The sequence below is a fragment of the Chlorocebus sabaeus genome, chromosome 12, assembly GCF_047675955.1.
Source record: "Chlorocebus sabaeus isolate Y175 chromosome 12, mChlSab1.0.hap1, whole genome shotgun sequence".
NCBI classification, from domain to species: domain Eukaryota; kingdom Metazoa; phylum Chordata; class Mammalia; order Primates; family Cercopithecidae; genus Chlorocebus; species Chlorocebus sabaeus.
In genome coordinates, this window is record NC_132915.1 from 25803654 (window position 1) to 25947832 (window position 144179).

The 144179-nt window shown below is 40.8% G+C and overlaps 1 protein-coding gene and 1 long non-coding RNA gene across 3 annotated transcripts in view; both read left to right on the forward strand.

Moving 5' to 3' along the window:
* Positions 1-29117: 29117 nt before the first annotated feature.
* CEMIP2 (cell migration inducing hyaluronidase 2) lies at positions 29118-114799 on the forward strand. The gene is made up of 24 exons (XM_007969485.3): positions 29118-29647; positions 48214-48556; positions 52245-52385; positions 52994-53555; positions 58300-58469; positions 63870-64058; positions 66170-66339; positions 67787-67996; positions 68450-68655; positions 68789-68858; positions 72969-73097; positions 76156-76244; positions 80612-80743; positions 82545-82580; positions 84140-84295; positions 86951-87128; positions 89706-89921; positions 93578-93786; positions 97592-97774; positions 100200-100419; positions 103932-104030; positions 107913-108067; positions 112322-112425; positions 112776-114799. Exons 2-24 carry the CDS (start codon positions 48226-48228, stop codon positions 112970-112972), a joined length of 4152 nt encoding a protein of 1383 aa, XP_007967676.1. The 5' UTR covers positions 29118-29647; positions 48214-48225; the 3' UTR covers positions 112973-114799.
* A 12962-nt stretch (positions 114800-127761) lies between these two features.
* Positions 127762-144179, forward strand: part of LOC103219569 (uncharacterized) — a 17643-nt gene continuing 1225 nt past the window's right edge. Inside the window, exons 1-5 of one of the 2 annotated variants that reach the window (XR_005240451.2) lie at positions 127762-129011; positions 133885-133993; positions 135796-136003; positions 138548-138758; positions 139245-144179. The exon at positions 139245-144179 is cut by the window's right edge and continues 1225 nt beyond it. This is a non-coding gene — a long non-coding RNA (uncharacterized lncRNA). Of the gene's footprint in view, positions 129012-133884; positions 133994-135795; positions 138759-139244 lie in introns of both variants that reach the window. The other variant, XR_012094758.1, reaches the window with a different exon arrangement.

Below are 144179 nucleotides of genomic sequence, written 5' to 3' on the forward strand. Positions count from 1 at the left end.
CCATGTGCATATTTTGATTACTGCTCCCGCTCCTATACTCAGTGACATGAAAGAGTGCCAAGTTTACATAGGACCTAGTACAAGAAAAGGCTCTGCAGCAGGTCCGGGCCCTGTCACTCGGGCCATATGATCCTGCAGATACACTTGCCTTGGAGGTCTCAGTTATGAGAAAAGATGCTATGTGTTCAGTGTGCAGATAGGTAGATTAGAAAGAAAGATGCTATATGGATTTTGTGGCAAGGCCCAGTGGAAGAATCACAACTCAGGACTTTGGGAATTTGGAGCAAGGCTATGCCATCTCCAGTGGAGAATCACATGCCTTTGGAAAAGCTACTCCTGCCATGCTACAAGGCTCTGGTAGAGACAGAAAGCCTGCCGATGGTCACCAAGTGACCAGGCAGTGAAACTTCTCATTGTGATCTGGGGCAAATCAACCAAGTTATAAGATAAGGGGACCCCAGCAGGAATTCATCCTAAAATGAAGGTGGTGTGGGACTGAACGTAAGCAGGAACAGAGGGCAGAGGTAAGCTGCCTAAGCAGCAGCCCAGACCGCCAACGCACCTACCACTGTTTTCCCAGTGCCGCGCTCTCATGGCTGAATGGGGGATTCTTCATGACAAACAGAAAAAAGAGAAAAATGTCTGAGCTTACTTTGCAGATTGCTCTGCCCTATATATAAGTGCAAGCTGGAAATGGATGGTAGCTTCTCCACAGTCTGCTCAAATGTGGTCTTGAGAGAGAGTGGCAGGTGGCTGGGGAATATCCTCCCAATAGGTAGAGCTTTGAGAAGGGCACTCGGTTATCCACTTTGTGTGGAAAGAGAAGTAGCTTGAGGTTAGGATATGTACAAACTCATGAGCAATGGCAAACGGTCTGCTCAGTTGATTTGGGACTTGGAGGGAAAAAGATTGGAGATCTGCGGAAGAGGGATGTGGATAGACATACAGGAATGAGCATGAAGTGCATAAAATGTGAACATCCACCAGGGAGCACCCTCAAAAGAGGCACTGAAAACCAAATAGACAAAATGTCCTGGCCGGTTGACTGACAGCCATCCCTGTCATTGGCCACTCAAGTGTTGGCATGATAGACACACAAATCAACTGGCCATGGTAGCAGAGATTGAGGTCACTCATGGAACAAGCATTGTGGATTCCCATTTACCAAGACTGCCGCTACCAAATGTGCAGCTGCCAGCAACAAAGACTAGGGAAGAAGTTGACTACATTGGGCCCCTTTCATTCTGGAAGGGCCAGCAGTTCACTATCAAGAATAGAAACATTTTCTGTGTCTGGATTTGTCTTTTCCTAAATTCTGGACCTCAGGCAGAACCACTGTGGTTTGTGTCTCAGGACAGGGCTCCCAGGCCAATGCATTCTTCCTTGGCCACTGCATTCTTTCTGGCCAATGCATTCTTCCCAGGTCAATGCATTCTTTCCTGGTCAATGCATTCTCCCAGGCCAGTGCATTCTTCTTGCTCAGTGCATTCTTCCTGGTCAGTGCATTCTTCCCAGGCCAGTGCATCCTTCCCAGGCCAATGCATTCTTCCCTGGCCAGCGCATTCTTCCCAGGCCAGTGCATTCTTCCTGTTCAGTGCATTCTTCCCAGGTCAATGCATTCTTCCCTGTTCAGTGCATTCTTCCCTGGTCAGTGCATTCTTCCCAGGCCAGTGCATTCTTCCTGTTCAGTGCATTCTTCCCAGGCCAGTGGATTCTTCCTGTTCAGTGCATTCTTCCCAGGCCAGTGCGTTCTTCCCAGGCCAGTGCGTTCTTCCCAGGCCAGTGTATTCTTCCCAGGCCAGTGCATCCTTCCCAGGTCAATGCATTCTTCCCTGTTCAGTGCATTCTTCCCTGGTCAGTGCATTCTTCCCAGGCCAGTGCATTCTTCCTGTTCAGTGCATCCTTCCCAGGTCAATGCATTCTTCCCTGTTCAGTGCATTCTTCCCTAGCCAGTGCATTCTTCCCAGTCCAGTGCATCCTTCCCAGGTCAATGCATTCTTCCCTGTTCAGTGCATTCTTCCCTGTTCAGTGCATTCTTCCCTGTTCAGTGCATTCTTCCCTGGTCAGTGCATTCTTCCCTGGTCAGTGCATTCCTCCCTGTTCAGTGCATTCTTCCTGTTCAGTGCATTCTTCCCTGGTCAGTGCATTCTTCCTGTTCAGTGCATTCTTCCCAGGCCAGTGCATTCTTCCTGTTCAGTGCATTCTTCCCAGGCCAGTGGATTCTTCCTGTTCAGTGCATTCTTCCCAGGCCAGTGCATTCTTCCCAGGCCAGTGCATTCTTCCCTGTTCAGTGCATTCTTCCCAGGCCAGTGCATTCTTCCCTGGTCAGTGCATTCTTCCCTGGTCAGTGCATTCTTCCTGTTCAGTGCATTCTTCCCAGGCCAGTGCATTCTTCCTGTTCAGTGCATCCTTCCCAGGTCAATGCATTCTTCCCAGGCCAGTGCATTCTTCCCAGGCCAGTGCATTCTTCCTGTTCAGTGCATTCTTCCCAGTCCAGTGCATCCTTCCCAGGTCAATGCATTCTTCCCTGTTCAGTGCATTCTTCCCAGGCCAGTGGATTCTTCCTGTTCAGTGCATTCTTCCCAGGCCAGTGCGTTCTTCCCAGGCCAGTGCATTCTTCCCAGGCCAGTGCATTCTTCCTGTTCAGTGCATTCTTCCCAGTCCAGTGCATCCTTCCCAGGTCAATGCATTCTTCCCTGTTCAGTGCATTCTTCCCTGGTCAGTGCATTCTTCCCAGGCCAGTGCATTCTTCTTGTTCAGTGCATCCTTCCCAGGTCAATGCATTCTTCCCTGTTCAGTGCATTCTTCCCTAGCCAGTGCATTCTTCCCAGGCCAGTGCATCCTTCCCAGGTCAATGCATTCTTCCCTGTTCAGTGCATTCTTCCCGGGTCAGTGCATTCTTCCCTGGTCAGTGGATTCTTCCTGTTCAGTGCATTCTTCCCTAGCCAGTGCATTCTTCCTGTTCAGTGCATTCTTCCCAGGCCAGTGGATTCTTCCTGTTCAGTGCATTCTTCCCAGGCCAGTGCATTCTTCCCTGTTCAGTGCATTCTTCCCTGTTCAGTGCATTCTTCCTGTTCAGTGCATTCTTCCTGTTCAGTGCATTCTTCCCAGGCCAGTGCATTCTTCCCTGGTCAGTGCATTCTTCCCTGGTCAGTGCATTCTTCCCTGTTCAGTGCATTCTTCCCAGGCCAGTGGATTCTTCCTGTTCAGTGCATTCTTCCCTGGTCAGTGCATTCTTCCCAGGTCAGTGCATTCTTCCTGTTCAGTGCATCCTTCCCAGGTCAATGCATTCTTCCCTGTTCAGTGCATTCTTCCCTAGCCAGTGCATTCTTCCCAGTCCAGTGCATCCTTCCCAGGTCAATGCATTCTTCCCTGTTCAGTGCATTCTTCCCTGGTCAGTGCATTCTTCCCTGGTCAGTGCATTCTTCCCAGGCCAGTGGATTCTTCCTGTTGTGCATTCTTCCCAGGCCAGTGCGTTCTTCCCAGGCCAGTGCGTTCTTCCCAGGCCAGTGGATTCTTCCTGTTCAGTGCATTCTTCCCAGTCCAGTGCATCCTTCCCAGGTCAATGCATTCTTCCCTGTTCAGTGCATTCTTCCCTGGTCAGTGCATTCTTCCCAGGCCAGTGCATTCTTCCTGTTCAGTGCATCCTTCCCAGGTCAATGCATTCTTCCCTGTTCAGTGCATTCTTCCCAGTCCAGTGCATTCTTCCCAGGTCAATGCATTCTTCCCTGTTCAGTGCATTGTTCCCTGGCCAGTGCATTCTTCCCAGGCCAGTGCATTCTTCCCAAGCCAGTGCATTCTTCCCAGTCCAGTGCGTTCTTCCTGTTCAGTGCATTCTTCCCAGGCCAGTGCGTTCTTCCCAAGCCAGTGCATTCTTCCCAGGCCAGTGCATTCTTCCTGTTCAGTGCATTCTTCCCAGGCCAGTGCGTTCTTCCCAGGCCAGTGCATTCTTCCTGTTCAGTGCATTCTTCCCAGGCCAGTGAACTCTTCCCTGGCCAATGCAGTCTTCATTGTCAGACCCTGACATAGCTGGTAGTTAGAGATTGTCTATTGACTGCAAGCCTTAAAAGGCCATCTGGGCAGTGGCACCACTGTCTACTATCCAGAATCAGCTTTTTTCTTGTGTTTTCTCTCCCATTTCCCTCTAGTATTCAGGTTCCCACTCCCCGTCCCATTCCTTTTTCTCTATTTTGAAAAATCTTAGCCTGCCCTCTGGCTGACCATCTCCAGAGCTAAATGCAAGAGAGTAATGGGAGAAATATTTTTGCCCCATCTTCCTTCCCTTAGTGATTGCCAGGTCTGAGCTGGGTTAAGATTTAACAGGAGCTGAGTCAGTCTTCAGTAATCATTCTTTCCATTTGCATAGCCCTTTGCAGTTCTCAAAGTTCTTTCAAATACAGTTTTGAATTTTACTTCTCATAACTTCTCTGTGAAAAATGTAGCATTATTTTTCATCTTATGAAGAATCTGAGGTCCAGAGAGGTTAAATAACTTGCCCAGTCTATACAGGTTTTTGTTGTCAGAGCAGGTCTTCTGAATCCAAGTCCAGGGCTTTGCTGGCTATATCTTAGCTACTATCTCTACTTTGCAGTGGGAGGATTGAGGAAAAGACAAGAAATTACTTGCACAGAAAAGATAAGAGCCAGGCTGGTATGGTGGCTCATGCCTGTAATCTCAGCACTTTGGGAGGCCGAGGTAGGTGGATCACCTGAGGTCAGGAGTTCGAGACCAGCCTGACCAACATGATGAAACCCCATCTCTACTAAAAATACAAAAATTAGCTGGACGTGGTAGTGGGTGCCTGTAATCCCAGCTACTTGGGAGGCTGAGGCAGGAGAATCACTTGAACCCGGGAGGCAGAGGTTGCAGTGAACCAAGATTCCAGCCTGGGTGACAAGGGCAAAACTTCATCTCAAAGAAAAAAAAAAAAAAGTTAATGTTGACTTGGGTGATTGCTGTCTGGTTTCCAGGACCTACCAGCTGGATGTTCATAACATACTGAGTGGAAAGAACTGGACTAAAGAACACAGTTTGATCCAAATAATCTTTGTGTCTATGTTCTTTTCCTTGGGCCACCAAAAATCACTGGTTACTATTTGGAAATGGAAAATAAGCATTCTTTCCTGTCCCTCAGCCTTCACGGATCTCCTCTGATGGTCTCCTCTTCACATAGCACCCGAGTGACCCTTCATAAAACATAAGTCAGATCATGATACTCCCTTGCTGAAAACCTTCCGATGGCTTCCCACAACTTCTAGAAGACAATTTCTTTTCTTTTTTTTTTGAGACAGAGTCTTACTCTGTCTACCAGACTGGAGTGCAGCATTGCGATTTTGGCTCAATGCAACCTTCACCTCCCAAGTTCAAGCGATTCTCCTGCCTCAACTTCCAGAGTAGCTGGGACTACAGGTGCCTAACACCACTCATGGCTAAGTTTTGTATTTTTAGTAGAGAGGGGGTTTTGCCGTGTTGGCCAGGCTGGTCTCAAACTCCCGACATTAAGTGATCCACCCATCTCAGCCTCCCAAAGTGCTGGAATTACAGGCGTGAGCCACCGTGCCTGGCTGAAGACAATTTTAAGCCCTTCCTGTAGCCTCCAAACCTTTACATGGTTTGACCCCAGGACACCTCCCCGCTATCTCCCTATACCTTTGCTCACCTACCTCCAACCACAGCAGACTCCTAGCTGTTTCTCAAACACATGGGATACATTCCTTTTCTAGAGCCTTTGCATTTCCTTTGTTTTTTTTTCATTTTCCTGGAAAATCCTTTCCCCAGATGCTTGCATGGCTCATTCCTTCACTCCATTCTGGCATCTGTTCAAATGTCTTTCTCAGTGAGACCTTCCCTCACTGCTCCCTGTCACGCAGCCTCCTGGTTGCTCTCTTTCTCTTTACCCTGCTGTATTTTTCTTTTGGGCACTTATTACAATATGACATTATGTAACATAATTATTTGTTTATTGTCTTCCTCCCCCTGCCTCAACAATAAAGTGAGCTCCACATGGCAGATACTGTGTCTATTTTGTTCTTTGTTATGTCTTCAGCTCCTGGAATGGGGCCTGGCACATAGTGAGATTTCAATATAGATTTGTTGAATAAATGAATACATCTTTAGTTTTATTTCTTTCATTTCTTTGTAAGGAATCATGGACTCTTGTCCTTAATTCAACTCTTGGGACTGTGGTTAATTATTTATTCTGAAAGGTATTGTTATAACTCAAAGTATTTACCAAAAAAAATTATTAACTTCCAGCCTCTTCCTTCTAACTGGAAGTATCCCGTTACTTCAGCTCCATTCAAGGTAGGCAGGATCCTCTGTGTTAAACAGGAATACAAGGGCTTGACCTCCAAAGCATCCATGGCCAATTCTGCCTGTCATTACCAGCTCCGGTCATCTCTTACTGCTACTTAGCTTAGGAGTCCTTAACATAGAGTTCATGAACCTCAATGACATCAAAGGACGGGCTCTGGGGTCTCATGAATCTTCTGAATGTGCCAGAATATGGTGCTCACTTTTTCTAGAGGGATGGGCCCTAGCTTTCTTCAGATTTTAAAGGGGCCCAGTACCGTCTATAGAGGCTAGGAACTCCTCAAATAGTTGTAATTATCACCATTTACCACACCTCCATCCATTCTTTGAAGCCACAAAGCTGTGTGAGAGCATTTTATGATGTAAGAGTATTGACTGGCCTGGCGCGGTGGCTCACATCTGTAATCCCAGCACTTTGGGAAGCTGAGGTGGGTGGATCACCTAAGGTCAGGAGTTCCAGACCAGCCTGGCCAACATGGTGGCCGTCTCTACTAAAAATACAAAAATTAGCTGGGCGTGGTGCCTATAGTCCCAGCTACTTGGGAGGCTAAGGCAAGAGAATAGCTTGAACCCAGGAGGTGGATCTTGCAGTGAGCCGAGATAGCTCCACTGTACTCCAGCCTGGGTGATGGAGCTAGACTCCATCTCAAAAAAAAAGAAAAAAGAAAAAAGAAAAAAAGGGCATATTGATTGGACAGAGGTTCAGAGTAGCAAAGCCCTAAAGTTCTCCTTTCTTTCCCTGAGAGGGTGTTACAACACGAAGAAATATGATTACTGTCAAAGTTGGCTGTGAATACTAAAGGATGAAAACCTAGGGTCATTCTAGCAATCCATCTCTCCTTCCAGCCATCTCTAGTCATTTAGAGAATAATATGTGATGTACATTCATAAATATTTAAGCATATGTATCCATCATTCATCCAGTCATCTGTCCATTCATCTCTATATCCATCCATCCATTCCTACATTCCTACATCCATGCAAAAAACTCCCTATGGCAAGTATTTCTCAAATGAATCAGACACATTCTCCTTTTTTTCAGATTTGAATCCCAGTGGTATAATTCCATTGCCAAGTCCACTGTTGTTCTCTTGTGTTTTATTTATTTATTTATTCATTCATTTATTTATTTATTTATTTATTTATTTATTTATTGAGATAGTCTTACTCTGTCACCCAGGCTGGAGTGCAGTGGTGTGATCTCAGCTCACTGTAACCTCTGCTTCCCAGGTTTAAGTGATTCTCGTGCCTCAGCCTCCCGAGTAGCCGGGTTTACAGACATGCACCACCATGCCTAGCTAATTTTTGTATTTTTTTATGGAGATGAGGTTTCCCCATGTTGGTCAAGCTGGTCTCAAACTCCTGGCCTCAAGTGATCCACCTGCCTTGGCCTCCCAAAGTGCTGGGATTACAGGCGTGAGCCACTTCACCTGGTGTTTCATGTTATCGTTAATGGAGTTCTAATCTTGGAAATTAAGAATAATGCTTCCACAGTTTGGGAGACCAAGGCAGGTGGATCACTTGAGACCAGACTCGGTCTCTACAACTGATGTTTTTTTAAAAAATTAGCTGGGCAGGGTGGCGCCCCTGTAGTACCAGCTACCCTCCAGAAGCTGAGGTGGGAGGATCACTTGAGACTGAGAGGCTATAATGAGCCACAATCACACCACTGCACTCTGGCCTAGGCAATGAAGTGAGACCTTGTCTTAAAAAAGAAAAGAAGAGAAAAAGAAAAAGAAAAAAAAGAATAATGCCTCTAGTAAAAATTTCAAAATACCGTCCAACACATTTTGTTTCCTTTTTTGAGACAGGGTCTCATTCTATCATCCAGGCTGGAGTGCAGTGGTATGATCTTGGTTAACTGCAACCTTCTCTTTCCAGGCTCAAGCAATCCTCCCACCTCAGCCTCCTGAGTAGCAGGGACTACAGGCATGTGCCACCACATCTGGCTAATTTTTGTATTTTTTGTAGGCATGAGGTTTTGCCATATTGCCTTGGCTGATCTTGAACTCTTGGACTCAAGCAATTTGCCCACCTCTGCCTCCCAAAGTGCAGGAATTACAGGTGTGAACCACCATGGCCAGCCCCAACACACTTTTGATGGTGGTTAATACTTATCAGTGAGAGTCAAAATCAAAATACTTTTGCTTCTTGAAATGAAAATAACTTTGTTTTTCCTTTTAAGAATTGATGTAAAAATTCACACTTTACTAAGATTTTTTAAAAAGTCAGTTAAAACCAATTCTAGTTTTGCCTAGATGGCATCACTAGTGATATTTTAGTACATTTCTCTCTAGACATTTTTCCGCAGTCACACACACCCATACAAATTTACTTTTGGAAAAATGGGATTATATTATACATGCTATTTTAGAATTTGCTTTTCTATTTCATATATGATTAGTAAGTTTCATTAAATATATATTTACATCATTATTTAATGGCTACAGATAATCTACTGTATTGACAAAATAATTTTCTTTTCTTTTCTTCTTTTTTGTTTGGGACAGAATCTTGAACTGTCGCCTGGGCTGTAGTACAGTGGCGTGATCTCGGCTCACTGCAACCTCTACGTCCCAGGTTCAAGAGACTCTCCTGCCTCAGCTTCCCGAGTAGCTGGGACTATAGGCACCTGCCACCACGCCCAGCTAATTTTTTGTATTTTTAGTAGAAATGGGGTTTCGCCATGTTGGCCAGGCTGGTCTTGAACTCCTGACCTCATGATTCACCCTCCTCGGTCTCCCAAAATGTTGGGATTATAGGCGTGAGTCACAGCGCCTGGCCAACAAAATAATTTTTAAAGCAACTTTCCATGACGGGATATTGAGATAATTTCCCTTCCCCTATTATTATAAACATTGTTGGTTGAACATCCTAGTGCAAAACATCCATGTTGACTTCTTCAAATATTTCCTTTGGATACAGTCTGGGTCTTGTTCTCATTTTCTATAAAATAAGGAGTTGAATTGGATGATCTCTAAGGTTTCTTCAATCTACTAATTCAATTCTGGAAGATACCTTAAGTTAAATTTGGTTTTCTTGTTTTTGTGTATACATACCTTGCACATCCTAGATAAGAAAATATTTATGCTATTCTAAAAGTTAAAAATAAACAGGCAGGCGCAGTGGCTCATGCCTGTAATCCCAGCACTTTGGGAGGCTAAGGCAGGCAGATCACTTGAGGTCAGGAGTTCAAGACCAGGCTGGCCAACATGGTAAAACCTTGTCTGTACTAAAACTACAAAAAATTAGCCAGCTGTGGGGGCATGTGCCTTTAATTCCAGTTACTTGGGAAACTGAGGCAGGAAAATCACTTGAACTGAGGAGGCGAAGGTTGCAGTGAGCCGAGATTGTGCTACTGTACTCCAGCCTGAGCAAGAGAACGAGACCCATTTCAAAAAAAAAAAAAAAAAGATAAAATACATAGGCCCAGAGCTGTGGCTCATGCCTGTAATCCCAGCACTTTGGGAGGCCAAAACGGGTGGATCACCTGAGGTCAGGAGTTTGAGACCAGCCTGGCCAACACGGTGAAACCCCGTCTTTGCTAAAAATACAAAAATTAGCTGGGCGTGGTGGCACGCGCCTGTAATCCCAGCTACTCAGGAGGCTGAGGCAGGAGCATCGCTTGCACCCAGGAGATGGGGGTTGTGGTGAGCCGAGATCACGTCATTGATTGCATTCCAGCCTGGGTGACAAGAATGAAACTCCGTCTCAAAAAATAAATAAATAAATAAACAAAATTAAATAATTAATTAATTAAACAAAAGAAAACTCAGACTTTTAGAGATCACTAGAGATTCTCTTGGTAACGTATTTTGTTCTGTTTTTGAGATGGGGCTTCACTCTGTCAGCCCGGCTGCAGTGCAGTGGCACAATCACAGCTCACGGCAGCCTTGATCACCGGGACTCAAGCAATCCTCCCACCTCAGCCTCCCAAGTAACTGGGACCACAGACACACTACCATGCCTGGCTAGTTTTTTAAAAAAATTATTATTTGTAGAGATGAGGTCTATGTTGCCCAGGCTGGTAATATGTTTTAATATCAACTTACAGCTGTCAGTTGTCTTTTGCCAAGCCTAAAGCTGATACTGTCATGTAAATTTATTTAACAAATTTCACTATTAGCAGAGCATGTCTGAAACTCCTCCTGGAGAATATACTTTATGTATACTTTCAAGGGTTAACAGTTCAATTTTTCTCTATTCCTATAAAAACAATTCTAGTTATTCTTGGAAAAGAGAAAGGTTGAATTGACAGAACCTTGGAATTATAGATAGAGTTACGAGTTTTTCTGCCTAAATTAAGGGACATTGTACAAAATGACTGGCCCGTACTCTTCAACATTCGTGTCACAAAAGACAGAAAGGCTGGGGGAACTGCTCCAGATTAACGGGAACTAAAGAGACGTTACAACTAAATGCAATTCCTGAATTCTGCTTGGGTCTTGAATTCTGGATTTGGGGAAAATTCTATAAACGCTATTGTTGAGCCAACTGAGTTTGAAATATGGACTGTGTACTAAATTTTCTGAATTTGATGATTGTGTTGTGGTTATGTTAAAAAAAAATTCTGTTTCCAAGAGTTACATGCTGAAGTATTTAAGTGTTATAGGGAGTGACGTCTGCCATTTATTTTCAAATAGTTCAGAAAAAAAAAAAAAAATCATATAACTATGAAGACAGAGAGGAAGAGATCAATTCAGAAAAGTAAATGTAGGCTGGGCACCATGGCTCATGCCTGTAATCCCAGCACTTTTGGAGCCCAAGGCACGTGGGTTGCTTGAGTCCAGGAGTTCGAGACCAGCTTGGGCAGCATGGCAAAACTCTGTGTCTACAAAAAATACAAAAATTAGCTGGGAATTTTGGTACGTGCCTATAGTCCCAGTTACCCGAGAGGCTGAGGCAGGAGGATAGCTTGAGCCCAGGAGGCAGAGGTTGAAGTGAGCTGTGATCACACCACTGTACTCCAACAGTGAGTGACAGTGTGAGATCCTGTCTCAAGAAAAAAACAAACAACAAAAGTAAATGTAGCAAAGTGTTAACAACTGATGAATCTGAGTGAAGGGTACACAAGAGTTTTCTAACTGTTCTTGCAACTTTTGTAAGTTTGCAATGGTTCAAAATGAAAAGAAGAAATTTTTAAAGTCTCTTTTAGAGCACATTTAACTTTCCTTTCCAAGTGGTGTGGAGTGGGATATAATCAAAGACAATTATAGCTGTTAAATTTCAGTCAACGTGAGATGAGAGCCTTTCCACAATTTATGTCTCTCATACACCATATTATCTGTTCAGTGAAAGGGAATGAATGAAGGAAAAGATAAAAGCATAAAAATAAAATAGACAAAGACATTCAAGTGAAAAATAAATTATTAGTGACTGTCTTCTAACAGATTAACTCTGTACTATGAAAAATTTAACTAATAAAAAATAGAATAGTAGACATCAGGTGTGGTGTCTCATGCCTGTAATCCTAGCACTTTGGGAAGCCTAGATGGCTGGCTCACTTGAAGTCAGGAGTTTGAGACCAGCCTGGCCAACATGACAAAACCCCATCTCTACTAAAAATACAAAAATTAGCTGAGGGTGGTGGCACATACCTGTAGTTTCAGCTACTCAGGAGGCTGAGGAACAAGAATCTCTTGAACCCGGAAGGCAGAGGTTGCAGTGAGCCGGGATCATGCCACTGCACTCCAGCCTGGCGACAGAGTAAGGTTCTGTCTCAAAAAAAAAAAAAAAAGAATAGTATAACGAACACCCACATATCCATAACCTAGAGTTAACAATTGCCAACATAATGCCATATTTATTATTTATTATTCATGTATTATTTTTTGCTAATGTATTTTAAAGTAAAGATGTTGCCAAGTATGGTGGCTCAGGCCTGTAAGCTCAGCAGTTTGGGAGGCCGAGGTAAGAGGATTGCTTGAGCCTAGGAGATCGAGACCAGCCTGGGCAACATAGTGAGACCCCTGTCTCTACAAAAATTTTAAAAAAAAAAATTAGCTAAGCATAGTAACTCATGCCTGTGGTCCCAGCTACTTGGGAGGCTGAGGTGGAAGGATTGCTTGAGCTTGGGGGGTTGAGGCTGCAATGAGCCACGATTGCACCAATGCACTCCAGCGTGGGTGACAGAATGAGACCTCATCTCAAACATAAAAACAGATGTCATGATCTTTTGCCCCTAATACTTCAGTGAGAACATCTAAAACCACACATTTTTTCTTCTTTTTTAAAAATTTATTTTACTTTAAGTTCTGGGAGACATGTGCAGAACGTGCAGGTTTGTTACATAGGTATACATGTGCCATGGTGATTTGCTGCACCTATCAACCCGTCATCTAGGTTTTAAACCCTGCATGCATTAGGTATTTGTCTTAATGCTCTCCCTCCCCTTTCCTCCACCTCCAACTGGCCCCAGTGTGTGATGTTTCCTTCCCCATGTCCATGTGTTCTCATTGTTCAACTCCCACTTCTGAGTGAGAGCATGAGGTGTTTGGCTTTCTGTTCCTGTGTTAGTTTGCTGAGACTGATGGCGTCCAGCTTCATCCATGTCCCTGCAAAGGACATGAACTCATTCTTTCTTATGGCTGCGTAGTATTCCATGGTGTGTATATGCCACATTTTCTTTATCCAGGCTATCGTTGATGGGCATTTGAGTTGGTTCCAAGTCTTTGTTATTGTAAATACTGCTACAATAAACATACAAAAACACACATTTTAAAAAGAAAATCTTTTTTCTTTTTTTTCCCCAAACAACTACAGGGATTAAAAATATTTTTCTTTATGTAACATCATTAACGTTCCTAATATACTTTGGATATTTGTCCCCTCCAAATCTCATGTTGAAATTTGATCCTCAATTTTGGATCATGAGGGCAGATCTCTCATGAAGGGGCTTTGTGCCACCCTCATGGGGGCAATGAGTAACTTTTCCCTCTATTAGTTCCCCTGAGACATGATTTCTAAAGAGAGCCTGGCACCTTCCTTCCCTCTGTCTTGCTCCCTGTCACCTTCCACCATGAATGAAAACTGCCTGAGGTCCTCACCAGAAGCAGATGCTCGATGCCATGCTTCTTGTACAGCCTCTAGAAACGTGGGCCAAATAAACCTCTTTTCTTTACAAATTACCCAGCCTTGGGTATTCTTTTGTAGCAACCCAAAACGAACTAAGACAATAGCTAACAAGATTAACAATAATTCCTTAAATCATCTGATTCCTTGTCCGTATTGAAATTTCTTCATTTGATCCCAAATGCGTCTTCCATTGATCCACTCAAATAAAGATCCAGTCAAAGACTACGTGTTGCACTTGATTCTTGGGCATTTTAAGTCTCTCGTGGTCTGAAACAGTCCCCTTCCTTGCTCTGGCCTTTAACTATTTTCCTCTTGTGACCAGCAAATAATCTGTGGTGACAGGGTGGGGAGGGTGTCGATACAAAGTTTGACTAAGGCTGAGTCTTTGTATATAACATGGGCTAATCATAAAAAAAATTTTACTTTTATTTATTTATTTATTTATTTATTTTTGAGACAGAGTCTCGCTCTGTCACCCAGGCTGGAGTGCAGTGGTGCGATCTCGGCTCACTGCAACCTCCACCTGCCAGGTTCTAGCGATTCTTGTGCCTCAGCCTCCCGAGTAGCTGGGATTACAGGCATGTGCCTCCATGCCTGGCTAATTTTCTTTTTTGTGTTTTTAGTAGAGATGGGGTTTTGCCATGTTGGCCACGGTGGTCTCGAACTCCTGGCTTCAAGTAGTCCACACACCGTGGCCTCCCAAAGTGCTGGGATTACAGGCATGAGCCACTGCACCCAGTCAAAAAATGTTTTATTTAAAAGCCACCGATGTTTGTCTTTCCTAGAAACAGACTGAATATGAACATGGAAGTCAGCATTATTTTTATTATTTTCTCCAGCGGAATGACTTTACCACTTTTAACTTGAGGTTAGCACGAGATATTACATCTAAATACTCCCGAAGGCAGAAGGGAGCAAGAGAAGAAAAGCCCTATTAGGACCTCATAATCCTCTTGTTCCCTTCAAAATTCAAACCCCAAATCTAAATCGGTGATACTAACTTTTAAAAGCAAAGCTGCAAATAGGTGATGTGGGTCCCTTCTCCCTCCCCCGCTCCAAACAACTTGAGCCTTGTGTAAGCAGCTGCCAGACCTACCCCGGGGCAAGGAAGAGCATGCAGCAGGTCAGGACGGTATGTGACATGCTGGCACAAACACCCATGTCCGCCCTTTCCACCCTCCCTGCGTCAGCGCCCTGCAGCACATGCCGTGAGCAACTGTGCTGCTGACAGTGTTATTTCCTGTCATGAAATGAAATGTGTAAATGAAAGTACAAAAGAATGGAGGGATGACTGGTGGCCCTGTCACACTGGTGACACCTAGGGCCTGGCTGTAGGAAACGTGTCTGGCTGGCTGCCCCGCCTCCTCACGCCAGCGCTTTTCCCAGCCCGAGCAGCTCCATTGCTGAGTGAGGTACTGTCCAGGCTTGGAAGATTCTGCTCCTTTGGCCACTCCAGGTGTGGACCTCTCTTGCCTCCTGTTTTACATTTGTTTTTCAGTCTGTCACAGTTGAATCCCTTTAGCTGTTCACACTGTAGTGAGATTATGGGCCCATGGATCTCTGTGCTGGAAGGGACATCATTGGCACCAGCACCCACCCAACAATAGTGGAATGTCCTTGTCACTATTGCTTATATGCAGTTGGTGAAGTGGTTAAGAGCTAAGACACCCTTGGTTCAAATTCCCGGCACCTACTGACTGTATAATCTTACACAAATTACTTTGTCGCTTTCAGTTTCCTCATCTGTAAAATGTGTGTATTGTCAGGATGAATATCTATCTGTAAAACATACACCGCAGTGCCTAGCTCATAGCAAGCATTCTATAAGTGTTGCTATTTGCATGTACCTGCCCAATCTCTTCATAAACATGTCCAGGGATGTGAAGCTCATGAAGTTACCTTTACAAGGAAGCAAGCTCATAGAACAAGACATTTAATCTTCGGTCAATTCCAACAATCAGATACAGCTCCTTAGAGTGTGTAATTATTATAGGGAAAGAAGGAAATGTGTTGCCAAAAATATACTGGGCCTTGTGGAAGATTTTTGGCTACCTTCTTGTAACCTTGTGGAATTACTTATTCCCATTTTATCGATTTGCATGTGGCAAAACTGAAGCACAGAGGATTTGGGAAATTTGTCCAGAGTCAAACAATGAGTAGATGGTTGAATCAGAATTTGAACTTGGCCTTCTTAGAATCTAGTATCTTCAAATATTGGAAGATAGTAGTCATTTTCCAGTTGAGAATAGCTTTTCAGAGTGGTTGGCACATAATAAGTTATCAAATGATAGATATTGTGATCTATTTGTTTTGTTTTTTGAGACAGGGTCTTGCTCTGTCACCCAGGCTGGAGTGTGGTGGCACTATCATGGCTTACTGTAGCCTTGACTTCCCAAGCTCAAGGGATCCTCCCACTTCAGCCTCCTGAGTAACTGGGACCCGGCGTGTGCCACCACGCAAAGCAAATTTTTATTTTTTTTTTGTAGAGATGAGATTTTACCATGTTGCACAGTCAGGCTGGTTTTGAACTTCTGGTGACCTGCCTTGGCCTTCCAAAGTGTTAGGATTATAGACGTAAGCCACCATGCCTGGCATGATTGTTAGTTTCTACAATACTTTATACGTTGTCAAGGCCCTTTTGAACCTTCCCTTCCTGCATACAATATGCATTTGTTCAAACCGTCCATCAGATGCTTGGCTTAGCCTCTTCTTGGACATGGCTAGGATGGAGTGCTCCTGAGGCAGCCTGTTTCATTTTGGATAGCTCTTATAATTTGCTTTATTCATGTATTTACTCAACAAATATCTAATGAGAGCTGAGATCTCAGTGAGTCAAGCACTGAGCTATACACTGGGGATACAATGGGAAATGAAAACAGCAAATTCTTCAAAAGACTGAACCATATTTTGCATAGATTGATCTTCCACCTACTGCTATCACTTCTGCCCTCTGAAGCAACAGAAATAAAAGGTTAATTTCTGCTCCCCACAATAGCTCTTCATATATTTGAAGATGATTTTTCAGTTTCCTGTGTGACTAAGATTTTTTTGTCTCTCTCCAGGCTTTCCTTGTAACAGTAGTATTTTCTTTAATTTTCTTTAATACTGCGGATGATCCAAAGGTGATGAAAGAAAATAGGTCTTATTTACTTTCTCTGAGACTCTGTTTTCTTATCTGTGAAATGAGGATAATTATACCCAACAGATGATATTGTGTTACTTCTCTGAAACAGAGTAAACATGTCTGTGCATTAGTGTACATTAATGACATTAAATAGCTTTAATTGTATGCATACGTGTACTACGTATTCTTATAAATGGGTCAGATTGACTAATTTACTGCACAACCACTCTGTGAGGGTGCATAATGAATATTCTTATTTTACAGAGAAGACAATGAAAGTACAGAGAGGGTAAGTGACTTGTCCCAGAGCTGAGACTGGATCTGAGATAGCATGGCTTGAGAACACTGGTTGAAAGTCATTTTTATACTAGAAGGGGCTGAATGAGGGAGAAGAGTCAAGTGTTCAAAAGGTAAAAGATAACTTAAAGTCTGAACTTGGAGTCTCATCTTTCACTGGTGGTATGTGTCAGCTACTATTTTAAATAATTACCTACAGTTTGAAATTCAGTCTCTCAGATTCACAGTCTGCATATCTGGCCTCAACTGGGGCTTCCTTCTTCCCTGCTTGCAGCACCCAGTCCGTGTAGCTCCTGCCTCCCATGTTTTGGCTCTCTTTAGATCCCAATGTACAGTTCCTGGCAGAGAATATTAGTATTTTTTTCTTGACACATCATTTGTTTGTTTCTTTCACTGCTTCAAGTTACAGCTTACAAACATATCTTTTCACTTAAGTGTGGTTTTCTTGGTATAGTTTGGTGTTTAGCTATTTACCACTCTAAATTTGTCTGTTAAACAGGGAAAGCATAGTTTCAACTCAAATCATAAACAAAAGGATAAAGTTTTTTTTCTTTTTTCTTTTCTTTTTTGAGACGGAGTCCCTCTCTGTTGCCCAGGCTGGAGTGCAGTGGCGCAATCTCGGCTCACTAGCCTCCACCTCCCAGGTTCGAGTGATTCTCCTGCTCCAGCCTCTGAGTTGCTGGGATTACAGGCACACGCCACAGTTCCTGGCTAATTTCTGTATTTTTAGTAGAGACAGGGTTTCACCATGTTGGCCAGGCTGGTCTCGAACTCCTGATCTCAAGTGATCCACCCACCTCAGCCAACCAAAGTGCTGGGATTACAGGTGTGAGCCACCATGCCCGGCTGATAACTTTCTTAATACATATAGAGCTTTTACAAACCAATGAGAAAAGGACAACAGCTATGCAGAAAAATAAGCAAAGAATATGAACAGATACATCATAGGTAAGGAACTACAAATGATTTTTGTAAATGTGAAGAGGCATCCTCAATTATTACTGGAGAAACACATGTTGAAATTATTATATCACTTTTTCCTATGACAAAGATAGACATTTGCTGATATTTATTTCTATATATGTATATACCTGGTTATATTTACTGCTGGTGAGGCAATAGGAACATATATATTGTCATATATTGCTCTTGGGAAAACACATTGGTATAACGTCTGTGGAAGACTGACAATCACCTATCAAAATCCTTTGTTTAGGTCAGAGTCTCTCGACTTTGGCTCTTGACATTTTGGACCAGATAGCCCTTCATCCTGTGCATTGAAGGATGTTTAGCAGCATGCTTTGCCTCTACCCACTAGATGCCAGCATCCCTCCCCCAGAGTGTGAAATTAAAATTGACTCTAGACATTGCTAAATATACTCTGGAGGACAAAATCACCTCCATTTAAGAAGATGGACTGGGCCCGGGCACAGTGACTCACACCTGTAATACCAGCACTTCGGGAGGCCGAGGCAGGCAAATCACTTGAGGTCAGGAGTTTGAGACCAGTGTGGCCAACATGGTGAAACCCCGTCTCTACTAAAAATACAAAAATCAGCTGGGTGTGGTGGCATGTGCCTGTAATCCCAGCTACTCGGAAGGCTGAGACAGGAGATTTGCTTGAACCTAGGAGGCAGAGGTTTCAGTGAGCCGAGATCGCGCCACTACACTCCAGCCTAGGTGACAGAACGAGACTACATTTCAAAAAAAAAAAAGAAGGTGGATTGAGATTTTTTTGTGCTGCATACAAATCACTCCAAACTTAGTGGTTTTAAATAACCACTCTTTTATTTGCTTATATTCTGAAATCTGCACGGGGCTCAGCTGAGCATATCCTCTGCTGTTCTTGCCAGTGGTCGGACAAATGGCTGCATTTCTTGGTGGGACAAGTGGGGCTAAACTCAGCTGGGATCTTGAGATGGCTGGCTCTTCTCTCTCTGGTGTCTCTGGTCCTCTTTTCCCACACATGGCCTCTCAGTACAGTAAAAATTGAATGCACAACGCTGTCTCCATGTGGTCTCTTCAGCAGGTTAGCTGGCTTTAACATGACAACCCAGGGCTTCCAAGGACACAACAATGAAAGCTGTCTGGCCCTCTTAAAATCGTTGCTGATTTTTAATTAAGTGATTTTTCTGTGTTTCTGTGTAAAGTGAGGAGTCTGTCCGGAAAATTATTGGATCTTTATAACTTCTTTTGTTTTATTGTGGTATCTGGATAAGGGTAGCTCAAGCAGAAATTATGCAAAAAGTTTGCCATTGACATCTGCTGGATCCACAGTGTGTTTCAAGCCTTGATTCCCTGGTCCTCAAACCTTAACCTGCCCTGATCCTTCCTTTTCTTTTTTCTTGAGACAGGGTCTGGCTCTGTCACCCAGGCTAGAGTGTGGTGGTGCGATCATGGCCTCATTGCAGCCTCAACCTCTTGAGGATAAGGTGATCCTCCCACCTCAGCTTCTTGAGTAGCTGGGATTACAGGCTTGTAACCCCACGCCTGGCTAATTTTTTGTATTTTTTTGTAGAAATCTCGCCATGTTGCCCACGCTGGTTTCAAACTCGTGGGCTCAAGTCATCTGCCCGCCTCTGCCTACCAGAATGCTAGGATTACAGGGATGAGCCTGCACCCTGCCAAGTCTCTCTTTTCTCATCATCATAACTTATCTCACTTTTTAAATTCCTGTCCTCAAGGTCAACATTCTTTAGATGTTAGCTTAACTATCACTTTCTTGGAGATGTCTTTCCTGACCACATCACCGTAAATAAGCTTTTTCACAATACCGCTCCAACTACTGTGCAAGTGCTTTTGAAACCCATGCTTACATCACCCTTCTGATGTTTCAGTGGCCAAAGCAAATCACAAGGCCAAGTTCAGAGTCAATGTAGGAGAGGACCTTACTCGAATGTAAATATTGGGAAATGTGGCTTATGGAAGGCCATCGGTGTAGCTTCTATCCCACTTATTACTCATAATTTTATTTCCCTTATTACCATCAGTATAATCATGTGTTATTTTATTTTTTTCTTGGCTCACTGCAACCTCCACCTCCTGAGTTAAAGCGATTCTTCTGTCTCAACCTCCTGAGTAGCTGGGACTGCAGGGGCGTGCCACCATATCTGGCTCATTTTTTATTTTTAGTAGAGATGGGGTTTCACCATGTTGGCCACACTGGTCTCAAACTCCTGACCTCAAGTGATTCGCCCGCCTCGGCCTCCCAAAGTGCTGGGATTACAGGCGTGAGCCACCGCGCCTGGCCACGTTATTGTGTTATTGGTTTATTTGCCAGTTTCCTTTTATTAGGGGTACAAACCCCTACTAAAGTGTAGGGGCTTTGCTGTCTTATTCAGCTTCCAGAATCTATCAGCTTTTGTTACATAAGACAACAATAATTATTTGTTGAATAAATAATGGAGTTCTGAGTTTTCTAAGCTGTGTTTAGCTCATCTACAAAAGACCCTGTGTTAAGACAATCATGGAAAGGGTGGACATTCCTTCCCTTCTTTTTAAAGCGCCATGTGTATTTTCACAACACTTTTCTGAAAACAATGCCTTAATTTAATCATGTAGAAAATTCCTCTATCCAAATGGACTATAAAATCAGATTTTTCTACTTTTGTCATGAATGGCATTTTTCCATTGTATTCTTGAAAACAAAAAGTAGTTGATGATTTTTGTTAGTTTGTTTACATTATTTCAAATAATTTTGTTCCGGCTTTATTGAGGTATAATTGACAAAAGTGTGTTCAAGGATACAATGTGATGATTTGATATATTGTATACATTTTGAAATGATTACCACAATCAAATAATCAACATATCTCTCATATATGTCATAATCCAGTAATCCTGTTTATCTTTCAAAATAGTCTCATGTTCATCCCTTACTTTTTAAAAATTTAGAGACTGGGTCTTGCTCTGTTGCCCAGGCTGGATTGCCATGGTGCTATCACAGCTCACTGCAACTTTGAACTCCTGGGCTCAGCCTCTCAAGTAGCTAGGACTACAGGTGTGCACCACCACACCTTGCTAATTTTTTATAGAGTCAGGGTCTCGCTTTGTTGCCCAGGCTGGTCTTGAACTCCTGGCCTCAAGTGATCCTTCCGTGTTAACCTCCCAAAGTGCTGGGATTACAGGTGTGAGCCACTGTGCCCAGCTCATGTTCATTTCTTTAGAGAGAAGTGTAGAAATACCTAAAAAAGATTTGTGGAATTAAGTTGGACTGATGATAACTTTTGACATGTTGTTAACTGTGTATTTTCAAATCCATGGTGAGCTCAAGTTTCCTAAAGAGTTCCTTTGTCATCCAGGTGGCCTGGAGGCTTCGCAGGGATTTATTTATTTTTTCTTGTACTTTAGTAAGTTTTTAATAATAACTACGGAAAATTTAGAGAGCTTTGATATAATATGCTTTGGGGGAATTTTGACAGCTATGTATTTATGCAAGTAAGGTACTCCTAATCTTGCTTTTCCTTTCTGATTATGTGCCTTTGAAGGTTACACAGGGTCCTTAGTCTTTCTAGGCAGAACAGGTTTATACTTCTTTGCTGGTTGCCTGGAAGGAACAGGAAGGAAGAGATAAAACCCTAGGGATAATGCACGATTTTAGGATGTTGGTATTATTTCAAATTAAAGTCTATATTCATAACCAGCTTTCTCAATTCTTATACAAATTCACTGTATAAACTCTTCTGGTACATATCCGTATGTGAATATAATGAAAATACACTACATTTCTTGTGTGTATTTCTTCAGTTTACACAGATCATGTAATCCCCATTCAGCAAATTTAAAAGATATTAGTGGTCATACTGCATATATTGTAGACATGCTATGAGCAAATCTTTTTTTTTTTTTTGACAGTCTCGCTCTGTCACCCAGGCTGGAGGACAGTGGCACCATCATGGTGCACTGAAGCCTTGAACTCTGGGCTCAAGCAGTTCTCCCACATCACCCTCCTGAATACCTGGGACTACAGGCATGCACCAACACTTTTGACCCAGAAAAATCGGTTTTTTTTTTTTTTTTTTTTTTTTTTTTTTAGACAAAGTTTCACTCTTGTTGCCCAGGCTGAAGTGCAATGGCGTGATCTCGGCTCACTGTAACGTCCGCCTCCCAGGTTCAAGTGATTCTCCTGCCCCAGCCTCCTGAGTAGCTGGGTTACAGGTGTGTGCCACTACGCTCAGCTAATTTTTGTATTTTTAGCAGAGATGGGGTTTCACCATGTTGGCCAGGCTGATCTTGAACTCCTGACCTCAGGTGATCCACAGGCCTTGGCCTCCCAAAGTGCTGGGATTACAGGTGTGAGCCACCACACCTGACCTCAACACAGGAAATCTTAATCTACAATAAGTACAGAAGCAACTTCATTCTAGCTAAGTGACTTCAGGCAACTCATTTCTCTTTTCAGAGACAGTGTCCTCAATTGTGACATGAGAATTAGGGAAATGTTTTTGGGTCTAGGTGCCAGCAGCGAAGTACAACCACTTATATAAAGATGGCTACAAAGGCCCCCCCACCCCCCAAAAAAATACCAAGTGTATATAACTTACTATGCAACAGTGAAATTTGTGCCAATTTTGAAGATGTTAGATGGGAATCAGGATGGGACATCACTTTTTTCCAGAAAGTGAAAGTCATGTTTTTGAATGAGAAAAACAAAAGTTTAATTCCCATCGATTTGCCGGGCGCGGTGGCTCAAGCCTGTAATCCCAGCACTTTGGGAGGCCGAGACGGGCGGATCACAAGGTCAGGAGATCAAGACCATCCTGGCTAACCCGGTGAAACCCCGTCTCTACTAAAAAATACAAAAATCTAGCCGGGCGAGGTGGCGGGCGCCTGTAGTCCCAGCTACTCGGGAGTCTCGAGGCAGGAGAATGGCGTGAACTCGGGAGGCGGAGCTTGCAGTGAGCTGAGATCCGGCCACTGCACTCCAGCCTGGGCGAGAGAGCGAAACTCCGCCTCAAAAAAAAAAAAAAAAAAAAAAAAAATTCCCATCGATTTAATAGAAATTAAAATAAAATAATCACATGTTTTTCCCTTTTCTGAAAAGACTGCATCAGCAGTTTGGATATACTGGATCAGAATTGCTTACATCATAATTTAAAGCAAGTGTCCAGAGAGTTTGACAGGAAACATGCAGCCTTCATTGCGAGCCTATGAAGTGTGAGAAAGAGGCTGGTTAGATGGAAGCAAATAAAGAAAGCACAGGTGGTTTTGTAGACATGCAGCTGTTACCACAGCAAAGAAAGGTCACACTAACATTCTGTAATATTATTGCTCTGGGTCAACGGGGGGAAAATTCTTCTAAGACTTTTAATTAAGGTTTGGATGGCAAACAGTGTATCAACACCTTACTAGTGAAGCGTTAGTCACCTGGAGAATCATTTCTACCCATACACTGAGTGCAAAAAGAGCAAATATGAACAGAAAAATATGATTTAAAGACGACCTAGGCAGGGCGTGATGGCTCACCCCTGTAATCCTAACCCTTTGAGAGGCTAAGGCAGGTGAATCGCTTGAGACCAGGCATTGGAGACCAGCCTGGGCAACATGGTGAAACCCCGTCTCTACTAAAAATACAAAAAATTAGCTGGGCATGGTGGCGGGAGCCTGTAATCCCAGCTTATTTGGGAGGCTGAGGCATGAGAATCGCTTGAACCTGGGAGGCAGAGGTTGCAGTGAGCTGAGGGCATGCCATTGAACTCCAGCCTAGGCAACAAGAGCGAAATTCTGTCTCAAAAAAAAAAAAAAAAAAAAAAAAATTAGCCAGGTGTCGTGGTGCACACCTGTAGCCCCAGCTACTTGGGAGGCTGAGGTAGGAGGATCAAGCCATAGTCCCAGCTACTAGGGAGACTAAGGTGGGAGGATCACTTGAGCCTGGGAGGTTGAAGCTGCAGTGAGCTGTGATTGTGCCACTGCACTCTAGCCTGGGTGACAGAGCAAGATCCTGTCTCAAAAACAAAACAAAACAAAACAAAACAACACAAAACACTATCTGTTCAGACCCTCATAGAATGAAACACAGTTTGAAGGAATTAATTTCTAATAGCCTGGGGGAAAACAGAAAGGGGAAGAGTGGGGATGGTGAAGTGAGGTTCTGTCTTAGTTTGGAGCTGGGGAGTGCAAAGCAAGCAGAAACCTGGAGCTGTGGAACACAGAGGTGCACAGACTCTTTCCATATCACGGTGTTTGGTCCCCTCCTCTCTCCTAAATCCTCCACTGACTCTTTTGTTGCCCACTCGGGGCAGTATCACTCATCAAACACTGTGCTGGCCCCGAGGATTTGAAGTTGAATAAGACTGTATCTTCAATCTCTAAATCTTCAGGTGCCCAGTCTACCAGCTGCAGGGAAGTAGGCAGGATGGGAAGGGTTGTGGTGAAAACCCACTAAATAACTGCAATGCAGCGTGGTCAGGGTTGTGGCAGGTGTGTGTATGGAGCCATCAGAGCTGAGGGGAGGCCATGACGACTGGCCTTGGAATGTTTCACAGAGAAGGTGAATGTGTGTGTATACACACATTAGGGACATTGACCCCGACACACACCCAGCCAGCTTCCATGGATGGATGCGGGGGACCAGTGCCCTTAGCCCTCGTGTTGTCTAAGCATCCACAGACATTTAATATAGGGAGATGCAACGACATGTGTGGTGAGGGCCACCAGGGTACAGAAAGGAGAGACCTGGCATTTGTTTGGAGTGTGGCTGCTGTTTCTCACCATTAAAAAGAAAGTTCCAGCTTCCTTTAGGTCGTGCTTATTGTATTTATCTCATGGCCTTCACCTATGACCTGGACCCCAAGAGCACTCCGTTTCCTATCTCCACCTAAAGTCATTGCAAGTATAACCTAATAGAACATTCCAATTTACCCTTGCTACTTAGGAGGCTGAGGTGGGAGTATCACTTGAACTGAGGAGTTTGAGCCCACCCTGGGCAACACAGTGAGACCCTATCTCCCCTTGTCCCCCCAAATTTACAATTTAGCCAATGATGGAGGGTAAAGAAGAGATGACAGGAGGCACCAATAACACAATGCACTGAGCATTTATGAGAAGTGCAGTGAAGCCCCTTATAGCATTGCCATATTTAATTCTTATAATAACTGCATGGGCTAGGTACTACTATTATTCCCTTTTGAAATGAGAAATGGAGGCATCTCAGAGAGGCTGAGCATTTGGTTGTACTAGTGAGCTAAGGCACGTGATCCGACTAAAGAGTCTCAAGTCTTAGCCAGTGTATTATCCTGTGTGAATGCACAGTTACAACCAGGAAAAAATGCAAAACGTGGGCATCCCACTCACTCTGGGGCTTTCTCTCCTTATTTGGAAGGAGTAGCACAATGGTGAGGATGTCACATACATGTAAGTGGGTGTGTTAGTCTGTTCTCGCATTGACAAAAGAGGTTTAATTGACCTCGGTTCTGCAGGCTGTACAGAAAGCATGATGCTGGCATCTGCTCAGCTTCTGAGAAGACCTCAGGAAACTTACAATCATGCAGGGGAGGGAGGGTGGGGGCAAAGCGGGAGCAGGCACGTTACATGGCCAGAGCAGGAGCAAGAGAGCGAGCGGGGAGGTGCCACACTTTTAAACAACCAGAACTCTCGAGAACTCACTCACTATCCCATGGACAGTACCAACAGGATGATACTAAACCATACATGAGCAATCTGCCTCCATGATCCAGTCACCTCCTGTTGGTGAGGTCAGACCCCACCTCCAACACTGGGGATTACAATTCAGCATGAAACTTGGGTGGGGACACAGATCCACACAGGGTCCATGAGTGACATGGAGATGCATTGCCCAGATTTGCTTGCAAAGAAGGACTTGCTGCCCAGCTCTGGGTGCTGTCAGCAGCTGGCCCTTTTAGAGACTACCTCAGCTGCAGGGTCGCCTCGACCAAGGTCATGTCACTTCCCAGGATGGATGACATCCAATGACTGATTCAGGAGGGTGTCTAATGGTCCAGTCATTTAGGCTCAATAATTCCAATGGGCCATGTCTCAGATCCCCCAGTGGGATCAATGAAGATTGTTGGGTGTACACTGCAGCCCAGCTTCTCCCTTTGCCCATGCTGCTTCCTGCCCATTCCCCACAGGTGAAAACATCCTGTCACTGTCTCAGAGCCTGTTTCCCTGAGAACTCAATCTGTGACATCAGTCCCATTGATCAGAGAAGTCTGTGTCTTACTTTGTTGGTTTCCTTCATAACTTCCGTTCACATCAGTTTCTTTTGATTTTTTTTTTTTTTTTTTTTGAGATGGAGTCTCGCTCTGTCACCCAGGCTGGAGTGCAATGGTGAGGTCTCGGCTCACTTCAACCTCCACCTCCCAGGTTCAAGCAATTCTCCTGCCTCAGCCTCCCAAGTAGCTGGGACTACAGGTGTGTGCCACCCCGCTCGGCTAATTTTTGTATTTTTAGTAGAGGTGGGGTTTCACCACACTGGCCAGGCTGGTCTTGAACTCCTGACCTCAGGTGATCTGCCCGCCTCGGCCTCCCAAAATGCTGGGATTACAGGCTTGAGCCACCGCGCCCGGCCTGTCCTTTGATTTTTTATGTTCCAGATAAATATCTAATTTATACAATTCTCAAAGATAGGCCACACAGAGCTTCAATCCCCCTACCCTTTTTTCTAGTTAATAGACTATTTTTTAGAGCAGTTTTAGGTTCACAACAAAATTGAGCAACATGTATAAAGAGATCCCCTATGCCCCTGCTCCCCACTAGCCCGCCTCACTATCAATCAACATCCATTTCCCTTGGTTTGGGCAATAAATATAGATTGTGGAAATAAATAGGCCCTTTTTAAAACCAAAAATTTTATTAGACTAACGTACATAAATTTTTAATTGCTTTTTTTGGTTTGTTTGTTTGAGACGGAGTCTTGCTCTGTCGCCCAGGCTGGAGTGCAGTGGAGCGATCTCGGCTCACTGCAAGCTTCGCCTCCCGGGTTCAAGCCATTCTCCTGCCTCAGCCTCCTGAGTAGCTGGGTTACAGGTGTGTGCCACAACGTCCAGCTAATTTTTTGTATTTTTTAGTAGAGACGGGGTTTCATCGTGTTAGCCAGGATGGTCTCAATGGCCTTGTAATTCGCCTACCTCAGCCTCCCAAAGTGCTAGGATTACAGGTGTGAGCCACCGCACCTGGTCTAATTGCTATTTTTAACATTTGAGTGGTATGCAGACTTGATTCCAAGAAGTTCTTATTATGTGGTCTTGGGCAGGCCCTTTAAATTTTCAAGTCCTACTGTCCCATCTTTAAAAAGGGAATAATAATTATTGGGAGGATTTAATTAGACAACATATCCCATAACATATCCTAACTCCAAACAAAGTGCCTAGCACTTGATAAGGATTCAGAAAATTGATATTTGTAATATAAACTTGGCCTAGCACAGGCCTCCTATGCTGCAACATATCACCCAAAGTCGGTGTGACTTACAACTGAAGTTTATTCTTTCACACTTCTGGAAGCAGAAGACCGAGCTCAGTTTCACTGGGCCAAAATCAAGGTGTCAGCAGGACCTTGCTCCCTTCAGAGGTTCTAGGGGAGAATCCTTGCCTCTGTGCTGGTATTCTTTGACTTGCGGAGGCATCACTTGAATCTCTGCCTCCACAGTTGCCAGCCCTCCTCTGTGTGTGCTAACCACCCCCCTTCCCCATATAAGAGTACATGTGACTGCAGTTAGGACCCATCTTGATCATCCAGAATAATCTCTACAACTCAAGAAGACCCTTAATTGAATCACATATGCGAAGGCCCTGTTTCTGTTTATATAAGGGAATATGCACAAGTTCCAGGATTTAGAATCTGTTATCTTTGGGGAGGGAACATTTTTCAGCCTAGCACATGGGGTGACACAGTTTCTGTCTTTATTAAGCACAGTCCTCAACATTTCAACTTTGGACCATGAAAACAGTCTTTTGTCCCTTCCAGCTTGTCATTCAAAACCATCTTCCTTATTATAAAAACCTTTCCTCCCTGTCTCTCCCAGAAGGGACAGTGGCTCCCAAAGGCAGCTGGGTGAAGTTTCTGTAAGATCTCAGCCCTAGCCGGTGTGGCTGTTTTGGAGGCATCTTTCCAAGGCTTTAATTAATTAGAGGATGCACTCTACCCCTGTTTCCCAAACTTACATATTCTAGATACCTCTGATTCAGTAGATTGGGCGATGTCTGGCAATCCAATGTTTTCTCAGTGCCCCAGGGGATTCTTTTCATTAGCCAAGATTTGGAAACGGTAATTCCTTATACGAAGTCCTGAACTAATACCCTTGAAATAGGGGATTTCCCCTTCACTGCCGGGTGTGTTACAGTTACACGACTGAGTTTGTTGAGGGAGAAGGAATGAACAACCCTGAAAACTAAACTATCCTACCTGTACAGTATTCACTGAAAGAGTTTCCTGGAGGGAAAACTCCCAATTCCCAATTAAATCGAGGATGACCACGGCCCGGATTTGGCAGTCCTGCCGCTGTCACTAGCTCGGGACCTCGTGGGTCTGAGTGATCCAGCCCGGGCCGCGCCCTCACTCAGAGCCAAGGCTGTGAGAGCAGCTCCAGCGAGGGGGCGGGGTGGCGGCAGCAGGGCTGCTTCAGGGCCGGTGCCGGTGTCCTCAGAGCGGCGTTTTGGCACTGGGGTGGGTCGGGGCGTGGCTTTCGGCGCCACCTCTGCAAGCGGCCACCCCTCCAGAGTGGCGCGGGCAGGGGGCGTGGGAAGACCTAAGTATATTTATTCCGGCCTGCGAGCGGGATGCCGGGGCTGCTCCAAGGGACCAGAAGAGCTGCCCTGTGTCCCAGAGCAGGCTGGTTCTTCTGACAGCGCTGAGAACCTGGTGCTCGCGTCTGGCCAGGTGGGGGCTGTGACTGGACTCTCAGAACACTTGTGGGAGTGTGGAAATCTCTTTACCGGTGATAGGGCTCAGAGTCTGACTCAGCCGAGGATCGATGGGGTGCAGTCACGCTCAGCCGGGGACTTCGGGGGCGCAGTGTCAGGCTCAACCAGGGAGTGACAGGCGCAGTACCAGCCTCATCTGGGGGTGCTGGAGGCACTGTCTCCTGTTCCGCCAGGCAGGTATGCGCGCCCAGGAAGGGAAGGAGCCTGCAGCCTCAGCGGGGTGCGCTGGCTGGGGCCCTGCCCCGCCGGCAGTGCGTTCGGGCGCTGTTCCAGCGCGCGGCAGCGAGTGGCGCTGAGCCTCTGCTTTAGTAGCTCGCCGGGAGCGGGGCCGGCGGGAGGGGCCCGGCGGGGTCACCGCCTCCTCTGATGGCAGGCTCCTCCTCTCCCTCCGCCTCCCTCGCTCTCCACTGCCCGCCCGCCCGCCCAATCCACAGTTCCCGGCCCAGCCGAGCCGGGCTGCTTGTCTGGCCGGCGGAGGCTGAGCGCGACCCTAGGGAGCCGCAGCGCCCGGCGACCAGGGACAAGAGCGACTCCTGGGACCCCACTCCGTCCCGCGCCGCCGCCTCCTCCCCTGTTGTCGCGTGGACGCTCAGGCCCGCGCCGCCCGGGCCACGATTCTCCTCCTCTTCCTCCCGGAGGGGAAGGAGCAGAGAAAGCCGAGCGGCGGCTCCGGGAGAGAGCGAGCCGAGGCCCCTGCCTCCGAGGCTCGGGGCAGGCGGAGGAGGAGGCGGAGGCGGAGGGAAGTGCGCGTCACTCTCGGGAGGAGAGTATTTCACCTCCAGGCAGAGGCTGCGGCTGCCAGTTTGCGTACGAGCGGCAGCTGTGGGCTCCGGCAATCGAGTGGCTTCCTGGCCATGGAGAGGAGATCTGGACCCGAGGACGCCAGGAGCTCCTCTCCGTCTCCCTGGACCGCTGTGTAGGCACCTGAGTTAACGGACGCTAAGCGGGGTAGGGGAAGGTAAGAAGCGACTCGCTCACCCGCTCCCTACTCCGCCTCGTTTGCTGCCCTAGGGGGCCACTGCGGGAGCGCAGACCCGGGTCTCGCCCACCTTTTCTGCTCCCGGCGGCCTGGCCGGCTTCGGCGTTGGGCATTTCTACCGAAAAGGGAAACGTCCTCCCGCCCTTCCCCCGTGCGCCTCGTTTCCCGGTTTCATCTCTGGATTAGGATTGACCCGACTCCCCAGGAATCAGTCCTCTCTTTAAGAAAGGGTCCTCGGGAACGGTGTCTCGATTTCTTTCCCTCCCCTCTCTCTTTTCATTACATTTACGGAGAAGGGAACAATGGACCTTTCAAAGTCGGTGCGAACAGCATTAAACTTTCTGGATGAGGGATGGGGTGAGGGGATAAACCCCACAGGAAGCCGACTACAGTGAAAGGTTGGTGGAATGTGCTTTGCAGTCCGGGTTCAGTGCGCGCGCGCTTGTGCGTTTGGGGTGATCTTTGTCTCCTTACAATTCCCCTGGGTTGGTGGGTCCTCCGCCCACCGCCCCCTGCCTCTCTTTCTGTTAGCTGAGGTAAGGTGAGGCTTTAAAATCGCTTACAGCTTCCTTTAAATCTGGGGAATAGCCTTAGCCCTGGACCCTATTCTCAGCTCTTCTCTGCAGAGTTGGGAGATCCTGGTAAAGGAGGGGGGCCCACTCTGAGGACCTAGAGTGCTGCTGTTAATAGCACTAGTGGCTACACCCTTAGCGATAAAACCAAGGTCCTGAATTCCCTGGATGCTCTCTGCTGAGGGTTGATGAGTGTCACTAGACCTCGCCCTGGAGCGGAAACAGCTCACTTACATTCTCCGCAGAAGGTTAGGAAAACAGACTTTGATATATATCTCCTTTTATCAGCAGTTGGGGTTAAGGATAGACTGCCTAATAATTTTTAAAACTTCCATTGTGCACATGAGCTACTCACTGCCTTGAGTTCCCTCCCCTTGATTCAGTGTGACAGAGTGATGCGCTGCTGCACAGTTGCGTGTGTTCAGATGTGCTGCTCTTCCCGGTAAAAAGTGGGAAGAATTTAGAGAGAGGGGAAAGCGTAGAGGCTTCACCTGAACTCAGCGAGGCCTGACTCCCCAGAGCAGCCAGGCAAATCTGTTGGAAATGGCTCAGTGTTAAAAAACACATTTAAAATGGTTAGCCTTATCTTTTTTTGGTTGGCTAGAATGGAGCTACTGTTTTTTTGACCTTGAAGGGCGCTTGTTCTTTTCAGAATTGGTCTGGGTATCATACTGTGGTTGTGTGTCTTTGATTACCTATACAAAAGGTTCTTTTTAGTTTGCATTTCTGGGCAAAACAGAAGAATGTGCAGTAGGCACGTCCTCTGCTTAGTAAACATTGGGTAGCACTTGAGAGTGCTTTCTTCTTCACACTGAAACGACTCCCCCCAGCTTCTGTGTACCTGCATTAGAGGATCAGTTTGGGTGGAACTGGAAATCTATCTTCTGGCTTTCTGTTCAGTCCTCCTGACTCTGTTTTGTCTGATGTATGTGTGCTTAAAGGCTCAGAAAACTAAGATTAGAAGTGAATTCTGAGTCATCACCTGTTCTTCTAAACCTGTGAATGAGATAGTGAGCCGAGGACTGGCCTGTGTGTGGACAGGGAAATAGAATCTGTAAATTCTTACATGGTGCTTATCTGGGTATTCTGTGTCACAGTTAATTATTTGAGTAGTCACCTTCCTTGATCTAGTCTGTAACCAGTGACTTTCTAGAAGTGTCAGATTCGTAACAGGAAACCAGAATGGGGCAACACTTCAGCCATGGTCTAATAGGCCTAATCAATGCTGTCCTCAAACTGCTATCAAGAAAAGACAAACTGGAGGGTAATGTAGTCTTGTGGGCCATTATCTTGAAGTTGACAGGGTACTACTTACAGCTACATGCTTTGGGCAAGTTTCTGAAATTGAGGAAAGACAAACCACGTTTTAGAAAGAGGAAACTTAGGCCGGGTGCGGTGGCTCACGCCTGTAATCCCAGCACTTTGGGACGCCGAGGCAGGTGGATCACCTGAGGTCAGGAGTTCTAGACCAGCCTGACCAACATGGTGAAACCCTGTCTCTACTAAAAATACAAAAAAATTAGCCAGGCGGGGTGGCGCACGCCTGTAATCCCAGATACTTGGGAGGCTGAGGCAGGAGAATCGCTTGAACCTGGAGGTGGAGATTGCAGTGAGTTGAGATGGTGCCACTGCACTCCAACCTGGGGCGATGGGACCGAGACTCCATCTAAAAAAAAAAAAAAAAAAAAAAAAAAAAAAAAAGGAAAGACAGCAAAGAGGAAACTTAATAATCACTACCAAATTCATGGTCTTAGACTCACATGGAGTGCTGTATGTAAATGTGTGCATTGTAATGTGTGCTCTAAAATATGTATGAGCATTGCATCATTCACCTACCCACCATCCACTCAGCTAGCACTTATTAATCACCCATTGTGGTCCAGACCCTCTGGAAGCAATAGCAACACCTGCTTTGTGGAGCATTCATGTTGGTAAAGAGAAGGAGTTAAAGTGGTTGCAAAGGATACCTATGTCATTTGAACTAGAGAGATGACAGTGTCTGCTATTGAAGAAATGAGCCTAGTCAGGGACATAAGGAAATGAACAATCAGAAGATCCAATAAGTGCACGTCTGGGAGAATTATGCATAGCATGCTCTAAGAAGCCAGAGAAGGAACAGATTGGGGGAGGGGGAGCAATTTTGTGAGAAATACAATTTATTAAATCAGACAGAATAGTAGGGACTGAAAACTAGTGTCAGAAGTATTATCTTAAAATGGTGAAGATTGGAGGACTTGAAGTCAGACTTGGATTTAAAACAAGGCTCTGACACTTGCTAAACATTTGCTGTTGGGCAAATCCCCTGATCCTTCCACGTTGTTTCTTCACCTGAAAAAGGAGTTTTAAAATGCTTTATGGGACTGTTTTAGGGATTACGTTTGAGTAAGTTTGCTATGTATTAATATATGATAAAGTACTATACAAGCTAATGCTGTCTGGTATCAAAAGGTACTTTCAAAAGTTTTTTAAAGCTCTGCATAGATATAAATCATAGCTTAATCAATCAGGTCTCAGCTACAGATTTTCATTATATTGGCCCTTTCCAGAATGATCTGAATCCCATCTTGAAAGCAAGTCTTTACACTTTTAAGCTAGCTACTGTCGTATGGTATTGCTCTCTTGTCCAGACTTCTTCCCATCCCAGCCACAGGAAATCTTTTCATTTTGTTTGGATTGTGAGCATTAGTTAGAAGAATGGGCTGTCTAGTACAGTACATCAATTGAAAGGGTCTTGTCTGGTTTTGTACGGTGACATCCATTCTCCTCTCTGCCTCCCAAGCCAAACTAGCCCTTCTGCTTTCCTCTCTCTCAACATGATGAATATGGAAAAGGAAAAAAAAAAAAAAAAAAAAAGAAAGCTATGCATCTGCCTTTTTGAGAGTATGAAAATCCCCGTTACTAGTTTTCTCCATTTGTAAAGAGGTATAATTTTCAGCTAGATTGTTAAAGTCTATTCTCTCAATAGCAGCAGCTGCTGTCTAGGCGAAACTTGAATCTGTAAGCAATACTCGCTTTAGTTCTCCACTTGAAATGGACTTAAGCCCATCTGACATTTTAATAAATTGCCTTTGATAGAAATCCAAACTCAGATATTTAAAGCTATCAAGTGAACTGTGCCCTTTTGCCAGGGGAGGGGTGCGGAGGGGGATAATGAATGTAAATCAGTTTTCTGGACACTGCTGCATATGCTGAATCTTAGCATGTAGCTTGAAGGGACCTTAAAGATAATATTAAAACAAGGAAGTTGGGACCCAGAGAGGCTAAATAATTAGGTAAGGTCATACAGTAAATTAACAGCCAAGCAGGGACAAGAACTCCTTTGTCCCTGTTTCCAGTCAGTACTTTTTTTTTCTTTCTCAGATATATTATTTTATTCCTGTTTGGCTTTGTTAGCAATTTAATTAGTTTAATGGTCAGATATTTTGCATTTGGGCTTTGAAACTCATTGCACTCAGGTTTAAAGCAGACACTACGTGTGTTTTTTCATTTCCTACTACTTACACATGATGGTGGGGTGATGTTACTTGTAACAAATTTCTGTGAAATAAGGAACTAAGTGTAAAAATAACATTAGTTTTACTTGTATTTTCTATAAACAGGATGAAAATTTAAAGTACTGTAGATGTGCACATAAGAAGCAAGTTTCTGGAAACCCTGTTCAGATTTGAGTTGTGAATCAGAATAAAAGCATACTAGAATATGTTTGCATGTTCTTTTTTTCTTCTTCAAAACTTATGGCTGTAGGTCCTCTTTGCTTGTTCTTTTGTTTTCCTGGTACTTGCTTTGGGAAGACTTTAATGTTGGTTGTCAGGAACTATGTTCAGCAACTATTTTATTGCATTCCTAGGATGTGCAAGGCACTGTACTGGTTGCTGTGCGCAATATAAAGATAAATGAAGCATAGGGTTTTTATTAAAATGTCTTTAAAAATAAGTGAAACAGACTCACAAACTATGTTTGTCTTAAAACACAGAATTGCTATCTCCCAACAAATCAGTCCTTTGATCTATCAGGCAAATCCGCTTTGAAACTGTTATTATTAGGCCAACCTAGTAACCAGATTTGTAACAAGGCATTTATTTTCATTACATGGTGATGAGTGATAAACTTTTTTACCTTTGTCGTATCAAGGGTCCATTGTAGTTTGAACAAGAAGTTCCACAATATTGGATAAGAATTTTATGTTATGGAAAGTTTGCTTGGTAGAGAATGTGGCACTCTTAACCCTAATATTTTTTAATAAGGCTTTACCACTGGTTAGAAGTGTCATTAGGATGTTGTTCCCTGAAAAAGTTGAAATTTAAGACAATCCATATTGACCCCATGAGAAAAGAATTGACCTCTGACTGAGTTTCATGTAAGTGTCTTAAAACGTAGGAATATCTGCCACAAATTTAATATCGTGGTCAGGTCAGATTAAGTCCCCCTCCAGTGTGAAATTGTTATCGATTTAGGGGCTCTTACTTAATTATTGGTGTGCTCTTTGGAGACTGCAAGCCCTCTGTTGTCCTAATGGTCTGCGTAGTGGTGATTCACTTCCGTGAAGAATGAGTCATTTTTTCGCATACAATAAAGTTTGGAAAGTTAATTATTAACATTTTAGGAATGAAAAAGATTTAGTTTAACACAGGAACATATGCCTGATTCCTGTTTCAGGAGGAATTAGAAAAATGAGTTCTTGAGTTTTTCTCTTTTTAAGTTATGGTTTGAAAAAACATATAACATTAAAAAATTATGTTTTTTTGAGACGGGGTCTCACTCAGGGGTCACCCAGGATAGAGTGCATTGATGTGATCACAGCTCACTGCAGCCTCTATCTCCCGGGCTCAAGCTATCTTTCCACGTCTCAGCCTTCTGAGTAGCTGGGACTACAGGCATGCACCACCATGCCCAGCTAATCTTTATATATTTTTTTTTTTGTAGAGACAGGATTTCACCATGTTGCCCAGGGTGGTCTTGAACTCCTGGCCTCAGTCTCCCAAAGGGATTACAGGCGTGAGCCACTGTACCCGTACTAACATTGCTTTTTAATGCCACCAGTGCTACCACTATAAAACCAACTTTATATGGGGATTTGAAAAATATACTTGAGCTGGGCTTGGCCGACTCTGAGGTTGGCTTTAACCTTCAAGTGTTTCTTCTTGCCTCGTGTTAGTACTTGCGGCACTTGGGCTTGTCACATAGTCCCTGTTTGCCTGTTGTGCTGCTGCTAACCAGTTTTTTTTTGTTGTTGTTTGTTTGTTTTTTTGGCGATGGGGCTGGTGTGGGGTCTTAGGTTACCTAGGCTGGAGTGCAGTGGCTCTATAGTAGTCCCAGCACACTATAGCCTTGAACTCCTGGGCTCAAGCCATCCAACTGCCTCGGCCTCTAAATAGATGGGACTACAGGTGCACATCATTGTGCCCCTCTTCCTAGCCACAGTGTATCCCTATTCGGCTAAGTGAAGTCCAGCCGCCACTCTAGTGCTGAGTAATTACTTGTTCATTAGAAGTTCTGCCTTTTGACTCTGTAGCACCCTTGAGTCTTGAGGAACGTAGAGGAAACTGTTGAGAATGGGTTATATGGTCCTTTTGTGTGGCCTGGGTTTCACATGCCCTAGGGCGAGAGGGACTATGACTGTTTTGTATTCTGGCCTGGAACTCACCTGCAGGTGACACCCTTTCAAAGAATATGAAAGACTTCTATAGTCTGTCACCCTCCCCCACTCCCATACTTTCTAGTCACTATGGGGCAATGTGTTGTAATTTTAATGGCGGAGTTCAGTGGTAGACTTTAGCTTACACATGCAGAATAAGAAAGAGATTAGTAATAGTCTGATGGTGCACATTTGGGTGAGTAAATTTGCCGGGATTTTTAGAAAATTAAACTCTATTCCATTCATAGGGATTTGATAAACTCAAGCAATCACCTCCTCAGCCCACTTTCTTTGCCTCAACGTTCAGTTTAATTACCTGTTTACTTGTGTTGTCTCCCTAATCTTTCTCCCCCCAAAATGCTGGGCTGTGAGCTTCTTGAAAGTATGAACCATGTGTCTGTGTTTTTTTTTTTTTTGTACTATTGGCTCTCCAGTGTCTGGCAGAGTCCTTTTCTCATAAGAGATGCTCAAAATTGAACTTGTTCCCTGTTTGAAAAGGCTTTATTCCATGTGGTTAAAGTTATATTAAAAATAGGCTATGTGTTACAGTTGAAAGAAATAGTACACTTGGGTTCTGGTCCTGGCCCTGCCATTGACAGAAACTTTGCTATGACGCTGGATTGAACAGCCCTGGATTATTTCAGTCTGGGCATCTCATTATTCATCTGAAATATTTCTAGTGTGAAAGGCACATCAAAACATACTCCTTCTGTTTCCTATTGTCATTGCATTTTGGTATCTGTACGTCTGTCACTAGATCATGAACTTCGGCGGGTCTTTGCTTGTTTTTCAAACACATTCCTGTTGTCTTTTCATTTTTCCCACCTTTCAACATTTTACAAACATAACTTTCTTGGCTTTTTCTTCTTGAGGAGTGTTTTAATGCATTGTCTTTGGCCCTCTGCAGATAATGCAGCCCACAGGCAGTTCTGCCCTTTGCTATAACCTTAATTAAATCAATCTCCCTCAGGACAGACTTCGGCTTTGGTTCTTTCTTTGGAAGGCCAGCTGCAAGGCTGGTGACGCGCCTGCACTCGCCATTGTGTGCCTCTGCACTGCCATCCGTCACTGACAGCAGGTTGGAAGCCTCTCTGGAATCTTCTCAGCCAGTTGAGAACAAGGGCGAAGGGGGGATGGTCTAGGATCACTGGGAAGGAAGGGAGAAAAGAGAACAGCTTTTCAATAAAAAGAATTAAGGAGAGAAAGAAATCTGAGAAATAATAATCGGAAAAAAGGAAACCGAAGGGAATAAGAATGACTGGTAGGTACAACGACTTTTTACCCTTGTTTTCTAATTTTCCGGGTTGAAGAACCATCTAATCTTTCTGCAGTTTATCTCCTAGGTCTTTACTTCCACCTAGAGGCCTATGTACTTTGCTCTCTTTTTATTTTTATTTTTATTTTTGGTTGCTCAAAGAGTGTTAGCTATTCTTTTTTTTTTTTTTTTTTTTTTGAGACGGAGTCTTGCTCTGTCGCCCAGGGTGGAGTGCAGTGGCTGGATCTCAGCTCACTGCAAGCTCCGCCTCCCAGGTTTACACCATTCGCCTGCCTCAGCCTCCTGAGTAGCTGGGACTACAGGCGCCCGCCACTACGCCCGGCTAGTTTTTTGTATTTTTAGTAGAAACGGGGTTTCACCGTGTTAGCCAGGATGGTCTCGATCTCCTGACCTCGGCATCCGCCCGTCTCGGCCTCCCAAAGTGCTGGGATTACAGGCTTGAGCCACCGCGCCCGGCCAAGTGTTAGCTATTCTTAATTGTTACCCTTCCTCCCCACTTGATGTGTAGTAGGTCTGCAGTTTTTCCGTTTCATGCTTTTCTTTTTTTGGCCATGATAATGCATTTTAACCTTTTGGCCATATCAGCCATATTGGCTTTAGGGTGTAGCATTACTTCTCAGAGACTTGTTTGACATCGTTGGATCAAGATAGGATTAATTAGTGTATTTGGGATCAGAAAAATTGGACAGCTGCCTCCTTTACCTTGCATAAATGACAGAAACATAAGAAACTCAGAATGAAGTTTGAGTATTTCTTTCAAGTCATTTATTTCACTTTAAAATTAAGAAGTTTTCAGTTGGTTCACTTTTGGCATTAAACATTATAAATAGACGCTCTTTGTTTTGAGGGGTTCATATTTTAACAGGAGAGTCCAGTGTAATTTGCCAAAGATATGTCCACTTTAGTGAAACTGTAGCTAAGTTGCTAATCTGAATTCCTTAAATACAGGCCATAGGCATTTATTATTTTGTTATTATCAGGGTAAGCAGACTCAGTATTTATAGTTAATTTTTGTTTTTCCAGAGATGTATTTCCTAACTATAGTTTTTTTAGTAGTTTTCTAGCAAAAACACTATAGCTTAATACAAAAGTAAATTTTTTTTTTTTTAGATGGAGTTTCACTCTTGTTGCCCAGGCTGGAGTGTAATGGCGTGATCTTGGCTCACCGCAACCGCCTCCTGGGTTCAAGCAATTCTCCTGCCTCAACCTCCCGAGTAGCTAGGATTACAGGCATGTGCCACCACACCCAGCTATTTTTTTTTGTATTTTTAGTAGAGATGGGGTTTCTCCATGTTGGTCAGGCTAGTCTCGAACTCCTGACCTCAGGTGATCCACCCGCCTTGGCCTCCCAAAGTGCTGGGATTACAGGCATAAGCCACTGAGCCCGGCCTACAAAATTAAAGTTTTAAGCAGGGAAAATAAATCTTTCAACTTTAAATTATACTTATTCTATTTCAAAAGCTTAGTATCATTTTTTTTTTTTCCAGTAAATTTAGTCTTTTTAGGACTATAGGTTTGAAATATTCTGAAGAAAATAAAAATACTTCACCCCAATATATGGCTTCCTGGTAAAATGAGTATTTTAAATTAAAAGGCTTTAGAGATCAAAAAGTTCCTGGAGAGACTTTTCCCCTATCTACAGAGATAGGACTGACACCCCTCATCCCCCCCGTCCCCCAACAAAGAGAACAATTATCCCTGCTTCTTTCCCTGTTATTTCATTATCCATTGCAGAAAGGACCAAAAATCTCACCATACCTGAACAGACCCTATTCAAGATAAAGACTACCTCCACAGATCATTTAAATTCCCAAAAGAACTATTGAGAAGTTAATTTCTGTTTCCCCATCCAATCATTGTCTCTGGTTATCGTTGATTCCCTCAATAGAATTCCTCCTCTTCTCCTTCCCGTAACCTGTTTTACCAGGATCCAAGCCTTCATTCTCCCTGTAACCTCAGGATGTCGTATAAACTTCTGTGCCTCATTGGGAAGTTGGGTTTTCCTTCTGAAGGCTCCCATGCTTACACATTAAATATGCCTTTTCTCCTGTGAATCAAACTGTCTCATGTCAGTGATTTTAGTGAACTTTTAGGGAGCCAGAAGCCTATGACCCCCCCAGTTTCTTATGCTTTCGCTGTATTGTATTTTAATAGGTTTTTGGGGCAGGCAAGAGTTTTGTTGTTGTTGTTGTTGTTTTTTTCTTTGAGGAAGGACATAATCTGAGTGGTGCATGGTGTGAATCTAGAAGTCTGGTGTATACAGATGTTTATTGTAACAATAGCTTAACTTGGGAATATCGCTCATATGTGTCTAAACTGATCCAATAGATAAAGCAGGTAGGGATATATATAAACAATTAGGGGTTCTCAGTCCCTTGTCCTTTCCCTTCATAGGGAGAGGTTTATAATTAAGAGTTGGTGCTTTTCCCTTCTACATCTGAACATTGACCTGGCTACAATCTGCTTAATAAAAGTAAATAAGGATCTGTGTAAGTAAACTAACTGTGCAGAGGATTTTATTTCTTGGAAACATGCCAAACAGTTGCAGGTGATTGTGACTCATACTGATTTTTGAGAGTTGAAGGAAAAAGACAAAAGGGCTGTGACAAGGGCAAAGTAATAATGGAGAATGCGCCTTGTGGGACAGTGTGAAGGCGTGTCCTGTGGAAGATGTTCTATATTAGGAAATCAAAATATTTTACCTCCAAATATATTTTTTTGATATATTTTGAGATGGCTGTTGGAGGATCAGCAAACAGAAGTCGCCCTGCAAAGCGGTCTGTAGTGGGGGAAATTTGCATCTGTAGAAAATATGCATTAATGCAGCCAGGCTTTCTCTTGTCCGGATCTAGGAAGGATTAATTAAGTCTGACACCTTACAGATCTGAAAGAGACATTTGCGGTCTCTGCTTTCTGAGGGGTGCTACCTGTGAGGTTCATCTACATAACAAGACCACTTTTGCCAGCCAAGCCTCCTCGTATAACCTGTCTTGCAGCTAAAACCTGATTTACTACTGTAACCTGGTTTTGGCCCTGCTCTGAGCCTGCATTCTTTCTCCAATTTCTAGAAGGTATATACACACTTCTGTACCCCACCAGGGCGCTGGGTTTTCATTCTGAAGGCTCTCCTGTATAACACGTTAAATAAAGTTGTGTGTCTTTTCCCCTATTGATCTGGCTTTTGTGAGTTGATTTTTCAGTGAACCTTCAAGATGGCCAAGGTCCTTCGCCCCACGCCTGTTTAGAGGTCTAAGGGTTTTCAATTCTTTGAGAGTATGCTGATACACAATCGAGCAGATCTCTGAATGAAAATTGACTTAATTGTTTCAACCATCTGTCCGTTTTCTCCTAAATAGCTGTATGTATAAACCTAACATTTATGTTGAATTCTTTGCAGTGGTTGTTTTTTTTTAAAAAAAATGTATATTATCTTATGTGCTCTGGGAATAGAATATGTAATACATTATATTCTGCTAAACTACATATAAAAAGATTCCTCCCTACCCAAACTCTGTGTTTCAACCTTTGTATTTGAAAACCTTTATAATAGCTGCTTAAGTACACAATCTTCTTGAGAACATTGGTCACACTTAAATATTTATTTGAAACTCGGGGAATGAGAGGACCTAAAAAGTCTACTTTGCTAAGGTTATTTTCTTATTGAACACTTTTTTATGTACAAGGTATTTATTGAGTTCACTGTTTGTCAATGGACATAATCTGAATCTAAAACAAAACTAAATGAAACAGCCTAATCCTGCTTCCCCTCAAACCAAACCAAACCAAACCAAACCAGAAGATCTAAATGGTGATCCCTGATCGTTGTTCTTTGTTGTGTTCTTCTCCTGAAAGTAGGAGATTGGGAATGTGCAATTATTAATTGAAAATTCAAGGCAGTTAGAATCTGGTTAAATATTTTATTAGGTCAGAAGTACAAATAATTATAGTAGCATCTGTTTTCATGATAATTCATGCTCATTCCTCTTTTTACTTTTTGCTGCATGTTTTTACTTTTTGGATATACTAGCGAATATGTTAGAAAGAGCTTCCAAGATCTTAGTAAAAGAAAAACTGTTCTTAGCCAAATTTTGGCCAGTTGTACTGAAACTCTCAGAAAGCAAAAATTGTAACTTGACCCTTAGGTTGAATATTGTTTTAAAAATTATGTCCTTGATCAAAAAAGAACCGACTTGATTAGATCGTGCCAGCTTCTTGGCTATTCCCACAAGCCTGAATCTTCCATTCAAAAATTAGTTCTCTTAAAAAGCCTTGGCATGATTTGAAAGAGCTTAAATGAATCAAAAGTATTGTATTTTCATTAGTTGTTCAATATGAGGGGATGATGGGACCAATATGCATTTCTTGGACTGTGTGGCTGTGGGACCTTCTCTGCACTGGGTTGGAAGGGCTAGATTATTTGGGGGACTGATGAACTAGCCTAGGGGGCAAGTGTCCTCAACCACCATGTAAGTGATAAGTACCTTTGTCTTGCATATTAACATCTCAGCAGCTGAAAGAACATTAAAAGCCCTTTTAAAGAGCTCCTACTAGTTTTGAACTGCTGCCGCTTTCTCTGTATTGAGAAGCCTTTCTCTTTGATCACAGCATTTAATGGCTGTCAACATAACAATATAAAATGAAGTGGAATGTTTCTTTTTTTCTGTGTGCCTACTGCATTTCATAATGTGTAGTTAAAACTATTACAAAATATTGTGAAAGGTTGAATTTATCTAGGTAGTTTGCTGCTCTTTATCTTTAGAATTGCTTCCTGCAGTTGTTAATAATACCTTTTAGTCCCCTATTAGTTTTCATACTAGAATTGCATTTTATAAAAATTAACACATAGACTTTTTTTGCTTTAAGTAGTATTGTTCTCAATTTTCTCCTGAATCAGAGAAACTGATATAGAAATTAGTCAAATTTCCCAGAGCCTCAAGGATGTCAAACAAGGATTAAATAGGAAATTTCTTTGCGTGTGTGTGTGTGTGTGTGTGTGTGTGTATGTGAGAGAGAGAGAGGGAGAGAGAGAGAGAGAGAGAGAGAGGAATCTGTAGTTCAAGAGATTCTTTGGGAGTATGCTTACACAAAACCAAATTGATTTCTGAATGAAAGTGGACTTAATTTTTCCAACCATTCGTTGGTCTCCTCCCCAATAACTACGTGTGTGTGTATATGTATGTATATATACGTGTGTGTGTGTGTGTATATATATGTGGCATTTTCACCTAATTCCTTGGCAGGAATTTGTGATCCAAATTCAACAATCATCTGTTGAGTATCTACTGTATGTAAACTTTTGCAAGAATACCAATCAGTCCTGGTCTCAAGAGGCTTATGGTCTGCTGCAGATGGACAAGTACATAAATTAACTGAAACATAAGGCAAAAAGTAAGATGATCCTGTAAGAGGTTTTTTTTTTTTTTTTTTTTTTTTGAGATAGTCTTGGTGTGTTGCCCAGGTTGGAGTACAGTGCTATAGTCAAAGTTTGTTGTAGCTTTCGCCTCCCAGGCTCAAGTAGTGATCCTCATGCCCCGGTCTCGTGAGTAGCTAGGACTAAAGGCACATGCCACCGTGCCCAGTTAATTTTTTTGTTTTTTAGTAGAGATGATAGTCTCACTATGTGCCCAGGATAGTCTTGAACTCCTGCGCTCAAGCGATCCTCCTGCCTCAGCCTCTCAAAGTATGGGGATTACAAGTGTGAGTCGTGCCCTGCTAATTTGTGGAAACTTGAGAAGGGTTCATGGATGAAATAGTGCAGTGTTTGAAAGCATTAAATGAGAATTGCTCAATGGTATTAAAATTATGCCTCTCCTTTTTTGTTTTTGTTTTTGTTTTAAGAGAGTCTTGCTCTGTTGCCCAGGCTGGGCTGCAGTGGTTCATTCATGGCTCGCTGAAGCCTTGAACTACTGGGCTCACGCAATCCTCCTGCCTCAGCCTCTTGAGTAGCTAGGGCTACAGGCATTGAACCACCACACCCAGCTAATTTAATTTTTTATTTTAATTTTTTATTTTTTTTTTACGTAGAGACAGGGTATCTCACTGGGTTCCCAGGATGGTCTTGAATTCCTGGCCTCAAGCAGTCCTCCCACATTGACCACCCAAAGCACTGAGATTACAGGTGTGAGCCACTTTGCTTGGCCAAAATCATGTCTCTTTTTATAGGTTAAAAAAAAAGTGTGATTTCCTTTAATGTTACTGAAATCTCAAAATAATTGCTTTCTGTGTTTAGTTACTGTAATTTATTACCAAATAGAGTGTATACTCTTACCAAATATACAAGTCTCTCCCACTTTGAACTGCTTTTGAGGTAATATACCAGTTTTTTTTTTTTTTTTTCCAAGAGAAGAATTTAATTTAAAATAACAGTGAGTTTTTAAGGTATCTTTTTGTGGGGGCAACTGAGAATTAGACAACAGCACTAGGTACTTTTTGGAATGCTTGTGTTTTTCCAGGATTTGTATTTTTTTTTTTTTTTTGCAGCATTTGTATATTTTAAGTTGATGTGTTTTCATAGTCTTAGTAATTTCTTTATTATCTAATTTAATATTTGCCTAAATGGCCTGTGCAGTTTTTGGGCTACTTTTTTTGTGATCCAGTAAATAAATACTCGCAAAATGACTCTCTCAAGGAGTATCTAAATACCAAAAATTATGCTTTAAAAGCTTTGTGGAGTACATTTCCAATTTTAATATGAATGACTTAGATTATCCCCATTTTGGATTATCTGTCTTATTTTAGGTGTTGTCACAGTCTGTAGTTGGTCTAAAAATGTGTCATAAAATACTCATGTGCTCCTTCTTCATAGCATGTGTTTTCTACTAGAAATACGACCATTTAAAAAAATAACATGTGATACAAACTGAGTATTAAAGTGAAATACTGGCCTGCAGTGAAATTATTAAAATGGCACCTAAGTTTGCCTTGAAAGCCAGAGAAAAATCCTCATTGTCTTTCTCCTGGTAGACCCCTTTTTTGTTCTCAGGACCCCAAACACAAGTACTAACAGTTTTACAGATTGAACAGCCATTGTTGAGATAGCCTGGGACACTTGTTCAATTTCACTTGCCTTCCAAACAAGTGATTTCTTTTATTTCTTAAAAAAATTTTGTTTTTATTATTATACTTTAAGTCCTAGGGTACATGTGCCATGTTGGTGTGCTGCACCCATCAACTCGTCATTTACATTAGGTATTTCTCCTAATGCTATCCCTCCCGCCTCCCCCTACCCCACGACAGGCCCCGTATGTGATATTCCCCGCCCTGTATCCAAGTGTTCTCATTGTTCAATTCCCACCTATGAGAGAGAACATGCGGTCCAAACAAGTGATTTAAAATTGAGTTTAGGAAGTACATTTGTTAGGGATGCTGTAAATCTTTTTTCTGTATACCCCATAGTTCCTACCATAATCCTCTAATGATAGCAAGAGCTCACAATTAGCGTACTGAATGACTGAAATGTCAGTTTTTTTCCACGAATAATTTAGATCTGTAATTATCAATCAATATATTTTTAAGTAATTAATACATAATATTATGCCTGAAGTAAATCCACAAACATAAAGTGAAATCCTAAAGCAATGTATTTGTAACTTATATTTTAAAAAATCTGAATAAATTGAGGGAGCTATCTGTTTAACATGATTTTTTTGTTTTTTTTCCCTAATATATGGCACAACACTATATTACCTCTTAGGAAAAGAATCTTGCATTTGCTGCTTATACATTTATATGTTTTTCAATAAAATAGAGGTAGTGGATTCAGAACATGTATATATACACACACATACATGTTGTGCAGGAGCTTTAAAGGAAAAACACAACCATGCTTATTTTTGATTTATTGGCCACTTTAGTTTGTGACAGATGCCATCTGAATTTTCATGTTGGGATCCATTTTTTGACCATGAAGACACAAATTATTCCCAGTAGGCTGGTGACTTCATTTAGCCTCTCATGACTTTTGTTTTATTGTGGGTACATCTGGAGACCCATTATCTCCCACCAAAGACCCCAGCCCCCACCAGCCTGTTAAGTAATAACAACCTTTCTCACCCTGAAACAATAAGGTATCAGATGAGCGCAGCCTCAGAAACAAAAGATTCCTACTCCCTTTCAGAGCAGATTAGGGCTGTGATTCCCCTCCCACCCTGGCGAGCTGACACTCAAGAATACCTACTACAGCCCTTTCTTTGTTCAGAGAGGATCATAACGGGGTCTTTATTGTACTCTTTCATTTGTTCCAGCAGGATGTCTCCATTATTTTGGTCTGCTGCTTGGCACATGCAGCAGTTCTTCAATAGCACCTTGAATGATGGTGTTTTTCTTTTGTCATGAAGCTTGAGCTTCATCTAAATAATTACTTTTGTTCAGAAATCAAACCCCACAAACCAAGTGTTCTTGACAGACACACAGACTCTAAGAATGTTCTTTGCCCCGTGTAAAATCAGCATCAGTTCCTGATGAGATTCTCTTTTTGCCCCCATTAATTTCCAGGTCGTTTGGGTCCTGGGAATTGCTTGCTGGTGGCTTCTCTAATGACCATTTTGTGTTTAATGGGTTTGCTGATAGTTTAGAGCAATTTGGAAGTACCTTTATGACTAGAATCTTACTCACTGTTTGGCAGAAGATGAAGGGGATTAATTGTAAGGGTATTGAATGAAGTCAGGTGACTCTGAGATGCTCTAGTTGTTAAGGAAGGGATGTAAGAGGTTAAACACCATATTTCTGAAGCCATAGGGCACACCATATGTTTATCCACAGTCATTGCAATACGAATCCTTGCCTGCCTGCCTGCCTGCCTGCCTGCCTGCCTGCCTGCCTGCCTGCCTGCCTGCCTGCCTTCCTTCCTTCCTTCCTTCCTTCCTTCCTTCCTTCCTTCCTTCCTTCCTTCCTTCCTTCCTTCCTTCCTTCTTTCCTTCCCTCCTTCCCTCCTTCCTTTCTTCCCTTCCTTCCTTCCTCTTGGCAAAATAGCAGAGTAAGGTCTCATTCAAAACTTATTCTTTCATTCAAAAACTTATAATTGCTCTTTATAGAGAACATAAAAAATTAAAAAGGATTTCCTTGTTTTTATGTGTAAGCTTCTGTTAAAAATGAAGCATGTATAGTTTAAACTTCTGTATGATGAATTCCTGAGAAGATCAATATGCCTTTCAGACTCAGCACCCTGAGTTCAAGTGACACCCTTGCAAAGCTCATTCTTTGCCTTTCGATTGTTTGGAAAGACACAGTGGTGTAAATTAATAGCCTGAACTTTAGAGTAAAAATACCCAGGTTTAAGTCCTGGTTCTCCTCTATATTAACTGTGTGATCTTTGAGGAAGTTAATTAACCTTTCTGGGCCTCAGTTTCTCTCATGTGTAAAATGGGGGTAATGGCATCTACGTTATAGATTTGTTGTATTAAATATGTTAAATGAATTAATACACATAAGGCATTAATTGTGTTAGGTATTTTTATCATCTTAACTGTAATATTTAAATGTCTGTTTTTCCAAACAAAATTCGAGGATTTAAAGAGATAAGATAGACTTTAGACTTTCTCGCTAAATGAATTCACAGTCTATATAGTTAAGTGATAACACAGATAGTAATACTTAACTTACTTAGTCGCCAGATAAGTCTAGGGGGGAAATTAAAACACCCAAACACGAGTGCCTATCTATTGGAACTTTTTAGGGCCACTTTGGGTCCTCATGACACACGGACTTTTAGCTTCAATGTGAAGAGCTTAGAATAATGATACTCAAAGTGTGACCTGCTTCAGGGTCACCAAGATATATTTTTTAAAAATGTAAAATCCAGGGCCCTGTTTGCACCAGCTGAGCCAGAATTACAGGGCAAAGAGGCCGGGAATCTAGATTTTTAGCAAGCTTCTCTGATGATTCTTATCCACACTGAAAATTGAGAACAGTTGGCATAGAACGGCAGCTCCTACCTAGATGAGAATCACTTGGAGAGCCTTTAAAAGCTGCAGATACTTAGATCCCAGGGACAGCAATCCTGATTTAATTGTTTAGGGGTGGCGCACTGAGCAATCACCTTAGCAGGTGATTATAGCATGCAGCCAGGGTTGAGGAGGAGTGACATTAGAACCCAAGTAACGCAGGTGATTGTCAGCATGGTTTATGAGATCAGCGATGTAAGCTGACTTGATCTTTTCAAGAAATCATTATGATAGTTACCAGAGGCTGGGAACAATGGAGAGTTACTTAATGAATATAGAGTTTCTGTTTGGGATGATGAAAAAGTTCTGGAAATGGATAGTGGTGATGGTCACACAACTTTGTGAATGTACTTAATGCCATTGAATTATACACTTAACATAGTTAAAATGTAAGTTTATGGTATAGTTAACACAATTTTAAAAGTACTTAAAAAAAAACCATTTACGATTCATACATTCTAGCTGGATACTGGGGCTCACACCTGTAATCCCAGCACTTTGCGAGGCTGAGGTGGAAGAATCACTTGAGCTCAGGAGTTTGAGACCAGCCTAGGCAATATAGCAGGATCCCATCTCTACAAAAAATTTAAAAATTAGCCAGTCATCGTGGCATGCACCTGTAGTCCTGGCTACCCAGGCGACTCAGGCAGGAGGATTGCTTAAGCCCAGGAGTGCGAGACTGTAGTGATCTATGATCATGCCACTGCACTTCAGTCTGGGCAACATAGTGAGACCCAGTCTCTAAAAAATAGAAATTAAAGGCAGGTCATGGTCCTGTAATCCCAGCACTTTGGGAGGCTGAGGTGGGCAGATCACCTGAGGTCAGGAGTTCGAGACCAGCCTGACCAACATGGAGAAACCCCATCTCCACTAAAAAAACCCAAAAAACAAAAAACAAAATTAGCTGGGCATCGTGGTGTATGCCTGTAATCCCAGCTACTTGGGAGGCTGAGGCAGGAGAATCGCTTGAACCTGGGAGGCAGAGATTGCAGTGAGCTGAGATCCTGTTGTTGCACTCCAGCCTGGGCAACAAGAGTGAAATCCGTCTCATAAATAAATAAATAAATGAAATTTAAAAAGAATTTACACATACTGAAGTTTAATTTGTTTTCTTTTCACAGTAACAGTATATCATGTATGCCACTGATTCCAGGGGACACTCCCCTGCTTTCCTCCAACCTCAGAATGGAAATAGTCGTCACTCATCTGGCTATGTTCCAGGGAAGGTTGTCCCATTGCGTCCCCCTCCTCCTCCAAAGAGTCAAGCTTCAGCCAAATTTACCTCCGTCAGACGAGAAGACCGGGCAACCTTCGCATTCTCACCTGAAGAACAGCAAGCCCAGAGAGAAAGTCAAAAGCAAAAGAGACACAAAAATACTTTCATTTGTTTTGCTATTACTAGTTTCTCATTTTTTATTGCACTTGCAATCATTTTAGGAATATCCTCAAAATATGCTCCAGATGGTAAGTGTGTGTGTATATGCACGTAGAACATATTCTAGAAGACAAAAGAGAAGGAAATAGTAGAATACTTAAAAAAAAAAAAAAATTAAGTTGACCCTAGCTTACTAATATGCACTTAGGTAATATAAGGTGTCACTTCTTATGAATGAGAACAATTGTTCAGTAATCTGTTGGAAATGATTAAATGGTTGCTCTTCCTGTCCATTGTGCCACTTTGTTCCAGTGCTCAAGGAGGTCTTGGAGCACCTCTTTTGGAAATGCTTTGAGAACCTTTGCTAAATTCTTATGGTAGGTATGATTTTTGTACTGTTGCAAGTTTTGTTTTTTTTAAGGCAGAGTCTTGCTCTGTTGTCCTGGCTGGAGTGCAGTGGTGTGATCTTGGCTCACTGCAACCTCTGCTCCCCGGGTTCAAATGATTCTCATGCCTCAGCCTCCTGAGTAGCTGGGACTATAACCAAGTGCCACCACCTCCGGCTAATTTTTGTATTTTTAGTAGAGACAGGGTTTCACCATGTTGGTCAGGCTGGTCTCGAACTCCTGACCTCAGGTGATCTGCCCACCTTGGCCTCTCAAAGTGCTGGGATTACAGGTGTGAGCCACCGCACCCGGCCGCAAGTTTTTTTTTGGTCATAAATGTAGTGAACTATATTAGATTTTTTTTTTTTTTTTAAGTAAGTGACTAAAAATAATAAGATTTGTGTTTGTGGCTTGAAATGGGCTTGGGAAGCAGTTCCAAAGGAAAAACTTCAAATATTTTTGAGTAACAATATGTATCCTGGAAGGGAAGTATCCTTTAGGATGTGTAAGTTCTGACACCTTTATCTAAAAATCAGTCACTTCATAGTTAAATATTATGCGGGGAGATTTTAATTTTTTAAATGGTATTTTCTTTTCAAGTTAATGATATATCAGTATTTTGAAAAGTTTTGAAGAAGTTGGTTGCCAGTCAGCCTTAATAGAATACCAACAAAGAATTACCTCATAAAAGAATACCATCCATCTGTCTAAAATCAAAGGGCTCAGGCCTATGAAGAGAGAAGCAGACTCTTAATAGCCTGGACTGGGTACCATATTTGTCTGCATTTTTAAACAAAGTCTACAACAGATTTTTGTCAAGTTAAATTCTTCCTTAAGTGGCTATAACTGTTCAGAGGGATTTTACTACTTATACGACTTACAAATATTTTATTATTTAGTTTTCCTGGGTGCTTTTAAGGGATTTTAAACATTTTAAGGTTCTGGGAGAGGTAGTGCTAGTACTTCTAAGAAAATAAACCTCAAATGTGAGAGACATGCACATTAATATCCTTATGGACCAAACTAGTAGACCACATTATGAACTTATAACATTGATTTCCATCGCATGCAGTATGACTTCCTCTCTCCTTTTCCCAGCAGAATAACCAAGTTCTCTATGCTGATTCATAATAACCAAGTTCACTGTGCTGTTTCATACTTCCCAACTATTCTGCAGTAAAGGGATGCTAGGCTAGTGGGAAATCAGAGCTGAAGTCTATGGCTTTGATTGGTGTTTTCATAGTCCATCTAAAACAGGGCATTGCTAATATGGTTCCTTGAATCAACATTCTTTAGTTTCACATTTTGGCAGTATAAGTGCAGATCATCAGTGGAAAGATCTGGTATGCTAAAATATTTCAGGGTCAGCTTGACTGTGGTTATTGCTGTTACATAACTTTGATAATACACTCACTGCTCTACAAGTGGGTAGCTGGGAAGGTGGGGCTGGCTGAGCTATTTTTCAGTGCTTTGTACAGACCACACATTTTCTCATTAAGTGCATTTTACTGGAAGGAAACAGACTGGAATTTTTGGTGATGGTTCTAATGAAGCATGCTCTCCTGGGGAACAATTAAAAACAATTAAGAGAAATTATATAACCATTGAAGTAGGCTCCAGATCTCAAAAGACTGGATTTCCTTCTTTGTAGCTGGGTACAGTGCTTGTTATAACACTATGGAGAATTTCAGCTAGATGTTTTATGGGAAAAGGGAGGTAGAAGAAAAGTTTAAGGAATCCTCATTATTAAGCCAAAACAAATTTAAGAGTCTTTTTGTTTCTTTGATGGGAAGAAAAGCTTAAAGATTGTTTTTAGTGTAATAGTAATACTCATTGACTTATCAGAAGCATTAAATATCAACAGTTATGATACTGCTGTGAGAAAAACTAATTCCATGAAATAATTGCCAAGGATATAACTGGAGAGACTAATTTTAGCTGTGGTTAATAAGAGAAAGCGTAAAGCTAAGAGCTCAGAAACAGGAAGATGTTTGCCTTAGTGTTATGTAAGTTCTAAATGAGGAATCATATTTTTCTGTATAGAATAATATCTTTCTGCAGCACCCTACCTCTCTACTTTCTCTCATGTTATTCCTAAACATGTACCTTCCATCTTAACGAAAGGAATTTCTTCATATGGTTTTCAAGCATATCTTGCTTATTCCTACCTTTGCTCAGTTTAAATACAGGCACCTTGGAATTCTGAGCAACCAAATGGACTACTTGGATCTCAAGGGATACTTGTCTTACTAGCGTTCTCATGATCCTTTTATTTAAATACTGCCTATCCTTTGGTGTCCAGGTCTCGTGTCATGAAGCTGCCTCAGTTACTCCAGCCCCATATGCCTCCTTTGCCTGAGGTCTTTTGAACCTCGACTGACTACCATATTGTTCAGCATTTCATTATTTCATACTTGGTGTTTTTTCCCTCCAAAGCTTGAATATAAACTCTGAGGAAATGTGAGCTGATTCTATGCCTTATAAATTTTAAAATATCTGGTACAGAGTGGCTACATTGATGCTCCACAAATACTTGGCCATTAGTTGATCAAAATTGAAGGCGTGATTTTTTTTCTCCCCTCTTCAAAATTATGGCAGACCTTAAAGGTTTCATGCATTAAATAGCTATGACTATTTTAATTAAATACATTTATATTTTTGTTATTATAATACCTATTCAAGAGGCAAGTTCTAATTCCAGTAAAGGAACACTACAAGTAAATAATCTCATTTTCTAAAAGGGGAAACTTGCGTATCACTGAGCTTGCTAAGTAACCTTTGGTTTCTCTAACCTGTAATTTCCTCATCTCTGAAAATGAGAAGTTATGTCTTTAGCCACTTGCCTCTTTCATTTTGGTGGGAGGGTGCACATGGCTGAAGATAGCGATGTTTCTCAGTCTTGGAGAGAGGTGCTATCAGCACCTACTCCATTGTTCACTGTGTACAGGAAAGAACTTGTGAAGACCTGATCGATATATTTAGCAATTTTCGTTTTTGATTTACCAGGATGTTGTGAACATATTTTCTTTTCTAAAACAGCTTTCTAGTGTGAATCCCAGGAGAATGTATAATTTTGCCTCTTACTATTGATTTATTTCCAGAGTAGATGATTCAGGGGAACTTTTTTTTTTTTTTTGGTGAAGTTTGTCCTGAACTAGATGCTAGCAATTTAGTTTTGTGGTAATACTTTAAAATGGAAATGTGATGAGAAATTAAAGGGTAAGACGGTTCTCTGCTGGTGGGAAGGCGTGGGATTTCCATTCTAATGGCAGGAAATCAACATATGTTAGCACATTTCTTGCAGATCTGCAGTAAATAGTGGTCGCGCTTAGAGTTGGTTATATTATTCTTGCATTTTAATGGGTTGGATGGAATATCAATGTGTTTATAGAAAATTGCCCAGATCAAAATCCTCGTCTCAGGAACTGGGATCCAGGACAAGATTCTGCAAAGCAAGTTGTTATCAAGGAGGGAGATATGCTCCGTCTGACCTCAGACGCCACCGTGCATTCTATAGTCATTCAGGATGGAGGTAGGTAATGGTTCCTGCCTATGGGAACTGCAAGGTTGCTCTTTAATGTGGGGGATATTTGATGTTCCTTATGTAGAAAACTATTTTTAGGCAGAATAGCCTTTAGTTTGTGGTTGTCACTCCAACCATGGAGATTTGCAAAGTTCCTGAGATAAAACCAGAGAATTTATCCAGAGATAACCCTAGAATTGAAGAGCTTAGACCTTAGGTATTACTCAAATCAAGACCCCTGATTTATAGCCAAGGAAACAGTTCCAGAGAGGTGATCTCTCAGAGCTAAATTTTTGTCACAATTCTGAGAGTGATGAGAGAGTTAACGTGAGTAAACATATACAAAAATAAGATTCAGATTTGTAGGCTCTTAGGTAATTTTAAGAGAAATGATTTAACCTGTAAAGTGAATGGGTTGAAATTTACAGTCATAGGCATTGAGAGTATATTAAGATATGAACTCTTCGTTTTTTTCTTTAGTTTTCTAAGCAGATCCTTAGTGAATTCTTTTTTCTGACTTAATTGCGGAAGTGTACTTTACCTTAAGGTGAAATCTATTTCCTTGTATCTCAGAAAGATGATTTAGAAGTTGGCTTACAGGTTGGTATTCCCTGCAGGACTGCTTGTATTTGGGGACAATAAAGATGGATCCAGAAATATTACTCTGAGGACTCATTACATCCTGATCCAGGATGGTGGGGCGCTTCATATTGGAGCAGAAAAATGCCGCTATAAATCCAAAGCGACAATTACCTTGTATGGCAAGTCAGATGAAGGTGAAAGTATGCCAATATTTGGCAAAAAGTTTATTGGTGTGGAAGCTGGCGGGACACTGGAGTTACACGGGGCACAGAAGACATCGTGGACGTTGTTGGCAAGGACCCTGAATTCATCAGGCTTGCCCTTTGGGTCCTACACCTTTGAAAAGGACTTTTCCCGGGGCCTCAATGTGAGGGTCATTGACCAAGACACGGCCAAAATTTTGGAAAGTGAGAGGTTTGATACCCACGAATACCACAATGAGAGCAGGCGGCTTCAGGAGTTTCTGAGATTCCAGGATCCAGGTCGGATTGTTGCCATAGCTGTCGGGGATTCAGCTGCTAAAAGCCTCTTACAAGGAACCATCCAGATGATCCAGGAACGTTTGGGAAGTGAACTGATCCGAGGACTGGGCTACAGGTAGGCATACCTTCTTCCCCGAGTCTGTGTGAGAGGAGAGTGAGGGTGGGGAAAGAAGCCACAGCCACAGCATGACTCAAGCATCAGAAGGGCCACTGTACCATTTGCATGTCTGGTAGCTTTGAGACATGGAGCTGGAGGATAGGACACCGCATACAAAAGATGTTTTCCTTGGCTTTGGTTTACGAAGCCCTTTGTGAACTGGAGTGCCAGGCTTGTGAAAAGTTGAGAGCAGAAGCGTGGTACTGAAAAACAGGCAGTTTAAGGATAATTTGCCTCTGAAGATACTTCCTCCTTTCATTACCTTCTGAAGATCATATGAAACTCAGGCTAATTGAGGCAACTTATGAGTTTAAAGGTTAGGGCAGAATTTCATGCTAAGTTCTAAACCTGTCTTAAAAGCCTGAGGGGGTAGAATATGCTGTTTTTCTTTTTCTTTCTTTTTTCTTTTTTTGGACTCCTTTGCAGGCTGATTGGAATCTGCATGTTTGACTGGCACAGGTCTGTGGACCCCTGGCATATATGAGGAAGGAAAAAGTTAAAGGGCTAGGAAATTCATCCAGATAGTAGATTTCATTTCTGCTATTTATGGTTCTCGTACCCTATTCCTTTTATTTTTATTTTTAGAGACAGGGTCTTGCTCTGTTGCCCGAGCTGGAGCGTAGCGGTGCAGTCGCAGCTCACTGCAGCCTCAACCTCCCGGGCTCCAGTGATACTTCCATCTCAGCCTCCCAAGTAGCTGAGACTACACCCAGTTGCTGCCACACCTGTCTAATTTTTAAACTTTTTGTAGGTGGGGTGTGTCACTTTGTTGCCCAGGCTGGTCTCAAATTCCTTTGCTCAAGTGACCCTCCCGCCTCAGCCTCCCAAAACATTGACTTTATAGGCGTGAACCACCGCACCCAGCCTTCTTGTGTCATATTCTAATTAACCATGATTTCCTAATGCAGTTCTGAGTCTAGGGGAAGTAGCCGGCCTAACATTTCATTTAAAAAACAGAAGCTTTTAATTCTGCTGAATGCTCTCAGTAAAATCAGGGAATATCTGTGGTGGAAAAAGTAAGAGGACCTCAAAACCCACATGCCATAATAATCTAGTTACTATTTTTTCCTTTGATGGTAGATTGTTGGAATGGGGTATTACCTATAGCAATTCTAGAGCAGGCTAGAAAGACAAAAATTAGTGAAGAAAAACAGTCTGTAACATTTTAGAAATACCTTTTATTCACGTAGAGGATATTTAGGAGATGCTAAGTGCTGGATACCCATGGATGCTTAGACGAAATGACACTGTCTCAGAGCCCTTGGTTAATCTAGTGGATAAACAGAGACCTAAATAGATGATGATCCTACAGTGAGATATGCTGCAGTTACAGGGTGTAATGGGAGTGTAAGTATTAATAGAAGGAGCCTCTAAATTGGCCTAGTGAATCAGTACAGGCTCCCCAAAGGCAAGAGACCTGAAGGAAGTTCAGGAGTGTGCTGTGTAGACAGTGGAGAAGGAAGCTTTTTCAGACTTAGGGAATTCCGTGTGCAAAACCTCAAAGGGTTTCTTGTTTTTTTTTTTTTCTTTTTGTTTTTGAAATATGATACACAAACAAAAAAGTAAGAATGTAGAGCTTAATGAGTTGCCGCAATGTGATGCCTGTGTAGCCACTACCCAGGTCAAGAAATAGGACATTGCCAGCAGCCCAGAAGTTCCCTTCCTCCCCTCTGCTATGCATTCATCACTCTCTTCCCCACCAAAGGAAGCCATGCTTCTGAATTTTGGGATCTACTAAAGTTTAGGTTTGCCTGTTTTTCAACTTTATATAAATGGAAGCTGACAATATATTATATTTTGTGTCCGGCTTCTTTGCACAGTGTTACATCATTGAATGCTATTCATATTGTTGCATGTAGTGCTGCCTCATTTTCTTTTCTTTTCTTTTCTTTTCTTTTTTTTTTTGATTTTAAATAGAGATGGGGTCTCACTCTATTGACCAGGCTGATCTAAAACTCCTGGCCTCAAGTGATCCTCCCATCTCAGCCTCCCAAATTTCTGCGATTACAGGCATAAGCCGTGTGCCCGGCCGAGGCTCATTTTCTTTGCTGTTTATTTTCTGTTGTTTGAATATACCACAGTTTATTTATTGGTGGCCATCTGAGTGGCTTTCCAGTTTGGACCTGTTATAAAATTGCTTCCCTAAATGTTCCTTGATCCATCCCTTAATGTACATGTGCATATATTTCTATAATATATAAACCTAGGAGTGGAAGCATGATCTTTTCAAAGTTACAGACCTACTTTGTTTCATTATCAAGTAATACCAGGGATTACAACTTCTATTTCTTCATGCTATTGTTGTTTCTAGGTTTGCATGATCGTTAGCTGTGACCATTTTGACTTTCTGAGGTTCCTCTCCCTACTGGTTTCTAAATTCCTTTTAAAATATTGCTCTCGATTTCATAGAGGAATTAGAGTTGTGATCTTTTGCCAGCGTTCCATTGCATTGACGTTATCTCCAATGTACATAAACACATAGGCCTTTGAAGATAATGTTCTGGTGCGTTGAAATTTTCCTTCAAGTGGAGGAGGGAAGTAGGAGTGTTTTGGAGATAATGTCAGTAGGAGAGAAAGAACATTGTTTTATAGTTGCTGAGGCAGTCCTGGCAAAGAAAGGAAGCCTGTGATATTCTTCCTCTCTTTTCTTCTCTCAAATAGGAGATAATATATTGAGACATTCTTTATTTGATTCTTTCTGCTATATCAAGGGGATAAATAAAGCTACAAAGCATTGTTGTCCAAAGAGCAGCTAATCCATACAGGGGCGGCTGTGGAATTTGTAAGGGTGTAGGCATGCTTTGGTTAACTTTTATCTGTGAATATCCAGCCATCTGTCAGACACAGATTACATTTGTTATTTTTTTTCTAGAGTAGGAAGTTGACATTTTTCTTTTCATGTTTTAAACCAGGAGTCTTAAAGCAGATTTTCTGGTTTTTAAAAATTGTCCCTCTGTGTTGATTGCTTTTGGTCACAAGTTTGAGCATGTCTCTCAGATATTTAGTATCAGAAATAATGGTGTTTTTAGGCCAGGTGCGGTGGCTCATGCTTGTAATCCAAGCACTTTAGGAGGCTGAGGAGGTCAGATCACCTGAGGTCAGGAGTGCGAGACCAGCCCGGCCAATGTGGTGAAACCCTGTCTCTACTAAAAATTAAAAATACAAAAATTAACTTTGTGTGGTGGTGGGCACCTGTAATCCCAGCTACTTGGGAGGCTGAGGCAGGAGAATTGCTTGAACCCCAGAGGTAGAGGTTGCAGTGAGCTGAGATCTCACCATTGCACCGTAGCCTGGGCAACAAGAGCAAGACTCTGTCTCAAAAAAAAAAAAAAAAAAAAAAGAAATAATGGTGTTTTCAAACACGTTGCTTTCAACAAATAGACATATAGCATATAAAATTTAAAATCTGTTGGATAGTGATTCTACAGCTTTGATTTAATTTAGGAATGTTAAGAAATCTCTGCTGGCTGCGGTGGCTCACGCCTTTAATATCAGCACTTTGGGAGGCCGAGGCAGGCTGATCACCTGAGGTGGGGAGTTTGAGACCAGCCTGACCAACATGGATAAACCCTGTCTCTACTAAAAGTACAAAATTAGCCGGGCGCGGTGGCGCATGCCTGTAATCCCAGCTACTCGGGAGGCTGAGGTGGGAGAATCGCTTGAACCCGGAAGGCATGAGGTTGCGGTGAGCCAAGATTGCGCCATTGTCCTCCAGCCTGGGCAACAAGAGCGAAACTCCATCTCAAAAAAAAAAAGTCTAACTCAGTTCTCAACCTTGCCTGCATACCTGGAGACTTTAAAAATTCTTGACACGAAGGGTGCTCCTTAGATCAATTATGTCAGGAAGAAGGATAAGACTCCCAAGGCTATTGAAGGTTGATGATTACTACTCTAACCTCTGGTCTCTAATTTAGGGGTTTTCAAAGTATGGTGCCCTGACCAGCAGCATTAACATAATTTGGTAACCTGTTAGAAATACAAATTCTCTGGTTCCACCTCAGAAACTGACAGAGTGGGGCCAGCAATCTAATTCAGCACGCCCTTCCTTTCTCCTGTTGATCCTGATGCATACTGAAGTTTGAGAACCACTGCCCAAACTCAGTGGTTTTCAAGCCTTAACTGCACGATCAAGTCACCTGGGAACTTTAAAAACAGTGAGACCCTGTCTCCAAAAAATAAAAATAAATTATTACAAACATACAAATGCTGGACCCAACCTTTTGCAATTAACATGATTCCCTTTATCTGGGATGGGGTCTGTGCATTGATATATTTTTCAAACTCCCTAGGTAATTCTATTATGCAATTAGATTTTTGAGAACGTTGTATTAATAGAATGGATAGTTTAAAAGAGAGCAGGTGATAATCGTTTTAAAAGAAGGTAAATGGATTTTGGCCAGAATGTTATGTGTGATATGGATGGGTATTGAGGAAGTAAGTCAATGATGAATTGAAATTGTAGTCATCGGTCTTTCACCTATTACAGAGCTGGACAAACAAGTATTTAAAAACTAGGTGCATTTCCTTCTAGGAAAACTAGGTGCGGTCAAGGTTTGGAATTGCAACCTCATATAGAAAAACCATTAGGGATTGACAAAAACAAAATATGAGAATTACACGGCACTCTGTAATAACATCTTTGTCAGGGATTTTGTGAATACCATGACAAGTAATCAAATGCACATGCTCTTTTTCCTTCTAGGCAAGCTTGGGCTTTAGTTGGTGTCATTGATGGTGGAAGCACTTCTTGCAATGAATCTGTGAGAAACTATGAAAATCATAGCAGTGGCGGGAAGGCTCTTGCCCAAAGAGAATTTTATACCGTGGATGGCCAGAAGTTCTCTGTGACAGCTTATAGTGAATGGATCGAAGGTAGGCAAGTAGAGTTTATATTCTTGTAAGACACTGATAAGTATTATGACAGATTTTTTTTTTTTAGAATAGTGTTATGTTCAAATGACAATCAACCTGGTTAGATTTCTCAACTATTTGAAACTTACAGTTTTCCTACTGCGCTTAATCTTTCAGAACAAAATCCAGTAATCTTTTAGAACAGAGGTCTCCAACCTTTTGGCTTCCCTGGACCACACTGGAAGAAAAAGAATTGTCTTGGGCCACACATATAATACAGTAACACTAATGATAGCTGATGGACTAAAAACAAAATATCATAATGTTTTAAGAAAGTTTATGAATTTGTGTTGGGCTTCATTCAAAGCTGTCCTGGGCCACATGTGGCTCGCGGGCTGTGAGTTGGACAAGCTTATTTTAGAACAAACTGAGTTGGGTGTGCTGTAACTAGAATAGACCATTCTCTAGTCTAGAAACAATCTTCTGGGCTTGGAGTGAAGAGATGATCTATTAGGGATGAGGAAGCTGGAATCAAGCCCCAGCTTTCTGTCTCCAAGATGACTGCTGTTTCTTTGCCTCTGCCAAAAAGCATAGGTGGTGGGTAAGAAGTGTTTCTTAGCAGGAATTTTGTCCTGTAAGTGGAGTTTAGTGGTACCGCCTCCAGTATCACTAAAAAAAAAAAAGCAGTCATCTTTTTTTTTCTTTTTTTTTTTGAGACAGAGTCTAACTCTGTCACCCAAGCTGGAGTTCAGTGGCGTGATCTTGGCTCACTGCAACCTCTGCCTCCCAGGTTCAAGCAATTCTCTGCCTCAGCCTCCCAAATAGTTGGTATTCTAGACAGAGGATAATTACTGACAGACTTCCAGTCAACGTTTCCTTTGTAGGAAATGTTATTTACGTTTCCACATTAGTGATAACTACTCATTTCTGAAAGATGGTATGTTCTAGCTATCTATTGTAAGATATTGTTCATGTTTCATGTTCTCAGTGACTCTTACTTTCTGGAAGAGGTGGAAAATTTTCTTCAGGAATCAGAGAATGAACTTTTTTTAATGTTTCCCATTCAGTAGTGCTAATAGGAGATAATCTGAAACAGGATTTTCTTTTAAAGCCAAGAAAAAATGTGTTAGTGAGTAATACAAATCTTCCCCATCTAACCTTCTGGCTTTAAAAAAAAAATTAACAGAAAGAAACAAATTTTAGTGATCTTTCAAGTCAAAATTTATTTGTCTAGTAGTCATCTGTTTTTTTTTTTTTTTTTTTGAGACGGAGTCTCACTCTGTCGTCCAGTCTAAAGTGCAGTGGCGTGATCTTGGCTCACTGCAAGCTCTGCCTCCCAGGTTCAAGCAATTCTCTTCCTCGGCCTCCCAAATAGTTGGTATTACAGGTGCCCACCACCACGCCTGGCTAATTTTTGTATTTTTAGTAGAGACAGGGTTTCACCATCTTGGCCAGGCTGGTCTTGAACTCCTGACCTAGTGATCCACCCACCTCGGCTTCCCAAAGTACTGGGTTTACAGGTGTGAGCGACCACACCCGGTTAGTCATCTGTTTTTAAAGCATTCCTGAATTTTTTTTTTTTTTTTTTTTTTTTGAGATGGAGTCTTGTTCTGTCACCCAGGGTGGAGTGCAGTGGTGGGATGTCCACTCACTGCAGACTCTACCTCCCGGTTTCAAGCAATTCTCCTGCCTCAGGCTCCCAAGCTGCTGGGATTACAGGTGTGTGCCACCACACCTGGCTCATTTTTTTGTATTTCTACTAGAGACAGAATTTCACCATGTTGGCCCGGCTGGCAACTCCTGACCTCAAGCGATCTGTCGATCTCAGCCTCCCAAAGTGCTGGGATTACAGGCGTGGGTGCATTACTGAAATTTTATATGAAAAAATATTTCTTAATTGCTCTTAGGGGAATTTATTTTGTTGGCAAAAATGTGAAATTTGGGGTAGGAATTGTTTTTGCCTCCATGAGGTTTTTAAAAATTTGTTCTTAACCTGCTTGTTTTGATTCTTGGAAAGTATAATATGGAGACTTCGGAAGAAATTGGGCTCTGGAATTAGATTAGCTTTAAATTGGGGGCTCTACCATATTTAGCTGTTATTCAAACTCCCTGATCTTTGGTTTCTTCATCTCTAATAAATGTAATAGCTCCTGTCTCTGACAGTTGTGTTGATGAAAGGTTATTATGCATGTGGGATCTCAACAACTATTAGCTATCATTATTGTTGTTAGAATTACTATTATTAATATTATTATTTGTATAAAATCCTACAGGCTTTAGTATCTGGATGCAAGAAACATATTCAGAAAACATTTTAGATTTGTTAGGTACTTTATTTCTGTGCTTTATAGATATAGAAAAGCAGGGTAGATCAAGAGTACCAAAACAGAATCCAAGACTTGCCCAGGTTAAGTTTTATCTGGGTAGTTGGCAGAGCCGGGTGGCTCATGCCTATAATCTTAGAGCTTTGGGAGCTTGAAGTGGGAGGATCGCTGAAGGTTAGGACTGGGCAACATAGTGGGACCATGTCTCTGTAATTTTTTTTTTTTTAAGACTGTAAGAATATACAAATTATTTGTTGTTCCTTGCTTGAATTTCCCCACTTTTGATTCTCCAAAGGGAATGTGTTCTTTCACTCATATCATCAGCCCTTAGAGTTAGCATCTTTTTTTTTTCTTTTCTTTTCTTTTTTTTTTTGAGACGGAGTCTTGCTCTGTCACCCACGCTGGGGTTCAAGCTATTCTCCTGCCTCAGCCTCCTGAGTAGCTGGGACTACAGGCATGTGCCACCACACCTGGCTAATTTTGTATTTTTAGTAGAGATGGGGTTTCACCATGTTGGCCAGGCTGGTCTTGAATTCCTGACCTCAGGTGATCTGCCTGCCTCAGCTTCCCAGAGTGGGATTACAGGCTTTTCTTTCTTTTCCTTTCCTTTCTTTTCTTTTTCCTTCCTTCCTTCCTTCCTCCCTTCCTCCCTCCCTTCCTCCCTCCTTCCCTCCTTCCCTCCTTCCCTCCTTCCCTCCTTCCCTCCTTCCCTCCTTCCCTCCTTCCTTCCTTCCCTCCTTCCCTCCTTCCCTCCTTCCCTCCTTCCCTCCTTCCCTCCTTCCCTCCTTCCCTCCTTCCCTCCTTCCCTCCTTCCCTCCTTCCCTCCTTCCCTCCTTCCCTCCTTCCTTCCTTCCTTCCTTCCTTCCTTCCTTCCTTCCTTCCTTCCTTCCGTCTCACTCTTGTCTCCTAGGCTGGAGTGCAGTAGTCCAATCACCATTCACTGTAGCCTTGACCTGCTGGGCTTAAGCAGTCTTCCCACCTCAGCCTTCCCAGTATCTGGGAGTACACGCATGCACCACCACACCTGACTCATTTTTAAATTTTTTTTTGTAGAGATGAAGTCCCACTGTGTTGTCCAGGCTGGTCTCCTGGACTCAGTGATCCTCCTGCCCTAGCCTCCTAAAGTGTTGGGATTACAGGAATAAGCCACCATGCCTATCCTAGAGTCAGCATCTTAAAGTAGTCACAAAGTAGTGTGCTGTTAATTAGAAAGACGAGAGAAGTACAGATATTTATTAAACAGCTATCTTTTGAAATGTCATGTTTTCCTTTTTTATCAATGTTATGAAGTAGTTCCCATCCATTTCATAGACATTTCCCATCCATTTCATAGACATTTCCATTAAATCAGCTTTTGATTTATGACAGATTATATCATGAATGTTAAGAAGCAGAAAACATTTCTATACTGGATAGCGTGTAAGTAGCCAAGTTGTGAAACTGGATCAGATTTTCAATTCTTATCTGTTTAATTGGGAACTAACTTTGACTTTCAAAGAAGATATTAGGAAAGATCAGTAATTAGTAGTCATTAGATTACATAATTTACATCATCCCAGGAAAGGAGCTGAGCTGGACAGGGGCACCATCATGTGACCTCAGGTCACATTGCAGATCGTACTGGTCATACTCATCCATTCAGTAGACATCTGTGGATACGTACCACAAACAAGACAGAGTAGTGCATACGTAAATAATGTACTCTTCAACCTTCACTGATGCAGCTTCCAAGGAGGTGAGCGGTTCTCCCAATAGGAAGGTATGAACAATTCCAGGCAGTATACCGAGAAAATACTGGAGACAGAGAGGTTGCTTCCAACAAGGATGTTTGGGAAGTCCTTAAAGAATCGCCTGAACTTCATAAAAAGGACAGCATGTTGGTTGGTCAAGAAGAATGGAAGGACATTTTAGGGGAAGAATAAAGCATGAGCAAAGGCACAGACATGAAGGGTTTTCTGAGACAGATTTTTATATTACTTTTTTGAGAGAGTATCTTGCTCTGTTGCCTAGGCTGGAGTGCAGTGGCACAGTCATGTCTCACTGCAGCCTCAAACTCCTGTGCTCAAGTGATCCTCCCACCTCAGGCTCCCAAGTAGCTGGGACTACAAGCGTGTGCCACCATGCCCTGCTACTTCTAAAACTATTCTGTAGAGATGGGGCTTCGCTCTGTTGCTCAGGCTAGTCTTGAATTCCTGGGCTTAAGTGATCCTCTGCCCTCGGCCTCCCAAAGTGTTGAGATTACAGGCATGAGCCACTGTGCCCATCCACAAATTGTTATTTTATGTATTTACTTATTTTTGAGACAGGGTCTTGCTGTGTCTCGTAGGCTGCAGTGTGGTGGCCTGATCATAGCTCACTGCAGCCTTAACCTTCCTGGCTCAAGCAGTCCTCCCACCTCAGCTGCCGAAGTAGCTGGGGATATAGGCACACGTCACCATGCCCGGCCAATGTTTTTTGCAGGGATAGGGGTCTCACTAGTTGCCCAGGCTGGTCTCGAACTGCTGAGCTCAAGTGATCCTCCTGCCTTGGCCTCCTGAAGTGCTGGGATTACAGGTGTGAACCACCATGCCTGGCCCACAAATTCTTATTCTTTAGATTGTTAGTGTGCTAATGTCAGTGTGCTAATGTCCTATCCATTTTTCTGTGCTTGAATCAACTTGAAGCACTGGGTATTTATTACAGACCTATCCTCTACTTGACAACTTCTGCTGGAATATAGGTACTTGTCACATATTAGGATGGTTTGGGGTCAGTATAACAGTTGCACTGAGTTGAAATATAGCAAGAGATTTGGGGATCTAGAGCCTTCTTCAAAATTATAAAGTAATAGTTTACTAAGGTGACATCTTGTGTTCCTTCATGACTAGAGGTACATGGGGTACTCTCCCCTTGAGGGCAGAGATCTCTCCATTTTCATATTTTTATTATTTATATCTGTAGAGTGACTGACACATGGTAGCATGCATAAAAATTTGCTGAATCGTGGTTATCTTAACTTTTGATTTGTGAATCAGTGTGAAGGTTGATTTTAGAGAGAAAAAAATACTGTTAATGTATCACTTTCTTTTTCTTTCTTTCTTTTTTTTTTTTGGTTTAGGTGTTTCTCTTTCAGGTTTCCGGGTAGAGGTTGTAGATGGAGTGAAGCTAAATTTGCTAGATGATGTTAGTAGTTGGAAACCTGGAGACCAGATTGTGGTCGCAAGCACAGACTATTCCATGTACCAAGCAGAGGAGTTCACTCTTCTTCCCTGTTCCGAATGCAGCCATTTTCAGGTCAAAGTCAAAGGTATTAAATTGCTCAGAGTACTTCTTGGGAAACACACTATTTTCTTGGGATTTGATTCCTGGAATCCTTTTTCCTCTCAATCACTACCGTCACTACCACCACCACCATCACCATCATTAGTATTGAAGGTCATAGCAGTGGAATGCATTGAACACTAGATTCCAGGGAATATTAGATAAAAATAGCTATTGAGCAATATTCTTGCTGCTAATGATACATATTGCTTCAGTTTCTTTGTATTAAAAAAAAGAGATGTCAACTAGAGAAATTGATTTTCCAAGGTCTTTTCCATTATTTTAAGTTCTGGGGTACATATGCAGGATGTGTAGGTTCATTACATAGGTAAACGTGTGCCATGGTGGTTTGCTGCACCTACCAACCCATCACCTAAGTATTCAGCCCAGCATGTATTAGCTATTTTTCCTGATGCTGTCCCTCCCGCTGCCTCCCCTCCATTTTCTTCTGTATTAATTTTCTACTGTCAGATAATAGTAAACCCAACGATGAATTAGATCCATTTATAAATAGAAGTCTTTCTTAATTAAAAGAAATCCTATGGTTTTCGAGTGCCTATTTGATTAGCAAAAAAACAAAACAAAACAAAACAAACTCCCTAATATTTAAAATGGAATCAAATAGGTATTTTCATAAGACTACATTTCCTGGCTGGGAGCAGTGGCTCCCGCCTATAATCCCAGCACTTTGGGAGGCCGAGGCGGGTGGTTCACTTGTGGTTAGGCGTTTGAGATCAGCCTGGCCAATATGGTGAAACCCTGTCTTTACTAAAAATACAAAAAACATTAGCTGGGCATGGTGGTACAAGGCTTGTAATCCCAGCTGCTAGGGAGGCTGAGGCAGGAGAATCGCTTGAACCCAGGAGGTTCATGCAGTGCAGTGACATGATCTCAGCTCACTGCAACCTGGGCGACAGAGCAACCTGCGTCAAAAAAAACTACACGAAGAAATTCTTACTGTAAGTTGCATATCCAAAGAATGCCTGACACTTACTGGGCACTCATTTTGAGCCTGGTACTAGGCACAGCCCCTTTGTTCATGGCTTCATCATTGTACATTTCACTCATTCTATTACTTTTCTTTTGAACTTAAGTATACATTTATGGTATAAAACAAAAGAGTTTACAGTAACTGTTCGGTAAGTGCTTCTTTAGTTTTTCAGTAATTTAGAGTAATAGGTAGAGCTTCAACAATTAAGGAAAACTTTTCTGCTTTGGAAAAAATTAGTGATTGGCTCACTTGGCCCTTTTTCCCTGTGCTTCATTCGACATTGTACTTTTCCTTCTTGATAATACAGGGCATAAACAAAACAAGAACACCAACAACAACAAAAAGCCCCCAAAACTATGATGCCATCTGGCATTAATTTTTTTTGGAAATTCCAACTCTTATTAACAAGTCTGCATGATGAGTCTTCATGAGCTGTCCTCCCATGATTTATGTGTATTTTTCTTTCCTGAGTTTATATAATAAGATCATCAGTGAAAAGCTCATTATTAAAGTGCTTCCACACTTCCAGTAAATGTGAGAATTTAAAAGAATGCATACTAATATTAAAATAAGAAGAAATGAGAAAGAAAAGATGGTAATTTATCTATTGTTAATGTCCAGTTGCAGATTAGCTTCCAAGTAAAAGCATAAGCAATTTGACACCCTGATATTAATATCTACACACCATTTGTTTTATGGACTCACCATGCATTTGCTGGTTCTTACACCCTAGGGGAGGAGTCCAAGAGCGTATGGACAGAAACTGGAGAGAAAGATTAGGGATCATTAGGCAGATTCCAGATTATTAGTGCTGTTGAAGGGAGGATTGAGCTGCTTCAGGAAGGAACAAGCTTTCTGTCAGTGTGTGGGTTTGAGAATTGGCGGAACAGTTAGTAGTGAGGGTTCAGGCAGTGGGTGGGGGCTGGACTAGATAATCTTTAAATTCCCCGTGTGCTGGGATTCTGATTCTGAGGTGTCAGAATGGGAGCAGATGATAAGTTCTCAGGATCATCTTGGGGTTATGGAATGAAGAGAATGTCTTTTCGAAGTGAGTTTCATGTTTTCTTTGTTCTAACATTCTTTTTTTCCTTGCCCATATCAACCAGAAACCCCTCAGTTCCTGCACATGGGTGAGATCATAGACAGTGTAGACATGAGAGCTGAGGTTGGAATTCTTACCCGGAATATTGTGATCCAAGGAGAAGTGGAGGACTCGTGCTACGCAGAAAATCAGTGCCAATTTTTTGATTATGATACCTTTGGGGGACACGTTATGGTAGGCAAAAGGATTTATTTCTTTGAAATCCTGGTTGCTAAATACATGTTTGAAGAAACTGTCAAGTTTTGGGATGAGAAATAAATGGATATTAAAAGTAAATCATGTTTTGTTTCTCAATGACAATGAGGAGGTTTTAGATGATTAAAATAGAATGTAATGACTTCATTTAGTTGGCCTGGACCTCTAGTTAAACCATTTAAGAATTGTTCCATAAGGAGTCAAATTAATATATTGGGAAGAACCAATTACAGAGACAAAAAAAAAAAAAAAAAAAGGCTCTTTGTTGGTATCCATGCATGCGATTTCTGAAAGAATCAATTAGTTTTTTAAAAAACATAGTTTTACCAAAGGGTTAGCAATACTAGCAAGCACATGCAAAATATGTTTCTATAAAAATATTTTTTGTATACAAATGTTTGTTCTGAAAAAATGTTGAGCACTTACTGTATGCTAGGCAGTATTCTATTAATATATACTAATCTGTTGGACTTCTGGGCTGCATTTTGGCTACATGTGTTTTTAAATCACTTTTTGTGCATTCAGTAGGCTGTGGTTGTAAGTAGTAGCATTTCTGTTACGAGAATTTTTTTTTTTTTTTTTTTTTTTTTTTTTTGAGATAGAGTCTAATTCTGTCACCCAGGATAGAGTGCAGTGGCATGATCACAACTGACTGTGGCCTCAGTATCCTGGGATCAAGTGATCCTCCCACCTCAGCCCCGCCAAATAGCTGGGACTACAGGTGTACACCACTGTGCCTGGCTACTTTTTGTATTTTTTTTTTTTTTTTTTTTTTTTGAGACAAGGTTTTGCCATGTTGCCCAGGCTGGTATTGAACTCCTGGGCTCAAGCAATTTGCCCACCTTGGCCCCCCAAAGTGCTAGGTGTGAGCCACCGTACCCCGCCTGTTACAAGGATTTCTGAAATGTTGATCAGTACTATTCCCTTGTTTTTAGTAATATGATTGAAAATCTAGTGTTTAAAAATATTGAGAGTGCTCAAACTTTGGATCACAGAAGAACTTTTAAAAATAACTTAAGTCAACCATCTTATGTGCTAACTAAAACACTGGGGAGAATCTAGAAATAAATAACTATTTATCAGGCTCCGATGGAGGTTATAGAAGTGAAAGAACAAGATGAGACTGGGAATGCCCAAAATATTTGAACAAATCAAAACACTTACGCAGAGATCATTATTGCATCTTTCCTGATTACATTTGCCTTTATTCCTAATTGGAGGCTATTTTTATGGCTCTTTAAAGCATTTGCTTATGTAAACAAGCATTTGCTAAATTATTAACTAGCAATCTGGGAAAACAGGATGCAAAAGAAAATCAAATGTTTTAATAAGTATTCTCCTTTGGTTGTTTTCTGCTAAAACAACATTTTTTGCTACTTCCCCATTCTGAAAAGTATGAGTTTGATTTTAGTACCTTGACTTACAGATAATGAAGAATTTTACTTCAGTCCATCTTTCTTATGTGGAATTGAAACGCATGGGTCAGCAGCAGATGGGGCGATATCCTGTTCATTTTCACCTGTGTGGAGACGTGGATTATAAAGGAGGATACAGACACGCAACATTTGTGGATGGCCTGTCTATTCACCACAGCTTCTCAAGGTGCATCACTGTGCATGGAACAAATGGCTTGCTCGTAAGTAGCTTCACATTAGGTCAACCCGTATTATTGAAATAACTAACTCTCTTTAATGCTTATGTCTTCTCAATTTTATATAAGTAAACTGTTTAACCACATGCCTTGCTCTATCCTGCCTTTTCTGAGCATTCCACGATTTTTCCGTCTGAAGGAAGCCTACCTTTCCAACCACCCAGAGTATCCTCTTTTACATTTAATTCAATTTTATATTTTGTATTTTATTATTTATTTATTTATTTACAATTTATTTTTATTTTTTTTCCCCCGTAGGACCCAAGTAGATTATCCCCTTCAGAGATAAATTAAGCCTGACATTTCACTTTGCCCATTCTGCTAAGGTTCAGACCTCTTTTTCCATTTGTAGTGAACATGCTACACTGGATAGCGCTTGTCACTTAAATCACCATCAGTCTTGTTACCAACGACATTAATATACTTTTATTTCTGCAGATAAAAGACACCATTGGATTTGACACACTGGGTCACTGTTTCTTTTTGGAAGATGGTATTGAACAGAGGAATACTTTGTTCCACAATCTGGGACTCCTCACCAAACCGGGCACTCTCCTGCCCACTGATAGGAACAACTCCATGTGTACCACCATGCGAGATAAAGTGTTTGGAAATTACATCCCTGTGCCTGCTACTGACTGTATGTGAGTAATTGGCAGAGAGAAAATCCCATGCGTCAAGGCCTTTGACTTTCGGCGAAGAGGTTTTGGGGGAAGTTTTGAGTGGGCAGGAGTTTTTGCGAAGAATGTTTAAATCACCTTGGAAAATTCCTTGCAGGGCTGTTTCGACTTTCTGGATTGCTCATCCCAACAATAATCTGATTAATAATGCAGCTGCAGGCTCACAGGTAAATAATGTTAAAGTGACCTCAGATGTTTTAATGTTTTTCTTGTTTATAAATAGTCTGGCTTATTTGGATTTAATGTCATGTGTGCTAGTGTAACCCAAGCATGACATTGTTTTCTGGTACTACTTGTTTAGCTGAGAGCAGGATATGGCTGAGATGGTTATTCTATTTCTCGTAAATTCTTTGTGCCCATTAATATAATATCTTCTTTGTAATTTTTTTTTTTTTTTTTTTTTTTTTGAGATGCAGTCTCGGTCTGTTGCCCAGGCTGGAGTGCAGTGGCGTGATCTCGGCTCACTGCAAGCTCTGCCTCCCGGGTTCATGTCATTCTCCTGCCTCAGCCTCCCGAGTAGCTAGGACCACGGGCGCCCACTACTACACCTGGCTAATTTTCTGTATTTTTAGTAGAGACAGGGTTTCACCTTGTTAGCCAGGATGGTCTCGATCTCCTGACCTCGTGATCCACCTGCCTCAGCCTCCCAGAGTGCTGAGATTACAGGCGTGAGCCACTGCGCCGGGCCTGTGCCTATTAGTATCTATGAGTTTAATAAGAGAGATGCCAAAGCGGGAAAAGAAGTGGACTAATCACCAGGGTTATGTTATTTCCAGAGTGTATTTTTGGTGTATTAGGTACAACCTTTCTGGCTTCTCATATTTAAGTCATATGTGGCCAAGTAACTGATAATTTCAATTTCAGGGTGTTGATAAAAATAGGCTTAGGTCAGGCGCAGTGGCTCACACCTGTAATCCCAGCACTTTGGGAGGCCGAGATGGTTGGATTGCTTGATCTCAGGAGTTCGAGACCAGCCTGGGCAACATGGTGATACACCCCCGACCCCCGCCTACAAAAAAAAAAAAGCCAGGTAAAGTGGTGTGTACCTATTGTCCCAGCCACTTGGGAGGCGGGGGTGGGAGGATACTTGAGCCCAGGAGGTGGAGGCTGCTGTGAGTCAATATTGCGCCACTGTACTCCAGCCCAGGTAACAGTGAGACCCCGTGTCAACAAAAACGCACACGCAAAAAAAAAAAAAAAAAAAAAAAAACAAAGCCCACAAAAAACCTTAGCTTTTCTTTATGAGAATGGATTATTTTGGAGAATACCATGACAATTGTCACTCTGTTCGGGGGCACACCCTTTTGTTGAATGTAAGGCTTTATATACACATGGGAATTTCATTTCCTTGGGAAAGCAGCAAAACTCATTATGATGAATTAAGACACACATGAGAATAAATTTTAAGAGACTAAATGATATTTTTGGGTAGTAGAAATGTCCCCTGGATAAGTTTGGAGAAATTTGTATTTATTATTGAGAGTTTTAGTGTTATTAAAACTGCTAATTTAAAACCTAAATGAATCTTTTTTTCCCCCTGAGACAGGGTCTCGCTGTCTCTCAGGTTGAAGTGTAGTGGTGAGACCTTGGCTTACTGCACCCTCTGCCTCCTGGGCTCAAGCCATCCTCCTACCTCAGCCTCTGAGTAGCTGATACTATAGGCGCATGCCATCACACCTGCTGATTTTATATATATATATAATATATATAAACCATATATATATGGGGGGGGGGGAGAGAGAGAGAGAGAGAGAGAGAGAGAGAGAGAGAGTAAGAGAGTGAGAGGAGGTTTCACTGTGTTGCCCAGACTGGTCTCGGACTCCTGGGCTCAAACCATCCACCTGCCTTAGCTTCCCAAAGCGTTAGGATTACAGTCATGAGCCACCATACTCAGGCTAAATGAATCTTTTCTTTCTTTTTTTTTGAGATGAAGTCTCGCTCTGTCCCCCAGGCTGGAGTGCAGTGGCGAGATCTTGGCTCACTGCAATCTCCCCCTCCTGGGTTAAAGCGATTCTCCTGCCTCAGCCTCCCAAGTAGCTGGGATTACAGGTGCCTGCCACCACGCCTGGCTAATTTTTGTATTTTTAGTAGAGACAGGTTTTCACCATGTCGGTTAGGCTGGTCTCGAACTCCTGACCTCAGGTGATCTGCCCGCCTCGGCCTCCCAAAGTGCTGGGATTACAGGCGTGAGCCACCGCGCCCAGCCGCTAAATGAATCTTTTAAGATAGTATGCTATCGAGATTGTAACTGTATTGAAAACTGCAATAAAAAAATATGAAATTTGCAGTGATGCCTAAATATTCATATTTATACTGCATGGCTACTTAAGTTTTTAAAAGGAAATAAATACCTAGCATTGTTTGCCAAGATGAAGCAGAAGATTAGCTGAAGGGAGTATTTATTTGAGAAAACAAAAAAGGCATCAGTGGATGATGGTTTGAACTCATGTCTGTTATTTTATTTAAAAACATAAAACATAATCTGAAAGTACCTGTCAATTGAAGATTCTTATTTGACAGCGCAGAAACCCAGATATTTGATCATTTTAGGTTTTCATTCATTCATTTTCCATCAAATATTTGTTGAGCCTGTATGAGGTTTGTGCTAGAGTTTCTAACTGGAAAGTGAGTTTTTGAGTAAAGATGACCAAGAAGTTGATGCACAGCCATCTTCTGATCTATGTGACATTACGCGTCAACAGCCAGAACAAAGATTTCTTTTAGCTCTTTTTAGAAGTCAGGGCTTGAAGATTAAAGCAAATTGCCGAGAGTTCATGAAAAATAGAAGGTGAGGCTGCTAGATACCCTTACTGTGGCTCATGTGAGAAAAGAAGAAAGCATTGCATGTATGTTCTTCCTTTTTATTCTGTGAGCTGTTTATTTTCTCTCTAGAAGAACTGTTCCAGTAAAAGCTAATTTGGGCAGGGTTTTTCCTCCCAAAGTAAATCAAACCATTTTTTCATTGTACCTTTCCACTGCCTTTTACAAAGCTCCTTTTACCTATGTTGACACCACTATGTTTTAACAGGAAACAGTGCTACCCCCCTTATCCCCGTCCCACTGCCATCTCCATCTCCATCTCCATTGCATCCTAGGATGGTCCACTCTGCCCTCAGTTTACAGGTTATGGTATGGAGTTTTCTTCTGACCCTCCAGGTCTTATCCTGTCGACTTGTCTGTTTTGTGCCCAGAAGAGTTGAGGTAGCAAACATTTTTCAGAGTAGTTTGTTTTATTAAGACCCATTTGTAAACTTTTATCATGGAAAATGTTACACATGGCATTCATTTTGGTGTGTAGGTATATATATATGTTTTCCATAATTCCTCTCTCATCTCTCCTCCCAATGGACTCCATTTGTTACAGCTAGTAAGTACTTATTAGGTATATTATATTTTAATTGTCTCTATATTTCTTATTAGACTATGAGTTATTTGAGAATAGTCTTACTATATACCTGGCACATAGTTGGCACTGAATAAATGTGTGCTGAATTTGAATTAATGCTGTCCATTTACACTGTATGATTAAGTTTTAACAAATTATTTAATCAAAGTTCCATCAAGTGAAGTCGTCCTTCACGTTGGGCTGATTTTTAATTGAGTTGTAAAATAAAGAACTGTCATGGGAATTAACATTTTTTCCATTTTTATGTCTCATTTTGAGTGTCAAAAAATTTGAAACTGTTCTGTTCCTATTAAGGTCAGTAATAGTGAAATTGAACAGACAGGGCCCAGCCTGAGACAGCATCCTGATTCATACGTGTGGTGTTTTTTTTTTTCTTTGGCAAAAATTTGCCTCAGGACAGGAAGGGCATTAGACTTGTTTGAAAGAAGTCAGTGATCTCTGCGTGCTGGTGGACAGTTGTTTAATAGGCATGACTCATCTATTGAACAGGTTTAGAGGTAAACAGATAAAAACCATATTGCTTAACGGCTGTGCTGTCCTGGTCACATGGAAAGCTGATTTGGTTTTAATTCTGCATAACTTTTAATGTAGATAATGATGGAAAAGTTTTGAAAGTGAATTTTTATACCAACCAATTATTTCTCTTTTGTCCAATCCTGCAAGCAAAATTAAATTTGCTTTTTAAAAAAAATACGTGATATAACCACTTTGAGATGTGTGTATAACTTTTTATTGTCAATTCTGAACCTGCAATAATGAAAGGTTTGGGTGAAAAAGATTAAACTTGCTGATGAAGCAGTTAGTTTATGAGAGGGTTTCATAGATATCTGTATAAATCAGGCTTTTAATGAGCTTGTCCTTTCATTTGTAGGATGCTGGGATATGGTATTTATTCCACAAGGAACCTACTGGGGAATCCACTGGATTGCAGCTCTTGGCAAAACCAGAACTCACTCCATTGGGTATATTTTATAACAACAGGGTCCATTCAAATTTTAAGGTAGGCTTCTAAGTTTTAACAATTAGTACATGTGCTAGACAGTGTAAAAGATAAACTATTGTGATTATATTTTAATCCACTTTGTGCTGCTGTAGTAGAATATCACAGAGTAGTTAACTTATAATGAACAGAAATTTATTTGGCTCACAGTTCTGAAGGCTGGGAAGTCCAAGATCAAGGGGACAGCATCTGGTAAGGGTCTTCTTGCTGTGTCATCCATGGTAGAAGGGCAAAGAGAAGTCAAGAGAGCAATAGAACAAATTTGCTGCCTCAACCTTTTTTATAATCAGCATTAATCTATTCGAGAGGGTGAATCCCTTATGACCTAAACACCTTAGGCTCTACCTCCCAATACTTTTGCACTTTCTAACACATGCTTTTTGGGGGATATATTCAAACCATAGTAGATTATAGCTGAGAAATGTCAGTTTTTGGTAGAACTTGTCATCAGAAAAAGTAATTTGTAATTAAAAACAGACACCTAACTCCTCCTTGTTCAGGATATATATAGAGCATTCCATTTATACATACCTATTGCGCATACAGATATGTGCAACACATACATGCACGTGTAACCTGAATAATTACATAATGGATTTGATTCATGTGTCCTCATGCTCTCTCTTGTTTCTTCTCTTGCTTCATCTCTTCCTCCCTCTCAACTTCTTTCCAATCTTTAATGTCATTACCTGTTTCTAGGGAAGTACACATTAAATAATATGCTTCTGGGGGTTGATAAACATAATTCATCTCTTCTTTTGATTCACAGTGGCTGGTAGAGTGTCCTATTAGGCATTATACTAATTATATAAATAGTGAAATATTGCTTAAGAATAGTTGACCTAATTTAAAATGATACAGATCAAGTAACCTAAAGGCCATTAGGAGTTTCAATTTTTTCACGAAATTTGGCTCTAACCCTTCACCCCCTGGTGATAAATACATGTGGTTTATTTTGTGCTCACAAGGAACTTTAATGTTTTTGTTACACATATAATGCCCAGATCCTTTACCCTGATGTGACCCACACCACAGTTCAAGGAATATTTTGCATTTATGATACTCAGAGGATCCTTTAAAAACCCAAGTGTGTTACAGTTTGAAGAGCTTGGAATCACTTGATGAAGACTTGAGGAATAAACTATACAAAACTGACTTTTGTGAGCTGAATAGTTGGTTAAGTTAATGTTTATTGAAAGTAGCATTTCATAGTAGAAATCCTCAAATTTTCTTAATTGTAAATGGTATAAAAAGCACCTCATTCTAATTGATTTTTTTTTTTTTTTTGAGACCGAGTCTTGCTGTGTCGCCCAGGCTAGAGTGCAGTGGTGTGATCTCAGCTCACTGCAACCTCTGCCTCCTGGGTTCAAGCAATTCTCTGCCTCAGCCTCCTGAATAGCTGGGATTACAGGCGTCCGCCACCGTGGCTGGCTAATTTTTGTATTTTTAGTAGAGATGGGGTTTCACCATTCTGACTAGGCTGGTATTGAACTACTGACCTTGTGAACTGACTGCCTCGGCCTCCCAAAGTGTTGGGATTAGAGGCGTGAGCCACTACGCCTGGCCCCATTCTAATTGATTTTTAACATGCAGTAATTTACTCAATTAATAAGAATATTACATTTAAATGACATGAGTGGATGATTAGGTGTTAATTTGTTAAATTTGGAAATGACTGTCCAGGATAATACTTTATAGCCAAAGGAGATTGAATTCTTGGAGTACTCAAAAAGAAACATGCCATTTTGGAATAACTATACACATACAAAGCACACACCCACATGCATGCACACATACACACTGGTCCTTATGGCTTCAACTGCTGATGCCTCCTGGGTCTGTACTAGTCCAGGTTGGTCAGGCTTATCCTACTGCCTACTGAGTACCCTTTGAATGTCTTATGGACATAAATAAAACATGTTACAAACTAAAATTCTTATTTTTAGGCCCACACCTATTCCCATATGTCTGTTTCAGTGAATGAAACTACTACTCAACTGTGGCCTGAACTAAAAATATATGAGCTTTTATTGCTTTCGTTCCCTCACCCACAGAATTTTATGAATTACAAAATGTTATCAATTCTACCTAGTAAATAATTCTCGCTTTATCTGTTTTCCACTGCTAGTATGGCCACAAGTCTAGATCATCTTTATTTCTCTTCTGGATTACTGGAATCATCTTCTACCTTATATGTCTCCTCTTTTTTTTTTTTTTTTTTTAAATCCTCTTTCAATCCATTATCCATGTTATAGCTACAGTGTATTTTCCTTAACTCACAGTTGGTTACGATGCATTTATTAAATTCCTATTGTCCTGACTTCTGTAGCACATCAATTCCATGTGATCTGATGTTTGCTCCTCTTTAGTCTTCTCCATTATATTTCCTTCCTTCATACATTCTTGTTTGTCCATCAAAGTTTTTTTTTTTTTTTTTTTTCCTGGCTATTCCATGCTCTCTCGTCATCTCCAGACTTTTGTACAAACTATTCCCTTGAGTTATTTTCTTTGGCTCTTCAGCTCCTTCCTCCCACCTCCTCCCCTGCACCACCAATCCATTCTTTTGCTTGATTAATTTCTCTCCATCCTTCAGGTTTCAGCTTTAAGAGGTCACTTCTTTTAGGAGACATTCCCTGAATCCTCTCACCTCCACCCACAAAAAAGGCCTCCTCCAGATGCCCTTCTCTTCTGCCCAAGCCTCGTCTGCTTCCTTTATCATATGCTTATCGTTTTGGATTGTAATTATTTATTTAATTGCATGTCTTTCTGCTAGTTTTTGTGTTAGCAACAACAAGGATTACATTTTTCTTGTTAACTAATGTATAACACTGGGTGCCTACCAGTAAGTATTTGTTGAATGACTAAATGAGTGAAGTGAGTTCAATGAGTAGAAAATGTCCAGGAAAGTAGCTGTTTTTTACAGTACCTTTGCTGTTGATTCCCTGCCCCACTTTTTTTGGTAGAAGTGATAAGCTAAAATCTATTTTCATGAATCATTGTATATGTTGTTGTAAGTTGGGATTCATATTCATTCCAGTCCGTTATTTATATTTTTCAGGCTGGCTTATTTATTGACAAAGGTGTCAAAACGACCAACTCTAGTGCTGCTGACCCAAGGGAATATCTCTGTTTGGACAACAGTGCAAGGTAAAGCTGGCTGTATTAAGTCACACCCAAGCTATACCTTGTCAAAGCAAAACTTTCCAACTGGAGCTTATTGTGCTGTGACTCTGGTAACACATTTAAAATGAAGTTTTAAAAGTTCATAAAAGGGTTTTTTGAAAACTACTTATTCTGTTGTTCCAGGTCCTGTGACTGGGCTTTTATCTTATTGAAATACCAAAAAGGCTGATGTTTTTCTCCTTTTTCATGGCTATAAATAGATGCTAGAGAGAGTTGCAGAAAGAGAAAGGAAAAAGAGGAGATATGTTGAGAAAGTTTCCAAATTTGGTGTGGAGTATGATTCATTGAAAAATAAGTTAAACTAAGATGTTTAGTCTGATCCTTGAAAAACCAAACCATATAGAATTTGTTCTTCGTGGTCAAAATGAACACTGCATTTAATATTTCAAAAGGAATGATCCTGAATTTGATAAGCAACCTGGTTCTGGTTGAGTCCTTTGTAGCCTCAGATTACATCATAGCCAGGCTCTAGTTTACTTTCTTTTGTAATCACAAAATGCATTAGATATGGATCCGCATTTCAGTACAGTTCTCTTACATGCTATATGTGAGCCAAAATAAAGAAAATGTCCCAGATGAAAATAAAATTTCCTGGAAAAGATGGCGACTTAAAGTCATATTCAGTAGAAACTGTACATATTATTATTTTCCATACTTCAAGTTGATTGACCAGTTTATGGAGTTAATAGGGCGCTAGATTTAATAGGCTTTGTTGACAGACACTTAGGAAAAGAATACCAGGGCTCATTGTTCTTCAGAGAATCAAGTAGGAAGCACACCATAGGTTGGTGAGCCTGACTTCAGGGTGAGGCAGATTCTTGCGACACTTTAATAAGACATGAGATCAGAAGAAAACCGGGGAAAGTCTAGTGGGTATATTACTCATCAGGATTCCTCAAACATCAACTTGATCCTGAAATATTTTGATGCAATGATCAGATAGTATTTGAGAAACCCAGAAACTGTGGGCATTTAAAAAAATAAACACAAAGTACTGGATACCTAAAAACTGATCAACAAATGAAGTGAAAAAATAGAGGAGATAAACTTAAGAAGAACAAAGAAAAAAGAGTATATAGATGACAACAAATTATGAACTAAGAGGAGAATAGTAGTTGGCAAATAAAGAATTCTATCTAGAAGGTTACTGCTGCTTTTTCAGTTTTAAAGAGTTTATTATAATTGGTAGAACTAATGTAATTTATTATAATTGGTAGAAAGTAATGTCTTCTTTGCTTAGCGTTGCCAGAAAAATCCATAAACACAATTGGTTCTCTTCCCTGCCTTAAAAAATTACTTGTCTATGTATATATATTTATGTATAAGTATAGTAATGTGTGTATATATGTACATGTATTTATATATATGAATAGAGGAGTAAATATATTTGAGTTCATTGATATTTTAATTAGACTTGACAATAAAACAATTTACTCATAATGGCTTAAGTAGTTCCTTACTAGGTGTGTGTATGTGATATTATGAAAATGGTTATCTTTCTTCTCTCCATTATTTATTTCCCTTACTAGTTTATAATTACATATATATTGATAAGGAATTGGACTCCATTTGGAAATTGCTATTGAAAAGAACTGATTATAGCAGAAAAGTAACAAGAGCTTGTGCATATACTGAACTAGTGTTTTGAATATGCTCATATATATATATATAAATGCAATTTAGACATGGCAGAAATGATAAAAACTAGCATAAATGAGTAATAAACCAGCTCATGTATTAAACACCAGGCTTAGAGGATCCAGAAGATATTTAATCTGTTCCTCAAAGAGGAAGTTGACTCAGCAGTTAATCAGGGCCAGGCGTGGTGGCTCACGCTTGTAATCCCAGCACTTTGGGAGGCCAAGGCGGGTGGATTACCTGAAATCAGGAGTTGAAGACCAGCCTGGCCAACACGGTGAAACTAAAAATACAACAAATTAGCCGGGCATGATGGCAGATTCCTGTAATGCGAGCTTCTCAGGAGGCTGAGGCAGGAGAATCACTTGAACCTGGGAGGTGGAGGTTGCAGTGAGCTGAGACTGTGCCACTGCGCTCCAGCCTGGGCAACAAGGTGAGACTCTGTCTCCAAAAAAACAAACAAACAAACAAAAAAACACCTGTTAATCATGTAAGCCTTTCCTTGTGTCTTTAAGATGTGAAAATATAGGAATCTAGAGATGGAATATTTCAACTCAAGAAAGCTCTTGGTTTGAATTAAGGAAATTTCATCTAAAAGAGTGAAAGGGCGTTAGAACCAACTAGTACATTTAAAGCAGAGGACAATTAAGAGACGGTTGAGCAGTGTGCTGAAAACTCAACGATGATTTAAAAAAATCAGGAAAATTAACTATTTTCTATATGCCAAGTGGGAAAGAAGATGGAAATAATGGGTATCAAAGCAAATGGTCAGTTACTGATTATTTTTTTTCCCTTCCTGTACAAGCGCCTGGGCGCTGTGGGGGTGTCGTGATTGATTTGTATTGATAGGAAGTTCAGAAAAGTTGAGATGGTTACAGCAGAGAATCAGATGCTGCCTTATAGTACTTGTTTTTTTTTTTTTTTTTTTTTTGGCTTTCTTTTAGAACAATGTGTCTCCTTTCCAGAACTCTTCCATCTGCTTGGTATTATGTAATGACTACAAAGCTGTTTGGCAGAAACTACAATGCCAGAGAATAGATGTTGGCTTAGAGTCAAACTTTTTACCTCTTAAGTCAGAGCTAGTTAGGGTAAGGGGACTTGGGCCATATAATCTAAAGATGGATATGATACTCTTTACCTTTGCTGCTACTGCCCCAGTTTATACCACAAGTGCATCTATCTGAAACACATGAAGATCCTTCTGACTGGTCTCCTTAGAGTCCATTCTCTATAATACATTCTTCAAATAACAGTCAGTGATCTGTTAAAAAAACAAAAAAGAAATTTGATCGCATCCCTTCCTTGATTCCATGCTTCCATTTACTTCCCATTGCATTTCCAATGGAGACCCAGATCTTTACCTAACCCTTGCCCTCCTCTTTATTCTGTGTCCCTTGCTTCTTTCTCTCCAGCAGACTTCCTTGCTATTCCTGAACATGCTAAGCTCTCTCATGCCTAAGGACATTTGCACTTGCTATTCTCTCTCCATAACTGCTTCTGCCATCATATCCATTTAGTGAGCACCTACTGTGTGCCAACAGCTGTGGTGTTAGCATTAAGCAAATGGTATTTCCTCACTGGTTGAAAATCTCTACCTGCTGAATTGGTTTTTGAAAAGCTGTGATTTTTTTTTCTTCCATTTGTTTTGTAAGATTAAGATAAAAATGATTTTTTTTTTTTTTAAATAGGTGGCCTTATGGGGCCATCTGAGTATTTGAGTATCATGTATTTGAGTATTTGAGCATGATGGGGCTGTTTGAATATTTGAGTTGTTGTAGTGGACAGTTTTTGACACCAAGTGTTTTGACCTTTTCACTAAGGTCCTTGTAACTGTTTTAGAGAGAAGAAAAAGAAAAGGTGAAGTTCAGTCTTTATAATAAATATGTTAATTAAATGCAGTCTGGCCGGGCACGGTGGCTCACACCTGTAATCTCAGCACTTTGGGAAGCTGAAGTGGGTGGATCACCTGAGGTCAGGAGTTCAAGACCAGCCTGGCCAACATGGGGAAATCCCATCTCTACTAAAAATACAAAACTTAGCTGGGCATGGTAGCATCTGTCTGTAGTCCCAGTTACTTGGAAGGCTGAGGCAGGAGAAATGTTTGAACCTGGGAAGCAGAGGTTGCAGTGAACCAAGATTGTGCCACTGCACTCCAGCCTGGGTGACAGAGTGAGACTCTGTCTGTCTCAAAAAAAATAAAACATAAAATATAAAAAAATACAGCCTATTTTAAATTTAGGCATTTTAATGATATTAAACTCAGTTTTGTCTATATGTAAACACTTAACCAGCATACAACTCAAATTATACTCTAGTTCACATATATGTATGTTGAAATATATTATTAATTTATTAAATAAGTTTATATTAGTAACATGTACCTTAAGGATTTGCAAAGACATGCCAGACTTCTTGATCTGGGTGTTTTTGGAAATGATTTTTATGCAATAATATTCTGCAGTGTCCATTTTAATTGATTTTTCAAAAACGAACTAAGAAGATATAAAAGCAGTTGGTTCTCTGGAAACTTGTGTGTAAATAAATGTAATTTCTTCTTTGAATCTTTAAAATGTAAGTAAGTTGTATCTTAAGAATTTTTCATTTGTTTTGGTCAAATTTAAATTCTGCTTCTTGACAGCTAATTCCTATGGCTTTTGTATTACATTTTTTTAATTTCTTTTTTTACCCCCTAGATTTCGACCTCATCAGGATGCAAACCCTGAAAAACCACGTGTTGCTGCTCTAATCGACAGGCTCATTGCTTTTAAAAATAATGATAATGGAGCTTGGGTCAGAGGAGGAGATATTATCGTTCAAAATTCAGCGTGGGTATTCTCAACCAAGTTATTATATGATGACACTGATGTATTTTCAGATTTTTTTTCAAGTGGGTAGCATGAAAGCACAGTGATGATTCTTGGAATCATATTATTATTTTTATTATGAATAGACAGGACAAGCTCTAAGGAAGTATGCTAGAGTTAAAAGACTACAAATGTTTGAAGTAGTCTCATTCTGGTGCCTTTTTTTTTTGAGACAGAGTCTTGCTCTGTCGCCCAGGCTGGAGTGCAGTGGCCGGATCTCAGCTCACTGCAAGCTCCGCATCCCGGGTTTACACCATTCTCCTGCCTCAGCCTCCGGAGTAGCTGGGACTACAGGCGCCCGCCACCTCGCCTGGCTAGTTTTTTAAATATGTTTAGTAGAGACGGGGTTTCACCGTGTTAGCCAGGATGGTCTCGATCTCCTGACCTCGTGATCCGCCCGTCTCAGCCTCCCAAAGTGCTGGGATTACAGGCTTGAGCCACTGCGCCCGTCCTCTGGTGCTTTTATTGGAACAGAACTTGTTCAGTGACATGAGAGTTTTTGATGAAATTGAACAGAAACCGGGAATTTAACTTGATATACAAGTATGGTCTTTGTCAGAGAGCTAAATAAAACTACCAGGATCTTTTCCCTTCATCTTGAAAACTCCTTAGTTTTTCTGATGCTCTTCTATTGCCATTCAAAATAAAAGCTTTATAATTTCACCTCAGTAATTATGTCTTAACTACTTGGATCTTTTCCCTTCCTCTTGAAAACTCCTTAGTTTTTCTGATACTCTTCTATTGCCATTCAAAATAAAAGCTTTATAATTCCACCTCAGTTGACTTATGCCTTAACATGACTTGAGGCAGTAAGTATCTCACTTTTTTTCCCATTTGTATAATTTTAGGAGTAGTCTCATGCATGTTGAGCTAAGATTTAGTGTTCAACAGTCTAGAAAAATGTGTGTGTGTATTTTTTTTTCTGGCACTGAAATTAGCTTCTTGGCATTTCACGTCATTTCTGCCTTTTTTCATCCAAAAAACTGATATTGTGTTGAAGCTGTAGAAATGGCTTCAGAATCATATACCACAGTCTAATTGTTTTAAAAACATAGTTATGAAAATAATAATTATAGCTAATACTTTGATACACTGCTTACTGTTTGCCAGGCACTGTTCCAAACATTAGAAATTATTATTTTTTGAGACAGGTTCTTGCTCTGTCACCCAGGCTAGAGTGCAGTGGTGCAGTCATAGCTCCCTGCAGCCTCAACTTTCTATGCTCCAGCAATCCTCTCACCTTAGCCTCCCGAGTAGCTGGGACCACAGGCATGTGCCACAACTCCCTGCTAATTTTTAAATTTTTGGGGGAGACAGGGTGTCCCTGTGTTGCCCATGCTGGTCTTGACTTCCTGAGATGAAGCGATTTTCCTGCCTCAGCTTCCCAAAGTGTTGGGATTACAGGCATGAGGCACTTCACCTCGCCAACACTAGAAATTATTTAGTATGTTTAATACTCTCAAGAATCCTATGAGGAAGGTTATATTTTCATTTCAACTTATAAATGGGAAAAGTGAGAGAGAGAGGTTGAGTAGCTTGCCGAAAGTCACACAGCTATAATTGGCAAAGCCAGGATTTGAACTGGGTGCCCTCACTGCAGATTCTGTGCTCCTAGTTATTGTGAAATCAGATTTTTGTGTGGTAGTGTAGAGAGTAAATATTGGGACCTCCTGGATTTCATGATGATTAAATATTGAGAGAATTACCTCTTTTTACATAATATGGTGAATTAAAATGTTCTTCATTTTCTTTTCTTTTACAGATTTGCAGATAATGGAATAGGACTGACCTTTGCCAGGTTTGTAATTGCTTAAAAATACTTATTTTAAAGCTTTAAGTTAAATAACCCTTGATTTTTTTTTTTTTTCTGATAATACACAGGAATGTTTTATCATTTTTTAACATAAAAAAAATTAGCACCCTCTTCCTGATACCACTAGAGGGCCAAAAATACATTTTTTTCTTGATTAATTGAATTCATACCAAAATACTAGGTTAATATAGCTGGAATTTCACAGAAGGATAATTTTTGCTTGCAAGAAAACACTTTTGATTTAGACTAAAGTTCTTAAAAAGTAGGGGAAAAAAGGAAGGGAGTAAAAGTAGGGAGAAAATTAAAAAACTAATATTTTCTTTCTTATAAGCTGCTCTAATTTAGCAACAGTCTTTAAGAACTAAACTTTTTGTTCTATATGTTTTTCTACAGATAATAGTCATTCTAGTTATCATGCTGAACACGCTTGTCATTTAATTCTTATAGTCAGGACAAGTTTGTTCTCCTCATTTTCAGTGTTGTTGCCTGAGACTAGCAGCAATCAATTATTGCTGCTAAATTAAAGTTTGTTTATATGTAGTTTGTAAATCATGTATTAATTCATATGAGGGCTGGGCGTGGTGGATCAGAGGTCAGGAGATCAAGACCATCCTGGCTAACATGGGGAAACCCCATCTCTACTAAAAATACAAAAAAATTAGCCGGGCGTGGTGGCAGGCACCTGTAGTCCCAGCTACTCGGGAGGCTTAGGCAGGAGAATGAGGCGTGAATCTGGGAGGCGGAGCTTGCAGTGAGCTGGGATGGCGCCACTGCACTCCATGCTGGGTGACAGAGCAAGACTCCATCTCAAAAAAAAAAAAAAAAAAAAAAAAATTAACCAGGTGTAGTGGCATGCCTGTAATCTTAGCTACTCTGGAGGCTGAGGTGGGAGTATCCTGTGAGCGCAAGAGTTCAAGGTTGCTGTTCCAGCCTGACCAACAGAATGAGACCCTGTCTCTTAAAAAAACAAAAATTTTTATTTATATATATATTTATATATATGTGTGTATATATATAGTAAGAGGGGGATATGTGTGTATATATATATATAAAACTGTAAGTAGGTACAGGTATTTTCATAGTTTAAAAGCAATTTCAAGGCTGAGTGTGAGGGCTCATGTCTATAATCCCAGTATTTTGGGAGGCTAAGGCAGGAGGATCACTTGAGGCCAAGAGTTCAAGACCAGCATGGGCCACATAGCAAGACCCCATCTCTACAAAAATTTTAAAAAATTAACTGGGCGTGGTGGCAGGCATGTGTGGTCCCAGCTACTTGGAAGGCTGAGGTGAGAGGATTGTTTGAGCCCAGCAGGTCAAGGCTGCAGTGAACCATGTTCTTGCCATTGTACTCCAGCTTGGGCAACAGAGCAAGAACCTGTCTCAAAAAAAAAAAAAGCAGTTTCTGAAGACTTGTGAATATGTATGAGAAAAAGCTATTGACTTCTTTTAAACCTTTTAGCTTTTCAGTTATAGCATGCCTACATTTGGGAATACATTTAAACTTTCTAGAGAAATGTAGCTAATGATTGTTCTCATGTTAACAGTGATGGAAGCTTTCCAAGTGATGAAGGTTCCAGCCAAGAGGTATCTGAATCTCTCTTTGTTGGGGAGAGCAGGAATTACGGCTTTCAGGGTGGTCAGAACAAGTATGTAGGCACTGGAGGAATAGACCAGAAGCCTCGGACATTACCCAGGAACAGGTAAGCATTGCTTTAGCTGTAGAGTATCAAATGTAAGCAATAAAGAAAAACCTAATCCTCAGGGAAGTTTCTGTAATAATCCTGGATGACTTGGTTCCTACTGTGAGACTCTTTTCCTATTTTATTATTTATTACTACTACTACTGCTACTACTACTACTATTATAATTATTATGTGTATTATCCTCCTGAAATTTTGGAGCATTAGTTATTAAACATTTCATAGATTTAATTATCAATTTTATAACAAAGAAACCTGTCTTGTCTCTCATTCCTTATATAAGACCTTATATAAACTGTTTTCTTCTTCCTTCTTGAGCCATAGAAAGTTGCCAAACCCTAAACTATGACATTAGGTCAGTTTTTCCTCAATGTGTGTTGTTGGTTTTCAGAAATAGCTACTGGAAAAAGGAAATTACCTACTGAAAAGAGTCCTAGGAAATGAGAGTTGATCGATGCCAAAGTTAACTCAAAACCCCTCCACGGCTGTCTAATTAATGGTGGTTTAGATGTTGAAGGGAACGGGTAGGCTCTTGGCATGTTTTCTGTCGTCATCATCACAGAGTCATTAAAATTGTACTTAGCACGTCTTCAAAGCTTTAAGGAAACTATTAACTAATAATTCATATCTCAGTTCTGAGGCACAGTTTGGACTTCTCATTTTACTTGTGAGAAAACCAGGTAGAAAAATATTCAACAGTGTTTTTAGGCCTCACATCTGAGCCCATGTCATAATTCTTCAAGAATCAACTCCCCTAGAGGAGTACTATTGCTGGATGTTAGGCTGGAACAGGGCAGAGAAATGGGGCAAACAGACTGCTAGCTTTGGGGAGTAGTGGTGCAGAGCGAGGACTCGGAGGAGAGCTGTATTATTTTCTGGAGAAAGGTCACTATGCTTGGCTGCTCACCTCTTGTGCTTGTTGTTGTGGAATATTGAGCACTGCTATGTGCTACACTCTGTGTGGAGCTCCTGTTAGCCCTTAGAAGCCACTGGGAAAAGAACCTCATGGATGTTTTCATCGCTAACGTGTATTAAATGCTTATGATATGTCAGGCCCTGTTGTAAATATATTTACTTAATCCTCACAAAGCTCAATGAGATAAGCACTGCCAGCATCCTGTTTTACAAATGAGTATCTTATTAAAGGTAGAGGAGGTGGAATTCAAACCCATTTAGGTTGTCTTCAGTGCTGTGCTCTTCACAATTAGGCTCTTGCTGCTGCTTCTAACGTGTAGATTTTTTAAAAAGCTGTGTTGGTTGGCACGTGGGCTGCAATGTGATGGTGGCCAAATCAATTCCACTCTGTGTTTTATATCGACCTCCAGTTTTATTTCAAAATGCTTTTTGCTGTTTGGTAAGGAGGATTTTCCAAAATCAAAATTTCTCATTGATTAATGGAATCTGCTTTAATCTTATTATATCTTTACAACCTGTGTTAGTCCATTTTCACACTGCTGATAAAGACATACCTGAGACTGGGCAATTTAAAATCAAAAGAAAGAGGTTTATTGGACTTACAGATCCACACGCCTGGGGAGGCCTCACAATCATAGCACAAGTCAACGAGAGCAAGTCACATCTTATGTGAATGGCAGCAGGCAAAAAGAGAGAGCTTGTGCAGGGAGACTTCTGTTTTTAAAACCATAAGATCTCGTGAGACCCATTCGCTATCATGAGAACAGCATGGAGAAGACCTGCCCCCATGATTCAATCATCTCTCACTGGGTCCCTCCCACAACACGTGGGAATTATGGGAGCTACAAGATGAGATTTGGGTGGGAACACAGAGCCAAACCATATCACAACCTTTTCTACAGGGGAGAACCATGTTGAGATGTACGCTCAGAAATATTAAATACATCATGATGCGAAGGTTTTTAACTAGGCTGTTTGGTTTTCTTGCTAGCATATACGCTTTTGCTGTAAAACGTTGCCTAGTTGTAGAATAATTAGTTGCTATAGAGATCCTCTGCCATGCAGTTAAAGAATTAATAGGAGAGGAACTTAAGGAATTCAGAATATTACCAGTTCCTATACATTAAGTATGGTTATTGATTTATGATTAGTAGGCTAAGGAGTTTGTGTTTGAACAGAAAGGGGGAAAATGAATAAAACAAAATTCTCAGTCTAGCTAAACCTGTTGACGTGGTAAGCCTTGAGGGCTCATGCTTTCACACTTTTAAGTGTATCATTTTACCTTTGTACTATCATTTAGTGGCTTAAGAGTCAGTTCCCTGCCTAAGCAAAGGCTTGTCTTTTGTTCTCATGGCTGGAGATTTGGAAACAAAGACCAAAGTACCTGAGGTTCCAAATAAAAGATCTTAACTGAGTTGATTCTAGGAAAACAAAGTCACCTCTTCAGAGAGGCCTCCATTCTGTCTAAAATAGCATCTTTCTCCCCACCCAATCCATCATAATGTCGTGTCTTATGGTCTCTATAGCACTTATTTTCTGAAATGATCCTTTGTTTTTCTGTTTGTCTTTCCCACTACAGCGTATGTTTCATTTGATCAGGGATCTTGTTTTGGTTCCCACTGTATCCTAGAATTTTGCATAGTGCATACAGGATACTTAGCTGTATTCATAAAACAAGTAAATGAAGTGCTGCTAAGGGGACAGCCCATGTGCATTAAACAAAATCTTGTATTTCCACAGGACATTCCCAATTAGAGGCTTTCAGATTTATGATGGGCCCATTCACCTCACCAGGAGCACCTTCAAAAAATATGTGCCAACTCCAGATAGGTACAGCAGTGCAATTGGCTTCCTCATGAAGAATTCCTGGCAGATAACCCCCAGGAATAATATCTCCCTCGTGAAGTTTGGTCCACATGTAAGTATGGTCTGTAGCTCCTATGTAGTGACTATGGTGAGAAAAGGAGGGAGAGCACATTCCCAAAGACAAAAATGCAAAGGATTTGCACCGAGTCTGTATAAGTGGGAGGAAAAACACACACAGAGGCAGCTCCTAATTCCATGCACACTCTCCCATTGAGTTCAAGGTGAGAACAGAAGTCCCGTGTGACTTGGGGTATGTTTGACATTCAAGTCATACCTTGATAGGGAAAATGACTTCAAGAGATGATACAGAAATTGTAGAGTTTCATAGGAAGAAGAGGACATACAATTTTGGAAAATTCAGTGAAATATGCTGGTTGGGTAGTCCATTTCCACTAAGAGATTTGGGTCCTTCCTGCTATTTTACTTGTCTGAAGGCTATTCTTCTGGGGAACTAGAGGATAACAGGTTGGGAATAAAGCAGATTACTGTGACAGTGTGATACAAATTAGGTTATTTCTTTTTTCTTTTCTGTTTTTTTCCTTTGAGGCAGGGAGGGTCTCACCCTGTCACCCAGGCTGACGTGCAGTGATGTGAATGGTGGCACAATCATGGCTCACTGCAGCCTCAACCTCCTGGGCTCAAGCCATCCCCCACCTCAGCTCCTTAAGTAACTGGGTCTACAAGCATATGCCACCACATCTGGCTACTTAAATTTTTTTTTTTTTTTTTTTTTTTTTTTTTAAATAGAGAAAGGGCCTCATTAACCTGGGCTGGTCTTTAACTCCTGGCCTCAAATGATCCTCTCAACTTGGCCTCCCAAAGTGTTGGGAATATAGGTGTGAGCCACTGCACCTGGCTGAAATTGGGTTACTTCTGATATAAATTGTTGGAAGGTTTTTATGAAGATGGCAGATAGACTGTAAAAATTACCATTTATAGTACAGTAGCCCACAGGAATCGTTTTCTTACCAATTTCACCAGTATCACCTGTACCTGTAACACACGGGACGATCTGATTACATGCCCCCAGGCTTTCATCATCTTGCCAGTTCCATGATGGCAATGGCACGAGAAAGAGAAGTCTCAGGACATCTAGCTCCCTGCTCCCACAGGCAGCCACACCTGGGAAATAAATCATCATTCTCTCATTCACATCCACCCACAAACTTTATAGTTGCCCAATTTAAAATAGAACTTGATAGGTTTATCAAAGTCTATGTCTGCTTTTCTGCATCAGCTTGGGGGTGGATCAGAGGCACAGGTACAAATTGGAGTGTCAGCTTGGTTGGCTGGTTCTTTTTTAGACCATGTGACTCCAGGGGAGGGGTAGGACTAGGCTGGTAGAGGGCATCCACATAAATCAGCAGGATGAGTCTTGGATCACCTGTCCAGTATGGAGACTTGCTGTTTCCTTACTGCCCACGTGGACCTCCCCGTAGTTCTCCATGTATGGCAATCACTGGCATAGGCATACTGAAAAGCGGTTTGTTAGCCACTGTATTTGTTGTCCTAAAGTTATAACAGCATAAGACAATCCATAGTGTTTAAGTCCAGCAGTTCATCCAGTCTGGAGTTTTCTGTGGTAGGGGTGCTCTGAAGCTTATAAAGGGAACAGTTTGCAAAATTTGCTTTACTTAAAAGGGTGGAAAATATGCTGTAAACTTTTATCAGATTTAACCGCATAGGAAAAGAGAAAAAGTGTGGAACCAAGAACTTGCAGCTACTTGTCCTAGATGTCACAGTTTTCCATTGAGTTGCTTATCATTTAGATGTTCTGTTGATTTAAAAACACCCCAGGGCAAAAAGTGCATAAAAGCATTTAACAGATGTATCTGCGTGACTTGAATAGCGTTAGTATTATATACTTTACTGTTAATAAGAAGCAGCTAAAGGCTGTAAAACATGTCACCTGCAGCCCATTTTGCAGCTGTGCATTATGTGTTTGATAAAGGCTTTAAGTAAACTCCACTGGATATGAAAATTATTGAGCTGAGTTTGGTCTGTATTGAGGAGTAAGATAGTAGTATGGGCTTTTTAGCAGATTCGAGTGAGTTTATAAGTAACTCAGCCATACTAAGCCAGCACTTAAACTGTGTTTCTGTTTTGACCTGTACTTATCTGTTTATTTTTTTTTGGGGCGGGGGGAGTCATATGAACAAGTAACTAAAGCATTTGGAGATAAAATGATTAACTAGCTCTGAAGATAACTTGTCATAGATTTTTATTTCATTGAGGTATAATTTACATATAGGGGAATGCACAGATCTTACATGTACGGTTTATAATTTTTAACAAATGTATGTGACTACATAGTCTCCCTTGAGTTTTGTCTGGGGAACAGGTAATAGTTTTTAAGTGGGGAAAAGAGGAATACAAATAAAGATGACGTTTAGCATTTGCCCATTAAATACCATAAGGTTTTGGGAAATTCCCCCCAACCCCAGTATGTCATTAATTGAGTAGAAAACTCAGGTTGACTTGAGTGCTATGGCTGACAACTATGAACTGTAACTCAGAACTGCTCTAACCTTAAAGCAATCACAATGGATCTGCAGTCGGGTCACGGCAGGGGATGCCGCCATGGCAGGAGCCCTCACTTTGTGATGTCTTTCTTTTTCACTGTGGTCAGGTCTCTCTGAATGTCTTTTTCGGAAAGCCTGGTCCCTGGTTTGAAGATTGTGAGCTGGATGGTGATAAGAACTCCATATTCCACGACATTGATGGCTCTGTGACAGGATACAAGGATGCTTATGTGGGAAGAATGGACAACTACCTGATCCGCCACCCAAGCTGTGTAAATGTTACTAAGTGGAATGCAGTCATCTGCAGCGGGACCTATGCACAGGTGGGCTTAGCAAACGTATAATGCCCAAGTTCCTACCAGCTCCTGCCAGCACTGCTTCTGTGAGAAGTACTCTTCAGCTTGTCAGTGTGATTGACATTTTCCAAAGTGTGATCTATCTTCCTGTCCTATCCTGTCCTTTCTTTTCTTTCTTTTGATTCATTAGGAGTCATGGACTCCTGGAATTTTTCTTAAAACTTCCCAACTCCAGATCTGTTTAAGAGGTGAAAAAGTGAGTCCCAGAGAGAACAGCTGATTTACCCTGGGTTAAAGTGGTTGGAACATAGTTGGGGCAAGAACCTATGTTTCTTGACTCTTAGGTTTTCTTGCCACACTACAGCTGTGCCCTCTAAGAGGTATTTTTATCCTTTGCTTTTGGGGTCATTAATCTCTACTTAAAGAATCTGACTTTTGAGCAAAATATCAGTAGGTCACATGAAAAGTGAGATGTTCCCGGGGATAGAGCTGGAGATGAGGAGTGAGTGGATAAGAAAGGAATCTAAGGAAAATTTCCTAATTATATTATGATATAATGTCTATGGAAATATGGAGATGATATCCATTGAGAAACACCTCTTTGAAGACATTAAGCATTAATGTGTATTGATGCCTAGTATAAGAAGATGAACTAATTTGTAAGGTAATATATATAGTTAAGAGCACAGACTCTAGAGCTAGACTGCCTGGGTTTGAATTCTGGGTTAGAATTTGTTGTTTTCTAAAGTAAGCATTGGGCAAGCTGATTAACTACTCTATGTCAGTGCACAATGGGGATAATAGTAATTACTCTCATAGGAGGCTGTTGTGAAGATAGAGTACATGCGTATATGTAAAGCATTTAGCATAAGGCCTGGCACATAGTTCAGTGCTTTGCTGCTCTTAGTATTATTTAAGGAGAAGAGCAGTAAGTTGCAAAGGTGATTTTAATAGTCAAATTTTAGTGGGTGGAAGAGATTGCAGAATGGAGGTACCAGTTGCCCAGGATTTTGAAAGGAGAAGATCCTGCCCTCGCGCTCTGCCCCATGCAGACAATTAAAGGGTAGAAATTTTTTTTTTTTTTTTTTTGAGACGGAGTCTTACTCTGTCACCCAGGCTGGAGGGCAGTGGCGTGATCTCAGCTCACTTCTAGCGCCACCTCCCGGGTTCACACCATTCTCCTGCCTCAGCCTCCCAAGCAACTGGGACTACAGGCACCCATCACCGTACCCAGCTCATTTTTTTGTATTTTTAATATAGACAGGGTTTCACTGTGTCAGCCAGGATGGTCTTGATCTCCTGACCCCGTGATCCACCCGCCTCGGCCTCCCAAAGTGCTGGGATTACAGGCATGAGCCACTGCGCCCAGCCAGGATTAAATAATAGACTGTAATCCCAGCACTTTGGGAGGTTGAGGCGAGTGGATCATCTGAGGTCTGGAGTTCGAGCCCAGCCTGGCCAACATGGCGAAACTCCGTTTCTACTAAATAGAAAAAATTAGCCAGGAGTGGTGGTGTGCACCTGTAATCCCAGCTACTTTAGGGGCTAAGGCAGGAGAATCGCTTGAACCTGGGGGCAGAGGTTGCAGTGAGCTGAGATCACACCATTGCCGGGCAACAAGAGCGAAACTCTGTCTCAATGATGATAATAATAATAATAATAATAAATAATAAAAAGCTTTTAGTCTTTTTGAAGCTACAGTTTTGGCTAAAGTTCTTGCCAGCCATGCGTTTTCATGCATGTGTGCATGTGTGCATACATCTGTCTGTCTTAAAGTGGCAGGTACACACTAATGAAAACGTTATATTTTTTAAGTGATCATAAATGTTTCTATAAAATATGTGGTTATGGTAGCTCTTTTATAAATTACCATCGCAACTATCAATGTGACATATTTTTCATTTATTCAGCATTCACTCAGTAAAGCATTCAGTCCTTTGAATATCTAATGTATTTGAGAATATTAACCTGATCTATATTATAAATCAGAGTAGTAATTCCGTTTTTATTTATAGATGAAGAAAGAAAGAAGTCGTCTAATATTCTTCAGGGGGCACTGGGAATGGTAGGACCATAGACTAGAAATTTACTCCTGCGAATTTGAAATTTGGGCCAGAAGCGCAGATCTGCTGCCATTTGTTGTTACTTAGAAATGATGTAGTATGCCAAAAATGGGAGCAGTTGGATCTCGAGATAGAATGATCATTATTTAACTATTTGCAACTATTTTTTAGTAGAATATGTGCTTTTTTTTTTTTTTTTTTTGAGATGGAGTTTTGCTTTTGTTGCCCAGGCTGGAGTGCAATAGCGCTATCTTGGCTCACTGCAACCTCCACCTCCCAGGTTCAAGCAATTCTTCTGCCTCAGCCTCCCAAGTAGCTGGGATTATTATGGGCGTGTGCCACCATGCTTGGCTAATTTTTGTATATTTAGTAGAGATGGGGTTTCACCATATTGGTCAGGCTGGTATCGAACTCCTGACCGCCAGTGAGCCGCCTGCCTCGGTCTCCCAAAGTGCTAGGATTACAGGCGTGAGCCACTGCTCCTGGCCAAATATGTGCCTTTTGATGACCTGAGGGATAAAGGTGCTCAGGGAGAAAGATGGTGATATAGGGAGAGTTAAGGTTACTAAGGCAGGGGGCAGATATACAGTGTATGTATAGCCTCATATACACACACACACACATATATAAAAATGTACATATAAATATACATATACATAAATATAATTAAATATATGTTAAACATAAATATATGTTTACATTAATATATATTATATATCGAATATATATTTAAATGAAGACAATCAATAGGCTTAAAAATGTTTCCTGTCTATTTTAAATCTTTAAGTGGTGTCAGAAGAGTATTAAATAATTGAGGTAGTTAAAAAGGACATAAAATTGAGGAGTCAATATCGATAAGATTATAGAAATAACAGGGAAAAATACAGCAGTATTGTAGTTTAAATGTCAATACTCTGCAGCTGCTTTAATATTCTGGAGAATTTGGTTACAGGTACTGATTTGTTTTAGGAGATTTGTTCTAAGAATTTTCCTTTGTAGGATACATTTGGGGATGGCTTTGTTTTGGCATGGCAAGTAGCTCTAATGCCACTGGAGTACATTCAGGACTTTCAAATTTGTCTCAGTTTAATATGTTTTTTCAGTTGTTGCACAGTACTTTATAACTTTTTTTTTTTTGAATGGGTGAAAAATGGCTTTGTGGCCTGACGTAGGTCATGGAAAATCGAAAGCCAAAACTCTAAGATATATAAATTTTTCATCTCTTGGTTTAGAGGAAAATCTCTTAGATTTGAGTAGAGGATATCAGTTTTCACATTAGTTTACTAATTTTTTTTGTATGTGTGTTCTTTAGACTGAGAGATTTCTTTGACAAGCTGTATAAGCCACAGAAGTTTTAGATTCTGATGAATAAGCTGGCCTGTAGTGGTGGAAGCGATGATGAAGATCTTGGCTAGCAGAGCACATGGTCTGTTTTTACCATTTCTGGTTTAAGTCGGCTGCACTATACGTGGCTTAGGATGTAGTTGGCCGCTGCTCACTTAGTCTGGCACAGATCACAGAATCTCCCTTTTCAAAGTCGAGACACTTGACTTTGTGCTGAAAATGTCTGTTTAGCTATTTAAATTTTCATTCTCTTCCCTTCTTGATTATTTTTTCAAGGTCTATGTACAGACATGGAGCACTCAGAATCTTTCTATGACCATTACACGAGATGAGTATCCGTCCCACCCTATGGTGCTCCGAGGTATTAATCAGAAGGCTGCCTTTCCACAGTACCAGCCTGTGGTCATGCTGGAGAAGGGATATACCATCCACTGGAATGGGCCAGCACCGCGGACTACATTTCTATACCTCGTCAACTTCAACAAGTATGTTTCTGTTACTGTTATTTCAAATAGTTGAGCAAGCAGTAATTTAGTGGAGAAAAAGAATAACTTACATCTCCTTTGCAGCAAACAAAGAAAGCCAATTTTATGTACTTTGCTTCTCTTGTGGGGAGGCTGTATATTTTGTGTTTATGGAATTAAGAGATTATACAAATTGAATCCTGTCATTTCCAAAGCATTTTTTTTTCCTCTGTGGTCAAGTTATTATGCACATTAAGCCATTCAACAATAGGTTTTAATACAGTCTGCGGAATGCTTTCATTCTCTGTAGCTGGGATGGGAAATAGTTTTCTATGCAGTTCCAGCAGAACATTTGCTTACCTGAAAAATTAAAAGATTTTTGAGGCTGAGTTTAGACTTGTCAGAAGAAAGTGGTGGGACGGATTAGTAATGCCTGTAGGGGCAGGAAGTGAAAGAGTTGGGACATGAAGGCCAGGTATTTGCTAGCCCTGCCTGAAGGCACTATTTTATCCCTTCTTGATTTCTCAGTTGTCTGTTCTAATATCACATGCAATCTAAGGCGCTATTTTTATAATTGATTTCTTCAAGTGTTTATTGTGTGTGAGTTGACATAAAGATGAATGAGAGAAGTACTTGCCTTCTAGGAGTTCACAGTAGACAGGTAGAAAAAAACTCAAAAACCAAAGCTATTTTTTAGTGGACAAATGATAGAGCAACTATTAAATAATTCTGCCTAAAGGAGTTGAGCCAGGCTGAGGTGAGGAATGATTCTGATGAAGCAATCTATCTTGTTCTATTAATAAAATCACAGTGTTGGGAAAGGGCAAGTTCTCGTGGGGGAAATGATGGATTCAGTGTGATGGGGACATAGGGTATATCAGAGGAAGTGACAGAAGGTGAAACTAGGAATGTGGGATGGGACTATTTAGAAAGGGAGGGGTAAACCACATGTATCTTATCAATCTAGATACCTGTGGATATTAACCCATGCGACTCCATGAAACTGCTGAGATATGTACCTGAAAAATTGAAATGGCTTGTTCACCTGAGTTGTCATCAAGCCCTGACTTGTCAGAACACTCTTAAAACATCCAGTTGAAATGAACGGAGTAGGACTAGAGCATATAGGAATTCAGCTTTAAGCAAGTCACCTCCAAGGATGATGAACATTGTGGCAGATGCCCTTGTTCTGAGATTGTTCGGGTTCTGGCATGTGCTCTGAGCTGAACCATTACCACTACTGTTACTGTTTTCCTGTAATCCTTGCTGCAGCCCTCTGTGCCCCACCCACACAGTCAACCAAGCCCAAAGGCCAGTACTTATTCCTGCCTCTTCTTTTTCACTCATCACTCCATCTTATCAGTAACGGCACCCTGTTGGTTCTAGCTCCTAAAGTCATCTACATCTGTCCACTTCTTTCTACCCACAGTGTTTGTGGCTAAGTCAAGCCATCATCTCTTGCCTGGCTCCATGGAGCAGTACCCACCTCAGTCTCCCCACCTCCAATCCTTAGTCCATATTGTGGCCAGAGTGAGATTTCTGAAAGCCCAATCTGATATCATCAGTGAGTTGCAGAGAAGTCAATGAAAGAAACAAACCATTGTCAGAGAGGATGGAGAAATGTCAAAGGGTGATCAGTACTCTATAAGTTATATTGGGCAGAATTATGAATTGGAGGTGAAGTATGACAATAAAATGATATGCAGTGTTCTGTAAAGTACTGTGCATACCTTTCCATCAAATACTGAGCAAGTAAAAACATTTTAAAGTAAAAAAAAAAAAAAGCTGAGCCTAGAAGTTTCAAAAATCCACATGGCATGAAATTCAGTCATACTTGTTTAATTAGCTGAAACTTTATAAAAATTACATGCTGGTCAGGGGCAAAAGGAAGAGTTGGACAATTTTTTTCCCCCTCAATTTGAGATAATTATAGGGAAGTCATAGATTTTGTCATAATGCCATTTCTGAAAAATAACACTTTTAGAAGTTATGAAAGCAGTACTTATTCATTAAACAAAATAAGGAAAATGTAGAAAAACATAAAGAAAATGGAAATAATCTATAGTCCTCCTAACCAAAGTGAGGTAAACATATATAAACATATATAGTATACATATGTAGTATATTGTAAACATATATAGTATATTCCCCTCTTTCTAACCTCAAGTTGCTTTGTGCCTATGAATGTGCCATAATTTTTTTTAACTTATCCCATGAACATTTAGGTCATTTCTCCTGCCCACCCCCTACTCCCCCCTCCCCCTGCATTTTGCTATTATAGACAATAATTCATAGAACATCTCTTCTTTTATATCTTTTGTCTGCATTTTCTAATTATTCTTTAGTGGGATTATTTTTTTCACTTTAAAACCTAGCTGAACTTTTTTTTTTTTTTTTCCTTGAGACAACATCTTGCTCCATTGCCCAGGCTAGAATGTGGTGGTGCAGTCTTGGCTTACTGCAGCCTCTGCCTCCTGGGTTAAATTCTCCTACCTAAGCCTCCCAGGTACCTGGGACTACAGGTATATGCCACCACACCCAGCTAATTTTTGTACTTTTTGTACAGATGGGGTTTTGCCATGTTGCCCAGGCTGGTCTCAAACTCATGCACTCAAGTAATCTACCTACCTCAGCCTCCCAAAGTGCTAGGATTATAGGCATGAGCCACTCCGCCTGGCTATGTGAAGAATTTTAAGGCCCTGTTACATATCGTTTAAACATTTTTTAGAATGACAAAAAAGTTCAGGAAATAGTGATGATGATTGAACAACATTGAGAATGTATTTATTGCCACTGAACCATATGGCTAAAAATTATTAAAATGGTAAATTTTATGGTATGTATATTTACTATAATAAAAAGGTCAAAAAGAAAATGATAAAAAGTGGAAATGCTTTTAATGATTTTTAAAAAGGATTAATTTTATATTTAAGGACACTAAGAAAATCCTATGGCAATTTAGTGATATGCATCAAAAGCTTTAAAAAGGCATATACGTTTATATCCAGCAATTTTCCCACTAGGAACTCATCTGAATACATTTATAAAAGGTAAAATTATATTTATAAACAAAAAAAATTTTGCCAGTGTACAGTTCCAGTCCCCATATATTAGTGTTTCTATCTTGTACACCTATACCCAACCATCTCACTTAATTTTCTTATCTTTTTAGAGTGTCTAAGTATATTTTATCTAACTTTTTAAAATGTTCTTTGAAATCCTGTTAAAACTAAGAATTTTTAGGGCTGGGCATGGTGGCTCATGCCTGTAATCCTAGCACTTGGGAGGCTGAGGTGGTGGATCACTTGAGGTCAGGAGTTCGAGACCAGCCTGACTAGCATGGTGAATCCCCGTCTCTACTAAAAGTACAAAAATTAGCCGTGCATGGTGGTGTGCCCCTGTAATCCCAGCTACTCGAGAGGTTGAGGCAGGAGAATTGCTTGAACCTGGGACTTGGAGGTCGCAGTGAGCCGAGATCGCGCCACTGCACTCCAGCTCAAGCAAAAGAGCGAGACTCCATCTCAAAAACAACAACAACAACAAAAAACAAAATCAAAAAAAAATTTTTAAAGGCTCGTATTTTTGCTGTATATCTATTGATATGAGAAATTTGAGCAACAGATGAAGGTGAGTGATTTGTTACTATGCCATGGTTCAGAACTTCCACTGTCAGTGGCCCAGCATACCGAAGAAATTTAAGGAGGAGAAAACCATGGGCAGGAAATGGAAGAAGTGGGGCATGAAGGGCAGTTATTTGCATATGCTATACTACTTAACAGATAATGGCTCAAGTGTAAACTAATTTTTTTATATTTCTCCTTTAAAGGAATGACTGGATTCGAGTTGGCCTTTGCTATCCGTCAAACACAAGTTTTCAAGTTACCTTTGGCTATTTGCAGCGGCAGAATGGCTCATTATCCAAAATTGAAGAATATGAGCCTGTGCATTCACTGGAAGAACTGCAAAGAAAGCAATCTGAGAGGAAATTCTATTTTGACTCCAGCACGGGGTAATTCAGTGAAACCAGGGAATGAGAATTATTCCTATTTTTCTTTAATGGTGAAATTGCTAGTTCTTCAGCATCACGGCTGTTTAGTAAAGCAGCTGATGTGGGTAATTCTCTGTACATCTCTATTAGAGGTTTAGAGGGGAACTAGAATGACTCGTAATTATAGTTGGCAGTAGAGATCGAGTGAAGATGTTTGCTGTATACGTATTAAGGCAATTTAGAGAGAAAAATTATGCCTTGTCAATGAAGAACCAGTAGGCCCAGTTGGAAATTACAATAATTTTTTCCCATAATAGTTCTTCATATGGTTATTTACATGTGATATAGTTCATATTTCAGTGAAAGCTCATTTTTCTCTTCCTGACTTAAGGCTATCTTTCAAGTTGACCTCGAGTTTTTGAAAATCACTGTATAACTGTGGAATATTTGCTTTCAACTTTCTCTAGGCTGCATCTTTCCACTTTTTAATTCCAATCCTGTTCTCCTGGGGTCCTGTTGGTTTTGACTGCTTTTACCCAGTTACAGTCTCTCAGCCTGTGGGCTATGGTAGGCTCCATCACCTGTACTCTTCCAGCAGGTAGCATGTACCTTCAGCCTCTTCCCTCATGCAGACATTCCTCCTATATGCCATTGTCTATGCACTATAAAGATACCAATGGAAAGCAGACATATTTCTTCTGCAAACTCACAGTCCATTGAGGAATGTGGGCATGTAAAGCAAGACATTAGAGAAGGAAAGGTTGAATGCTCTTGGTCCTATATTCAATGTGCCTTTTGGGCTGTCTCAAGTTCAGCCTAGAACAACCAGTGACATCCTGAGAGGGTGACCCTGGAGCTAATTCTTGAGAAACACTTAGGAGGAGATGGAAAAAGAAATGGGCAAGATGCCTTACACTGAAGAGACAGTGTGCACAAATGCATGGGGGCATGGCAGAACATGGCCTTGCATGTTTGGGGAAAGGCAAGAAGTTCAGAGTGGGGAGAAGAGTGACGAGATTGACCTGGGGAATGAAGTTGGGGCTCAGTTGTTAAGTGCCTGGTTAGCCTTTAAATAAGATGCAACTCATTTGCCCTCCCAGTCCCCCACCAGCCAGTGTTACCAGCTTAAAAGTTTTATTGTCATAATTGTCTCCAATTTTTAATTTTTTTTCTTTTTCTTTCTTTTTTTTTTTTTTTAAGAGATAGGGTATCCCTATGTTGCCCAGGCTGGAGTGCAGTTCACAGGCACAGTTGTGGCACATTATAGCCTTGATCTCCTGGGCTCAAGTGATCCTCCCACCTCAGCCTCCCAAGTAGCTGCTGCCACCACACCCAGCATTGATTTTCGAGTTGTAATTAGACTTAAACAATTACCTGGACTTTCATTCTGTAGATGATAGAACTTCCAGATTCCCACTTGATTTTCCACAAGAATAAAAAAAAAAAATCCACATTTGTAAGGATAGTCTGGTGACAAGTTAATGATTAAAAGTGTAAAAAGATGGGAATTACTTTCTGATCTGGGTATTTCAAGAATCCTGAGGTTCTAATTCTTTTTATTAGGTTGGTGCAAAAGTAATTGTGGGTTTTGCCTTTTTTTTTTTTTTTTTCATGCTCTCAGTCCTAGAGATACTCAGTGTGCCATTTGGGCTGATTTATGTCTCATAATCTCAACTTTGTACTGTTTATTGACCTCATATTAAAATGTGAATTCTTCATCTCTAGTAATCAATCATACTTGATCATGTTTTTTTAGAATCTTGACTTCCTTTGGTTTGGAAGGACTGGGTTTGCTGACAGAGATTGAACTCTCACCTGGAACTTAGACTTTTTCATTCATCTTGGCAGTGGGAAGATAATTCAGAATGGGTGGGATGGACTGTTCATTTTGCCTGATTTGGGCCGTAATATAGACTGAAGGAACCCAGGTCCATCTGCTCTTCGTAAATATCACAGGAATTGATTTGAGACTTTATCTTGGCCTTAGCCAAACAAGTCACAGTTCCTGTTTTTATTATTTCAGTTTTGTGCCTTAACCAAAATGATTTATGAACGAGAACAACCAAAAGAATGAACCACACTAATTTACCAAATCCTAAACTCAACACATTATGTATAAAGTGTTCCAAGGAATTTTTGAGCCAAACCAAATTTCATCCCCCCAAATTACCTATCGAACTAATTCAAACCAGAAATCAGCTTTGATATGTTCCAGAACAATGGAAGCAGGGTATGAAAATATTTCCTAAAGTGTTACTGCATTTGACTTAGGACCCTTGAAGGATAGAAAGAAAACATAAATAACTTTATTCATTTTGTAATTTATGTTTTAAGGAAAAGTTACTATAGTGGAGGAATATCCCTTTTGGCCATGAACTGATTTGAGGAATTTTATAAGTTTTTGAGAGTAAGTCTAACTACATGGATTGGTTTCTGTTTCGTGCAGGTTACTGTTTTTGTATCTCAAAGCCAAAAGCCACAGGCATGGCCACAGTTACTGTTCATCTCAGGGATGTGAAAGAGTCAAGATCCAGGCAGCCACAGACTCAAAGGACATCAGTAACTGCATGGCCAAAGCGTACCCACAGTACTACAGAAAGCCATCAGTGGTCAAGCGGATGCCGGCCATGCTCACTGGACTCTGTCAAGGCTGTGGCACTCGGCAGGTAAACAAGGATGAAAAGTGGTCTGTGGCCAGGGAGGAAAAAGTCGGAGGGTTTCTTTGCAATAGGAGCACTTTTCTTTGAAACATCTATGTTGCCCATTTATGGACACTGCATGGTATCACCTGAATTTTGGCCCATGCTAAAATGTGAAGCGCATAAGAAGCAAACTAGTTCAAATTTATAACAGAGATATGTTCCCCTGTGGTACGTCAGTTTATCCTGAACAACTGCAGATTTTCCACAGTTTTAAATTAGAGGTTGCTATGTTGGTCCTCATTTTTTTTCTTTCTCAGATGTTTGATTCTGTTGCAGTGTTACTGTTGGATTTACATGCCAGTGGTATAAAAAAGATACTTTTGTTTTGTTGGCACAGTGTGAAATTTCTTTTCAAAAATACAGCTAATATGAAAATTGTTTCCTTTTTATAAGGTGGAAATCCACTCATATTTTTGAAGCATATGCTATTATATCTATCTGTAATTGGCACGGTGTGAAATTTCTTTTCAAAAATACAGCAAATATGAAAATTGTTTCCTTTTTATAAGGTGGAAATTCACTCGTATTTTTGAAGCATATGCTATTATATCTATCTGTAATTAAAGTATAGACTATCACATCACTCTGTCATTTTTATTTAAAAAAAAAAAAGTACAGACTGACTTTGGTTAGAAATGAAAATGCTTCTTCTAACATTCTTGATTAGATGACCTCTAATCAAGAATGACTTGATGACTGGATCTCAAGAAAGCAGTGCAATGAAAGTGAACCCAAAATACGAACTAAAATTGGGCATACAGAAGGGGTTCCAAAGGAAATCAGATCAGTTCCAAGTGAAAAAACAAAGGATGGAGCTGCCCTGATTTATATTTCACACAAACAAATATGGGCTAAGGGCAATTGTTCTCAAAGTGTGGCCCCCAGACCAGCAGCATCAGGATCCCCTGGGAATTTGTGGAAAATGGGAATTCTCGGGCCTAACCCTCATCCTACTGAATCAGCAGCTGGGGGACTGGGGCCCGGCAATCTGTTTTAACCAGCCCTGCAGCTGATTCTGATACATGTTCGCATTTGAGTTCCACCGAGCATTTTTTTTTAAAAAGCAATAATTACCACAAATACGCATACTGCCTCTTAGTATGGAGAAAACTAAATCTTTCTTTTCATTTATTACTATCCTAAGTGATTTAAGAAAACAAAATTACTTCCACTAATAAGTTCCGTATTTCTCTTTTTTTTTTTTTCATTATTTATATCCATTAGTGGCAGTAAGAGCAGGAAGAAAGAGGTGGATTTATGCTTCCCACTAGGATGTATAAGTTTGTTTGTTTGTTTTGCTTTTTGTTGTTGTTGTTGAGATGGAGTCTCTCTCAGTTGCCCAGGCTGGAGTGCAGTGGCACAATCTTGACTCTCTGCAACTTTGCCTCCCGGGTTCAAGGGATTCTCCTCCCTCAGCCTCCTGAGTGGCTGGGACTACAGGTGCATGTGACCACATCTGGCTATATTTTTGTATTTTCACTAGAGACGAGGTTTTGCCATTTCACCCAGGCTGGTCTCGTACTCCTGACCTCAAGTGATCTGGCTGCCTTGGTTTACCAAAGTGCTGGGATTACAGGTGTGAGCCACCGCACCTGGCCATTTTTTTTTTTTTCCCCCAATGGCAACTTTACTATCACAATCTTAGTCTCTCGTATTTCTGAGCCACCTCTATTCTCTCATACAAGTAAAACCAAAAATAAACCAACCAGACAAAACAACACCAACTAAAACAACCCTGTATATGAAGGTTATATGATTTCTTGCCAGGCCAGTTTAATAATAAAATGTTAAAGTGACATTTTGAGATAATGTTTGTGGGGAAGTATATTTTCTAGCCTAATTCTCAAGCTGGATTTGTTAAGACCCCTCAATATTGAAGAGACTTTATATAATTTATAATAAACATTATGACTTATAAAAATAATTTAAGTATCATTGGAAATATTCTAGGCCTATGTTGTTAAATGGTTCCATGCACTAATACTTAGCATTCTTTATCTTTTGTGCATGAAGCATTGATCAGAATTCATTTTTAAAAAATGTTTTGAGTATTGACTTTGCGCAGTTGCAAAGTAGTTGAAGTATCTGGGACTATCACTTCTACTTGAAAATTCGTGGGTAATTTTTATTTTTTATTTTTAAATATAGAGGTGGGTCTCACTATGTTGCCTAGGCTGGTCTCGACGTCCTGGGCTCAAGCGATCCTCCCACTTTGGCCTCCCAAATTGTTGGGATTACAGGTGTGAACTACTACGCCCGGCCTAATTTTTGTTCTGACTGTCAAAACCAAACACATGTATATTAGGAGTAAATAGGAAAATTCACAAGAGTTTTTGACCCCAAACTTGGAGACTTCAAAGAACTATCCAGCTTCCGAATGCTACTTGAGATCATTTTGACTGTTTATTTTTTGTTTTTTGTTTTTTTGAGATGGAGTCGCACTCTGTCACCCAGGCTAGAGTGCAGTGGTACGATCTCAGCTCGCTGCAACCTTCATCTCCCAGGCTCAAGCGATTCTCCTGCCTCAGCTTTCCAAGTAGCTGGGACTACAGATGTGTGCCACCTGCCTGGCTGATTTTTGTATTTTTAATAGAGACAGGAGTTTGCCATGTTGACCAGGGCTGGTCTTGAACTCCTGACCTCAGGTGATCCGCCCACCTCAGCCCCACAAAGCACTGGGATTACAGGCGTGAACTGCCGTGCCCGGCTGATTGTTTATTCTTACAGGGAAGTTGTTAACATTGGTTTATATGGACAGTGTACCTCTAAGTGTTAAACTGTGGGAGAGTTAAGTGTTTCTGAATGAGAAAAGAGCCTTTAGGGAGGAGATAGGCTTTGGAGACTGGGAATGATTTGGAGGAGTACAGGGAAAAGGGAAGGGCATTCTTGGGAAGGGAACAGCATCAGCAAAGTCAGAGTGGCAAGAAAGAGGGTGGAGTGCTTGTGGGAAAGCGAGGCCCTGCCTGAGTGTAACAGGACAGAGAGAAATAGGGGCCTATCTGTAAGGCCCGGCTCTGGTTATGGAATGCTTTGCAGGTCACAAAGAGGAGTTGAGACCTGCGCATGTACAAAGTTAGTCAATGTTTCTTAACAGGGTAGTCCTTGTTATCTACACTTTCCTCAGTCCTAGAGTGACTGAGACCATGGTCCGAAAAAAACTTTAAAAAATATTTGTGCCTGTTTTTCCATAAAATGTTTACAAAGATTTAAATATAAAGCACATTTATTTAATCACTTATGGAACTGAAGTGAACAAGAATAATATTTATTTGAAACTGGTGTTGCTCCAGAAAATGAAGAACAAATATATACTGTGTTAAGAATATCAAGATGGAATTCTAGGTCATGAAATATGTACAAAAAGTTCAGAATAAGAAATACAACCACTGGCTTTAATTATAATTAAGTTCATATTGAGGGAACCTTTTGGAGGAAGGTAAGAGTTGCCATAAATATGGAACATCTTCTCTGTCTAGGTGGTGTTTACTAGTGATCCTCATAAAAGTTACCTCCCTGTGCAATTCCAGTCACCCGATAAAGCAGAAACGCAGCGTGGAGACCCGTCTGTTATTTCTGTAAGTACCATCTGGTGTTGTCTTAGTCTGTTCGAGGTGGTATAACAAAATGCCATAAACTAGGTAACTTATAAACCACAGAAGTTTATTTCTCACAGTTCTGGAGGCTGGAAGGTCCAAAAGCAAGGCACCAGCAAATTGAGCGTCTGGTGGCCTGGTTCATAGATGGCGCCTTCTCATCGCGTCCTCACAGGGTAGAACGGTCCAGGGGTCTCTCTTAGGCTTCTTTTATAACAGCACTGATCCCATTCATGGGGGTTACACTGTCATGTCCTAATCACTTCCCAAAGATTCTGCCTGCTAATACTGTTACCTTGGAGATTAGGATTTCAATATAGAAATATTTGGCAGGACACAGACATTCAGACCAAAGCAGATGTGTACACCGTCACAGCTTCTTGCTTTTATCTTCTGTCTTGGTGACAGGAATTACTTCCGGCTATAGTCACTGGTTTGTAATCACATTCTCTATTATTGGTAGCAAGCAATACAGTGGAGGTATAAATACCTCCTAAACATTTGTGTTTTTAAATAAATTTAAGAAATGTTTTTTCCTGAGTAGATGTGTTTACCCATTAACCTTATTCTTTGAAACTTAAAATAAGCTTCAAGGTTGTTTAAGATATGGGAAATGAAAGTTTTAATATCTCTTCAGTCTTTTATTTTAAGGTTGCCTCTTCTCTATTTTTTCAGTTGAGGAAAATGAAGATGCAAAATGTTAGTTGTCTTTTCTAAGTGACTTGATGGAAGTTTAGACATGAGTTTCGGTGTCAACACTAGCATTTGTGTATAGAGCAAGGTTAGCCACTGAGAACCAGGTCTCAGCATGTGGCCTGTCCAAAATGAGGTTGACCTAGGTGCCACCATACAAAGAACTCTTTGGGTGGCAGGTATCCAGCCTTTCAACTAATACTCAGCCAAGGCCTGTGCCATCTCATGTGGTCTCTTTAGGGGCTTGGTTTTTTTAGTGGTGGGAAGCATAATCACAAATCCATACATATGTGGAGAAAATTAAATTTTACTTTTTTTCTTAACTTTTGGTATTGTGGTAAAGTACACATAAACTTTACTATCTTAACCATTCTCGAGTGGTCAGTTCAGTGGTATGAAGTCCATTCATACAGTTGTACAACCATCACTGCTATCCAGCTCTAGAACTTCAGTTCTGCTTCACAACTCTGAATTAAGACTATCCCTATGTAAATGTAGCTCAATGATTCTTTTTTATTTTTTTATTGCTATTGTTGCTGCTGTTGTTTTGTTTGTTTTTGAGACAGGGTCTCCCTGTGTCACCCAGGCCAGAGTGCAGTGGAGCAATCTCAGCTCACTGCAACCTCCACCTCCCGGGCTAAATTGATCCTCCCACGTAGCCAGGACTAAAGGAACATGCTACAGCACTTGGTTAATCTTTAAAATATTTTTTATAGTGATGAAGTCCCACTGTGTTGCTCAGGCTAGTCTTGAACTCCTGAGCTCAAGTGATCTTCCGGCCTTGGCCTTCCAAACTGCTGGGATTACAGGTGTGAGCCACCACACCAGGTTAAAGATTCTTCAAGTCTGTCTTTATGCCTGTTCCCCTCCTTTAGCAGTCTTGCATTTTGTAATACACTCATGATATAATTTTATTGGCATGAAATTTGCTAGCTCAGCATCTGAATGCAGTCAGCTGCATGAGGAACCTGATCCCAGCCTGTTAGCACGGTATCTACTGGGAGTTGCATAAGGGAAGCAGGTGGGTGCTGAATCTCACTGTTCTAGTAGTTTACTAGGTAACAGAGAAGAGAGAGAGAAAGAGAGAGAGATGGGGAGAGCGTTTTGCCAAAAAAAAAAAAAAAAAAAAAAAAAAAATCGCAGGCAGGCTATGTCCTAGAGTCTGAAAACATTGTTTGACTCTGTTGTTACACACTGGGTGCCTGGGACTCTAGAAAAGTCGTATTTATCAACAATCCTTTTTACATTCATTATCTGAAAACTCTTCCTTAAGATCTGGGATTGCATTAGGGTTTTTTGTATGGTGGTTTTTTTTTTTTAGACAGAGTCTCGCTCTGTCATCCAAGCTGAAGTGCAGTGGTACTTGGCTCAGTGCAATCTCTGCCTCCCGGGTTCAAGAGATTCTCCAGCCTCAGCCTCCAGAGTAGCTGGGATTACAGGCACCAGCCACCACACCCAGCTAATTATTTTATTTTTAGCGGAGATGGGGTTTCACCATGTTGGCCAGGCTGGTCTTGAACTCCTGACCTCAGGTGATCCACTGTCCTCAGCCTCCCAGAGTGTTGGGATTACAGGCATGAGCTACCACACCCAGCTGGTTTTTTTTTTTTTTTTAAGAGAGGGTCTTGCTACATTGCCCAAGTTGACCTTGAACTCCTAGACTAAGGTGACCCTCCTACCTCAGCCTCCCAAGTAGCTAATATCACAGGCATGGGCCATGGCACCTTGCTTTGCTTTAGTTTTCATGGAAAGTTTAGTGGTTTTTTTAAGCAACAGGTTTTGGGGATACTTTTCATGGGGACAGTCTGAATATGTTGAGGACTGTTACGTATTTTTTTCTTAAATGTACCTCAATTTTAAGTATTGAGATTTAAAAAAATAGGGAAGTCATGTCTAGTCTTTCCACATGTAAAATTTACTTCAAATGTTTTCAGAACTATTTTCACTGGATTGGTGCAATTTAAACTTAGCTAAAGGACTTTTTTTTTTTTTTTTTTCCTGAGACCAAGTCTCACTCTGTCACCCAGGCTGGAATGCAGTGGCACCATCTCTGCTCACTGCATCCTCCACCTCCTGGGTTCAAGCAATTCTTCTGCCTCAGCCTCCCAAGTAGCTGGGATCACAGGCGTGTACCACCATGCGCAGTGTATCTCTTAGTAGAGATGAGGTTTCGCCTTGTTGGTCAGGATGTTCTTCAACTCCTGACCTCAGGTGGTCCGCCCACATCAGCCTCCCAAAGTGCTGGATTATAGGCGTGAGCCACCACACCTGGCCTTAAAATGCCATTTTGAATACCAGTGAGATCTAAAGTGATTAGAAGTAAAATTTAAATATTATAATTTCCCCAAACATGGACAGGTGTGGTGAGAACACTTCTCCTTTGTTAGCCTTTAGAATAGTTTATAATTTTACACCTTATAAACAGAAACAGTGCCTATGGGTTTAATTAGTGCTTAGTTGTTTTGTTTTGCTCCTTCATTTTTGACTGAGAAATTAATGATATTTGGAAATGTCTGGGGTTCCTTTTTCTTGAAAAGGTCACACACTATTGATTTAAAGAGGATGACTTTGAAAATTTAGCTCACAATAATTGTGAAATAAATGTAGTAGTACTTTGTAGCTTAAATTCCAGTAAAATTATCGCTTTGTCATTTTGATCTCAGAGGAGAGCTGTATTTGTAGCAAACTACAAATATAAACTAACGTGGAATTCCTGGGGGTCAAGGCATGATACATATTTATATGTGTGTGTGTGTATTTTTTGCTGAACCAATATGACAATAAGCCATCTGAGCTGAAGTACAGAGGCAGCCACCTATCGTTGACTTACAAAGCTTTGACCCCAGTGAGAGAGTGTGTGTAAGAAGGAATGCCTTGAGCACTTCAGAGTGAAGTCACCCAGCTTAGCTGAGTGGAGGCCACCATGCCTTGCTCAAAGCAGCTTCTCCAGTCAGCAAACATTAGTCAAGGCAGAATCTATAGGCAGTGTCTAGGAACACAGGCGCAATTTCAGATGATGAAGAAAAAACAAGTGAAGCACACAATTTGAATCTTGGAAATATACTTCGAATCATGGGTTTAGAAGACACAGGGAAAGGGCCGGAAAAATGAGTCATCCTGCAGATGTTCTTGAAATGATGATGACAGCAGAAGATGTTTTTGCATTCTCAGGTCAATGGCACTGACTTTACCTTCCGAAGTGCAGGCGTCCTCCTCCTTGTTGTGGATCCATGCAGCGTTCCATTCCGGTTGACGGAAAAAAAGGTTTTTCCTCTTGCTGATGTCAGTCGCATGGAAGAGTATTTAAAAACAGGCATCCCTCCAAGGTAGGTCCAGCTTGTGCCGTAACAGGAAAAAGCCACCTTAAAGACGTGGAATGCTCCACAACCGATAATGCCTGGTCAACACTGATTTTTGACTCTGTGAACATTTACGGCACTGTGCAAGGTATTCATTCCTCTCCTACCTCAGATTGACGCCCATGTCATCTAAGCTGCTTATCATTGACAAGCCGTTGCTTGCCTGTGGCAGAACTTGGGCGTTGCAATATTTTGCAAATGGTGGGAAGGCTCTTTGGAGGAAAAAACGCACATTCTTTGGAACATTACTATCCCATTTTTCATTTTATTTATTTTTTGAGTCTCGTAAAACAAATATCAGAGTGTTATACTTACTAGTATTAAGTTGATGTACTTTGTCCGCAACTCCCTCAGAAGGCTTTTTACTATTTTGAAGTGATTTTCCAGGCAGTTGACCTTTGCAGCCCTCTGTCCCACTGATGGTCTTGGACAGCATTGCACTATGACTGTGACACAGGAAGTCATCACCTGGGTCACTTGGAAATGGCTGGAAAAGAGTAAATTGATTTTTGAAGTGGTTGAGCGTGCAACCGCTCTTGTAGAGCACCAGTCTGATTGGTTTTCTTTGCTGTCTCTGAAGAAAGCTGCACAGGAGAGAAAGCTTTCTTTCTCTGGGTTGGTTAGACCTTGCCTGGAGCTAAGGAGATGAACTCAGGGTGTTTTCTGCCTTTGCCACAGATGTTGATTTATACACAGGCTTTCATTTAGTGGAACCATTAAGGAAGGAACATAAGCTTTCCCCAAATTAAAGGCCTACCTAGCTTTAGAATCATTTTCCGATAGCTTATGGTTTATAGAACTGGATGCCAATAAATTCTCTGAAGTCACTGGATTATTTGGATGTAACATTAAATGTACATATGTAGTTCTGTCTTCTGGCTTAAGACACTTGTACAGCCTCAATTTTCTTGCAGGATTTAAAGATTTTTCCTAATGTTGAAAACACATACACTCACTTCCCCTAAAACAATCCGGGACATAAATCTCACCACAAAAATTTAGGACAACATGGTAGTCCTGCAAGGTACCCCATAGATTTAAGAGGTAAAACCAACTCATTAACAGAGAGGCTTTTAAGATACTGGTAATGCTGTTTCTTGATCCACCCTCTGGTTATACAGATAGGTTTCGTTTGCAAAAATTCAATGTGTATGTTGTATTTTAACAAAGTGTTTAGAAAGTGTGGAGCCACTGGCAGTGACTTCTAGGGAGACTGAGCACGTGTCTATGTGTATAGGATTGCGGGGTGACCTGTAAATGATCTTATGGGTAATTCTGACCTATTGAAGAAGGTCAGGTATGCAGGGTGGCCGTACTTAGACTGCTGCACTAATTCTAGATTGTGTCACTGCTGCTTTAGAAAGACTACAGTAGGCAGGGTGTGGTGGCTCACACCTGTAATCCCAGCACTTTGGGAGTCTGAGGCAGGAGGATCACCTGAGATCAGGAGTTCAAGACCAGCCTGGCCAACATGGTGAAACCTCATCTCTACAAAAAATACAAAAACTAGCTGGGCAGGGTGGTGGTGGGCACCTGTAATCCCAGCTACTCGGGAAGCTGAGTCAGGAGAATTGCTTGAACCCAGGAGCCAGAGTTTGCAGTGAGCCGAGATCGTACTGCTGCACTCCAGCCTGAGCAACAGAGCGAGACTCTGCCTCAAAAAAAAGAAAGAAAGAAGACAGACAAACTACAATAAAGAACCCATACCAGCATGAAACTTAAGGCACTTAATCTTAAGAACTATTAAGATCCACATTAAGATATACTACGCAGATTTCAACTTCCTGTAGGCATCCTTGATGACTCTGAAAATAAATCAATCTAATGTTACCTTTTAATTAATAAGAGCTACTCAGAGCCCCCTAAACACTGATTTGTTCTTGAAAAATTTTTTTTCAGTAATACTGACCAAAAAGTCAGGCACAGTGGCTCCTGCCTATAATCCCAGCACTTTGGGAGGCTGTGGCAGGACAATTGCTTGAGGCCAGAAATTCAAGACTAGCCTGGGCGATGTAATGAGACCCTGTCTCTACAAAAAATTCAAAAATTATCTGAGTATGTGGGCACATACCTGTAGTCTCAGCTACTGAGGAGGCTAGGACAGGAAGATCCCTTGAGCCCAAGAGTTTGAGGCTGCAGTAAACTATAATTGCATCATTGCATTCCAGCCGGGGTGACAGAGCAAGGACCCTATCTCTAAAAAAAACAAAACACAGTTGCTCAGGCTGGAGTGCATGATGTGACCACAGCTTAATGCAGTCTTGACCTCTCAGGCTCAGGTGACCCTCCTACTTCAGCTTTCCAAGTAGCTGAGACTACAAGTGCACACCACCAGCCTGTCTGTTATTTTATGTTATTTTATTTTATTTTATTTTATTTTATTTTATTTTATTTTATTTTATTATTTTTCTTATTTTTTGTGGAGATGGAGTTTTGCTGTGTTTCCCTAGCTGGTCTTGAACCCTGGGCTCAAGTGATTCTCTAATCTCAGCCTCCCAAAATGCTGAAATTAAAGGCATGAACCACTGCACCTGGCTGGCCAAGAACATTTCTGATTAAAGTTTTTGAAACAGTGAGTTTGTATACACACACACACGTGCACACACACATACACACAGAAAATAAATACATTATTAAATATATTGCTAAAGGATATGCAACGGAAGTTGAATAAAAGGAGAGACTCTCTCTGTTTCTGAATGGAAAAATGAGTAAATATTAGTTTCATGGTCCGGTTTCATGGAAGATAATTTTTCCATGGACCGGTGGAGGGGGGTGGTTTCAGGATGATTCAAGTGCATTACATTTACTTAGTTAAAATATAAATTTGACACATTTTCATTAGTGTCCCAAAAGGTACTTTTCTACTATACTTGACAGTTGATACTATAGTTCATCTGGAAGAATAAATGAGAAAGTAGTAAAATATAAACAAATTACAGTAATACAAGGGGCTAGTTTTATCAAATATTAAAATAGACCATGAAGCCATAGGCCAGCATAGTTTTGGCTGAGAAGAGCAAGATCAGAGGAGAAGAACAGAGAATCCACAGATAGGTTCGAGTATGTGTGTTGGTTTACTATAGGACAAAAATGGCCATTCAGACCATGGAAAACACAGTTAGTTGTTTGTTTATTTTTAGAATTGTATTTATCCATTTATTTAATAAATAGATAATAGAACTTAAATAAATAGAGTATTTGAAACAAAACAAAACCATTCTCCCATGTTACAGTAGACTTATTCCCTGATAGACAATGGAGAAGGAAGGGTGAGGGGTGGATGATGAGAAATTATTGAATGGGCACAGTATACGTTATTTGGGTGATGGATACCCTAAGTGCCCTGACTTCACCACTATGCAGTCCTATGTATGTGATGAAATTGCACTTGTGTCCCACAAATTTATACAAATTATAAACAACAACAATAGACTATTCCCTAAAAGAACTGCACCCCAAACCATCCACTAGGTCAGCAGTCCCCAACCTTTTTGGCATCAGGTACCAGTTTTGTGGAAGATAATTTTTCCATGAACCAGAGGTGGAAGGGGATGGTTCCAGGATGATTGAAGCACATTACATTTACTGTGCACTTTATTTCTATTATTATTACATTGTAAGGTATAATGAAATAATTATGCAACTCACCATAATGTAAAGTCAGTGGGAGCCCTGAGCTTGTTTTCCTACAACTAGATGGTCCTGTCTGGGGGTGATGATCAGTGACAGATCATCAGGCATTAGATTCTCAGGAACACACAACCTAGATCCCTCACATGTTCAGTTCCCAATAGGGCTCCGCTCCCATGAGAGTTGAATGCCACAGCTGACCTGACAGGAGGCGGAGCTCAGGCTGTAATGCAAGTGGTGGGGAGTGGCTGTAAATACAGATGAAGCTTTGCTCGCCCGCTCACCTCCAGCTGTGCAACTTGGTTCCTAATCTACTGGTACCCGTCCGTGGCCCAGGGGTTGGGAAGCCCTGCCCTAGGTGAACTTACATAAATGATTTGGTTTCTCTGTGTGTTACCCCTTGTAAGAGCAACATGCGAAGCCCATGGTGGTGGGGTGGAAGAGAAGGGAATTGGATGGAAAAGCATCTAGGCTTTTTTCTTTTTGGAGTTCTGCTTTTTTCTCATATTTCTATTCAGCATTCAGTTGAGAAAGATACTCATGCCGAAGGATTGAAATTTTCTCTGACTTTCTACATTTTACATACAGGTCAATTGTTCTGTTGAGCACAAGAGGAGAAATAAAGCAGTTGAACATTTCACACTTACTAGTACCTCTGGGATTAGCCAAAGCAGCTCATCTTTATGACAAAGGTTTGTGTTTGTATTATTCCATGAAGTTCTTACAGGGCCAGCAACATAGGCAACTTTATGGTGCAATTCAGCTACCAGACCATTTTCATGAGCTTGTTTGCTGGAGTGTGGGTATCATTAAGATGATTTCTAAATAAGGGCACAGTGCGACAGGAAGTGTGTTGGGATGTGGTTTGTTATCTGGGGCAAGAGGTGGGTGGTGAGAGTTCATTTGCTGATGTAAGGAAGTGTAGAGTTTTTTAACAGCTGCCTTTGTTTTGCTCACCTCCGAGTCACCTCCTGTATTCTCTTGCTGGAATGTAGCTATAAAAATGGAATTTTTTTTCTTTTCTTTTTTTTTTTTTTTTCAGGGAGTACCATATTTTTGGGATTCAGTGGAAACTTTAAACCATCATGGACTAAGCTATTTACCAGTCCTGCTGGACAGGGCCTTGGGGTGCTTGAACAATTCATACCTTTGCAGCTGGATGAATATGGTTGTCCCAGAGCCACCACTGTCCGCAGAAGAGACCTGGAACTGCTAAAGCAAGCTTCAAAAGCACATTAGAGACTAACTGTAACTTAAGTGCTGGGGGAAAAAATGTGAACTAACTTATTTAATTTATGGCATTCTAAAATGACACTGTTAACCCAACGGAACCATTTTCCAGTTTGATACAGAACGGGGAGAAAAGAAAGCGTTTGAAATCATTGCTTGGATACCAGCTTCATGCACCTTCTAGTTGTACAAAATGTTAAAGATGTTATTTGTATTTGTAAGGCTGGTGTATTCAGAGAGCAGATCTCTTATTCCTCACTTTCCACCCCAGTATTTTGTAATGACCGTGAGCAATGTTTTTACTTTTTGTATAATGGGGTGGGGTGGAGTGGGGGCTTCTGAGAGTCAGCCTGAGGTCTTTAGAGGACCAGCTATTGTAGCACCTTGGATACTTGAAGTCTAACGCTCAGTTGTGTCAGGTGGCAGTCGACTTGGTGGCTGGCATGTTCAGCAGTGCCTGGGGCCCTGTTTCTGGGCAGCCTTTGAGGATTTTCTATGATATTGAATGACAGTTTTAAGTGGCAACTCAGGCCCAGCTCATGCCCTTTTTTGTCTGGACATGTGCTATTTTTATTCACTTGTATATCAATTACTTTTAAGGGTTCAACTTTCAAACAGGAAGTATATTGGGACAAAAGGGCTCTTGGGGACTAGATATCCCTTTAATCTGTGACCATTGGGCAAAAAATTTTCCTGCAGCAAAAGTCTGAGGCTGTTGGGACCATTTTTTCAGCTTTAATCCTTAGCCTGTTTTGACTGTATATTTGTATTTAAAATGCAGAGCAGAACTGAGTATTTCCTTTTTCTTTGTTTGTTTTTGTTTTAAGAAGTCGGTTGTTTTCCTGAACCGTAAACTTGTATCTTTTTAACTTGCACAAAGGAAGTCTGTTCTTGGTATCACTCTTGCACTTGGGATTTTTGTTGTTGTTTTGTGTGGATTTTTTAAAGCTTTTCTGTTCACCCTCCTGCCAGGAAAATCCCAGAAAGCTTAATGATACCCCAAAATGATTACACCCAGGGAGGGAAAAAAGGAGCGCTTTCTAGGGTCAGAATCGTGGCGAGAATACTCAGAAATGAACCTCTTTAAAGCCTTACAGGAATGAGTCACTCTTACTTAATGAAATGTTAAAGCCAATTAAAAAGCATGCCGTGATGCCCAGCTTCCCTTTCCATGGGGTGCATGTGTCTCCTGCTGGTCAATCACATGTGGCAAGAGGCAACTAGCTCCACAGCCTGGGATGCTGCCATACCAAGAGGAAAGAAGCAGCAAAATGCCTTCATGTTGTTCTAAACCCCCATGCATAAAGTATAGAGGAGGGATGGCCAAGGGTGGGTGGTACAAAGTGTGTTCAGGCTGACACTGGCAATGAATACAGATAATTTCACTTTCCTCTTCCAGGGGCAAAGGCTGATGGCCTCTACATTTGTATCCAGGAGAAACTGCAGAGCAGCCCTGTGACTTTACAAAATATGCTACCTCAAAGTGCTACCGATAAACCTTTCTAACTGTAAGTGCCCTTACTAAGGGCACATGTCTTGATCAAAGTTAGTTTTTTTGTTTTCTGGGTTTTTTTTTTTTTTTTTTTTTGTATATTGATGGATGAGATCTTACCTATTAAATATATTATTGGATCATGGTTCCTGAAGGTCATTAAAGTTTGAGTGTATGTGTATGTGTGTGTTTTATGACTTAAATATCTTTATGTGTGGTTTTTAGAGTTTGGTTCTTTAAAGATTTGGAGAAGATATGTAAATTACCAAGGCACTTAGTTTTTCTGTTTTATATATTAATAATCAGGGCCTAAGTTAAATAAAAATATGTGCGCATGTATTTTATATATGTGTGTATGTGAATTTATTTATTTATTTATTTATTTATTTATTTATTTGAGATGGAGTCTCACTCTGTCACCTAGGCTGGAGTGTAGTGATGCAGTCTCAGCTCACTGCAACCTCCACCTCCCAGGTTCAAGCGATTCTTCTGCCTCAGCCTCCCGAGTAGCTGGCATCACAGGCACCCACCACCATGCATTGCTAATTTTTGTATTTTTAGTAGAAGTGGCATTTCACTGTGTTGGCCAGGCTGGTCTTGAACTCCTGACCTCAAGTGATACTCCTGCTTCGGCCTCCCAGAGTGCTGGGATTACAGGCGTGAGCCACTGCACCTGGCCTGTATGTGAATTTATATCTCTATCTATAAATTTAAAATTCCAGATTCCAGCTCTAAAGAAGTTACTGACAGAAGTGAGGAAGACAGTTGGTGGACAGAATTCACCAAGTAAATATTGTAAAAGTAAGCTCAGAAGGGCAGGGACTATATTCTCCAATGCAGAGGTTCTCAACCTTGGCTGTGGACTGGAATTACCTGAGGAGCTTTAAAAAATATATAGAGGCCTGGACTTCACTCCCTTCCCCCCAGATTCAGATTTAATTGGTGTTGGGTGCAGCCTGGGCATTGGAATTTTTTTTAAAGCTCCCTGGATGATTCTAATATGCAGCCAGTTTTCGGAACCACTGTACTAATATAATAGGCCCACTGTTTAACTCCAGTCTGTAATTTTTTTGTGACTAAAGCAAAATTGCATTTATCTATTATTTTTATTTGGGTTTCCTATATTACTTACAAAACTCCCAGCCCTAAATAAAGCATTTCTCTATTGTCTCTTTGTAATAGAAGCTTTTAATACAGTTTTTAGTCCTCAGTCCTCTCAAATCATTAAATTGGTTCTATACACTGATATATACATTTCAGGCAATTGGGAGCTAGCAGTCTGTTCTATTTCTACCAAGAAAATATATTCAAAGGTGATTTATTTATAAGTTCGTAAGCATTTTCCATCAGGTGAGGCCGTTGGTTGAGCTCCAAAAATGTGGTCGTCCACAAATCAGCCAGCTGATGAGAAATACAGAGGGCTCTCCTGTATCCACAGACTGGGGTTTAAGTCTTTGCTGTGATTCCTGCCTCTCCACCTGAGTCAGCATGCCATATATTATCTTCAGAGGCTGGAAGAGAGTGCTGGCAAGAAGATAAAAGGCAGACACACCATCTCATGGACTATGACTCCAAAGCAGCCTCTAAGCTGATGTTTAGACTCGGGGATGGAAGAGAGGATTTATGACTCCTCTGCTCTCTAACTTCATCAAGATACAACACATCCTCATGCCATTAAGCGGGTTACTTTGTCTTGAGGAGGGGAGGGTAATGAAGTGATGGATCGAGGCTTGAGTGCTTTAGATAACTACGGTAGGTTTTCGTTCCTTAAGAGATGAGGTAATGTTTGGATGTGTGTGGTTGAGAGGCATTTCAGTAAGAAGGAATGATTTTAGTTAGGTCGAGTGGTTTTTTTCTGTTGTTCCTAGTAGGTAAGCACAATACACAGATTCCATGATGACAATGTTTGTTAATTTCTTCATGCAGAGTTGGAGCTTACTTCTGGAATTCTTGTTTGGTTTTCGGATACTTATTAAACAATGTTTAATAACCTGAGAAATTCCCCTGGAGGGAAAGACCTTTAATAGGGCAGCAGATTTGTATCATTACTGTTAGTCTTACTTGGTTATAACCCAGTCAGCTGGAAATGTGAGCAGATACTATTTAAGCTAATTTTCAACAAAAGGTCAGGGAGGGAAAAAAATAAAGGAACCCCATTCCTGGTTCCTTGCTCACAAATGGCAAAATGCTGTTCACGACTTGCTAGACCATTTGAGTCATCTGGAAGAGAAAAGGTTTTTTTTGTTTTTCCCTTATTTATCTTCGGTTTGAGAAAAAAGCTAATAAAAGGATGCTTCAGTAGGCCCTGGTGTTGTGGATAAGGGCACGCATGCTTTTTATTTTTATGTGGTAAATTTAGAGAATGACTGACTGCACTGTGATTTCTAAATGAGGAACTGTGTCCCACAGGACATCCAAAATTATCAGCCATAGCAAGCTGTGAACATGTTATATCTGAAAATACAGCAAAGGGTGGACCGGAAAACATCTTTATAGATGTGTTTTTGTAATTTTCCTAAGAGGGACAAAATAATTAGTCTAAATATGAAAAATGGTAAATTTAAAGTTCATCCATAGGAAAGCTGGTTTAGTTGGCAAACCTCTGCCTACAATTCTGAGCTAGGAATAGTTTTTATGTTTTTAAATATAACAAAAGAAGGAGAAAGAAGAGTAATATTTTATGAGGTGAAAATTCTATGACATTTAAATTTCAGTGCCCATAAATCAAATCTTATTGGAACATAGCCAAGCTCATTTGCATATACTTATTAACTGTAGGCACTTCCTGCTGCAGGGTAGAAAGGAGTAGTTGCTACAGAGACTGTCAGTACAAAAATATTTACTTTACTGAAAAAATTTACCAACCCTTGATCTCAGTGTAGTGGGTGTTGATTGTCCTGTTCTTGGAAACTTCCCATATTGTCAAAATTTTTAAAATAGCAACTTAAGGAAAAAACCTGCATCAGAATCGCCTGAGGTGCTTGATGAAAATGCAGGATCCCAAGCCCCAGTTCAGACAGGAGAAGTGGCATTTCCAGGAGTTGTGAAGCTGGGAATATTATGTTATAACAAGCTCTCCAGATGTTTCTTGTGAACACTAAAGTTTGACCATCTCATAGCATGTAGTGAGCCTGTTCTTCCTTTCCCTCTTTCCCTTCAGTAGAGAACACATCTGAACAAAATTGAGTTTTTTTTTTTAAACCTTAATGATTTTATCTACACGGTTTTCCCTAGAACTTTTTCTCAGTAGGGCCGATTTGATATTGGGCGAAGTATGTGGCTGTTAGTGGGACAAGGGTTTGGAGCCCACGATTAAATCCTCCCGCCATGATGCCCAAAATACCACTACAATGATTCCTTTGGCTACAGTTATTCCTACTCTGAAATCCCAGCTATTCTTTATTTTCTACAAGTTCGTTTTATTATTTTTAAGGACTTTAAAGGAAAGTACACATTTGGCCACAATTAGGCTGCAGAGACTAACAAAAACATAGGTTTCTTTGCTTTTTGATGAAACTGTATTCACCCTATTTACTAATTTTATATTTATTGAAGCTCTGATTGGTAATTTCAGATGTATTTTTTGTGAGGTAGAATGAGTCATTTCATACAGGCAGTTTGCTTTGTAAGCAAAAACCTTTTAATGCACGAACTTCATGGAGGGCTGCAGGAAGTGGCTAAGTATCGTTCGTGGATAATGAGATTGACCCTTGCCAGAGAAGAGGGTGGGTGTGGGAGGTTCACCTTCTCCCATCAGCCCGTATTGATTGTCAACATCCAGTTCCTGACGGAGGAGGGCCTGGGTCAGGTAGGTTTCTGATGTGGGAGAATGCAAGATTGGCAAGTCTTAGGAGGCAAGAAACATCCTCAGCTCCCACTATGGGTAGGAGGACGAGAGAGTTCTGATGGGAGAGAAAGATGACCAGACTTGTTGCCTCCTTCAAGAGTGCATGCAGTCAGTTGTTTTTTTTTTTTTTTTTTTTTTTTTGAGACGGAGTCTCGCTCTGTCGCCCAGGCTGGAGTGCAGTGGCCGGATCTCAGCTCACTGCAAGCTCCGCCTCCCGGGTTCACGCCATTCTCCTGCCTCAGCCTCCCGAGTAGCTGGGACTACAGGCGCCGCCACCACGCCCGGCTAGATTTTTGTATTTTTTAGTAGAGACGGGGTTTCACCGTGTTCGCCAGGATGGTCTCGATCTCCTGACCTTGTGATCCGCCCGTCTCGGCCTCCCAAAGTGCTGGGATTTAAGGAAATAGTTCTTAGTGAGAGGAAGTGGAGTGGAGTCAGGGTAAAGTGTCTGATACAGTTATTTGCTGCAGGTATGGATGTTTTCATGACCAATCTAGGTTTGATTCTGCTAAGGCTCTCTACTTAGTGGTGGTCCTGGGAGCAGCTTCTTCCTGAGCCTCAGGTTTCCCATCTATAAAGTGGAACTATTCATAACTTTTGTGAAATTACAGGGGGGATTAAATGAGAACAGCTGTGACTCTGGAACATGGTTGGCCATCGGAAACACCTGATGGTTTGTGTTCTAAAAAATTAGATTTCCAGACCTCTGTGAATTCTAATTTAGTAGCTTTGTTGTTATGTTTTTGAGGGTTAAGGATTAGGGAATCTGGATTTTTTAAAAACAGACTACTAAGAGAATGCCAGTTTGGGGAACCACTGAGAATACCCGATGCAAAACCCTGCCCTAGTTTCAACACACTCTGGTGCTGTTAACTTATATCTAGAAAACGGGACCTCAGGCCAGGCAATACCCATTTAGTGACTTGGTTTGAACATCATGAGATTTGCATTCATGCCCTTAGTTGCCCTAGCACCATAACTCAACAAATCAGCTGTGTACAGACCGGAGTTATGAAATGTGGAAAACAAACAAACCTGGAAAACATGTGGCTTCAGCCTGTTCTGCTGCTAGTATGTATAGTTTTCAGCTCTTCCTTCTTGTGAGAAGAAGCTTTAGTTCAGTTAATAATTTGTCTATTTTAACCCCTCTGTACCATAAACTAACAGGGACCAGAAACATCTCATTTCTAACTCTCTCTCAGGTTTTTTGTTTTTTTGAGACAGAGTCTCGCTCTGTCGGCTAGGCTAGAGTGCAGTGGCACGATCTCTGCTCACTGCAACCTCCGTCTCTCAGGCTCAAGTAATTCTCCTGCCTCAGCCTCCTGAGGAGCTGGGATCACAGGTATGTGCCACCACACCCAGCTAATTTTTGTATTCTTACTAGAGATGGGGTTTCACCATGTTGGCCAGGCTGATCTCAAACTCCTGACCTCAGGCAATCTGCCCACCTCGGCCTCTCAAAGTGCTGGCGTGAGCACTTTGAGATTACAGGCGTGAGCCACCGCACCCGGCCCACTATCTCTCATTTTTTTAACCACACACAATTTCACTTTTCCTTCCTATCAAGTAGGAAAAAATGCTGACATGTAGTGAAATGGTTTAGAGCTAAGGTTCATATAACTAGCTAAGCTGAGTTCAAGGACTTGGAAAATGAGTGCCTTTGACAACAAACCTTCCTGTTTTTCTGTGCCCCATTTCTGCTTAGTCACACCTCTGCCCCCTCCCAACTAACTGCCCAAGCTCCACTGCTGGGGCCCTTGTTATACTGGAAGACCACATTTCCAGAACTGTTTCATAACTCTTGCTCCACTGCTGCTCACATGTTTTCTTCTAACTCTCAGGATCCTCAACCCTTGCTAAAGTAATTCAAAATCAGGTCAGTCCCTATGTCTAAAACAAATTCTCTCTTGGGAGGCAATGTGATTTTAAATATCTGCCCACAGCACCTTATAGTTATAAAAGTAGTGTGTACCTGGAATTTTTGTTGACATATCTGATTTGTTGGCTTTTAGAGGATTTTTGCCCTCCAGCAGCATATTGACCTCCATATGAGACTAATTTCATCTGTGTGTAGAGGAAATTATAGATCTGGAAAATTCACACCCTGGAGAACTAGTCACTGGGTAGTGAAGTCAGTACATCTACAGGATATGAGTATTGGTACTTGAGTAGAATCCCTTCTGATTACCTTCCGGAAAGTCATGGATTATACTGTGATTTTCCTCCAGCTTAAGCAATGTTCTCAGAACACAGATACTAGATGAGAAACAGTACCTGGCTCTGAAACATATAATCTACTCAGATTCCAGGCCCAGGGTCTTGGCCACAAGAAAGCATATTTATCCCAACATCTTCCTGGAAGCTGTGCTCTGTGAGCACTGCAAAATTCTTTCTTTTTGTAATGTCTTGCATTTCTGTAAGTCACCTATTTTAATAGCTAAAAGGAAGAGATTTGTTAATTATAGCTTTCCTTTGTTGCAGCTCTATATTGAAAACATATGCCAGAAAAGTTAAAGAAAGATGCAAGTGGATAGATGATACATAAACAAGATTAGGAATCATGAGGATTAGGGGCTTCCTGTGCAGTTTTATCCAGGAACTGACCCCAGGAAGAGGGTCAGTTATAAACACAAAATTATGTTTGTGAGGGGAAGGTGTGATTTGATTATATTCATAATCTAAATTTTCTGGCTCTTGTTTCAGATTCCTTGAAATGAGTCAATTTGTTGTTTTCAGTTATAGTTTTTTACTGTAATATTATCTAAAATAATTGGATTTAAAGTAGATAACAAGTATAAGTGTTGGATATTTTGGAGAGTCAGCTTCTAAATTAAAAATTTATTATTTTTATTGTTGCTACCTAACACAAGAGGCTCTTTTTATTTGGTCCTAACTTTATTTTACCTGTTTACAGAAGACAAGTAACTAATATGAAGCATAAAGGTAGCCAATTATAGACTTAAAGAACGGTAACATTGGAAGTAAAGAATGAGGAGGAAGAACAGTGGCTCTACCTTGGTTTTCTTTCACTTTTCGTACTATCTCTGCTCTTCCACTAGCAGGTCAGAGCCAGTGGACTCTATCTAATCATTGAATTTCTGAGTGTGCTTAGTGAGAGAATATTTTTCTAAACAAATTCTGCCCTCATTGTTACTTTGTGTGTGTGTGTGTGTGTGTGTGTGTGTGTGTGTGTGTATGTGTTGCTCTCATGTCTGAGAGTTTATTTGTTGTATTAATATAATTATCTTGTTGAGGGCTACAAAAATAGTGTTACACTGGTGCGTGTGGTAGGTAGACTCCTGCTTCAAGGGAAAAGTTAAATCTGTTAATTATCATGGGGAAGTTAGCTACTTAGATATACCCACCTGCTTAGTATGAGTTTCTAAGTTTTGAGGGCTTAGCTTCTCTCTGTGGTCAGACTTCCATGAGTCAAGTTGCATTGAAATGGGCTGTTGAATAGTGGATGTGAAGGTTTCAGGTACCACTTGGAAAAAGAACAGGTTATAAAGGGGAGGCTAACCTGTATTAAAGAATATCATCTTCCCTGGACTCTGGCATTCTCTTTTGTTTACCAAAGCCAAGGACTATGTTTCTTAAAGTGAAGTTTATGGGCTGTATCCATCAGAACTATGGAAATTGCAGGTTCATGGACTCCATTCTATGTAGATCGCATTTGAATCTTGTATTGAAAGCTAGAAATCTGCCCTTCAACCTAACTAGTGGAATGAGTCACAGAACCTGGGAATAGATGTGTGACAAAGATGGCATTACAAATCAGCATGTAAAGGATAAATTATTCATTAAATAATATGAGAAAAATTGATTTTTCATATGAAAAAAATGTGATTAGATCCCTACCTCACACCATGAAACAAAATAAACTCCATCTCACACGAAAAGTATATTCATCCCAATAGCCCCAAAAGTTTTAACTGATTCCAGCATCAACTTTAAAATCTAAGTCCAAAGTCTCATCTAAATATAATTCAAATCAGATATAGGTGAGATTGAAGGTATGACTCATTGTGGGGCAAATTATCTCCAGCTGTGAACCTGTGAAATCAAACATGTTATGTGCTTCCAAACACAATGGTGGGACAGGAACAGGATAGACATTTCCATTCCATTTTTAATGCCATCTTTGTCACACGTCTATTTCCAGGTTCTGTGACTCATTCCACTAGTTAGGTTGCTTATTTAAGGGCAGAGGAGTGTAATGGGTCCTGAGCAATTCAAAACCTTAAAGCTTGAAAATAATCTTCTTTGACTCTAGGCTCTTTGACTACCAGTCTTAGCAGGGTTGAAGTTCCCCTTTCTGAACCCATTGGGGCAGGGCCTTGCCTTCATGGCTTTGAGGAGCCCCATCCCCATGGCAGTTCTCTTAATTGGGCTTTGAGCAGGCCCCATCTCCATGGTGGCTTCTTGCCTGGGTCTTGAACCTGCAGCTCTTCCCAGATGTAATCACGTGCCAGTGGGTCTAACTGTTGGTCTCATTGTGGCCATACCCCCCATGGCTCCACTGGGAATTGCCCTAGTGTGGGCCCCTTGCAGTGTCCCCACCTCATGGCTGCTTTCTACATGGGCTCCAGGCTCTCCAGGCCATCCTTTGAAATTTAGGTAGCAGGAGCCAGACCCTTATAGCTCTGCTGCATATAGTGCATATTGAATCAGGTCCATGAGAGCCACACCTGGGGCAGTGGAGGAGCATGGTGACAGAGTGCAGGAAGCAGAACCTTGAGGCAGTGCTGGGCAGAGGGTGCCAAGGTCCCAGGGGTGCCAATGACCCCTCCTTTGAAATTGTTCTCTCCCCCAGGTCCTTACACTTGGGGCTGTGAGGGGCAGCCCCAATCTGAAATGCCTTCAGGGTCATTCTTCTATTGTCTTGATGAGTAACACCTGGCCAATCCATACTAATTTCCTTATCAAAGGGTCATTTGGCCACACCCTTGGTGTTAGCTCCCAACACATTTCTCACTTTTTACAGTACACACAAACTGAGAATTTTCCAAATCTTTAAGTTCTGCTTTCTTATTGATTAAAAATCCATCTTTGATTCATTTCCCCTTTCTCATGTTTTACTATAAAAATTCAAGAGAATCTAAGCCAGACCTTCAACACTTTGTTTAGAAGTTTATTCAGCCAAATATGCCATTTCATTACTCATAAGTTTTACCTTCTACAAAAACAGTAGGCCAATAACACAATTCAGACAAGTTGTTTGCCACTTTATGACAAGGATCACCTTTCCTCCAGTTTCCAATAGCATATTCCTCATCTCCATCTGAGACCTTATGAGAATAGCCTTTACCATTCTGTTCATAACCATGTACGTATTCTCTAAGAAGATTCAGCCTTTCTCTACAGCTCTTTTCTTCTGGGCCCTCATCAGAATTACCCTTTATGCTCCATTCATGCCAATGAAGGCTTTTTCTAGCATAGATCTCACTTCCAGCCTCTATCTACTGGCCAGGTCCAAGAGCTACTTCAACATTTTTAGGTATTTGTTATAACACCCCACTTCTTGGTACCAATTTTGTTGTAGTACATTCAGGCTGCTACAAAAATTACTGTACACTAGGTAGCTAACAAGCAACAGAAATTTATTTCTCACAGTTCTGGAGACTGGGAAGTCTGAGATTAGGGTACTGGCAGACTTGATGTCTGGCGGGGCTCATTTCCTGATTCATAGATGGAGCCTTCTTGCTTTGTCCTTACCTTCCAAAGGCCCCAGCTCCTAACACCATCGCATTAGTGACTAGATTTCAACATAGGAATTTTAGGGAAACACAAACTTTCATAGCATAGTGCAATGGAATTTTTGTATGACAAAAGATACCATAAGCAAAGTCAGGAGACGCACCAAAAACTTAAACAAGATATTTGTAACAAGTATAATCAGTAAAGGATTACTATCAAGAATATATATATATATATATATTCTATAAATCACTGAGGAAAATAAAAGCAAACAAGGAAAAAAATGAGCAAATGTTAATCATATCCAACTCATAGAATAGAAATCTGAATGTCAACTCTATTAGTATTTAGGGAAACTGAAATTAACAAATGAAATACCCTTCAAAGTGTTAGTGAATATGTAGAGAAAATGAAACTGTGGAATACATTGTTGGTTAGAAAGTAAGTTGGTACAAATCTTTTGGAGGTCAAATTGGCAGTATCTAAAAGCTTTGTATATTTGCTACTCTAATTGTATATATACACTTGTGAATATAATTGTATATATACTTCTTGCTCATGTGTACAAGCAAACATGTTTAGACAAATTCATTGCTGTGTTTATATTGGTGAAAAAATGGAAAGAACATTAATGTTCATCATGTGAGACTGCATAAACACGTTACAGAATACATTGAACTACTCTACTTCAGTTAACTATGAATGTATTCTCTCTCTGTATCAGTGTGGATACATTCAGAAAACACATTGCTGGATAGGCAAGTTACAAATGAATTCATATGAAATGGTAATATGATATTTATAGACATACACTTATTTTTGAGGTTGCATGATCCAATTTCCTACCTCTAAGAGAGATTTTCTTTCTTTCCTTGCTAAACTTGAAGATTCATTATTTTATATTTAGATCTCAGAATGTTGGGGTAAAAACTCTCCTAGAAATTATCTAATCTCCCCCTTTAAATGTTTTAAAAATGGACTTTTAATTTTAGGATAGCTTTAGATTAATAGAAAAATTATAAAGATAGTACAGGGAGTTTCCATATAACCTACACCTAGTTTCTCCTATTAACATCTTACATTCATTTTTTTGTTTTAGGCAGAGTCTTGCTCTGTCATCCAGGCTGGAGTGCAGTGGTGTGCTACTCACTGCAACCTCCGCCTCCCAGGTTCGAGCAATTCTCCTGCCTCAGCCTCCCAAGTAGCTGGAATTACAGGCACCCACCACCACACCTGGCTAATTTTTTTTTTTTTTCTTTTGAGACGGAGTCTGGCTCTGACGCCCAGACTGGAGTGCAGTGGCGCCATCTCGGCTCACTGCAAGCTCTGCCTCCCGGGTTCACACCATTCTCCTGCCTCAGCCTCCCGAGAAGCTGGGACTCCAGGTGTCTGCCACCACGCCCGGCTAATTTTTTTTTGTATTTTTAGTAGAAACGGCGTTTTACCATCTTGGCTAGGATGGTCTTGATCTCCTGACCTTGTGATCCACCCGCCTCGGCCTCCCAAAGTGCTGGGATTACAGGCGTGAGCCACCATGCACAGCCTAACATCTTACATTAGTATAGCACATTTGTTACCTTAATTAACTAATGCTGATATAGTAATTAAAGTTTATACTTTATTCAGAGTTTCTGTTTTTAACAAATGTTCTTTATCTGTTCTAGGGTCCCATGAAGGATATTACATTGAATTTATTGGTCATGTCTTCTTAGGCTCCTCTACATTGTAGGCATTTCTCAGACTTTGCCTTTTTTTGATGACCTTGACAGTTTTGAAGGGTACCGATTAACTATTTTGTAGAATGTTCCTCATTAGAAGCTGTCTGATATTTTTCTCATTTTTAGACTGAGTTTCAGTGAGGAAGACTATGAAGTACTATTCCTATCACATTATATCAACTGCACATATTATTATCATGATTTATCCCTTTCGATGTTAACCTTGATCACCTGGTACACTAGGTGTACCAGAACTGTGAGTTTCTCCAGAACTGTGAGAAATAAATTTCTGTTGCTTGTTAGCTACCTAGGTAGGATTTGCCACAGTTTCTTAGCTGCAGAGTTGCTTTTCTGCCCTCTCCCTCTTTTCCATGCTGTATTCTTTGGAAGGAAGTCACTATGTGCAATCCACATCAATATCTTTCTTAAAGGGAGAAATTGAAGCTCAGAAAAATAAAGTGATTTGCCCCAGATCATGGAGTTATGTGGTCCACAGTATGATTTGGGCCACAGTTAGAGGATTTTCTTAATGCATAATTTAATAATTTAAATTCAATCAATTTAATTGTAAAAATAACCAATGTAATTCAATTAATTTTATTTCACTTAAATCATACATTTAGTTATATGTAAAATTAAGATTAAGGCAGTGGATTTTGCACATATAAAATCTACTTTCCCCTCCTTCTAACAACCGTTCCTCTTGAGACATATAGAATTATTAGATTCTATGTTAACTCACACAGATCTGGCTCAAAATAAAGCAAAATTTGCACTTGTTGGAACTGTAGAAGAAACTAGAATCAGTGAGCAGGATATAAAGGTTTGTGTGAACCAGAAAGCTACACTGAAAGCCTGCCCTTAACATTTGCCCTTCAGAGGAAATTTCTGGGTCCTGTATCTTTGAAACATGGTTCGGAGGAGGACCAGAGGTACCTGCTCTGGTGGGGTGTCCTCTTGGGCTCCTGGATTCCTTGGCTCTTGGGGATAGGCACTGTAGATGAAGGGCCAGAGGGATGCTCTAAAGTGCTGGGTTACAACTCAGGAACCCCAGATATCCATATCTGAGGGTGGTTCTTTAACCAGCCCTGGGGTTAAAGTATCTATTTGACTGGGGCTAAAGCCCTGGGGTTCAGTGAGAAGATAAATGATTGCGAGGTGGTGTGATAAAGTACAAGAAGCAATGATGAACAAAGGAAGCAATAAAATGTGGAACACAATTTCAAAAAGTATTTGCCATAAAATAACAAGAACAGTTGTTTTTGTGTTTTGAGTTTCAAAAGAAGCTAGAAATAAAATAGTCCACAGTAACTTGGACACCTTGAGGCAGAGGAAGTTTGGAGGAAGTTACTGTTTGCTAAGGTCCTTGTCTTTTTCCGTAGAGAAAAGAAATACTGATTACCTTTCACTTCGTCAGCATAGTATAAATGTAAGAATGTATGCTAAAATAAACACAAAAAGCATAACTTCGACACTGGAAAGTGAAAAGAAAGAAGTCTATAAAATTGATCTGTTTAATAAAACAGTAAAAAGAAAAAAATAAGAATGGCAAAAAGTAAAATGTAAAGGTGGCAAAAATCAGTGTCCACACACACACACATTTTTTGAGACAGAGTCTGGCTCTGTCACCCAGGCTGGAGTGCAGTGGCTCTATCTAAGCTCATTGCAATATTTCCCTTCCAGGTTCAAGTGACTTTCCAGCCTCAGCCTCCCAAGTAGCTGGGATTACAGACACTCACCACCACACCAAGCTAATTTTTGTTTTTTAGTAGGGATGGGGTTTTGGCATGTTGGCCAGGCTGGTCTCATGTGATCTACCCATCTTGGTCTCCCAAAGTTGTGGTATTACAGGAGTGAACCACTGCACCTGGCCAGTGTAAATATGTTAATAATTATATAAAATAGATACAGGTTAATCTCACTTTTCTAATATTGAATTCAACAATCTCTGTTTGGACTAAAAAGTAAAATATAATTAAGTGTTGTTTATAAACATACCTTAAAATGGTATGGAATGATTAAAAATGAAAAGAGAAAAAATAGTATATTAATTTTTTAAAAGTCGATGCAACAAAATTAATAATACAAATATTAGTAGAATATGAATAGAATATTCAGCAAAAAAAGTATAAAGAAAAAAGACAATGCATAATAATAGGTGGTAGCATTACAAAATGAAGAGGAAGCCTGGGTGCTGTTGCTCACACCTGTAATTCTAGCACTTTGAGAAGCCAAGGCAGCAGGATCGCTTGAGCCCAGGAGTTCAAGACCAGCCTGGGCAACATGGCAAAACTCCTTTACAAAAAAACACAAAAAACGAGCTGGGCGTTGGCACATGCCTGTAGTCTCAGCTGCTCAGAAGGCTGAGGTAGGTGGGAGGATCATTTGAGCCTGGGAGGTCGAGGCTACAGTGAGCCGTGATCATACATCACTGTACTCTAGCCTGGATGACAGAGCAAGATTATGTCTCAAAAAAACAAAACAAAACAAACCCCACCAACACAACAACAAACAGAAATATCCCTCTGAGATCTCAGGAACTGATAGATCAAAGAGGCCAAACTAAGGAACTAATTACTCTGATGAATTGTGAAAGTAGTAAATGAGACTGTCTTGTTCTGCAGTTCAAGATATGGTGCCATCTTCAATTCACTTTCCAGTGTGTGTCATGCTTTTCCCCTGTATTTAAGCACATATTTTCAGTTTTTCAAACTCATCATGAGTTCTCTTCTCTATGGGCCTTTATACAAGCTCTTCTCCACCTGGATCTTTCTCCTCCCCAAGCCTTTTCTTGGCTAATGGCTCCCATTGCCCCTCATCCTTCTCCTTAAGTGGCATGTGAAATTCTGTGTTTTAATTGCCTGTTACTTTTTTTTTTCTCCCCTACTAGGCAATAAACTTTGGAGGACTACGGCTATGCCCTTCTCTTCATTGCAGCACAGTGCCTGGCACGTGGTTTACTTCTTGAAGAAATAAATTAGTGAAGGAATGAGTTATGTAAAAATGAAATATAACAGATGGAGGGATTAATTCTACCTAAGGAAAAGGCTTCATAGAAGAAATGACCTTTGAGAAGAAACTTGGAAAATGAGAAAGGACAAAGGTTGTTCCTGGTAGAGGGAACAGTGTGAACACACACCTGGAAGCTAGAGAGGGCGCATCATGGCAGGGAATTTGAGTAGTCAAAATGCTGGAGCATTAGTGGCAGAAATGAAGCAGAAAATAGAGATTGGGATCTTTACATAAACCCTGGAATGCCATGCTGAGGAGTGTAAACTTTAATCTGCAAGTGAGGTACGTGTATCACAGATTGAAACGTTAGGATGATGGTGGTAGTTATTAGAGCTATTCACTGAATATTGCTAGTTCCTCACACTTCTAAGCCTATATTAGGATTACATACTTCTCTGTATACCTTTGAGCTGAGTCATGGTCACATGACTTGGACTAATGCTAATGAGAAATGAGTGCAAGTGACATGTGCCAGGTCTGGGTAGAAACTGTAAGAGACACTGTTCGATTTGTCATTTTTCCTTTTTCTGCCTTAGCTTTTATGGGAGCATGAGACTGGGTCCTTGAATGAGAAAAACATAGAGAAGACTCTCAGCTATTCTTTCAGGAACATGAATAAGAAGACACAAGCCTTTTTTGTTTTACGACACTGAGAATATTGGGTGTGGTGACTCATGCTTGTAATCCCAGCACTTTGGGAGGCCAAGGCAAGAGGACTGCTTGAACCCCGGAGTTCGAGACCAGCATGGGCAACAAATGTCTCTATCAAAATTTTTTAAAATGAGCCAAGTGTGGCAGGCTGAGGTGGAAGGATTGCGTGAGCCCAGGAGTTTGAGGTTACAGTGAGCTGTGATCGTGCCACTGCATTCCAGCCTGGGTGACAGAACAAGATCCTGTCTCAAAAAAAAAAAAAAAAAAAGTCACTGAAATACAGTGGTTATTTGTTGTTGCAGCATAACCTTGCCTGTTCTGACTAATGTGCATGTTTTAAAATCTGTCACTAATTAGACTGGAGACCAGAAGAAAAATTAGGAGGCCATTTTAATTGGTCAGGCATTGTTAGTAGGAAAAGTGAAGAATGGACAGTGAGTATGAGGACACAGACTGCACTGATTGTATTTACTTCTGTGTTTCTGGTGCATGCTATAATTCCTGGAATAAAAGAGAGTTAGAGGGAGAATCCTTGTGCACATGCTTTCATAAGGACTTGTAGTGGATTGTTTAGTGTCCCCCAAAAGTTAAAGATATGTCCAAGTTTTAACTTCTGGTACCTATACATGTGATTTTATTTGGAAATAAGGTCTTTGTAGATATAATTATTTAAATATTGTGAAATGATCGTATCCTACACTTAGGATAGACCCTAAATCCAATGGCTAGTGTCCTTCTAACAGAAAGGAGGAGATTTGACATAGAGCACACTGGGAGACACAGGGGCCAGGGACATGTTAAGACAGAGTCAGAGAATAGAGTTACACAACTGTAAGCCAAAGGGCACCAACAATTGCCAGCAGCCATCAGAAACCAGGAGAGGGGTAAGAAATGGATTCTCCCTTAGAGCCTCCAGAAGAAACCAACCCCCTCAACATCTTGATTTTAAATTTCTGGCCCCTAAGAATGTGAGAGAATAAATTTCTATTGTTTAAGTCACCAAGCCACCAAGTCGGTAGGTTTCTTTTTTTTTTTTTTTTTTAGAATTGGAGCCTCCCTATGTTGCCCAGGCCGATCTCAAACTCCTGTGCTCAAGGGATCCTCTTACCTTGGCCTCCCAAAGTACTGAGATTACAAATGTGAGCGACCGGCCCTGGCATAGTTGTAATTTTTTATAGCAGCCTCAGAAAATGAATATAGGACTTTCACTCCACTTATAAGGTGAGATAGCATTACAGTAATGTTTCCAATTACATCTCTGTCTTCATTTTATACTCCACCTTTTTCACAAAATAAGAATTATTTATCTGATTTGTGGAATTCGCTCATAGCAGCTAATATTCTTCTGGGCTGTGTTTTAGGCTAGCCTATAGGGTGGATATGTTCTTCTACTGATCTCCTCCATGAAGTAAGCAAGCCTGATTGCAGATTATGTAAGCTAACCTGATTGATGATCCCAAGCCTGTTTTCTAGGAACTCTCTAGGCTCAAGGGTTGCAAGACAGCACACAATTCCCCATGTAGTTGACTGGATATATTTGCTGCAAACTAAATATGCCTGTAAAGACTCTCCTTTTAGATCGCAAATGTGGGCTTGTGTGTGTGTGTGTGTGTGTGTGTGTGTGTGCGCGCGCGCGCGTGCGTGTGCACATGTGTATTTGTGTGTATGCTGGTAGGGAGCCTCATTTGGGTTGCACATACTCTAATTTCTATCTGAAGAATGGATCTATCTCTGAGTATCAAACTTAGAAGGAGGAGAGGGTTGTCACTGGCACTTTACAGAGCCATCTCCAAGAGAAGCTGTTCATTCAACATTTGTGCAAATGAATAAAGATAAAAAGGACTTGATTCAATAGATCTTACAGAATTTGACTTAACAAGACTGGGTGGTACTTACTGTTGGAGTTGAAGAAGACAGAGTGTAAGATGATGCTGAGGTTCCACACTTGGTGTGTGAAGATATTTGTGTTCTTAACTGAGCATTTGTGTATAAGAACAGTAAGAATATAGAGGAGTTTATTTTAGTTTGGAATGTAGTTGACAGAGAGCTTTGTAAGTCACCTAAATGAGGATTTCCAGGAGATGGTTTGAAATGCTGTTTGGAGCTCAGGCTGGAATTGGAAATATGGATTTGGAATGAGATAATACGGAAATGTCTATGCAATGGAGCACTTTACTTTTGAGGACTGAATAGAGGCAAATATTTCAGAAAGGGTAACCAAAGAAGTTTTCATAAACTTTGGAAGAAAACCAAGAAAAAAATGGCATTTCAGAAGTCAGAAAGGAGAAAATTTCAGGTAGGAGGAAGTTTTAAATTGTATCAAGTGTTGCTGAGACATTCAAGAATTAAAACCAGCCGGGCGCGGTGGCTCATGCCTGTAATCCCAGCACTTTGGGAGGCTGAGGCAGGCGGATCACGAAGTCAGGAGATCGAGACCATCCTGGCTAACACGGTGAAACCCCGTCTCTACTGAAAAATACAAAAAAACTAGCCGGGCGAGGTGGCGGGCGCCTGTAGTCCCAGCTACTCAGAAGGCTGAGGCAGGAGAATGGCGTGAATCTGGGAGACGGAGCTTGCAGTGAGCCGAGATCTGGCCACTGTACTCCAGCCTGGGCGACAGAACGAGACTCTGTCTCAAAAAAAAAAAAAAAAAAAGAAAAGAATTAAAACCAAAAAGAGGTAGAATTCCATTATGTATTTTTTTCCCCCAGATTTATTTACAGAAAAGGCAGTTTGAATAAAGTGGCAAAAAGCAAACTAAAAATTATCTTTTCTAGTTGCTACCAAGTTGCTAGAGAGAAAGTCAAGGGAGAAGCAAAGTTTTTTGAAAACAGGGAACCCTGAGTGTGAATGTAATGGGTGTTGGACAAAGCTGGTTACATGAGCTCTGTGAAATCACGGAGTGTGGGTTAGGTCCAGAAGAGGGAATTTGTGAGCTGGGGAGGAGGCATATGATAAAAGAAACAGGCATTTATTGAGCATCTAGTATGAGCCAGAAGGTTTTACTTGTTGAAATTGGGTAATGAGGTACATGCAGAAGCCATTAACCAAGATAGAAAATCATGGTGAAAAAAACTGGTCTTTAAGGTATTGGTAAGAACATGGTGAAAGGACTAATTAGAGGGCCTGGGCTGAGTAGCCATGGATGTGAAGTTGGCCGGGAAGAGCAGTCAGTGGTCTTGCTGACTCTGAGGGGTTGAGGGGCTGGAGGTCACAAGGAGGATGAGTTTCCATATATGAGTCATGAGTACAACACCACATACTACTTCAATCTCTTATGAAGGTCTACTTCATATTCAGTTAGTTGTGATGCTGAAGATACAGCCCATCAACCTTAAATTCCATCAATTTCAAGTCTCACCATTATTTTATACATTGCTAAGGAAGAGAAGAAAAAAAACAACTTTATATGAATTGATCACAGCAACCTCTTACTGCTTTGAAATGTCTCTCAGCTCTTCCGGGGGTTTGGCAATTTGTCCTGCCCCCAGTTGCCTTCCTTGCCTTGTGATAAGCAGTCATTTTGCACACACCTCAGTAACAAACTATGACATCATCTTCTTGTGAACATCTTCTTTTTTAGCTCCTGTAAAGCACTTGTTATTCCTTTATAAGAAAATATGGAAGCATAGTCATTCTTCTTCTCCTACAATGAATATTTTCTGCTCAGTTTTTATGTCTTTGTACATACACAATAGACTGTTTATTTCACTTATGTCAAATTTATACCCCTCTGCTCTGTTTTCTGTGTCTTTCCACATTCTTGAAATCTTTTATCTAAATGTCAGATCATAGTTAAATTCAGTGCTGTAGTACTGATAGATTAGTCCATTTTCTGTTGCTTATAACAGAATATCTGAAACTGGGTAGTTTATAAAGAAAAGGAATTTATTTCTTATAGTTATGGAGGCTGGGAAGGCCAAGATTGAGGGGCTGTATCTGGTGAGGGCCTTCTTGCTGGTTAGGACTCTGAAGAGTCATGTGGTCATGCAGGGCATCACTTGGTGAGGGGACTGAGTGTGCTAACATGCTGGCTCACGGTCCAATCACCTCTTAAAGGCCCCACCTCTCAATATGCCACATTAAGTTTCAACATGAGTTTTGGAGGGGACATTCAAACCATAGCAACCAGGTTGTACATCATTCAATAGAGATGACAACATTCGTATGAACAGGTGTGACCAATGCTGTACATACCTCAGCAATGGCAACTACATCATGACGGTGCCTCGATGACAGGAATTGTAAAATGCAACTCCCTGGAATGTAACACTGCATTCCAATTTCAGAGATGTTAAATGTGAAAAAAAAAATGTGTCTTAGTATTGCTGAAATATAAAAATTAAATTTTACAGAAATATGGTAATTGAAATTTACAGTTAAACTTCAAACTTAATTATGACTACTCTTTGCTACCTAGCTTATTTTTAGCATTCCTAACAGATACTGTGTGAAAACTGGTTTGAGTCTTGACTTTTCTCATAGTCTTTGTTATCCCCTGAAGGAGGTGTGAAATGCCCAAGAAGCCAGTGCTGTGGGAAGGGGAAAAATGAAGTCTTGTGGGTTTTGCATCCAATAACTCAAACTGGTGTATGTATCTCCATCAGACAATGGTAGGTATTTTTCCTTCGTAAGTAAAACTGGGTCTGCTTTAATATCTGTGAATTATTTTTCTTAATCCTAGGGAAGGGAAAAGATGCCATACCATTTTCTGAAGATAAAAATCATTCCTAGAATTGTAGTGCCAGAGGATCTCAGAAAACATCTAGTTCTAGAGTGTCATGTTTACAGATTGAACGACTAGTTAATGCAAGTCACATGTGACAAGCCATGGTCGAGTGTGTTATTCTTTGATGTGGCGGGAGAAAACAAACACAGGATAAGCCCCCAAACTAGAGTTTTTAGTAAGTAAAAAATTGTGCTTAGTAGACATGGCTGTTAAAGCCAGTCAGGTGTTCTTTACTGGATATTACACATTCCCAAAAAAAAATCCTCTCCCTATCTCTATATTCTGCCTTCCATCAGTCACACCTAGCTCTTGTCATTTAATTTTGCTTTGCCTTGCTTTTGTCCCTTGTTGGGTCAAGGTTAGTTTGTTCTGCAGAAACAACAAATGCCTGGATTTCCCCCTCTTCAGAGCTCTGGGGTGAGTTAAATCCACAGATGTTTATGAGTGGTGACAATCCCTGTTGGCGGATGTTGTAGCAATACTTTGAGAACTGGCTATACTGAATGATGCCAGCTGAAGGGGAATGCTAGGAATTTGCTTTCATTTGGATCAGACATTTGAACCAATTGAAGAATGGCTCCCACTTTTTTTTTTTTTTTTTTTTTTAAACTCTTATAAGCCTTTATGAGGCCCAATTTTGCTTGTGCAGTCTGAGAACATTTTTTGCTTTCATCCGATCTGGCTGGGCATAGGGGAGTGGAAGACAGTTGTTCAAAAGGAAGCTCTTTGTACATACTGACACTCAGATCTGTTTCATAAGAAAATTTCCCGTAGGAATTCTAGGAAGAGAAACAAATGGTTTAGGCAGAGAGCATTTGGTCTATTAAACATTCTGGTGGCTGGTTCTGTGGCCAGCAGGGCAGCCAAGCCTAAGGAATTTCAAGGGACACAGCCCTTTTTTGAATTGGAGCCCTATGTCTGGCCACAGTGGTAATTGTTTCACATCAGCAATTTAGTATATTGTGCTATAGGGTTGCAGGGGGGTGGGCAAGAGGGGCTTCAATGTCTTCTTTTGTTAGAAATAGGCTAATTTCTAGTACCTATTCCAAAAGGTTACAATTAGAAAGGATGGTGCAACAGAGCTTGAGAAAGTAAACACGGGGGCACCCATCTCCTTTTCATTATAAATTGCTTCCCTTTCCCTGATTCTGTAGTTGTCAGATGCTAAATACTTGTCATCTTGGGATTCTCTTTTGCTGCACAAGAACGTAGCCTAACCTAACTGTGGGTTGCGGATATCAGAATGCTGTAGTCTAAACAGCTGGCATGGGAAACAGGCATGGAAGTGGAGGGTGGTAGGGATTTGAACAAAGCCCAAACTTGCCTTGGGTTAACTTGATTTACAGGAATCAACAGGACCTGGAAAAACTCCAAGCCACGAAGCCTTTGTTTGGAAAGTTTTGCAGGATAAAGGCTAGCCAGATCTAAATAAAGCTTTTCCATCAGGGTTTCAAAACAAAATATTGAAAAAAACAAAGGGTGCCTTTATCTTTCCTTGCTACTGGCCAGGTTTTAAGTTCAGCAGAGGACTAGAAAACTGGATGTGGGAAAAAGATGTAATCGATTTCTTTGAACAACTCAAGAATGGATCCCATCCTGGAACACATAAACACTGCAGGGTTGGATTATCTAAAGCAAATTAGTTGTTTTTTTGTGATGTTTTTATTGTGGTTTTAATATTTGTAGGACTCACACCATAAGTTGGGGCAATGTCAAGCTGACACACAAAGCATCAGTGACTTAGAAAAGCTATACTGGTGGTGTGTGTATGCATCCTGTATTCCTTGATGCCACCTCTAGCATGGCCACCAAAGGAAGTCTGAGTCTCAGTTCCCTCCTCTGTGGAATGGTGATGCAAAAATAATAATTTTACCAAAAGCCAAGCAAAAAAATGGTAAGTAAATGTCAACTGTAAAGGTTTAGGACTTTGAACAGTGTCTGTGTCTTAAACACCTTGGTCTCTCCCCCAAACACCGATTTCATCTACAGTAATCCCCCTCTATCTGTTGTTTTGTTTTCTGTGGTTTCGGTTACCAGTGGTCACCCTTGGTCTGACAATATTAAATGGAAAATTCCAGAAGTAAAACATTTGTAAGTTTTAAATTGCATGCCATTGTGAGTAGTGTGAAGAAATGTCATACTATCCTTCTGGGATAGGACTTACCCTTTTGTGCAATGTATTCACGCTATATACACTACCTACTGTGCTACCCACCTGCTAGTCACAATCACCATCTTGGTTATTAGATGGAAAAAACAGCATATACAGGGTTCAGTCCTCTCCGTGGTTTCAGGCATCCACTGGGGGCCTTGGGATATGTAACCCACGTATAAGAGGTGACTACTGTATTCATGCATCCAACAATATTTACGGAACCAAAAAACACACAGTAGCTACTCGGTATTTGTTGAATACAAATGTTTTATGACAAAGCATCATTATTATTCTTTGTAGCAGAGGTTGGCAAACTACAACCCACATTCCTCTTTTTGTAAACAAAATTTTATTGGAATACAGCCACACCCAGGATTGACTATGGCTTTTGTGCTGTAACAGCAGAGATGAGTAGCTGTGAAAGAGAATTTGTGGATTGGAAAGTCCAAAATATTTAGCATCTGGCCTTGGTGGAGAAAATCTGCAAACCCCTGTACTATAGCACTAACCTAAAAACATTTGACACCCTTCCCAAACTCCTCTACTTTACCGTAAACAATGTCTCCATGAATATTCTGGAATAATATTTGTCAAAGTAGGCTCCAGGGCATGCTTGTTTTACAGGCTGCCCCTTCCTGGTTTAGAAAGTTTAGAAAATAGACATATCATGTATATTATGAAGTCTCAAAGTTAAAAGAAGAATGTGTGTAATTTTGATTCAGTGTTTCCAAATTCATGTGACCCTATTAATCCTTTTTTTGTTTTTCACAAATTAATGTTTTGTAGAAGGAAGTTGCCACATAGGAAATATTGGTAAACAGAATGTATTTTGTGGGCTAACTCCAGAAAATTGGAAATGACTGCCTAGTGTGTTGTGTTGAGAAGGATCATGAGGTACTGTCATAGTATGGTGGGATAGAATACAACAAACAATTACATAAATCAACCATGGCATGTGTGCTGAGAGTTTGCAACCACTCGTTTAGACCTTACTGAAAGTACTTTAAAATGTGAGTCCACATGGTCTATACATTGCTGCATATGAAGTGGGACTTCAAAGTTGCTTTTCTGGTGAAGCTTATAACCTAGTTATGAAGAAATTTCACATAGAATTTCAGTGAGGGTGATTGTCTTAACTTCCAGGAGAACTTAGAAGATAACATTAAATTGATTATATATGTGAACATGATTATTATACATCATTCTGCTTCTGGTATTCCTATTATGCATATGTTATACCTTTTGTAGTTGTTCCATAGTTCTTGGATATTCTGTCCTGTTTTTTCAGTGTTTTCTTTCTTTCCTCTTCAGATTGGGAAGTTTCTACTATTGTATTCTCAAGCTCAGAGATTCTTTCCTTAGCCATGTCTAGTCTACTCTTGAGACCATCAAAGACATTCTTCATTTCTGTTACAGTACTCTTGATCTCTAGCATTTATTTTTGATTCTTAGAGTAACCATCTTTCTGCTTATTTTACCCATATGTCTTTGCATGTTTTCTGCTTTTTAAATTAAAGTCCTTAACATAGTCATAGTTGTTTCACATCATGATCTGGGCTTGGCACAGTGGCTCATGCCTGTAATCCTAGCATTCTGGGAGGCTGAGGCAGGAAGATTGCTTGAGGCCCGGAGTTCAAGACCGGTCTGGACAACATAGTGAGACCCTGTCTGTACAAAAAATTTAAAAATTAGCTTGCCATGTGGCATACACTTGTAGCGCCAGCTATTTGGGAAACTCAGGTGGGAGGATTGCTTCAGGCCAGGAAATTGAGGCTGCAATGAGCTGTGATTGTGTCACTGCACTCCAGCCTGGCAGACAGAATGAGACCTTGTCGGGGGGGAAAAAAAAAAAACCTCCGTCTAGTAATTCCAACATCTCTGCCATATCTGAGTCTCATTCTGAGGTTTGCTCAGTGTCTTCAAATTGTGTCTTTTGCCTTTTAGTATACCTTATAATCTTTTCTTAAAAGCTAGACATGACATACTAGGTCAAAGTAATTCCAGCAAATAGACCTTTAGCAATGTGGTGTAAGAAGTCTGTGCCCCTGGGCTGGGCTGTGAACCTCTTAAGTGCTTTTCAGTGCTCTCCTTCCCCTTAGGTGGGACAGGATGGCTAGAGGGGGCTGGAGCTGGGTTTTTCCCTTACTCGGGGTTGGTTAGGCTTTGAAATAACCCATTAAGGTAGGCAATGGTAAAATAGCTATTCTTGAGAGCAGACCTCATTAAGATGCACAGAATGCTTTGGCATATTTTAAAATGGCTCCCTTTCCCCTCCCCCTGCAGGAAGTTTCAGTGGATTTCTCTCCAGCCTTCATTGTGAGAACCTAGAGATCGTGGAGAACTCACAAAAGCATGAAGTTGCCCCTATGAATGGCCCCTCTGGAGTTTTTAACTCTCAGACCTGTCCACACCAAGGCTTCAGCAACTCTTCACTTACAGCTTAGGTTTTCCTAACCTTTCCTGTGGAGGTTTCTGCTCATGGAGTTCTGCTCTGGTAAGTTATTATTCTCTGTAACCAGCTGTCTGTCTCTCCAGCTTTGAGGGCAGCAGTTTGATCTGACCTCACTTCTCTTGACAGATCTAAGAAAAGTTATTGATTTTCATTTTGTTCAGCTTTTTACTTGTTGTTAGGACAGAGTGATGACTTCCAAGCTTCTTAACATGTCAGACCAGAAATGGGAAGTCTGCATCATTCTGTTTACCTTCCGGGGCCCTAAAAACATAACAAAGCAAATTTCTTGTCAGAATCTGTGTGTCAATGATATGGTTTGGATCTGTGCCCCTGTTCAAATCTCATGTGGAAATGTAATCCCCTGTGTCGGAGGTGGGGCCTGCTGGGAAGTGATTGGATCACGGGGGTGGTTTCTCACGGTTTTACACCATCTCCCTTGGTGCTGTCATCCCATAGTGAGTCCTCATGAGATATGGTTGTTTTCAAGTGTGTGGCAGGTGCCCCTTCTCTCTCTTGCTTCTTTTCTAGCCATGTGAAGAGATGTTCTCCTTTTACCTTCTGCTATGATTGTAAGTTTCCTGAGGCCTCCCAAGAAGTTGAACAGATGCCACTGTGCTTTCTGTACAGCCTGTGGAAGTGTGAGCCAATTACACCTCTTGTCTTTATAAATTACCCAGTCTCAGGTATTTATTTATAGTAGAGCAAGAACTAATACAGTTCAGTAGCGTTACAAATTTATTCTTCAAAATGCCATATTTGCTCCATATAGCAGTATAAAAATAGAAAATAAAAGCATTTGGTATATCAATAATAAATAATATTTCCATGTATCAGAAATACAACAAACCCATTGGGGGTTGGTTCTAGGACTTGCTGGCCTTTATGTCTGAAAGGGAACAGGAGTTTCTTGAAACTAGGGAATTGAATGAAGCTCCCTTGGTTAAAAAACGAGTCTGGAAAGCTCCTTAGGGCTATCACTTCTGTGAAGTTCTGTGCCCAGGAAAGAAACACACAACCAAAATCTTAAGCAAGCCCCACACATTTGCAGATCATCAATACCTGCAATACCACACAGCGTATCGGGGAGAGAGGTAGTCGTGAGCCACCACTAGAAGTAGAAGTTGAGGGCTCTGAAAGGCCAGGTAGAAACAACCCCAAACCTGGAGACTGGCTGGAAAGGATGAAAGAGAAAAAAATGTCACCTAAGATGAGCTGAAGTACACAGTCTAAAACATGTGAAGAAGTCTAGTCTAAGAGAGACAGCCAACATTTGTGACAAATTCAGTTTATGTATAATTAAAATAACAGAATAAGGCTGGGTGCAGTGGCTCATGCCTATAATCCCAACACTTTGGGAGGCTGAGGTGGATGGATCACTTGCGGCCAGGAGTTCGGGACCAGCCCGGCCAACATTGCAAAGTCTATCTCGAATAAAAAAACATAAAAATTAGCCAGGCGTGCTGGCAGGTGCCTGTAATCCCAGCTACTCTGGAGGCTGAGGCAGGAGTATTGCTCGAACCCAGGAAGCGGAGGTTGCAGTGAGCCAAGATTGCACCACTACACTCCAGCCTGGGTGACAGAGTGAGACTCCGTCTCAAAAAATAAATAAATAAATAAATAAATAAATAAATAAATAAATAGAAAATAATAAAATAATTGATTAAGATTTAAAAGAGGCTTTAAACACATGAGTTTAGGATCATCAGAGTGGTAAATAAAAGGAAAAGGACCAGGTGTAGTCGCTCACTCCTGTAATCCCAGTATTTTGGGAGGCAGAGAGGATGGAGGGTTGCTTGAGCCCAAGAGTTCAAGACCAGCTTGGGCATTTGAGTGAGAGCCCCATCTCTACTGGAAAAAAATAAAAGGAAAAGAATTAACCAAACAAAAATAGGCAGAAAGGACATAAGAACAGTAACATATAAAATAGAACTGCCTGGATATCATGTACGTAAAAAAATCTGGAAAGTGAAAAACAAAACACAATAGATTGGATCAACTCTAGGATGACATAGCTGAAGAAAAAAGGGCTCTGAACAATTGTATTAGAAATTCAGGCCAGACACAGTGGCTTATGCCTGTAATCCCAACACTTTGGGAGACTGAGTCAGGAGGATCACTTGAGCTGAGAAGTTCAGGACCAGTCTGGGCAACATAGTGAGACCCTCATCTCTATAAATATACATATACATACATACATACATACATAAAGAGAAAAAAGGATAAGGAGAAACAATATTCAAAGAAAGAACAACTGAAGTCTTTTCACAGTTAAAGAAATTCACAAATCCTTATAGTTAAAAATGCACAAAGAATAATGAAAAGGATAAATAGAAATAAATGCACATGTAGACACAAGATGGTAATATTGCAGAACAAGAGTAAGGACGAAAGTTTTAAAAATCACAGGAGAAGGTTGGGTGCAGTGGCTCACACCTGTAATCCCAGCACTTTAGGAGGCTGAAGCAGCCGGATCACTTGAGGCCAGGAGTTCAATACCAGCCTGGCCAACATGGCAAAACCCTGTCTCTACTAAAAATACAAAAATTAGCTGGGTGTGGTGGTGCATGCCTGTAATCACAGCTTGCATTAGTCTGTTCTCACACCGCAAATAAAGAAATACCTGAGACTGGGTAATTTATAAAGAAAAAAAGATTTGATGGACTTACAGTTTCACATGCCTGGAGAGGCCTCACAATCATGGTGGAAGGCAAAGGAGGACCAAAGTCACGTCTTACATGGCAGCAGGCAAGAGAGCGGGTGCAAGGGAACTCCCATTTATAAAACCATCAGATCTCATGAGACTTATTCAGTACCACGAGAACAGTACAGGGGAAACTGCCCTCATGATTCAATTATCTCCACCTGGCCCTGCCCTTGACACATGGGGATTATTACAATTCAAGGTGAGATTTGGTTGGGGACACATAGCCAAAACGTATCATACCTACTCGGGAGGCTGAGGCACCAGAATTGCTTGAACTCGGGAGGTGGAGGTTGCAGTGAGCCTAGATTGCACCACTGCACTCCAGCCTGGGTGACAGAGTGAGACTCTGTCTGAAACAAAACAAAACAAAAGAACAACAAAAAAAAACACAAAAGAGAAAGACAGAATTCTTGCTAACAGATCTGATTAGATGAACAACAGACTTCTCATGTGCAACAGACACCGCATCACAACAGAATAATATTTTTAAGGTGCTGACAGACAATACTGCAAACTTTGAATTCTAGACCTGAATGAACCAGGATTTAAAAATAAAGACCATATAAAGACTTTCAAAAATGCATTAGGAGAATTGAACAACTTAGGATCTTTAATGAAACAACCATTAACAGAGATCCAAGGATTGTGATAAAACAAAACAAAAACCCCAAGAGAAACTGATCTTCTTGAAATGCTGTTTTATTTAATTAACCATTGACACTATTTCCACACCCCCACACACAAACACAGCACAGACATCAAAATTCAAGGCAAGAATACCGAGGAAGAGGGTGGAGTAGGGATGGGAGTTCTTATGAGATTGGGTAGGAAAAGGTAGATAGAAATATTTAAGTATTTCTAGACCAGTGTTTCTCCAACTTTGGCTGCGTCACAATCACTTAGAACACACAGGTTGTGTGCCCACCCATAGAGTTTCTGATTCATTAGGTCTGGGGTGGGACCTGAGAATCTGCATTTCTAATAATTCCCAGGTGATGCTAAGGCTGCTGCTCTGGGGTCTATGCTTTGAGAACCACTCCTCCAGACTTTATTGGAAAAACTAAGCATGTAGGTAAAAAAAAAATCGAGTGATAATTAAAGGAATAGAAACTATGTATAGCTTTAAAACCCCAAAGGAAAAAAAAATGGACTATATATATGTGAACCTCAAATATCTGAGACAGGTCTCAATAAATTTAGAAAGTTTATTTTGCCAAGGTTAAGGACACGCATCTGTGACAACCTCAGGACATCCTGATGACATGTGCCCAAGGTGGTCGGGGCATGGCTTGGTTTTATACATTTTCAGGGAGACTTGAGACATCAATCAATATGTGTAAAGATGTTTTGGTCCAGAAAGGTGGGACAACTCCAAGTGGGGAGGGGGCTTCCAGGTCATGGGTAAATAATAAGTGACAAGTGGTTGCATTCTTTTGAGTTTCTGATTAGCCTTTCCAAAGGAAGCAATCAGATATGCATTTATCTCAGTGAGCAGAGGGATGACTTTGAGTTCTGTTTGACCTTTGTCTGTAAGGAATTTCCTTGTAGACAAATTGTGAAGGAGGTTATGTGACTTTTTAAATTTTAGTAGCTGTCTTTTTAGGAGTAGAATGGGAGGAAGCTTTGCCCTAAGCAGTTCCCAGCTTGACTTTTCCCTTTGGCTTATCCCAAGATTTATTTTCCTTTCACATATGTATATATTTATAAATGTTGTAAGTACAACAGAAGGCAAGAATGGAACAAACATAAGAGTGAGGAGGAGGAGGAGGAGGAGAAGAATGGTAAGTGCAAATTAAAATGGTAGCACTAAATCCACACACTGGGAGGTGATTTTTGCAACACATAAAACTGAAAAGAAATTGTATGCAGAATATATCAAGAATTCCTACAAACCTTTTAAGAAAAGACAAGACCTTGAGAAAATTTGCAAAGGATGTGATCAAACAATTCACAGAAGAGGAAACCAACATGGCAACAAAGTATATCCAAAATCCAAAAGCAAAGCATAGTCTCACCAGTAACCAGGGAAATACAGATTAAAGGCACGGATTTATACCCAGCAGAATGGTGGAAATTTAAAAGTCCCATAATTCCCAGCATGAGGTGGCATGTGGAAAAACAAGACAGAAGTCTCACATAGGAGCGGTGAGAGGCTATGCTGGTGCAACTTCTTCAAAAACAATTTTGACAATTTCTAGTAAAGATATGATCTTTGTATCATATCAAAGATGCACATTCTTTTTACGCTGGTGATCCAGCAGCTCCACTTAATGTGGAACACAGAGAGACTCTTGCATGTGAGTTCAGAGGCATGTGCTTAAATAAATGCTCTTGGGGGTTTCCTTGTGATAATTAAAAACTAGAAATTAACTAATCTTATTGCCAGAGAGTAGATTAGAATGTAGGATCTTTATATAATGGAATACTGTGAACGATTAACATGAATTGGTGGCTATATGGCTATAGATTCTGCCCATAGATTCTTTAATGTTCTATGTCATAGAACATTATTTACCTCAAATACTTAGAATCAGCTTCAGTTAAAATTATAGTTGAAACTCTAAGCCACATGGTTCACTGATACTAACAAAAAACTTCAACGAGGTTATTAGCATAGTGTTTTTGAGAATCCCAAATACTGGGTTAGCCCTTATTCTTTGTTTAGATGAAAAAGATAATGCAGGAGGTTACAGAATATTTACATTCCAGTTGCCAGGATTATAAAATTTATCTATGCTTCTTTTGTCTTTAGTTATCAT

Bases quoted from the DNA above. Each gene is read 5' to 3' on its own strand.
- CEMIP2 (XM_007969485.3), top strand. From the start codon at position 48,226: ATGTATGCCACTGATTCCAGGGGACACTCCCCTGCTTTCCTCCAACCT. The intron at 48,557-52,244 runs GTAAGTGTGTGT...ATGTGTTTATAG, and splicing joins CTCAAAATATGCTCCAGATG to AAAATTGCCCAGATCAAAAT. The intron at 93,787-97,591 runs GTATGTTTCTGT...TCTCCTTTAAAG, and splicing joins TACCTCGTCAACTTCAACAA to GAATGACTGGATTCGAGTTG.